Genomic DNA, 140862 nt, shown 5'->3' with positions numbered 1-140862 from the left:
AGGATGGACTGGTTGGATCTCCTTGCAGTCCAAGGGACTCTCAAGAGTCTTCTCCAACACCAGAGTTCAAAAGCATCAATTCTTCGGCACTCAGCCTTCTTCATAGTCCAACTCTCACATCCATACATGACCACTGGAAAAACCATAGCCTTGACTAGACAGACCTTTGTTTGCAAACTAATGTCTCTGCTTTTGAATATGCTGTCTAGGTTAGTCATAACTTTTCTTATAAGGAGCAAGCGTCTTTTTATTTCCTGGCTGCAGTCACCATCTGCAGTGATTTTGGAGCCCAAAAAATAGTCTTTCACCGTTTCCAGTTTCCCCATCTATTCCCCATGAAGTGATGGGACCGGATGCCATGATCTTCGTTTTCTGAATGTTGAGCTTTAAGCCAACTTCTTCACTCTCCTCCTTCACTTTCATCAAGAGGCTTTTTAGTTCCTCTTCACTTTCTGCCATAAGGGTGGTGTCATCGGCATATCTGAGGTTATTGATATTTCTCTCGACAATCTTGATTCCAGCTTGTGCTTCTTCCAGTCCAGCGTTTCTCATGATGTACTCTGCATAGAAGTTAAACAAGCAGGGTGACAATATACAGCCTTGACATACTCCTTTACCTATTTGAAACCAGTCTGTTGTTCCACGTCAAGTCTGTAATACAAAAGTAGGAAGTCAAGAAACACCTGGAGTAACAGGCAAATTTGCCCTTGGAGTACAGAATGAAGCAGGGCAAAGACTAACAGAGTTTTACCAAGAGAATACACTGGTCATAGCAAACACCCTCTTCCAACAACACAAGAGAAGACTCTACACATGGACATCACCAGATGGTCAACACCAAAATCAGATTGATTATATTCTTTGCAGCCAAATTTGGAGAAGCTCTATACAGTCAGCAAAAACAAAACCAGGAGCTGACTGGCTCAGATTATGAACTCCTTATTGCCAAATTCAGACTTAAATTGAAGAAACTAGGGAAAACCACTAGACCATTCAGGTATGGCCTAAATCAAATCCCTTATGATTATACAGTGGAAGTGAGAAATAGATTTAAGGGCTTAGATCTGATAGACAGAGTGCCTGATGAACTATGGGCGGAGGTTCGTGACATTGTACAGGAGACAGGGATCAAGACCATCCCCATGGAAAAGAAATGCAAAAAAGCAAAATGGCTGTCTGGGGAGGCCTTACAAATAGCTGTGAAAAGAAGAGAAGTGAAAAGCAAAGGAGAAAAAGAAAGATATTCCCATCTGAATGCAGAGTTCCAAAGAAGAGCAAGAAGAGATAAGAAAGCCTTCCTCAGCAATCAGTGCAAAGAAATAGAGGAAAAGAACAGAATGGAAAAGACTAGAGATCTCTTCAAGAAAATTAGAGATAACAAGGGAATATTTCATGCAAAGATGGGCTCGATAAAGGACAGAAATGGTATGGACTTAACAGAGGCAGAAGATATTAAGAAGAGGTGGCAAGAATACACAGAAGAACTGTACAAAAAAGATCTTCATGACCCAGATAATCACGATGGTGTGATCACTCACCTAGAGCCAGACATCCTGGAATGGGAAGTCCAGTGGGCCTTAGAAAGCATCACTACAAACAAAGCTAGTGGAGGTGATGGAATTCTAGTAGAGCTATTTCAAATCCTGAAAGATGATGCTGTGAAAGTGCTGCACTCAATATCCCAGCAAATGTGGAAAACTCAGCAGTGGCCACGGGACTGGAAAAGGTCAGTTTTCATTCCAATCCCAAAGAAAGGCAATGCCAAAGAATGCTCAAACTACCGCACAATTGCACTCATCTCACATGCTAGTAAAGTAGTGCTCAAAATTCTCCAAGCCAGGCTCCAGCAGAACATGAACTGTGAACGTCCTGATGTTCAAGCTGGTTTTAGAAAAGGCAGAGGAACCAGAGATCAAATTGCCTACATCCACTGGATCATAGAAAAAGCAAAAGAGTTCCAGAAAAGCATCTATTTCTGTTTTATTGACTATGCCAAAGCATTTGACTGTGTGGATCACAATAACTGTGGAAAATTCTGAAAGAGATGGGAATACCCAGACCACCTGACCTGCCTCTTGAGAAACCTATCTGCAGGTCAGGAAGCAACAGTTAGAACTGGACATGGAACAACAGACTGGTTCCAAATAGGAAAAGGAGTGCGTCAAGGCTGTATACTGTCCCCCTGCTTATTTAATGCATGAAGCTTGCTCTTACATTATCCTTATTTGACAGACGGGGAGTCCACCTACGTTGTGAGAGTCTGAGTGGTCTGCCCAAGGTCCTTTGATGGCAAGTGTATTTCTCTTTCTACTTTTCTGTGCTTCCTTTTCAGTAAACTAGTTACAGGACCATTAGGGAAGATTGCATATCCAAACAGGCAAGCTGCCTTGCCCAGGAATTTAAATTTATGTTTGAACTGAAATTTGTCATCATTATAAAAGTAATCCATAATTATTAAAGAAAGTGCATGTGGATAGAAATTAAAAGTTCTTAAAATTCATCTTTATTCCCACTACTAAAGAACAACTGTTATTAGCATTTTGTTAAATTTCCACTTGATCTCTTATATAGCATGCTTTTAATGTACCTGTAATAACACATTATCCTCTTTTACAAAAAGTTGGGTTCATTTCCTGCGTCGTTCAAACCTGTAATTGACATAGTTTTTTATAACTAAGATTCCATCACGTTCTTAAGAAATTATAGTTCAAGAGATCACGGCCAATGCTTTTTAAAAATTCTCTTGCATATAGACCCTATAGTATATGATATCTAGGAGTTAATGCAACCCAACGGGGGTGGGGGGTGGCTGAATGGAAATTCAGATAAAGGAAGGGAAGCCCGTGTTGATGACTGCTGGGGCTGAGTGAGGGCACCTAGGGGCTCCCTGGACTCCTCTTGTTACTTGCATATTTTGACATTCAGTTGAGTTCAGTTCAGTCTCTCAGTCATGCCCGACTCTTTGTGACCCCATGGACTACAGCACGCCAGGCCTCCCTGTCCATCACCAACTCCCAGAGTTTACTCAAATTCATGTCCATTGAGTCAGTGATGCCATCCAACCATCTCATCCTCTGCCGTCCCCTTCTCCTCCTGCCCTCAGTCTTTCCCAGCATCAGAGTCTTTTCAGATGAGTCAGCTCTTCACATCAGGTGGCCAAAGTATTGGAGTCTCAACTTCAGCATTTTGACATTACCCACAATAAAAAGCTGTGGGTTTTTTCGCTGTTGTTTTTAAGAAAAATATCTCATCGTGTGGGCTTATCAGGTGGTGTAATGGTAAAGAATTCACCTGCAATGCAGGAGACAGCGGATCCGATCTCCAGATCAGGAAGACCCCTGGAGGAAGAAATGGCAACCCACTCCAGTACTCTCGCCTGGGAAATTTCACGGACAGAGAAACCTGGTGGGCTACTGTCCACGGGGTCACAGAGAGTTGGACACGACTTATCAGCTGAGCTTTCTCAGCCACACTTACCTCTCGTCACGTGACTGTTAGGGTGTGCCCTAGATGTGGACTGGCGCTCTGGGCTCTGCCCTGGCTCCCTCCACCGCACGACCTGGCTGCACCCTGGACTGGGACCCAGGACCGGGCAGGGTAAGCCGGCAGGCTCCCTGGAGGCCGGTCTTGGTCATGTGACTCTCTCTGACCAATGGAAGGTTAGCACACACGATGGAGCACAGATTTCAGACACGCTGACTTGGTTTGACTAATCCCCTTACCTTCCTGTATCGCAATGAGAAAACCACGCCCCAGGAAGCATGACCCTTCAGTTTGGACTGAAAACATGTGTGGAGAAGACGAAACACAGTCTGAAGACAAGTCTATCCCACCTGCAGCCTGAATCAGAGCAACCCACGCTGGCCCACAGCCACCTGCACAATTATTTTAAGTAAATAAGTAAATTCACGCTTATAAGTCGCTGGGTTTGGGACTGGTTTGCTACACAACATCTTCGAAGTGAGAGCTGGTTAACAGAGTCAAACCATTCCACCCAAACTGAACGTTTTAGGTGTGTCCAGTTTTTTAATAATACAAATAATGGGCTTTTTGTTCCTAAGACTGCTCCATTATCTCTGATCATTAAGTTCAGATATGCTGTTTATATGGGTAGGGTGAGAAAGTGTTATTTATGGATATTTTTCTAAAAAGGAAAATTATTAAAAGAATTAGAACAAGCTCATTCTTTTCTTCCTGATGTCAGAAAGATTGTAAATGTGACTGCTTTTTGACATTCAAAAGGATTCTTGCCTGTTTCTCGTGGAACTTGCTGAAACTAGCTCATCTGTTATTTTTCTCAAGTTCTGTCTCTTTCTTCCCAAATCCCAAGAACAAAAAAGCACAGAGGCCAGCTTGTGTAGCAGCCACGCCCAGTGCAAGGTGGATGGGCTTCACTGCGAATAAAGTGCTCTTTCGTTTGATTTTTCTAGACACCGATCTGTCTTAATGGATATATGTTGTACATTCAGTTTACCAAAACTGGAACCGAATCAGCGAACCCCACCTAGACCCAGCCTTCACCTGGAAAATTCAGCAATGTATGGCTGAGAAGTGAGCCGAAAGGTATTATGAGTATCTATAGGCGATGGAACCAGGTATCCGATGTTGCAACAATTTAATAATTATTTGAAGAAAGTCTCTCTGACCTCCTCTGAGTCACCACTGTGCTGAAAATTGGAACTGTTCTCATGGAAATTCCAACTATGCTTTGTAAGTGCTTCCAAGATAAGGCGGAAGTAGCGTGGAAAGACAGGAAAGGGACGAGGGAAGGGAAGGAGAAGGAGGTGGGGGAGACAGAAGGAGCTGTTCCTGAGGTCGGGGAGACACAGACATTCTTTGCACACTTGATGCACCAGCTCCCAGAGGAGGAAAGGGGGACAGTGAGGAGTGTAGGGGGAGGAGGGGAGCAGGAAGAAGGGGCTGCTCAGTGTAGGGGAGGAGGGGGAGCAGGAAGAAGGGGCTGCTCAGTGTAGGGGAGGAGGGGAGCAGGAAGAAGGGGCTGCTCAGTATAGGGGAGGAGGGGAGCAGGAAGAAGGGGCTGCTCAGTGTAGGGGGAGGAGGGGGAGCAGGAAGAAGGAGCTGCTCAGTGTAGGGGGGAGGAGGGGAGCAGGAAGAAGGGGCTGCTCAGTGTAGGGGAGGAGGGGGAGCAGGAAGAAGGGGCTGCTCAGTGTAGGGGAGGAGGGGAGCAGGAAGAAGGGGCTGCTCAGTGTAGGGGGAGGAGGGGCAGCAGAAAGAAGGGGCTGCTCCTGGGGGTAGGGCCAGAGTGCTTTTACATATAGGTATCATTTCTTATGTGTTTATTTATTCATTTTTGTTTTTTCTTTTTTTACATATATGTATTTTTTCTTGTTATTTATTAATGTTTTTTGCTTTTTGTACATATATGTATTATTTCTTATTTGTTCATTTTTGTTTTTTTTACATATATGTATTATTTCTTCTTTGTTATTTATTTTTGTTTTTTTTTACATATATGTATTATTTCTTATTTATTTATTTTTGGTTTTGGGGTTTTTTACATATATGTATTACTCCTTATTTGTTCATTTGTCTGTTCGTTTTTGGCTGAACTGGGTCTTTGTAACCACCCTCGGACTTTCTCTGGTTGCCCTGACGGGGGCTACTCTCTAGTTGCGTTCGGGCTTCTCCTTGGGGAGGCTTCTCTGCTGCGGGCAGGCTGTGGGCTCAGGCATGGGGCCCGAGTGTAGTTGCTCCACAGCATGTGGGGTCTTAGTTCCCGGACCAGAGATCGAACTGACGCCCCCTGCCCTGGCAGGCGGATGCTTGATCGCTGGACCACCAGGGAAGTCTCTTGAGCTTGGGTTAGGGCCTGAACTGTGTGTGTGTGTGTGTGTGTGTGTGTGTGTCTTATTCCAATTAATAATACGCACCTGGAACCAAGCTGGTCCCTCTGCAATGCTCCTTGACAGCAGTGACCCTCTAAGTGCATTTCCAGGGCCATGAGCATCCGCATCACCTCAAAAGCCGCTACGAATGCGGACTCTCAGGCCCCAGCCCAGACCTACTCAGTCAGAAACTGGAGAAGGCGGAGTTCAGCAACCTGGGTTTTCACAAGCCTTCCAAGTGATCCTGATACTTAATAAAGTTTAAGATCCGCTGCCCAAGAGAGTGGTCCAGCTGGGGCATCAGCAGCGTTCACAGCTCTCCCCAAACCTTGCCCATCTGTCCCCCCATCCTGTTTCTCTAGCACGGTTCCTATCACCCCAAGTGGCCGTGCTTTCTCTGTTATTAGGGTCAAAGGGCAGGAAAGTCTCTTACCGCCACCAGCCCTTCATGGTCTCAATGTCAGCTCCATTTTCCACGAGAAAGGATATTTCAAAGTAAAAACGTGATATTCAGATGCATTCCGCACGCGTTCCAGCACCCTGTGGCCAGTCTGGCAACTGAAAAGCAATTTATCTCTTAGTTCAGTTCTCAAAGTCTTGCTGTGTAGAATCATTTCCACTCATCTGAGGCTCAAGAGTGAGCTTGGGAGTTCATAAACAACCCTATCCGGTTGTTTTCCCTAAGACCCTCCCTCTCCAGAATCTCCCTGGTGCTTCCCGGTTCCCGAGGTTCTCCTGTTGGGTCAGAAGGCTGAGAAGGCTCTGTTCAGCTTGTGCTGAAGGGAGTTTCCCTTGACAGCACCCAAGTCTGAGGCCAAGCAGCAGCAAGACAGGGGAGAGGAAAAATCAGCAAAGCTTCACCCTGCCGTCTAGGGCAACAGGTTGTTTCACTAGGAGAGAAAGAGTGAAGGTCGCTCAGTCGTGTCCAACTCTTTGCGACCCCATGGAATACACAGTCCCTGGAATTCTCCAGGCCAGAATCCTGGAGTGCGGAGCCCTTCCCTTCTCCAGGGGGTCTTCCCAAACCAGGGATCGGACCCAGGTCTCCCGCGTTGCGGGCGGATTCTTTACCAGCTGAGCCACAAGGGTAGCCTAATATAATAAAAGAAACCTCCCCCTGGCACTGTACCACTGAGGCTCAGAAGATGAGGCTTTTCTGTGTTAACCTGTTGCTCTTAAGACTTTTGTAAGATTCAGTACCAAGCAATGTGCTATGCAAAAACAAAAGGAAAGGGACTTCAAGGTATGAAACCTGGATTTCAACCCTGTCTCAAGCACTGTGCATGACTTAACCTGGGTGAGTATCTATTAATTCATCTGTAAAACACAAAGAATAATCTCGAGCTCACAAAATAGTGTTAGAATAAAAGCGTAATGCAAAAGTATCTGGAAAGCATTACATATTGTAATATTTGTACATTTTACATACATTTCACATTGCTTTCAAATGAGGGGGGATTGTTTTTTGTTTTTAGGTAAGAAAAGTGAAAGTCAAGTCGTGTCCAACTCTTTGTGACCCCATGGACTGTAGCCTACCAGGCTCCTCTGTCCATGGGATTTTCCAGACACGAATACTGGAGTGGGTTGCCATTTCCTTTTCCAAGAGATCTTCCCCACCCGGGGATTGAACCTGGGTCTCCTGCATTGTTGGCAGACACTTTATCGTCTGAGCCACCAGGGAAGAAGTGGGTTTATTTAGAGAGAAACATGTTCCATAGACAGTGTATGGGCCATCTCGGAAGGTAAGAGTGACCTTGAAATATGGTGTGGTTAGTTTTTATGAACAGGGTAATTTCATAGGCTAACAAGTGGGAGGATTATTCCAACTATTTGTGGGAAGGGGCAGGAATTTCCAGAAATTAGAACATCACCCATGGTTTGGCCTTTGATAGTTGGCTTTGGAAGTGCCCTGGTGCCTTAGTTGCTAACGTGTTACAGTGATCACATACTGAGACTCAAGGTCTAAGGGAAGTTGACTTGTCCGCCGCCTTTGCCCCCTTCGGCTCTAATCGGTTCAGGTTGTGTCCTTGGGCTATGTCATTCTTTCCAAGGGTGTGCTCTGCCCCCTTTTAGAATAAAAGAGTAATGCAAGAGCACCTGGAAAAAATTACACATTGTGATACATGTATATTTTACATTATTTTTAAACGAGTATTTTACTGCGTCTACAAAACTTCAGAATATCTGAAAAATAAAGAGGTATTCTGTTAGCCCCAGATTTTGCCTTTATCACATAAAATTTCAAGGGACTTGCATCAAAATAATCATATGTTTGATCCAATCTCTCAACCCTTTAGGTAACTAGATACTGTATTACTTAATATTCTTTTTTTAATATACAAAAATAGCACTAGTGATCTTACTTTAGAAGAGAAATTATTCTGGCTGTTGCCTTCTGGTGTAACAAGAGTATCACAGAGTATAACATCCACATAACACCCGAGGAACTATTTTTTATAGCTTTTTCATCTGTTAAAAATTGTACTGGAGCCCAGGTGATCTACAACGCTGCGTCAGTTCCGGGTGTACCCGTGGTCTGCGCTCAGTCGCATCCGACTCTTTGCAATCCGACAGACTGTGGCCCGCCCAGCTCCTCCTGTCCACGGGTTTTCAGGCAAGAATACTGGAGTATGTTGCCATTTCCTCCTCCAGAGGATCTTCCTGACCCAAGAATGGAAACACTTATCCTGCCTTGGCAGGTGAATTCCTTACCACTAGCACCCCCTGGGAGAAGCCCTTTCAGGTGTACTTAGGAACAATTTTTAAAACAACAGAGAAAGAGAATGACATCATCAAGGCAAAGTACCAGTGAAAAGTATCAAGTCGATTCTTGAAAAGCTATTAAACAATGACTAATAAAGGCTTTTTGCTTTTCCTGCTTTGAAATTTCTAAGGGCTACCAACCACAGTTGAAGATGTGAATTTGCTTGTTGGTTGTGCAACACTTCTGGTGTCCAAGCTCTGAGAGGCGAATGCCTCACTCTAAATAAAACAGAACGAGACGCCAAACTGCTGAAGAAGAGCTTTCGCTTAACAGAGATTCCTGCAGGCAAGTCTGAGCTCTGAGCTGGCCCTTGCTTCCGGGCAGGGATCTAGGGACCCCAGGAGATTAGCGTCAATCCCTGCAGGAGCTGTAAAGGCTTCGGGACAGTGGGAAGTCTTTAGCATTATACTTGGCTTAGAAGACAGGTTTATTCTTCTATGGGAAGGTGAGTTCTCAGCCAAACCCAGCATCTCTCTTGGCTGACTTTTAGGGTGTCAGATTCTTTACCTCTGTGTTTAAGATCCAGCTATGAAGACACAGACTATAGTAAAGGTACAGATTACGCCATTTAGAGTTCTTCACGACAACGAAGTGACCCTGATTCTTCCTTAGGACAATAAAGATGATCTATCTTTGGGTTTCGTAACATCTGCAAAAATCCGGAAGGCTGGCAGCACCACAGAATTTTGATCTAAGTCTTGACTTTCTTTTTGTTTGTTTCGTGTTGACTTTCTATCCAGATAATCAGACTTATTCATGCCGTGCCATTCGTCACGGGGCCTTGTTCTCCCAATTTAGTGCAAGTGAAGACAGACGAAGGGAATCAACTGAGCAATTTCCTGTTTGGGTTCAGAGTAGAAAAGTATCCGATAACTTCACAGTGAAGAGAACTGAGGGGTTATACATCTGGTCACAAGAACGGTAATGATCATTTTGAGGGTAGACAGGTCAACTCCTTAAGACCCCATTATGTAACACGAATCTGTGTGGTCCTAAAGTATCAGGTAGAATTTGTTTTGGCTCTGGCCCCAAGATTCAGGATGGTCTAGAGAAGTCCCCTACTGTTCTTTGTTTCTTATAAAGGATTAAAATGAGACCCTACATTGAACCAGTCTCTACAAGAACCTTAAAATCTCCCAGAGTGTGCTGTATATTCTCTCTCTTTCCCAGCACGTAAAAGTAAGAAATCATTGATTTATTCGCTGAATTCATCCTTACGTTGCCTCCTGCATTCTGGTACTAGTCGCTGCGCGTGCACCGGTATGCACAGGATTCAAGAGCCTTGAGACCCTCCTTCTTGGAGAACCTGAAATGAGAGAAAACATAAATATATGCAGCCTTAGTCATCAGTTATAGTGATTAAAACCCAGGAAGGTAAAGATGCTCTGGCAACTTCTCACAGAGTTGGGAATATTTTTACGGTCAGGGATTTCTTCATGAGACTGGGTCGTGCGGGTTCGACTTGGAGTAATAACATGCCACACCGACATGCTTTGTGCCATGCAGATAATCCGAGGCAGGAAGGCATATTATCGTGCAGAAAGAAATGAAAGCAGGAAAAGACGATCGCCGGGTTCTCAGACAATATTACATCAGAATAACTCATGCTGTCTGATAAAACTCACACATGCAAAAAAAAAAAAAAAAAACTCACACATGGCCGCTAGCACAGCTTTTGATAAATCAGTTAGGATAATACTTAGCCTGTTATGACAACACCAGGCCCTGTATAAATCATTCCTGCGTTTAACCTTTACAACAATTTATAGGGTGGATGCTAATCACTTGCACTTTGAAGATTAAAGTGAAATGCACATAGATACGGTTGTCATAGTTACGCAGCTGACAAGGTCTTCTTGACTCCAGACTCAAGTTTTTGTTTTTTCATTTACCAATTAGTTTTTTATTTTTTATTTCATACATCAGTATTCTATAGGAAAAAAAAGAGAACCTCCTAAACTCTAATTATAGTGTTTTCTTTTGATTCTTTCTAACGTAGAGAAATTTTATACAAGTTTGATCAGTAAACACAATAATTTGTGTTTTAACACTTTGAGTCTCATTTAAACATTCTTCCATGTGGTCTTACATATATCAATACTACTTAATGGCTATATAACAATCTGTGATAGCAATCGTAACACATAAAAATATACTTATCCAGTTTCCAATTACTGAGTTTTTTTTTTTAATTCAAATGAATGCAATCACTAGAAATATCTTCATACAAATAGCCTTTTTTGCTTTCAAAATATTTTCCTGGCCATGTGCTACTCAGAGTGAGTTAGATCTATCAAAAGACAGGTTGGTTGTAGAGTTCTTATTACATTCTTCTAAATAGCTCTTAACCCTACCAGACTTTATTGCCAATTCTGTGGACCAGTCAGTATGACTGTGTTTTAAAGAACCAGAGGTTAGCCCCTGTGGTGCCTATAACCACAGCTTTGAGTCTGCAGATACATGAACCGCTTATAGGCTTAGCCAAGCCTCACTCATGTAATTTTTATTCGAATCAGTAGTATTTTTAGAGTAGCCCAACCACAGACACCTTGTAGATTCAAAGAATTAGCTAGAAATTTTGGATGAAACTCCTTATCTTTTCCTCTAGTTTTAAATGTCATTAAGGTCATGCTTCTGTGTATAAAAGATCTACGACCTGGGAAAAGTCATTCACTGGTCTGTCCTGGGTTCCTTGACTGTTTTCAGTGACAAGATCACAGATGGTTCATGGTTTGGGGACAAGAGTCAAGCCAAGATGTACGTCATCTTTGCTACCTACAAGGAGATCTGAATGTTGCAAATCCCTGGAAGATAATGAGTCAAGTTAATTACACTTTCTGTGTCCTAGCCCCAAGACGGAGGTATTAATAGCTAACCTCCTACCTGCCGAGCATTTTAACAACATTTAAATAAGCTATCTGAACTTGCATACATTGACAAAGTTTAAAGTGGTATTTGACAAACTGTCCGAGTTGCTGGAAGACATTCAGTCATGCCCCAAAGTTTGTGAAATGAAAGTCGCTCAGTCGTGTCTGACTTTGGGACCCCATGGACTAAACAGTCCATGGAATTCTCCAGGCCAGAATACTGGAATGGGCAGCCGTTCACTTCTCCAGGGGATCTTCCCAACCCAGGGATAGAAGCCAGGTCTCCCGCATTGCAGGCAGATTCTTTACCATCTGAGCCACAAGGGAAGGCCAAGGTTTACACCCAGTAAATGTCACCCTCTCCTCCCAAATGCCCTTTGTAGGGCCTGAAAAAGCAGCTAAATTGATTCTGGCAAATAAAATCAGATAAGGTGCTATTGATAGATACAATAGAGCATTTACCTGGCCCTCTTTAATTTACACGCCCACTCCCATCCATCTTAGCTCACATTTTTATTTTAGCTGGGTGAATTTTCTTTTTTATCAGGGAAAAAAAAATAATTTTAGGGATGACAATCTTTATGAGACCCTTAAAATCTTGCCCCTTCACAGAAACCTAAACGTCCTTCCCATGAGGGTGACTCTGACCCAGGTCCAAGTAGTAATGAACAAAACACGTGAGCATTTGGGCGGCTTGTTACGTGATGGCTGCTGGGTGGGAGGAATGCTTGGGTGTGTGAGAGCAGCTACAGAGCATCGGAAGCAAGACGCTTGTTTTAAATTCTCATTTCCCTTTGAGAGTCTGTTCTAGCCCAGCATACTGCTGACAGTCTAGAGCAGAAGTCCTCAAAGTCCAGGAGTGAATGCCTGATGGTCGGAGCTGATGCGATAATAGAAACAAGTGCACAGGAAATGTAATGTGCTTGAATCATCCCCAAACCATTCCCCTCCCTGTACCCTGGTCCGGGGAAAAAATCTGTCCCAGGAAACCGGCCCTGGTGCCAATAGTGGGGGAGCGCTGGTCTAGAGAAATGTATCTTCGACGTTCAGTCCCTTTTCGGTGGTGCCGCACAGGGCAGTGATCGCCCCGATGGGCAGTGCACACCAGCCTGACCTCCTTCACGCAGAGATGCAGGGAGATGGAGAGAGTGGATATTTTCCTTATGTGCGGAAACAGTAGGAGCTTTGAGTGCTGAATGATTTAAAGCCAAGCTAAAGAGTGCTAATAAGATGGGCATGTTTTTAGTGGCCATGTTTTCTAAACCCAAAGGAATTAAGCTGAACCAGGTTTATAAGACACAAGGAGGATCCTCTGGAGAAGGAAATGGCAACCCACTCCAGTACTCTTGCATGGAAAATCCCGTGGACGGAGGAGTCTGGTAGGCTGCAGTCTATGGGGTCACAAAGAGTTGGACACGACTGAGCAACTTCACTTTCACTTTCAGGCTTATAAGAGGAATATTTTCCATCCATGAACCCTGAAGTGAAAGTGAATGTGAAGTCATAAGAGGAATATTTTCCATCCATGAACCTTGAAGTGTAAGTGAATGTGAAGTCACTCAGTCGTGTCTGACTCTGCAACCCCATGACTCTTCTGTCCATGGGATTTTCCAGGCAAGAATACTGGAGTGGTTAGGTTTTCCCTCCTCCAGGGGATCTTCCCAACCCAGGGATCAAACCCAGATCTCCCACACTGCAGACAGATTCTTTACCAGCTGAGCCACCAGGGAAGCCCAAGAATACTGGAGTGGGTAGCCTTCCCCTCCTCCAGGGGATCTTCCCAACCCAGAGATTGAACCCAGGTCTCCTGCATTGCAGGCAGATTCTTTACCAGCTGAGCCACCAAGTCAAAAATAGTACTTAACTAAACACTCAATACATATTTATTGAATTAATGATCAAGTGATGGCAAAGAATGTTCCTATTTCTTTGTAATCTCTCCACAGTGCTATTCAGAGGTTTGCATATGCTGGGGTATTCAATAACTGCTTGTGGAGTACTGGAGAGGCCCTCTAAGAACACTAATGGTTCTTCAGATTTCCACTCATAAACTCTTCTTTTTCTCCTCTCTATTGACTGAGTTTGGGGAAATGTTTCTTTCAAGGTCAGTCAGTCTTGAGACGTTGTGAAAGCATAACACATTAATATCTGATATGCCACTGAGAAACGTGTAACGGGTGATGCTTTAAAATTAGAAACAGTATCTTCATTCCATTTTCTTCTCAATACGAATGGGACATTTCAAGAAGGGGTGCAGGAACTAACAATGGTTGTTTGGCAGAACTGGAATGAGACCGTCTTCCTCTCCGCGCTCCTGCTGGGTTGCGACCTTACGGTTCGCCCTGTTTCCCCTTCGCTGCGGCCGCCAGGACCTTAGTTAGCCGAGCAAGCACCAAGCCCCGCCCCTTGCACCGGGAGCGCAAAGTCTTGACCACTGGGCCACCAGGAAGCCCTTCTAACCTCACCAGTCAAACCTCAACTAAGATTCGGGAACTTTATACGTTCAGTTCAGTTCAGCTCAGTCGCTCAGTCGTGTCTGACTCTTTGCGACCCCGTGAATCGCAGCACGCCAGGCCTCCCCGTCCATATATCATGTACCAAGGAGCTTTGATGCCTGCTTTGCTCTCTAACTGGTAGCACAAACATCTGCCACACTCCAGTAGCCTTCAAAAACATGGCTGTCGTAACATATCCATTTATTTTTACTGGCATTTAGATGCCTACCAGGGCTTCCAGCAGCTCAGTGGTAAAGAGTCTGCCTGCCAATGCTGGAGACACTGGTTAGACCCCTGATCCCAGACGGTCCTACATGCTTCCGAGCAACTAAGCCCATGCCACTTAAAAAAACAAAAAAAAAAACAAAAAAAAACAGATGGCTACCAATGCTTCACTGTTCTAAGTATCACTGTGATAAAAAGCCTTATATAAGTCACTGTGTATGAACCTGGTTACTTCCTTAAAGTTAAAATATTTTAACCCCCTACTTACACACTGCCAAACTGCATTTTAGAAAGACCACTAATTTGTACTCGCACAGATGACTCACATAGGTGTGTGCTCGGTCAGTCGTGTCCGACTCTTTGCGATCCCATAGACTGCAGCCCACCAGGCTCCTCTGTCCATGGGAGTCTCCAGGCAAGGGCATTGGAGTGGGTTGCCATGTCCTCCTCCAGGGGATCTTCCCCACTCAGGATCGAACCCACGTCTCCTGCATTGACAGGTGGATTCCTTACCACTGAGCCACAAGCAAAGCCCCATTCACAAAGGTTCAGTTCAGTCACTCAGTCTTGTCTGACTCTTTTCGACCCCATTGATTGCAACACGCCAGGCCTTCCTGTTCATCACCAACTCCTGAAGTTTACTCAAACTCAAGTCCATCGAGTCAGTGATGCCATCCAGCCATCTCATCCTCTGTTATCCCCTTCTCCTCCCGCCTTCAATCTTTCCCAGCATTGGGGTCTTTTCAAATGAGTCAGTTCCTCACATCAGGTGGCCAAAGTATTGGAGTTTCAGCTTCAGCATCAGTCCTTCCAATGAATATTCAAGACTGATTTCCTTTAGGATGGACTGGTTGGATCTCCTTGCAGTCCAAGAGACTCTCAAGAGTCTTCTCCAACACCACAGTTCAAAAGCATCAATTCTTTGGTGTTCAGCTTTCTTTATAGCCCAACTCTCACCTCCATACATGACTACTGGAAAAACCATAGCCTTGACTAGATGGACCTTTGTTGGCAATTAATGGCTCTGCTTTTTAATATGCTAAGTTAGTCATAACTTTCCTTCCAAGGAGCAAGTGTCTTCTAATTTCATGGCTGCAGTCACCATCTGCAGTGATTTTGGAGCCCCAGAAAATAAAGTCTGACACTGTTTCCACTGTTTCCCCATCTATTTCCCATGAAGTGATGGGACCGGATGCCATGATCTTAGTTTTCTGAATGTTGAGCTTTAAGCCAACTTTTTTAATCACAATGGTGTGATCACTCAGCTAGAGCCAGACATCCTAGAATGTGAAGTCAAGTGGGCCTTAGAAAGCATCACTATGAACAAAGCTAGTGGAGGTGATGGAATTCCAGTTGAGCTATTTCAAATCCTGAAAGATGATGCTATGAAAGTGCTGCACTCAATATCCCAGCAAATGTGGAAAACTCAGCAGTGGCCACAGGACTGGAAAAGGTCAGTTTTCATTCCAATCCCAAAGAAAGGCAATGCCAAAGAATGCTCAAACTACCGCACAATTGCACTCATCTCACATGCTAGTAAAGTAATGCTCAAAATTCTCCAAGCCAGGCTTCAACAATACGTGAACCATGAACTTCCTGATGTTCAAGCTAGTTTTAGAAAAGGCAGAGGAATCACAGATCAAATTGCCAACATCCACTGGATCATGGAAAAAGCAAGAGAGTTCCACAAAAATATCTATTTCTGCTTTATTGACTATGCCAAAGCCTTTGACTGTGTGGATCACAATAAACTGTGGAAAATTCTGAAAGAGATGGGAATACCAGACCACCTGACCTGCCTCTTGAGAGATCTGTATGGAGGTCAGGAAGCAATAGTTAGAACTGGACATGGAACAACAGACTGGTTCCAAATAGGAAAAGGAGTGCGTCACGGCTGTATATTGTCACCCTGCTTGTTTAACTTATATGCAGAGTATATCATGAGAAACGCTGGACTGGAAGAAACACAAGCTGGAATCAAGATTGCCGGGAAAAATATCAATAACCTCAGATATGCAGATGACACCACCCTTATGGCAGAAAGTGAAGAGGAGCTAAAAAGCCTTTTGATGAAAGTGAAAGAGGAGAGTGAAAAAGTTGGCTTAAAGCTCAACATTCAGAAAACGAAGATCATGGCATCCGGTCCCATCACTTCATGGGAAATAGATGGGGAAACAGTGGAGACAGTGTTAGACTTTATTTTTTTGGGCTCCAGAATCACTGCAGATGGTGACTGCAGCCATGAAATTAAAAGATGCTTACTCCTTGTAAGAAAAGTTATGACCAACCCAGATAGCATATTCAAAAGCAGAGATATTACTTTGCCGACTAAGGTCCGTCTAGTCGAGGCTATGGTTTTTCCTGTGGTCATGTATGGATGTGAGAGTTGGACTGTGAAGAAGGCTGAACGCTGAAGAATTGCTGCTTTTGAACTGTGGTGTTGGAGAAGACTCTTGAGAGTCCCTTGGACTGCAAGGAGATCCAACCAGTCCATTCTGAAGGAGATCAGCCCTGGGTGTTCTTTGTAAGGAATGATGCTAAAGCTGAAACTCCAGTACTTTGGCCACCTCATGCGAAGAGTTGACTCATTGGAAAGACTCTGATGCTGGGAGAGATTGGGGGCAGGAGGAGAAGGGGACGACAGAGGATGAGATGGCTGGATGGCATCATCGACTAGATGGACGTGAGTCTGAGTGAACTCCGGGAGTTGGTGATGGACAGGGAGGCCTGGCACGCTGCAATTCATGGGGTCGCAAAGAGTCAGACACGACTGAGCGACTGAGCTGAACTTTCACTTTCACTTTCATCAAGAGGCTCTTTAGTTCCTCTTCACTTTCTGCCCTAAGGGTGGTGTCATCTGCATATCTGAGGTTATTGATATTTCTCCAGCAATCTTGATTCCAGCTTGTGCTTCTTCCAGCCCAGCGTTTCTCATGATGTACTTTGCATATAAATTAAATAAGCAGGGTGACAATATACAGCCTTGACGTCCTCCTTTTCCTATTTGAAACCAGTCTGTTGCTCCACAAAGGCACTGACTATAATTTTATGGTCAACCCTGGGCTGGTTTCCTTCCTTCCTTCCCTGTCTTCTTTCCTCCCTCCTTCTCTTTCCTTCTTGTTTTCTTTCTTTCTCTCTTACTATTTGTCAACTTGATGGTTTTACAGCAGCAACTATTTATCTGGTTTACATTTGATTATTAATTCATCGTCTTATATATTTACAGCCATCTAAATTTGTGTGAGTTTTTTTTTAAGATGCTTAAAGAACTTTAAGATTTATTTTTGTCTTGGCATTTTAAGTTAACACTTTCTCATATGTGTGAAAAATATTTTAAAATTTTGTTAATGATTATATATACTTTGGCCACCTCATGTGAAGAGTTGACTCGTTGGAAAAGACTCTGATGCTGGGAGGGATCAGGGGCAGGAGGAGAAGGGGATGACCAAGGATGAGATGGCTGGATGGCATCACGGACTCAATGGACGTGAGTCTGAGTGAACTCCGGGAGTTGGTGATGGACAGGGAGGCCTGGCGTGCTGCGATTCATGGGGTCGCAAAGAGTCGGACGCGACTGAGCGACCGAACTGAAGTGATATTCATGCGTATGATATGTTCTTACTATGGAATTCAGTGTTTAAATTTTGAAATGTTTCCGATTTTACAGTAAAGAAGTCCTGAAATTTTATCGTGAAATCGTACAGATACTCATCCATATTTTGCTCCTGCTGCTCTCTAACTTTCGCACGGCACGGATCTATTGTTCTGTTGTGTGCGGTGTGTTTATTCTGGTTTATGCTGTGCTACCAGGTAAACTTTCCTCCCGAAACAAGTAACCACTTGCTTTAGTGTCATTTTCAAACCATGTTTCCTTTGTCCATTGAATTGAGCTGTCATCTTTATCACACACTAAAGGCACATTTACGTTACGTTCTTGGCTGTTTACTTTGTTCCACAAATCAGTCTGTATATTGCTGCACCAATATCACCTTATTTGCATTCTACTTTATAATCATTTCATTGCAACCCCATGGACTATAGCCCCAGCAGGCTCCTCTGGTCATGGAATTTTCCAGGCAAGAACATTGGAGTGGGTTGCCATTGCCTCCTCCAGGGGATCCTCCTGACACAGGGATAGAACCCGTGTCGCCTGCGTCTCCTGCATCGGCCAGTGGGTTCTTTACTGCTAAACCACCTGAGAAACCCCGTTTCATAATCATTTACGTCATAATACTAGAATCTGTTCATCTCTCCAGAAAACTGCCATGATGGAAAGGTCTGGAGGTTGCCTTCACATAGGCTGTGATGTGCTGGGTTTAAAATACATCCACAAATTCTTTGATATATCTCTCTTTACAAGGTGGGGCTTAATCCCACTCTCTTTGAGTTGTCGGGGTGTACTTAACTTATTTCTAGCAAAAAGAATGTGGCCGAAATGATGATAAACGACTTCTGAGCCTGGGTCATGAAAGATATGGCAGCCTCCCACTCAGGTCACTCACTCTAAGAGGACCTCCTGCGTCCTGAGGACAATCAGGAAGCCCCATGTAGACGTCCACATGGCAAGGAACCACAGCCTCCTATGAAGAGCCGGGGAGGAACCGATGCCTTTGGCCAACAGTTCTGTAAGTGAGCCATCTTGGGTCCAGATCCTCCAGCCCCAGGCAGGCCTTCAGAGGACTGCAACCTCCTAAAACAATGAGCCAGAACCACCCAGCTAAGCTGCTCCCAGACTCCCAACCTTCAGAAACGTTGTGAGATAGTAAATCACTTTTGTTTAAAGCTACTCTATTTGGGGCTATTTTTTATGCAGCAATAGATAACAAACATGACGTTAGTGAACACAAACCACACTGTCTTGGGAGTGACTGAAATGAACAGGGCAGCCGTCGATAGGTTGGGTGTCAGGGGGATTTTATGTGCCCTTTGCCCATATGCCACTGTGGAATCAGGGCATACACCTACCAGAGGTTTAACAAGCTCCCAAATTGCAGAGATTCCCCAAGCCTCCTCCGAATACACCCCTTCCTCACACACAGTGATAACAGACGCAGGCAGCGGTCCTGGTGGTGGTGGTAGTGACTTCCTAAGGGGAGAAAAATATTTGCCTTGTGAGATTTGACTTCTGTTTCCAGAGGCTTCTGAGCCTGTCTGATCCAAAGGGCCTGAGTTCCTACCTCTTAGCCCTTGTGACAGATTGCATTTTCCAAACATGACCTTGATGCCACACCCCTTCCCACATGTTCTCCTCACACGATAATGCTGACACTTTTCCCCTCCAGAAATGGGGTCCGTCTTTCCCTCCAACCTGGATGGACTTGTAACTAAAGCAGAAGTGATGTTTTGTGACTTCCTAGGTTGGATTATAAAAGGGACACACCCCCAACGGACCCTTCTGGGACACTTGCTCTTGGAACCCAGCCACTATGCTGGGAAGAAAGTAAGAAACCGCACAGAAAGCCCACACGTAAGTGCTGTGGCTGAAAACCCCACTGGGCCCCCAGCTGACTGGTAGCATCAGATGCCAGATAGTGAGTGAAACGTCAGATGATTCCAGCAACCAACCACTGAGTCACCCCCGGCCTTCAAGCAGTACCAACTGATGCCACCTGGAGCAGAGATGGTCCTAGCCAAACTGCAGGTTCATTAGCCAAATCAATCATTATTGTTGTTTTAACCCGCTAAATCCAAGATGGTTTGCTACGCACATTATATAATCCCCAGTTCACTATCAGATCCTAAATGTCCTGTGTCTTATACATACCTTGTGTTTTCTATTATAGGTATCCTCTCTTACTCAACAGGAAAGAAACGAAAGAAAACCGCAAGGCAGACATCTTCCTGATCAAGCGAGGGAAACAAGCGTGCCTGAGCGCTTAAGCACCCTCGTAATTTCATCGGGCTTCTGTGTGACTGTTAGCGGAACACCACCAGGCTTTCAGTAGTATTCATGCAACGCTGGCCAATTTTCAGGCTTTGTTGAACAAGCTTCTCTTCCTTTTGTGAATTTTGCCCCCAAAAAAGAGATCCAGCCAAGGTCCCTTCAGCAACAACAGGCTCATGAAATAGTCTGAATCTCTCTCTGCTTCTCCCAAGTGCCCCAGGAAAAGGCCAGAAACTAGAAGCTGATCTGCTGCTACTGCTAAGTCACTTCGGTCATGTCCAGCTCTGCGAGACCCCATAGACGGCAGCCCACCAGGCTCCCCCCGTCCCCGGGAGACTCCAGGCAAGAACACTGGAGTGGGTTTGTCATTTCCTTCTCCAAAGCATGAAAGTGAAAAGTGAAAGTGAAGTGCCTCAGTCGTATCCGACTCTTAGCGACCCCGTGGACTGCAGCCCACCAGGCTCCCCCGTCCCTGGGATTTTTCAGGCAAGAGCACTGGAGTGGGTTGCCATTTCCTTCCCTAAAGCATGAAAGTGAAGTGGCTCAGTCGTGTCCGACTCTTAGCGACCCCATGGGCTGCAGCCTTCCGGGGTCCCCCGTCCCTGGGAGTCTCCATGCAGGAGCGCTGGAGTGGGGGCCACTGCCCTTCCCCATGTGTTGCTGTTGTTAGTCACACTTCTGGGACACTGCGGCTCCATGGACCATAGCCGCCCAGGCTCCTCTGCCCGTGGGATCCTCCAGGCAGGAGCGCTGAAGCAGATTGCCACTTCCTACTCCAGGGGACCTTCCCGACCCAGGGATCAACCCCACGTCTCCTGCATTGGCAGGTGAACTCTTTGCTACCGAGCCACCAGGGAAGTCCAGTCTCTCTCGTTTAGGTGTGGGGAAATATGGGAGTCTCATGCCAGAAACATGGCCCCACTAAGCTCAGGCCTAGGAAAGCCAAGGTATTGGACAGGAAGTTAAGGGTAAGAGCCGATTAAGCTTCCATGACATTTGCTCCCTCTCTCCCGACCCTTCCCGCCCCTGTTTCTTTAGCACTAGCTATTGCCAGTAAAATGGGCAAAGCTATATTTTGAATGGGATGCTGCCACCCAGTCCAGCTCTGATGATTCTGCAGAAACCACAAGAAATCAAGGCGAGGAGGCAATACTAAGGGGCACGTGAAGAGCACCTGGACCTACAAGGTAGACGGTGTGAAGACACTGCCTATGAACCATCTCTTTTCTACATGTTGGTTTACAACTAAAAAGAAGAACTCAGCAGTGTTTGAACAATTACACGGTTAGGTGCTGAAGCAGGTGCCGCAGAGAATGGAATGCTGAATAAGAAGCAGTTTCTGGGAATTCCCTGGCTGTCCAGTGGGTAGGGCTCAGTGCTTTCAGTGCCGCGGACATGGGTTCAACCCTCGGTCAGGGAACTAAGATCCTGCAGACCAAGCAGCGGAAACAAACAAACAAACAAACATCCCTTTCCTGAGTTGTGTAAATCAGGGGCTCCCAGCTGGACGGTACAGCAGGAAATGACCAGCATCCAGTGAGGAAGCTGAAGCTTCATCTGTGTTTGCAGCTGCTCCCCAGAGCTGTTACCACTGAGCTCTGCCTCCCATCAGATCTGATGAGAATGTAACGCCCGATCATCTGAGGAGCAGCTGAGGCAGGGATGCTAGTGCTGGGGAGCGGCTGCAAATACAGATCATGGTCTCCAGAGAGGCTTGACTCCCAGGGACCACCACAAACCAGCTGCTTACACACTTGTATCAAAACCCCATCAGTGAGCAGCGGGTGGTGAGCTGCATGATGACATCACAGTGTAAGAGCAGTGACGCACACAGTGAGTAACGCATTTGGATGATCCCCAAACTCTCCCCTCTCCACCAGTCTGTGGAAAAACTTCTTCCACAGAACCTGTCCCTGGTGCCAGAAAGGCTGGGGACCACTGGTGTGAATGATGAGGGGACTCGTTCTCAGCGCCCCACCTCTGCTCTGCAGTGCTCAGGGTCAGCAGGAGCATCAGCACTGCACGCGCCCCCTTCTCTCGCCAGCTTGATAAGAGAGACGTGCAGCAAGACGGACCTTCTGCTGCCTTCTCCAGTGCCATGGTCTGCCCCAGCGAACCATCACATCTCCTCACCTCCGAGAGCCAGCTGCTCACAGACTCACACAGGAGGGGTGCCTCTACAGCCTGTTCTTACTGCCAAGGCCTTGTCAGCACCAAGCTGCCCCTTCCGGGACCCATGGCTGGAGGGGGCGGGAAGCCTGCCTGATCCCCTGCTCGTTCTTGATTCTCCTTTCAACGCCCTTCATAGTTCCACCTAGTGAAATCTTTTTTTCCATCTTTAAATAGTATACAGAACCAACACTTAAATGTTAAAATGTTTCATTATACCACCAAAAATCATTTTGGATACCCCACAATTGTTCACATATACCACATGGGGTAGGCTGAAAACTGGTCTCCCAAATGGTCCCCCAAGTCCTAACCCCCAGAACCTGTATGTCACTTTATACAGTGCCGGGAGCCAGTGTGAGGATTCCCGCCCGTGACAAGGTCATGAGGAAGGAAGCTGACATACGCAAGGCGTGCTCAGACTTCAGGGGCCCCTCTGGAAATTCCTAAGCATGTACCCCAACAAAAATCTGCCGGTTTTTGTGCTCTGCTTTTCCACTCTTCTGACATTCTCTGGAAAAAGTCAATTCAGGGCTTTAGTCTTCTGCATTTGAAAGAGTGTTTCAATCCAAAAACCCCTCTGATGGCTTTCTAGCCTGCCTGCAGGACTCGTACAGCTGCGCGAGTGATTGTTTGAGGCCTCCTGACCGCAGGAGGCACAGGAAGCTTAAAACATCCTAGGAATGTAGGGGCTTCCGAGGAGTCAAAATCCTTAGAATAGGACTGATTAAAGGTTTCATTTGTTGAGCCAATACTTGCTGCCAAATTTTCATATCCTTTATTTTTAGATATAGTTGGTATATAGAAAAACAAGTAGTAGACCTGGTATTAGCAACATTAGATCTTTGAGTTAAGTACCTTCTTTGTTATAACCCACTGCACCTTTGTTCTATAGAGATGTAACTTCAGCGCTTTAAGGAGATGTAGATTAAAGAAAAACACTTCAGGGGAAATGAGATTAACATTCATTAAGGAAGAGAGCCAAAAAGTGTTAACAAGCCTCTTGGCCAGAAGGTAATGTAAATCACCTGAGGCCTTTTGTATACAAAATGATGTATAGAAAGAGTCTGGGCTACAAACACTACAAAATCTTGTGTTACCCATTGATCTCCATGTTTTATCAAAAGTATAAAAGGCCTTCTGAACAATAAAGGAGGGGACCAGTTTCTCGGACCAGTTTCTCGGCCTAGTCTCTCGGCCTGGTTTCTTGGGAATCTGGCTCCCCCCGTGTCTCTCTCTCTCTCTCTTCTCTCCCTTTCCCTCTCTCTGCTCTTTACTTTAATTTCAGGCTGAATCTCCACCTGGGGCGCGGAGGCTCGCCAGGTCTACTTACTTGCCCTGGCTGTTAAGACCCGCGCGAAAGGGAGCCTAAGGTGAGGCACCCTTAGATATTCAAGCGAGCGCCGGTGGCCCAACGTAGATGGTGCAAATTCCTTGTCTGGAATTTTATTGGCCTTCCGCGTAAACCAAGCTATTCAGCCCTCTTCCTCCACTTAATCTTCCTACTACACTACAGTTTCTTAATCTAATCTTATATCAATCAATAAATAAGTTTTTCTCATGCCAACGCCCCACCCTTCGAATTCCCTGGATCCACTGGGGCTGGACCCCGGCAATACAGTAAAAGGGATTTTTGCAGATGAGATTAAGGATCCTGAGATGAAGAGACTACCCTGGATTATGAATACACAGTCCCCCCTCCCACTGTTATCACAGATTATAAGAGGGAGGAAGGAGGAAGGGAGAGAAAAATGTGACAACAGAAAGAGAGAGAGACAGATGGAGAGTCTGGGAGATGCTATGCTCCTTGCTTTGGAAACGGAGGATGAGGCTACAAGCTAAAAGATGCGGCCAACCTCTAGACACTAAAAAAAGTCAGAAGACAGATTCTCTCCTAGTCATCTCTGGAAGCAAGAACACAGCTCTACAACCCATTTTAGACTCTGACCTCCAGAACTGTAAGAGAATAAATTAGTGCTGCTTTAACCCATTAAGTTTGTGTTAAGTTGTTACAGCAGCGAGCGCAAACTAATACACAACCATTCAGCACTTAACTCATAAACCACCCAGCCCATGATCAAAACACAGCACAGAACAGATTCTCAGCTTCTTACATAACAAACTGTTGCGTGTATCACAAGCTGTTGCGTGTATCACAAGCTGTTGCAGGTCGTCACTAAGAGGACACGATCATCCGCTGCCCCCAGAACTGGACCCTGGATACCAGATGCTCCACACCCCCTCCTCTGTACTCAGAAGGTACATTCTGCCCACCTTTCCCAAGGTGGGAGCTACTTTTAAGGACAAGAGAGTAAGATGTTGTTGAGACCACCTGGATGGTACGCATGACTGGACTCTGTTCAGGGTTCTACATAATCTTTTAAGATTCTGGAAGGTGAGTGCAGTGATCTATTCATCTGACTGCCCCAGACAGACTCCGTATGTAAGTTCTCTTGCTTTGTAGGCGCTTCCTACCACCTACCAACCTGGAATGGCTCTCTCCAGGCTCTCCTTGCCCTTCGTGTATGGGGACCAGTCTGTGAACCAATATGAGTATGGGCCATTTATTTATCTCAGCAGGATGGTGAGGCTGGTTTAAAAGAAATACAAGAAAACATGTACCAAACCGAGTAGAGAAAAGAATGCTGAGTAAGACTCGAATGTTAGATATACCAGTTAATATCTGGGGAGGCAGTTGAACTGTCCCCTATGGGATTACCTTTCTATCAAAATGAAATCATCTCAACTGGACAAAAGTAATTTGCAGTTTAGCAATCTTCTGCAAAATAACATCTAACTTGTACCCAGTTTGGCACCTCACTAACAGTAAATGCTCAGTCAAATAAAATTACTCCCCGAGAACTTCAAGTTATCCTTAGACAATGTTCTTGTTACAACACAGAAAGGGCACATAGTAACCTTTTTCCTTATTTCCAAGTTTGGTGTAACTTTTCTAAAGAGAAGTCCCAGGTACCTATCAGTAGTAATAAACCACTCCAGAATTGTGTGTTTTAAAACAACCATTTATTGTTTCACCACAGTATCATGTGTCAGCTATTTGGGAAAGGCTCAGCTGAGTGATTCTTCTACTCCACATGGGGTTGAGTGGGGTCACTTGATAATATTCAGCTGGTAGTTGAGTGGGTCTGGAGAGTCCAAGACAGCTTCATTCATCAGTCTAGTGTGGCTGGTGATTTGGTTTCAGCTGGACCCCTCTTCCTCTCCATGGAGCCTCAGAGCTTTCCCACGTGACCTCCTCAGCGAGGTAAGTAGGCATCTAACGTGGACCCACAATGTCAGCCTTCTCAGACACTAGACACAGAGCTGACACAGTACGCCTCCCCCCACCTCTCCATTGGTCAAAGGCTTCACAGTCCAGTCCAGATGCAAGGAACCGTGGAAACAGAACGCACCTCTCGATGAGAGAAAGTCAAAGAATCTGCGGGCTCTTTTAATCTACCGCAGGTTTTTGTCTTACACATTTTTATTTTCATTATATGGCTAGTCTTTTTGTCTAAGGTCTGCTGCACCAAGGGTTCCCGTAACTTTCTAGGATGTCCGTCACAACTTTGTTGACTATGTAAGAAATGACCCTGTGGACAGCCCACCACTCTTTTTCCCTCTGCAAGCACTCAAGGGTAATAAAGCAGTGGTTCTCAAGGTGTAGTCCCAGAACCAAGAGCATCACCATCCCTCGGGAACTGTATGAATGTAATCCTTAGGTCCCACTCCATAACTACTAACTTCATAAACTCTGGGGATGGAGCCCAGCAGCCTGTTTTAATAAGCCCTCTTGCTGAGGTTGGGAACCACTATTTTAGAACTGTACATTACTTAATGAAAATCAATACAACATCTGAAACTAGTCTCCCAAGAAAGTGCATTTTATGTTTTTACCACCATCTAAAAACAGAAAGAGGATGTCTAGATTCTGTAAATACCACAGTGGGTTATTTACAACTTCTGAAAAAGGACAGACAATGCTAAAGCACGGCAGTTTTCACTAACTGATGTCCTCTCTCTGATGTCAAAAGCCTTTTTCATACACCTGGCATGAAGGAAAGACTTTTATTCCATCCACTCAAGGGACACTCTCCAGAGACCTCATGTCATATTTCCCCAGAATTACTTGTGAAAATAATTTGTACCTTCTCCATCTTAAGAATGGGCTTGTTGGGACTTCCCTGGTGGCCTAGTGGATAAGACTCTGTGCTCCCAAGACAGGGGACCTGGGTTCAATCTCTGGTCAGGGAATTAGATCCCACATGCAGCAACTAATACGCTGCACATCCAGATAAATACCTATTTTTTTTAAGAAAAGAATGGGCCTGTTATGTAGTTCCAAAAATACACTATTCACCTAAAGGATTCTCATGAGCCTCCATTAAAGACAGGCCTCACAGTATAGAAAAACAGGTAATTTTATTCATGGTCTCTATGATACCTTGCTTTCTGTTTCTTTCACTTCTGCTCGTTATAATTTTTTTCCTTATTCTTTGAGATTATCCTATTTTCTATATAAACTGCTTTAGCTATCTCTCCCTTACTCCTTGGAAGGAAAGTTATGACCAACCTAGATAACATATTCAAAAGCAGAGTCGTTACTTTGCCAACAAAGGTCCGTCTAGTCAAGGCTATGGTTTTTCCAGTGGTCATGTATGGATGTGAGAGTTGGACTGTGAAGCTGAGAGCCGAAGAATTGATGCTTTTGAACTGTGGTGTTGGAGAAGACTCTTGAGAGTCCCTTGGACTATAAGGAGATCCAACCAGTCCATTCTAAAGGAGATCATTCCTGGGTGTTCTTTGGAAGGACTCATGCTGAAGCTGAAACTCCAATACTTTGGCCATCTCATGCGAAGAGTTGACTCATTGGAAAGGACCCTGAGGCTGGGAGGGACTGGAGGCAGGAGAAGGGGAGGACAGAGGATGAGATGGCTAGATGGCATCACTGACTCGATGGACATGAGTTTGAATGAACTCCGGGAGTTGGTGATGGACAGGGGTCGCAAAGAGTGACACGACTGAGCAACTGAACTGAATGACTGAGCGACTGAACTGAACTGAACTGAACTGAAAAGTCTTTCTATGTTAATAAGTTTATAGCTTAGTTCTAAATGTTTCCTACTTCCCATTATGTTTTCTCAAGTAGTTCATTAATTAGAGGCATAGTTTTTTTTTTTAATTTCTGATTTCTAGCATAATCATCAGAAAACAGGATCCACAATATCAGGCATCAGCAAACTCTTTCTGTACAGGCCAGATAGTAAATATTTCAGGCTTTGCTAGCCAAATGGCCTCCATTGTAAGTATGCAACTCTCCCTTGGTTCCTTAAAGCAACCAAGAACATGTAAATAAATAAGGATGGCTGCATTCCAACAAAACTTTACTGACAAAAACAGGCAGCTGGCCAGATACGACAGTGGGTCACAATCGCCAGGTTTCCCAGGTGGTGCAGTGATAAAGAATCCTCCTGCCAGTGCAAAAGACTCAAGAGACTTGAGTTTGATGGGATGGGAAGATCCCCTGGAGGAGGAAATGGCAACCCACTCCAGTATTTTTGCCTGGAAAATCCCATGGACACAGGAGCCTCGTGGGCTATAGTCCATGGGGTTGCACAGAGTCGGGCACGATTCGGCAGGCATGCACAGGTCTACATGGCACCAATTCTTTGATCATTGTTAAGACTTGCTGGTACCTAGCATATGAAATTGTGTAATGTTGTATGAATGCTTGGATTCTAATTATCATCTTATACTTAGCCTGCTCCATTTCAAGCTTTAGGTCTAGCCCATGTAATCACTCACTTTTGTAAAACCATCACAGCGATTAAGAGACTGGATTTTTGGAATCAGAAAGACCTGGTTGCCATTGCTATGGGTGGTTTATTAGTGTTAGTCTCAGCCTTGCCGACTCTTCTTTGCAACCCCACGGACTGCAGCCCACCAGGCTCTTGTGTCCATGAGATTTTCCAGGGATACTGGAGTGGGTTGCCATTTCCTTCTCCAGAGGATCTTCCTGACCCAGGGATCGAACCGGAGTATTCTGCACTGCAGGCAGATTCTATGCCGACTGAGATACAAGGGAAGTGGTTTAGGATAAATTATTTAACATCTCTAATCCGTAGGTTCCACATCTATAGAGAAAATAATAGTACCATCTCACAAGTTCAGAAGATAAAGAATCTGCCTGCCAATCCAGGAGACCCAGGTTCGATCCCTGGGTAGGGAAGATCCAAAGGGAATAGCAGCCCACCGCAGTGGTCCTGCCTGGAGAATTCCAGGCACAGAGGAGGCTGACGGCTTACAGTCCATGGGGTCGCAAAGAACGACACAACTGAGCGATTAACAGTATCACTGTCTCACAAACCGCCATCATGAGTAGTAGTGGAATCATCGTGCCATGGAACCGCTACTCTGTGAGGCAGGTATCATTAAATCCACTTTACAGAGAAATTAAGCCTCAGACACGTTTAGGTAACTTGCTCCAAAGCTAATAGCCAGTGACAAAGCACTGCCTCCCACCCAGAACTTCCAGTTCCAAATTCACAATGTCCACTCCTCAGACTCTGATTAAGCTGGTCAGACTAACACGCAAGGAATTCATGCCACTCCTAAGGCGAGGCTGCACTCAGACACCAGGAGAAAGGAGCTGCGAAACGCCCTCCTTCTTAGAATTAATTCTTCGTGGTGCGACGTTAATCCTCGAGGAGAGTCCTGAGGCCGAAACGGCAGGGCGGGCCGCGCTAGCAGAGGTTAATCCCCCCACGGGCTCGCGGAAGCACGGCGCCCCGGGCGAACGCCGTCCCAGGCTTGATCCTCTCAGGAGCTGGTGGCACCAGCGGCGCACTCAGCCTCCAAGACCGCGCTGCCCCCGGACGGGCTGCCCTTCTCCGCTCTCCCACTCCGCGCGCCTGGGGCCTAAAAATACCTCTCGGGTGGAACCTCCCTAAACAAGTCTTCGGCCTTCTTTTTCTTTTTAACGCCCTCACCACTAAAGAGACATAAATCACAGCCCCGACCTGCTGTCGGCGCAGCGGGAGACGTGCCGCTGGTAGTGGCAACGAACGCCGCCCCTTCCGAAGGCCTGAACGTCCCGCCGCCCCTCCCCCGCATTCGGCGCAAACGGCCGGTCGCGAGGAACGCCGAGCACCCCGAAGACGGTGCTGGACGCTGGAAAGACAGTCTAGGAATCTCCATTTCTTCCAGCCCAAGCTGACTCAAGCCTGGGACGCTTCAAAGCCCTGTCCTGTGACAATCACAAGGCTTTTCTCCGCCCCGTCGGTGACGGAAAACTCGTGACTGGAACCTGAGCGCCGGGCGAGCGCAGAGCCGCGGGGGGGCGGAGCTACAAGCCCAGACCGCGAGGAAGCCCCCGACGGGCGGCGCGTGCGCAGTCTCTCGCCGCGGGACCGCCTTCCCGCCGCTGAGACTAGGAAGCGGGACGCCAAATCTGTCCCCGCGCAGCCGCCGCCGCCGGGTGCCGAGCGGGGCGGCCGCCCTCGCCGAGGCGCGCCTGCGCACGTCCCCACGCACGCCCCGGCGTACGGCGGCGGCCAGGGGTCGCGAGCCGGTGGAGGACCCGCGCGCGGAGGAGCCCGGGGAGTCGGCGCCTCTTCCCTCCCTCTCCCATTCCCCTCCCCGCTCCCTCCCCCCCCCCCAGAATGTTCCGCTACGAGGTGAGCCGCCGCGACCGGAAGTGACCCCTCCCTCGCTCCCGCACGAGCCCCGCTCTCCTCCTGTCTCTCTCACGCGCGTCGGTCCCGCGCCTCGGGGGGGGAGGGGGCGGCCGGGGGGACCCGCGGGACCCCGCGGAGGGCGTCGGTTCTGGGGTCGCGGGTTTCAGCCGCGAGTGGTGAGCCAGCTTCGCGGGGGGGCGGGACCGCCCTGTCGGTGGCCGGCGGAGAGAGCTGACCTCTGTGTCGGGCTGGGGCGGGCCCGTGAAGTACCGTGAGCACACAGCCCCCCGCCCCCGCCTCGGAGGAGCGCCGAGTAGAGAGCCGTGCCCCCGCAGCCGGGGATCCCTGTGGAGGAGTCACTCGGGAAAGGCCAGAGACGCGTTTCCCGCCCTGGACACGGAAGCGTCTCCCCCTCACAAACGGGCGATCGTCGGGCCCCGGGGGCCCGGACTTGCCTTCTGACCGGGGCCGAGGACTGTTTACTGAAGAGGACTGGGGGTTGGGGAGGGGCGTGTCCCGCAGGAGTTCCTTGGGGGCGAGCGGACGGAGACGTAGGCTGGGGGAAGGTCCCGGGAATGCAGGACCCGTCGAGAGGCTTGGCGCTGTCGCTAACTCGCCGTGTGACCTCTAGCGACTCCTGATCCCTTGGACTGTTTCTGGGACTTGTAGAACGGACAGGGTTGGCCTAGGTGATCCCTAAGAGTCTCTCCAATTTGAGAAGCAGTGATTTGGTTCAGTAGACTTTCGTGATTTGCGAGTGCTTCGAGAAGTTGCCTCTGATGTGGAGGCTGTCGCCTGCTTGTTTCGTGTTGAGTTTGGGAGGACTTAAGATGGGTAGACTGGCCCCTGAAGCTAACTTTTCGTTTGGGAACAGCCTCGCTGAGAGGTGGTCAGTCAAGGTATATCAGAAATGTGCCTGCAGAGAGCGCGTGGATTTCCGACCCTGAGTCTTTGGAAACTGTGGACACATAGACCTTCTATTTGATAGGAATGGCTCAAGATCAAACTGGCTTTATGTAAATATGGAGAGAAGCGATGAGATGCAGTGGCAAGGTTCCCAAGAAAACTTGGGAAATTAATCAGTTGAAAAGTGAAATGAAGGGGGAGGGAAGGGAGTGTTTAGAACACACCTAGGTTGTTATGTTGATATCTAGCATTGTCTAGCAATATCCAGTGTTTGTCTAAAACTTTGCCTCCTTTGAGCCTCACAACACCCCTGAAGGAGATGGTATTGTCCCTGCATTACCACTTAAAGAGATTGTGGTTTAAAGTCTAACACAGCGTGAGACAAAATAGGTGCTCAGGAGGTTTTGAATGAATTAATCAGAAGGGGTGTGGCTTGTCCAGGTAGCTTGAACTTGTCACATCAGTTTTTCAAGAGTTCACTGTGATTGAAACTTAGCTTTCTCTTTTACCACCAAATATGAGCCTGTAGGAAAACAAAATGTGTGAAGGAAAATGAAGAGAAAGCTTTAAAAGGGATTAATGGTTGAGAATATGACATGAACATGGGGAAGATGAGAATTTCAGTGAAAAATAACTCAGGCAAAATAATAAAGTGTTCATTTTCAGTTGTCATTGTAACAAGTGATGGGAAGGAAGTTGCAGGCCTAATTTCTTGGTTGCATGAGGAAATGCTATTATTAGAGCCTTGATAAATAGAGAAATGGAAGTTTGGGGGAAGAGGTTAAATAAATAGGAAAGAGAAGCTGAAAGAAAAGGTACTGAATCTTCCAATGTCAGGGAAATCGGGGGATAGAAAAAATGCCATCTGTACAGAGAGTTATAATGAAGCTATTGTGTTGATTGGTAAGGTAAGAAAAACATTTTTAGAACATTTTGAAATTGAGGTGGTGAACTTCCTGAATAGCTAATCTTTTTCTCTCTTTTTTTTTTTTTTTTTTTTTTTTAGTCTTTGGAGGATTGTCCTCTGGACGAAGATGAAGATGCATTTCAGGGCCTGGGAGAGGAGGATGAAGAGATTGATCAATTCAATGATGATACATTTGGGTCAGGTGCAGTTGGTAAGTGGCAGCTTTCTTTTCTCATGTCTTGGTCTCCTGCTCTTTTCAAGTGCTGCCTTTTATCAGCATTGATACTTTTGTCTTAGCAGGAATATCCTCATTCACAGAGTTGGCAGACTTCTGTTCTCCACTCCAAGCAGCTCCCCTGCTCCTCTGGGCTTCTGTTTGCCTCGCTTACAAAACCAGGTGTTTTTCTAAGCTGTTTCCCTTCCAGCTTTATGATCTGTGGCCCTCAGTTGACACTATGGGAAAATCAAGTGATTAGAGAAGTGCACATTTTATAAAGGCTTAAAATAATCCTAGAAGAAGTAAATATTTATTTGTGAAATGTACAAATTAACTAGTGGACTAGGAGAAAACTCAGATTCAGATATGTATGTTTTAAAATTTAGTTGATCAGTAGTATATAGCATGATCCTGCTGTTGTACTGTAGAATATTCAGCTAAATAGAGTTTTTGATTCCACGAATTTTGGTGATAGAAAGTCTTCATAAGTTAGAAAAGTGCTGTGCACAGATGAGATTTTCTCATCCCTGGAGACAGATAAATATTTCAGGAATTGGAAGAGGTTAAAAAATTAAAGAGCCAAACTAAACTAAAGGTCACAGTTATAATTACTGAGATGAGAAATTTAGGGAGCAAGTTTATATGATAAAGTTTGAAACTTGAGTTTCTAGAAAAAGCATACTAATAAGTTAAAATTAAACTATACTTTAAAAATGAATAGGTAAGGGAATTCCATGGTAGTCCAGTGCTTAAGACTGAATTCTCACTGCCAAGGGCCCCAGGTCCATTTCTGGTTGGAGAACTAAGATCCAGCGTGTGGGAGGCCAAAAAGAGGGAGATGCAGCTATCTTTGCTTTGACTGCTGCTAAGTCACTTCAGTCGTGTCTGACTCTGTGCGACCCCATAGACAGCAGCCCACCAGGCTCCCCCGTCTCTAGGATTCTCCAGGCAAGAACACTGGAGTGGGTTGCCATTTTCTTCTTCAGTGCATGAAAGTGAAAAGTGAAAGTGAAGTCGCTCAGTCGTGTTACGACCTCATGGACTGCAGCCCACCAGGCTCCTCCGTCCATGGGATTTTCCAGGCAAGAGCACTGGAGTGGGTGCCATTGCTTTGACTGATGGTGTTGAAAACCAACAGTGACCGCATTTACACTGGGACGTGTGCATCTGTGGAGTTTCTTTGAACTCTGTCCAAGCAACAGATATTCAAACTTAAGCAATAAGGAAGAAGAAGAGGAAACTTCCCAGTATTGGGTAACCCCAAAATGTTGAATATCAAAAACAAACAAGAGGTCTTTAAAAATGTATTGGTTACTGGTTTTGCAGTGACCTAAATGGCTTAAGTTTGTTTAAGCTTAGACCGAGTTGAGTGAACTGGCAAAAATGAAAAAATGTTCTTTGTTCAGTCAGGGTTTACAGAATTCACTGGAGAACTAGAACTGCCGCTTTCGGGAGCAGGAAGAGGAGTATTTAAGGTGGAAACAAGGCTCATTACAAAAGGGAACTGAAGACCTTTTGGATTCCAGCCGTAGTTAAGGGAAGAGCTCTAGTTAAGGGAAGAGCTCGTCCCAGAGGATGATCCAAGATGCTGCTCTTTCTCCAGGGAGGTCACAGGGGAGGGGGGAAGAACAGAGGATGACGGGAGTAGGGGCTGGTGGGAATTGCAGACTGTATTTGAAACTTTAGCAAAAACCTATAGAATACATTGAAGCTGCAGACCAGTGCGTGCTTGCTTCTGGAGCTCTTCCTCTCTTAAAATAGTGTACTGAATGCTACCAGTTTATAGCAGGTTCGTCTGTGTTAAAATGAAGTATATTAAGATGAGACATAGTAAACGCCCTCAGTCTGAGCCTGGGCTGGAGAGAAATAGTCTTGCCTTCTCCCTGACTTCTAGAGTGCTCGACTGTTTTCTGGGTTTCTCCCGAGATAAGGAGAGTACTGCCTTAAAAGAATTTTAAAGTATGCAGAATTGTGTTTTATGGGATGGAAAAGCAAAAAGTGCACACACATTGAAAAAGCCCCCAGGGTTACACAGTAAAAGAACAGGTTGGTAAAAAGGTAAGAGCAGTGAAGTAGCATGTGGATAGGGGAGCCCATTTCTGTCCCCTGAGGCACAAGGGTGATTAAGGACTTCTTGGTCTACAGAGTCCGTAGTGGAGAAAAGATTTCCAGATGTGAGCCCATAACATTGAGACAGTTGTAAGGTTAAAATCCTAGTTCCTCCTAACACCTTGATATAAATAGTATACAGATTTATAAAAAGAAAATTTCTAAGTCCACCTGTGATTTGTTTAATATACTTCCACAGATGGGTAGAGAATTTAAACAAGGAAGTAGAATGTTAGACCTGTGACATGTTTTGGCTTGATGGTTTTTAACTCAAGAAGTGAGTGTCTTGAGTAATACCTGATAATACAATAGTTATTTTAAGTCACTGGCTACAAATGCTCTGATGTCACCTTTCTGTAAGAAACTAGTCAGTGTCTTTGCATGGAAAAAAACATTTGCATCATCTTTGAGCAATAAATGGGCCACAGTAAGCTCAACTCATTCTCTAAAAATGAAAGCTTACACTTCCAAGGTATTTATTAGATACTCGGGACCATTCTAAATGTTTTGCATCTATTATCAATCCTCATAGCAACCTTCTGAGGTAGGCACTATTATTGTCGTCATTTTAGCCAATGAAGAAGGAAAGTGCCAGAGAGGTTAAGTAACTATGAATACAATCAGTGTAAACTACGAGTTATTTTTAAGAGTCTTTGGGGAATCGTTGGAAATCTTCTGCCTCCATGTGGAAGGATCCTCATTCTTTCTTCCTCCTTTTTACTGATAGCTGCTGAAATCTTTAGAGACTGAGATTACTCTAAAATTAAATTAAGTGTACTTCCTTTTTATTTTGTTTTTATTCAGATATATCCCAGAGACAGATTTGAAGGGAATTGCCACAACAAGTACATGTTTATAAAAGCAGACAGGGTTTTAGTAACTCACATCTGGGTATAGGTTAACTTTTTTTAACATTTGTATTTATTTGGCTGTACTGAGTCAGTTGCGTCACATGAGAATCTTCACTGTGGCATGTCGGATCTAGTTCCCTGACCGGGGGTTGCACCAGGGCTCTCTGCATTGGGAGCACAGAGTCTTAGCCGTCGGACCATCAGGGAAGTCCCAGAGTATAGGTTGAGTAGTTGAAGGAAAGTAGGTATCTCTTTCCCTTCATTTCTCTTGCTGTTTGTTTTCCCTACCCTTCATCATTTTGATGAGTATGGGTTGAGGTCAAATAAACAAGGGCATGTTTAAGTAACTATATTTTTCAGTCATTCAAAGAAGATACAGAGTGAAGGGTCTCTTTACACCAAGGACATGTGTGGCCTCTGACGTTGCTTCAGGTGATTCTTCACAAAACAGGAAATACCTAAAATGACGATGATGGTGTTCTGTGGCATAGATTTCTTTACTTAATGTTTGAAAAAGTAACAATTCACAACAGAGCCTTTCTTACAGAATATGGCTATTAATCAGTGTTTTTTAAATTAATTACTAAGGACAAATAGATTATCATCGTTGATGAGACATATAGTAAAGCTTCCCTGGTAGCTCAGGCAGTAAAGCGTCTGCCTACAATGCAGGAGACCCAGGTTCTATCCCTGGGTTGGGAAGATCCCCTGGAGAAGGAAATGGTGACCCACTCCAGTACTCTTGCCTGGAAAATCCCATGGACCGAGGAGCCTGGTAGGCTACAGTCCGTGGGGTCGCAAAGAGTCAGACACGACTGAGCAACTTCACTTCACTTCATAGTAAAGTTAGTAAATAGGATTATGAGAAGTGAATGAAAACTCTTCTACATTAGAATTAATCCATTAACAAATCAGTTTCTTAAATTTTGGTAATAAATGTTTTTAAAACATCCCATAATTTGGGATTATAGACTCTTTTTTTTCCCCCCTTTTTTTTGGCACTGTTGGGTCAATAAGGTTGGAAAAACCAGTTGGTCCTTCAGAGCATGCTTGGCTTACTCTTCTTTAGCAAAGATGACACCAAATATTAATGTCACAATTGATTTTTGATTATGCTATTCCTTGTGTGTTTTTAGTGACTGATAACTTGGTACTGTAAATCTTTATCTAAACTAGATTTTTCCCTTACTGTGCATAGCACATTCAGATCTACCACAGTCCTCCAAGACTAGACGGTGGTTCCGAGCGTATCAGGTTATAAGTTTGGAAATCCCACTTAACGTTGTTTTTATCAGTAGTTACGTGTTTCTACTTTAAAAAATTTAACATTCCTGAAGAATTTGTGGGGAAGTTTCGCTAAGTTGCATATTTGTATAATGTTTAAATTTTTTTTTTTTAGCAAACGTGTATTAGTAAACAAGAAAAAGGAGTAAAGATACTTTTAACAAGTTGCATATGAAAGTCTGAATCTTTTTTTGAAATAGCTACCATTTATTACATCCTTAGTATATACCAGACACTTTTTTTTTCTTTGTATGTTGTTTCCAGTCCTTCTCCTTTCTTTAAATGAGCTATATAGAAAAATTATATGGGGAGGATTGTCATTAAGGACAGTTTTCAGAATTCTGTGTTGTGATGTGAGTTATAAAGAGAATTCCCTGGTGTCTCTCTGTGTTGGGTTTCGCAGAACACACAACACTAAAATAAGGATAAAATATGTAACGTATGCAGCAGGATAGTGCGTGGGGCTCTGGTGGGTTAGATGAGGCAGAGGCCAGAGCTGAGATGAAAAGATTATGTAGAGGAAGCATCAGTGAGGAGGGAAAGAACGGGGTCTGAATTTGAATGCTAAAGGCACAGTAGTAGCGCTTTTATGATGGAGGTAGAAGGGAATGATGAGTGATGTGGTTAAGGAGCCTGGAATGAAAGAGGTGATGGAGGTGAGGTCTAGTTCTGGAGAAGCTGATAAAGGCTTCTGAAGATTTTCATCTGTGAAATAATGCTCTGTCGGCATAAACAATGAGAAAATTACCTAGGATCAGTGATACAGACTATAGTAGTGTGCTGAAATGGCAGCGGTTAAAGAGGGCTGGTGCTCACCTTTCCCCTGACGTACTTGCAGTAGCCTCCTAACAGAGCTCCGTGCTTCCTGCAGTGCGACCCCGTTCTCCCCAAATCTGTTCTCAGCATGGCAGCCAGATGGATTCTTTCAGCAAGCCCAGCCACATCCTGACCTCTGAGGGTCCCATTTCAGAGAAGCTCTAAAGGACCCCTGAGAGCTCCCCTCAACCCGCACCAACCTCATTTTTCTTCTACCCTCACCCTTGTTCATTCCAGTCCAAACGCAGCCCTTGCTGCTTCTGAAAATTGTCGGTCTCTAATCCTAAGTCCTCTATACTGACCGTCCTTTGCCTGAGACTTTCTTCCCCTAGATATCCACGTGGCTAACTTCTTAACTCCCGAAGTTTTGCTCAGATGTCACTTTCCTTGTCTGTTTCTTATGGTGATGGATGCCGTGCACCTAGAACAGTGTTTGTCACATAATAGATGCTCAGAGCACACCAATTGGATGAAATGAATGGATTTAAAAGCTTGTAAAGAAGATCACAGTTATCTAAGAGAAACTTGTATGCTAGCATGAGTTTTTGCCTAAAATGTCACAGAGTCTCAAACCCACTGGTTGTAGTATATGCATATATCACCAATTTAGAAATCTGTTTCAGAATATAATCTAGATGCCATTGCTAATGTATTAACCTATTACTTTGAATTTTGTAAATTAGTTTGAATTTAATTTTTTTGAAAATCAGTTTGAATTTTATTCCTGCTAGGATGTTTGTTCTCAATGGTGAGAAGCCCACTTTAAATGTGCCCCCTTAATTTAAACCTTATTTCGTGTGTCTAGGTGGAAATTTAACTTCCCACCTGTCTTCTGGAGTTGGAATTATTTATTGGCTGACAGAAGAATTTCATGAAACTTTTAATTCCAATATGAACTCTGTTTCTTTTTCTGATTTCCTCATAGATGATGATTGGCAGGAAGCTCATGAGCGCCTGGCTGAACTGGAAGAGAAGCCGCCTGCAGCAGTTAATGAACAAACCGGCAATGGAGAACGGGATGAGATGGACTTGTTGGGTGACCATGAGGAGAATCTGGCAGAGAGGCTCAGTAAGATGGTGATTGAAAATGAACTTGAAGACCCAGCTATCATGAGGGCGGTACAGACCAGGCCAGTGTTGGAAGTAAGTGGCTGTGAGCTGGAGCACACTAGGAATTGAAGTAGAGTATTGGGCTTTGCTGTTGCTGTTTCGTTTACGATACCAAGAGAGTTACACGTTCCGTAGAAATCTGATGGTATTATTCCTCATAGCAGTTCTAGAGATGAAGTTGGGGTAAAAGGTATTTTCTAGAATGTGGTAATTTCTTGATCCTCAACAGTTGCAGCTCTTTGGGAGCTTTGTTCACCACAAACTGGTAAGTTCCCCAGAGAGCCTGCACTATTCCACACTTTGTGTGTGTTTTCCCTTCTTGCTAGCCCCAACCAGGAAGTCTCAATTCCAGCATCTGGGATGGATCTGAAGTTCTGAGGCGAATCCGAGGACCACTGCTTGCTCAGGTATTAAACGTTTTCGCGTTTATATAAAGTTTCTAGCGTCCGCAACCTGGCTCCTGTTGTTGCCCTTCCCTTACTGGAGCGATGTGCAGCTGTGTGCTCTCTGCTGGCCTTGTGTTGGTCACATCGTCCAGCAGCCGTAGCTGAACCTCAGACTCCATGGTAGTGCCCACTTGATTGTGCTTTCCTTTGAAATGGTTGAAAGGGAGCCATTGGAACATGAAAAGTTTGGCAGCTTATGATCTCAGTTTCAATTAAAGTCATTTTAGGGGCTTCCCAGGTGACACTAGTGATAAAGAATCTGCCTGCAGTGCAGGAGTTGCAAGAGACATGGGTTCTATCCCTGGGCCGGGAAGATCCCCTGCAGTAGGAAATGGCAGTTCACTCCAGTATTCTTGTCTGGACGACTGAACACACACACTCACTCACTTTCAGGTGCACCTGTCAGAGCAGGTTGCTGTTGGCCAGGGGTCGAGGGCAGTGGGAGAGGTGACTGCAAAGGGACAGCGCTGAGAGAGTTTGGGGAGCGACAAAACTTCTGAGTCTTGATTTTGGTGGCAGGCCCATGACTCTGTGCATTTATCAGAATTTAGTTCTCTATGCCACAGAGGGTAAATTTTACTGGATATGAAATAAAACTAAATTAAAAATTAAAACAATAATTTCTCAAGGTATTGGGCATCTGTAAAGGTGATTAAGACATCTCGAGCTAGCTAATTTTCTAACACTACTTCCTCAATTAGGAAATGCCTACAGTGTCTGTGTTAGAATATGCCTTGCCTCAGAGGCCCCCCCAGGGCCCAGAAGACGATCGGGACCTTTCCGAGCGCGCGTTACCAAGGCGGTCCACCTCGCCTGTCATTGGGAGTCCTCCTGTTAGAGCTGTCCCCATAGGCACCCCACCTAAGCAGATGGCTGTGCCCAGCTTCAACCAGCAGGTACCTCTCATCAACAGGCACTCAGCCCAGGATACTGGGAATCTGGGCAAAACTCTTTGGGAAATGTGCTGCTGGGAGGAGGGTGGAAGTGTGGGGTAGGCATCAGGTTAAAAAGGAAAATAGCCGGTTAGAGGAGAAGTTAGCACAAATAAGAGACACATTCCCCAATGCCCTTGGCTGGTGCTGCTCCTGTTGCTGCTGCCTTTTAATCGGGGGAGAAAAAGGGTAGTGAGCCACATTTAGTGTACATATCCTTTTTAAAGTGTTTTGCTGGCTGCCCAAAACCTTGGCAGAGAGGTAGCTGAAAGCTGGGGGGAGTGGGAACACACAGCATTGTCCACATCCCTTTTTACCTTTAAGATATCCCTGCTTTCCCTAGAGCCTGTGCAGTCCTGTTCCATAGACTTCCCTCCACCTGAAACCAGCAGCTGGAAAGGAAGGCCAATGTGGAAGGTATGGGGGGAGGGTGGCATTGGTCTGGCCTAGTTAGGCTCAGTATCCTCTGAAACGGTGGAGTCGCAGTGGACACGAAGAGCTGAGCATGGCGGCCATATCACAGGGGCGTCAGAGCAGGGCTTAGTTAAACCTCCAGCTTTCTTATCATGCCATCTCCCTCACTGCTACCAGAATATATCCTCTTGGAGAGAATTTGCAGGTCAGAATATCTGCTGGTCCCTCCCTCAGATAGCATGGAAGGGTGGGGATAACTGGAGAATTAGCTAAATCTTCCTCAGTTAAAAAGTGGCACGTTGCTTGGTATTTGTGAGAGGAAGCGACCGAAGGTTCTACACGTGGACCGAAGCCATAGCAGTTTGCTTGGGAGTAGGGCTTTGCGTTGAGTTCTGTGTCTCTGCCAGTACTCGAGGGGAGGGAGCACAGGCGGGGGGAAGCCGGCTTCCCTGAGTGCCGTCGCACGTGTGCTTGTCCTCGTAGATCCTGTGTCCAAAGCCTGTGCATGTTCGGCCCCCGATGCCGCCGCGGTATCCTGCTCCCTATGGTGAGAGGGTGTCTCCAAACCAGCTCTGCAGTGTCCCGGTACGTCGCTCTGCACCCAGGTGAAGGTGTGCAGTGTGTACTTTCTCATCAGTGTATCGGTGCCTCCTAGATGATGCGTGTCTCTTGTAATCTCCATACTTGAATTTCTGGGTCTTAGAGTGCCCGGGTCAGCAGACATGGTTCATCGTGCTCACCTATTTCTTCCCTCAGCTCATCTCGTATCTTTAAAGATCTAGACTCGAAGTGATCTGGTTTCGTGCTGTTACACTCCCTCATTCGACTGCTGCCTTTTCACGTCACATAATCCTGGTGCTTCGTAGCTCCTAGCATTACTCTCTGTTCCATTCCTTCAGCGGACAGCTCAGCTCTGCCCTTTAAGAGTTTTCCTATCCATGTCTGTTCTGCATTTCCGTTGAGTTCCTCTCTTGTTTCTCTGTGTTTACGGTATGACTCTAATGTTTTCTTTTCCTTTTCTTTTTTTTAGAACTCCTCCCTGCTGGGCCACCCTTTTCCCCCTAGCGTCCCTCCTGTCCTCAGCCCCCTCCAGAGAGCACAGCTTCTTGGAGGAGCGCAGGTAAGCGTAGGATTAGCTCAGCCCATAAGGAGCTCGCCTAACTTTCCTAAGGTTCACTGGCTCACATCCGCCCCCACCCTTTCTGTTTTGCTGCTAATCAATTCCTACTGCCTCTTCTTTCTTCCTGCCATTACTTTCTCAAGCAAAGTTATTGATGGAAACAGTATTCACTGTTCTGTGGATGAATGTAAGGGGACCTGCCAATCAGCTAAATCCAAGATCTTGTTTTTGCAGCTACAGCCTGGACGGATGTCTCCCAGCCAGTTTGCACGGGTCCCTGGATTCGTGGGCAGCCCACTTGCCGCCATGAATCCCAAGCTGTTGCAAGGGCGAGTTGGGCAGATGCTCCCCCCTGCGCCAGGCTTCCGCGCCTTCTTCAGTGCCCCACCCCCTGCTACACCACCACCTCCACAGCAGCACCCCCCTGGCCCAGGACCCCACCTGCAGAATCTAAGGTATACAGAGAAAGTGTGACTGTCTGTCCCTTGTCCACTGAGTCACTTGATTGTTGACATTTAGTGATAGAAGGTAGCAGTCTCCTTGCTGTTTTCAAATGATGTATTTTGTGATGTTATTTGATCCTCAAGTTGGCAAACACAGAAATGTTGGATGGTCTCCAACGTTTGATGTGAATCCCATTTCCCTCCAGTCATGTGCTTCCTGGGCCTCCCAGGTGGCTCAGTGATAAAGAGCTGCCTGCCAGTGCTGAGCCTTGGGTTCCATCCCTGGGTTGGGAAGGTCCCCTGGAGAAGGAGATGGCGACCCCTTCTAGGATTCTTGCCTGGGAAATCCCATGGACAGAGGAGCCTGATGGGCTATAGTCCTTGGGGTCACAAAGAGTAGGGTGCAACTTAGCAACTAAACAACAGGATGCTTCCTACTTAGATTTGCACATTAATCACCTTTTTCTGGAGAAGGCAATGGCACCCCACTCCAGTACTCTTCCTGGAAAATCCCATGGACGGAGGAGCCTGGAAGGCTCGAAGAGTCGGGCACGACTGAGCGACCTCACTTTCACTTCTCACTTTCATGCATTGGAGAAGGAAATGGCAACCCACTCCAGTGTTCTTGCCTGGAGAATCCCAGGGACGGGGAGCCTGGTGGGCTGCCATCTATGGGGTCGCACAGAGTCGGACACGACTGAAGCGACTTAGCAGCAGCAGTCACCTTTTTATTTCTTCTAAAGTTTCTTATGTCTCACATATCCATTTGACACACACACATACATGCGCCAAGTGCTTCTCATCTAACAAGAATTATCTTACACTGAGGAACAGAGAGGGCAGTCCCTGACGGCCCCGTGGTTAGGACTCAGTGCTTTCACCGCCATGGCTCAGGTTCAGTCAGGGGAGCTGAGACCCCACAAGCTACATCGTGCAACCAAAGAAAAAGAGGAACAGAGATAGAGATGCTGAGTTGTCAGCTAATCTCAGTGTTTAGCTACTTGCTTGCTTCCACTGGGACTTTACAATAGAGGTTTAAGTTCCTGCTTCAGTGAAATTGTGTTTTATTATATATCACATTGTCTCAGGGTTCTCCTGAGAAGCAGAACCAATAGCATATAGATAAATAAAGAAGAGATTTACTTTAAGGCATTGGCTTACATGAATGTGGGGCTAGGAAGTCCAGAACCTGTAGGGCAGGCCAGCAAGCTGGACATTCTGTTGGAAGTTGTGGTTGCAACCTGAGGTCTGAATTTGTAGGGCAGGTGAGCAGGCTGGAGACGCAATCAGGCCTTCCCATATTCCAGTCTTGAGGCAAAATTCCTTCTCTGGGAAACTGGTTTTCCTTTTAGGGCCTTCAACTGATAGGCAAGTCCCACCCACATTATCTAGGGCCATCTTTCTATTTCTTAAAGTTAATTGTAAATGTTAATAGCATCTATAAAACACCATCACAGCAATATCTAGATGAGTGTCCAAACAACTGGGTGTCTTAGGCAATCAGCATATTAAATTAACCGTCACATGTATATTTTCAGGATCATTTCCAAATCTGAATTTGAGTACATTAAATTTAGTTAGAGACTTCTCCTTAACAGCTAGGAGCAAAGAGAATTAAACTAGCTTACTGCTGATTCACTCAGATTTTATGATTGTCTTCTTAGGAGTTGAGAATTGTCTTTCATGGAAGACTTGAAAATACAGCTATGTCTTCCTTCTGAAAGATCTTCTTAGAGTAGACACCAACATTCTCTTGGGTGAACCTGTGTGAAGTTATCCGGTATTGATCACATTCTTTAAAGCTTCAGGTCATCAAAAGGACAGAACTGAACATCTTTCCCTTTTTCTTAGATCGCAGACCCCAGTGTTTAGACCAGACACAACCCATCTTCATCCACAGCACCGTCGACTCTTGCATCAGAGGCAGCAACAGAATAGAAAGTACGTACTTAACCTCTTTTGTGGTTTCTTAATCTAGGTTTCATTTTTGCCTGATTTAGCTTACTTTTTAAGTAAATTTAATCAATATTGAGCTTATTTCAACTGGCTAAGTCAGATCATATGTGCTAGTTTATGTAATGCACAAGCTTTGAATGACTAGAGCTTATCAACTTATTTCCAAGTTAATATGATTCTGAAATGCAGTCTAGATCTGGGGTGGGGGTGGCCAGCATCTTCCACTCACTCCTTACCGAGTTCTTCCCATACTTCTGGCTGCGTTTTGTTTACCGTCTCGGCTCAGAGGTGATCTTGAAGTATAGTCTCTAGCATTACATTTGGGTCTTATGTAAAGCCGACAGTCACTTTGTTTTTGCCTCTGTTTAATCTTCATTCAAATATATATTTATATATGTGGCCCCAGCTGTGTACCAGCTACTGTGGTCAGTTTGGGAGATTGAAAGAACAAGACATAACATGCCCTTGCTTTCATGGAGCTTATATTTTGTCATCATTCTTATACATAAAATAAGAGAATTAAACATAACTTTGAAGTTTTTGCAGCCTTCCCTTTTATGGTTCTTTGTGTCTAATTTCCTTTTTCTGTCAAAAAAAAAATTCTGGAATATTCTTTGCAGAGGTAAAAAACTAGTATGGGCCTTTAAGATACAAAAAATACAAACCGTAAAGGAAAAGATTAATAATACATTGACTGTTAAAATACAAACAGGCCTGCAGTTGACATTATGGTATTGTGCATTTCAGAATTTGAAAAGGTAGATCTCATGTTAAGTATCTTACCCGCCCCCAAACCCCCCAAAAGGGAAGAAGAACAAAGGGACCCAAGGAGTGGGTGTATATGTCTAGTGCCTTTTTTATGCTGCTGGCATGACAAGTGTTTGCATTTGTCCAGACTTACCAATTTGTATACATTAAATTGTACATTTCTTTGTACAGCAGTTAGCAGCAGTTATTTGTAAAGTTGTTTACAAATATTTTTTATGAAATTGTAAAAATATATTAAACTTCTGTGTAATAAAAGGCATCAGACACAAGCATGCAGTCTTTCAATAGAGGAAACCTACATGGCTCATAAGAACACAAAGATTTTCAGGCTCACTTGTAATGAGAAAAGTGCAGATTGAAATTAGATAACCGTTTTATATCCTCAGACAGCAAAACATGAAGTGTCTCAACACTGTCGTCGTTAGCAGGAATGGAATATATATAGGCTTTGGAGAGAGAATTTGGCAATAAACAATAAGATTTATAATGTAGATACATTGAATCCTAGCAGTTTTACTTTTCAGAATATACCTGGGGGGTATATTATCAATGTGGACAAGTATGAAACATATAATATTGAATAAGAATCAAGGAGCAATTTGGATTCCTTTTATTTCTTTTTCTGCTCTGATTGCTGTGGCCAAAACTTCCAGAACTGTGTTGAATAGTAGCGGTGAAAGTGGACACAGCAATCAGAGCAGAAAAAGAAATAAAAGGAATCCAAATTGGAAAAGAAGAAGTAAAACTATCACTGTTTGCAGATGACATGATCCTCTACATGGAAAACCCTAAAGACTCCACCAGAAAATTACTAGAGCTCATCAATGAATATAGTAAAGTTGCAGGATATAAAATCAACACACAGAAATCCCTTGCATTCCTATACACTAATAATGAGAAAGTAGAAAAAGAAATTAAGGAAACAATTCCATTCACCATTGCAACGAAAAGAATAAAATACTTAGGAATATATCTTCCTAAAGAAACTAAAGACCTATATATAGAAAACTATAAAACACTGATGAAAGAAATCAAAGAGGACACTAATAGATGGAGAAATATACCATGTTCATGGATTGGAAGAATCAATATAGTGAAAATGAGTATACTACCCAAAGCAATTTACAAATTCAATGCAATCCCTATCAAGCTACCAGCCACATTTTTCACAGAACTAGAACAAATAATTTCAAGATTTGTATGGAAATACAAAAAACCTCGAATAGCCAAAGCAATCTTGAGAAAGAAGAATGGAACTGGAAGAATCAACTTGCCTGACTTCAGGCTCTACTACAAAGCCACAGTCATCAAGACAGTATGGTACTGGCACAAAGACAGACATATAGATCAATGGAACAAAATAGAAAGCCCAGAGATAAATCCACACACATATGGACACCTTATCTTTGACAAAGGAGGCAAGAATATACAATGGAGTAAAGACAATCTCTTTAACAAGTGGTGCTGGGAAAACTGGTCAACCACTTGTAAAAGAATGAAACTAGATCACTTTCTAACACCGCACACGAAAATAAACTCAAAATGGATTAAAGATCTAAATGTAAGATCAGAAACTATAAAACTCCTAGAGGAGAACATAGGCAAAACACTCTCAGACATAAATCACAGCAGGATCCTCTATGATCCACCTCCCAGAATTCTGGAAATAAAAGCACAAATAAATGGGATCTAATTAAAATTAAAAGCTTCTGCACAACAAAGGAAAATATAAGCAAGGTGAAAAGACAGCCTTCTGAATGGGAGAAAATAATAGCAAATGAAGCAACTGACAAACAACTAATCTCAAAAATATACAAGCAACTTATGCAGCTCAACTCCAGAAAAATAAACGACCCAATCAAAAAATGGGCCAAAGAACTAAATAGACATTTCTCCAAAGAAGACATACGGATGGCTAACAAACACATGAAAAGATGCTCAACATCACTCATTATTAGAGAAATGCAAATCAAAACCACAATGAGGTACCACTTCACACCAGTCAGAATGGCTGCGATCCAAAAATCTGCAAGCAATAAATGCTGGAGAGGGTGTGGAGAAAAGGGAACCCTCCTACACTGTTGGTGGGAATGCAAACTAGTACAGCCACTATGGAGAACAGTGTGGAGATTCCTTAAAAAATTGCAAATAGAACTACCTTATGACCCAGCAATCCCACTTCTGGGCATACACACCAAGGAAACCAGAATTGAAAGAGACACATGTACCCCAATGTTCATCGCAGCACTGTTTATAATAGCCAGGACATGGAAACAACCTAGATGTCCATCAGCAGATGAATGGATAAGAAAGCTGTGGTACATATACACAATGGAGTATTACTCAGCCGTTAAAAAGAATTCATTTGAATCAGTTCTGTTGAGATGGATGAAACTGGAGCCGATTATACAGAGTGAAGTAAGCCAGAAAGAAAAACACCAATACAGTATACTAACACATATATATGGAATTTAGGAAGATGGCAATGACGACCCTGTATGCAAGACAGGGAAAGAGACACAGATGTGTATAACGGACTTTTGGACTCAGAGGGAGAGGAAGAGGGTGGGATGATTTGGGAGAATGCCATTCTAACATGTATACTATCATGTGAATTGAATCGCCAGTCTATGTCTGACGCAGGATGCAGCATGCTTGGGGCTGGTGCATGGGGATGACCCAGAAAGATGTTCTGGGGAGGGAGGTGGGAGGGGGGTTCATGTTTGGGAATGCATGTAAGAATTAAAGATTTTAAAATTTAATAAAAAAAAAAAAAAAGAATCAAGGAGCAGAATTTTATGCCTAATACCATTTATGTAAAATGGAATACTACTGTATGATATTTAAAGGTAGATGTACAAGTAATATAAGTAATAAAAGGTAGGTGTACAAGTAGTAAAAGTATAAAAATATTTCTTGAAGGATATGTATCAAAGTCAGGATAGTAGTTCCTATAGGAAGGAAGGGGAGCTGGAAACTGATCTTGAGGGCTGTAGGTGGCCCCTCAACTGTAAACGTAGCACTGTGTTAGTTTAATATTTTACTTTTTAAAAATCTGAAACAAATTTGACCAAATAATTTTTTCATTTAGTCCAAATGGTGAGTAAATGGATTTTTGAATAATGTTTGCTGGACCTTTCTATGTGTTTAAAGTATATCATAATTTTCAACAAGTTTTTTAAAAGTATGTAGACTTGGAGTCAAGGTGGCCTGTGGTCACACCTCTCACTGCTGCCAGGTGTACTGCTTTGGGCAAGTTACCTGATCTCTTCTGAGCTCAGTTTGTTGTCTTAAGTGGGGAAAATAAACTTACGGACCTCATAGGGTTATTATGGGGCTTATACACAAGTCCATAGGAGAAGGTGCTTAGCTTATGGTAAGGCACCCAGATTTTAGTTTAGTCCTCTGATTAGGTATTCCATAGCTCCTTCCTCTCAAATTTTGTTAAAATTCTATTCTTTTTCACTCCTCTTTTAATAAAAGCAAAGGGGATTTTTTTTTTTTTTTTTAGTTGGCCTGGTTTACTCCAGTATTGTTATAAGGTGTAATTCATGTGTCCACTCGGAGTGCATGTGACCTATATTTCCTTTCCAGTCAGCATCGGACTCTCAACGGTGCAGGAGACAGAGGGAGTCACCGGAGCAGTCATCAGGATCATATCCGGAAGGACCCGTATGCTAACCTCATGCTGCAGCGAGAGAAAGACTGGGTCTCTAAGATTCAGATGATGCAGCTGCAGAGCACTGACCCCTACCTGGACGACTTCTACTACCAGGTGCGTGCTCTGGGCCAGTGCCCGGATGACTTCTGTTACCAGGCATGAGCACTGACCCCTACCTGGATGATTCTTATTACCAGGTATGCACTCTGGGCCAGTTTGAAAGGTAAGCTTAGTCACTTACCCTGGTGAAGGTACTCATTTAAATATTGGTATAATTTTCTTCTGAGGTAGTCTTCAAGTAGGTAAGAATTTTGTCCCGTTTTTCAAGCTGAAGAATCTCTCACAATATTCACTGAAAGGTTTGCATATATGCCTTTTCTAAACTGTAGAGACTCTCAAACCAATATTTTCAAATCTTTTTGGCATCAATAATCTGGTTCTTAAAATTAAGAATTTTGGCAGTCTAATGATGTTTCCATTGATGCTAATTTTGAAGGCTGGGATTTTTTGATAAAGTAAATTCTTCACAATCTGATAAAAGTTAAAAGCCAGTACGTATAGAGCGCGAGCAGCGGTGCTGCCACTGGTGTAAGTCGCTCCATGATAGAGAGCGGCCAATCCTCTTCTCACATGGCAGAATTACTTTGAAAAACTGGAGAAGCTGTCAGCTGCTGAAGAAGTGCACGGTGATGGCCCAAGAAAGGAACGCACCAAGCTCATCACGCCCCAGGTGGCCAGGCTGGAGCACACCTACAAGCCAGGTGAGGCCGCCGTCCCACGCCCACGGCCGAGAGACGCGCTGTGCTGCTGGCGGGACGGCAGCCGCAGCTGTGTGGATGACGGGAAGGGGACGTGTGAGACTGATGTGCGCGGCACCGCTGTCCCTGACAGATGCGGAGGCCCACTTACTCAAGCGTGAACTGGATAGTTTGACAGATGACCTTTTAAGTCCATTCCTGCTTGAGATTCCATGACTTTTTAAAATGTTATAATTTCTAGTATCCATAAAATAGATAAAGGGGAAGATACTTCAGACTTTTCATAATTACAACCAAAAAAAAAAATGGAAAAGGATATCTTTTGATAAGAGATTGCCTTCGATAATACATGGATTTTTGTAGTGAATTTTTAGGTCTGGAGTAAAGACTAGAGAACATAGGACCTCCTGGCAGTCTAGTGGTTAAGACTGTGCTTCCACTGCAGGGGGCTTGAGTTCCATCCCTGGTCAGGGGAACTAAAGTCCCCGCATGGAACACAGCGGGGCTTCCCTGGAGGCTCAGCAGCAGAGAACCCACCTACCGTGCAAGGGACAGAGGAGACGCGGGTTCAATCCCTGGGTCAGGAAGATCCCCTGGAGAAAAAAGTGGCAACCTGCTTCAGTATTCTTGTTTGGGAAATCGCACGGACAGAGGAGCCTGGCGGGCTGCAGTCCATGGGGCCACAAAGAGTCGGACACGACTCAGCAACTAAACAACAGCAGGCCATGCAGTGGGGCCAGAAAAGAGAGACTGTGATGATCTTCGTTGAATGCTGTCTGCCTGTGTTGCTGGGTTTTTACTTGTTGGCAACTTTTTGTCCTTGCAGTGCAGTTTGAGGGCTCTTTGGGAAAGCTCACTGTCTCTAGTGTGAATAATCCCCGAAAAATGATTGATGCTGTTGTGACGTCTCGGAGTGAGGATGATGTAAGTAGCCACAGAATTGTGTGTTTAAGGAAGTCTGGGTCAGCACTGCTTCTTTGACGGTCCCTGGGTTGGGATCCTAAGGCAGCCAGGCAGAACCTGGGGTGGCAGGAGCCTTTGAACTGGGTAACCCTGGCCACAAACAGCATTAGCTGTTTGTTCCAGCTTTTAAAACTATCATTTTCTGTGTGTTTAAGATTTTCCTATGGTATCTTCATTTTCCATTGCATTCTCCAGTACCTTTTGCTCCTCTCTGAACTTAGTTACTAGTTCATGTGTGGGCCCTTCAGTCAGCTCTGTGACCTTTGCCCCCATTACTTCTGCCTGATTATTAATCCCCACAGTACTGTCACAAATAGAATTACCTGTGGAATTTACCAGCAGTAAATAATTCTTAACATGGTTAAAGAGTTCATATTGAAAAGTCTTTTCTTTTTTTTTAGGAGACAAAAGAAAAACAGGTTCGGGACAAAAGACGAAAAACCCTTTTCATAATTGAGAAAGTAAGTTTTAGAACTGCTAAAGGTGCTGTAGTTAGTTTCAATTTAGCAGACTGTGAAATGTATGTGTACACAACACGTGGGAAAGTAAACAGTCGGTCAGTGTCCTGTGATTTTAACTAATGTACATGTTTGTGTAAAGTGCCTGTTGTGTACAGGGCATGCTGGAAAGGAGTGTGGTTTACCTCGCCTGTGGCCTCGTGGAAAGAGCACTGTAGTTACAATCAGAAGTCCTGGGGTTTTGTCCAGGCTTGTTCAGTTAGTGGCTGAGTGTTTAGGGCAGGGCATCTTTCTAAGAAAATGAAAAGAAAAATTACACTGTTCTGCCTGTGAATGGATCGTCTGTTCAGTCAGTTCCCGTATGTTTATTGACCATTCCCTGGGTGTTGGGCACTGTCCTGGGTTCTAAGGAAAATCAGTAGTAGGCAGTTAGTGTTGAACCATAAAACAGCATGTTGTGGGGCATAGAGTATAGGCGTTAAGAGCACAGACTCTGAGAACAGGCTCCAAATCATTTCTCACCAAGTCTGTGACTTGAGGCAAGTCATTTAACCTTTCTGTGCCGTCTTTGGTTTTTTAATCTTTGAGAATGAAAGTGGTGAGAGTCTCCTCTCACTGGGCTGTGGTGAGTATTCCATGAGTGAGTATTGGCACGGTGCTTAGAGCAGGGCCTGGCACCCTATAGTCGCTAGCTGTTTCGTTTTCACAGATAGAGGCATCACGGGACGCGGTGGCGCGCGTTGCTCACGTTACTAACAGGGCTGCTGCTGGAAACTTTGGGAAGTGGATAATCGTGTCACTACCATCGCCTGCTGGATTAGTGGTCAAGAAGGGGCAGGGAGCGATTCCTGAAGGGTGTCTTCTTCCTGAGTTGTTTGACAGTGTTTCTCTGGGTTTAAGCGAGCAGGTTTTTCCTCTCACTCTTCTGTGAGCTTCCACTCTTACGTTGTTGTCTGCTAGTCCTGGACGGCCACGTTGTGCACCTCACGCTGAGTTTGCTGAGGCCCGCTTTGTCTCTCCCTTAGACCTACAGTTTACTGCTTGATGTGGAGGATTACGAAAGGCGTTACCTCCTAAGTCTGGAAGAAGAGCGACCTGCCCTGATGGATGAAAGAAAGCACAAAATTTGTTGCATGTACGACAACTTAAGGGGGAAATTGCCTGGACAGGAGAGGTGAGAATTGTGTCCTTTGGTGAGAACATTAGTCTCGCTGGATTCCTTTGAGCTTTATATATCCTGCCCTTACCCTTCCTTACCATTTCAGTAAGCTCACTCCATAGAAAACATTTTAGAATCCTTTTGAGCCTGGGAGGGGGGGGGAGGGGGTGGAAATCTATGTATCTTGAATTCATTCATTTAGCAAGTACCTCTTCAATACCTATTAGGAACAGTGCTGGACGCTGGAGACAGTGGGAAACATTTAGTTTCTTTTGTTGAGCTTATAGATTGTATCTAGTTTATGCTTACTAATGTTCAACCGTGTAATCTTTATGTATTTTCTTTCCTACTAAGATGGAAAGTGTAAACATTCATGCTTTCCTGGGATTGCCATACAATTCTTATTTGCTGTGGAAGCCAGTCAGTCTTCCAGTGAAGACTAAGCTTCTTAGTATAATTTCTCTGTCTCTCTGTCATCTCTCTCCCACCCAGTATCTGGAATAGAATCTTGCTAATGGTAAATGTTCCAGAAATCACAGTATTTATTTGATGAATGCAAGAGGACGCTCCCTTTGTCTTTGCCCATTCAAGAGAATTGATGATTCTTTTTGAAAAGGATCTTCTTTTTAGCACATCTTTTCTGGAGTTGGACTGACAGGGAGCTTGGTTGAATAAATCTGGGTTTCTCCGTAGATTGGACGGTTACGTAGCCAGTAAAATCTGTAAAGTATTATGTATTGCCATGGAAAAGTGTTTATAAGTTTTTGAGTGAAAAAAGTAACAAGCCATATAAATTATATGGATCCCCCTTTTTTAAAAATGAAAGATAAAAATATATAATACACAGCAAAAATACCTTCAAAATGATAGCACTAGTGAATTATCTCTGAGATTATGAATATTATTAATACATGTATATTTCAGATTTTGCTGTTTTAACCATGTCATTTGTGTCGTTACTTGAAAGTTAATAAAGGAAATCAGTGCCTATGGTTAGATTAGTTTTTTTAATGTACAGTTTTTGAAATGATTTTCAATATTCATGAAACTCAAAGAATTTACTTTTTATTATTTGTTGAGAGTTGGTAAAGTAATTCTCACTGTTTTGTAGTGCAGATCATTGCAGGGTGCACATGAATGCAGTGTGTTCATCTGGCAACATGTAGGAGGAGAAAGGGGGTTTCTGCGTTGCTGTTGCTGACCCGAGCTGGCCTTTTCTTCCCTGCAGCCTGAGTGACGACCACTTTGTGCAGATCATGTGCATCCGAAAGGGGAAGAGGATGGTGGCCCGGGTCCTGCCTTTCCTCTCCACAGAGCAAGCAGCGGACATTCTCATGACAACAGCCAGGAACCTGCCTTTCCTCATCAAGAAGGATGCGCAGGATGAGGTGACCCGCCATGTGGGGTCCTCTTTCCCTTGGGTCTTCACAGTGGATAAGATTTCCAGAAGCCAAACTTCTTATTTTCCCCCCTTTTCCCTTTTGTGTTCTTTTACCTAATCTTTGGCTCCATGAGTATTTAAAGCAAAAACTTTACTCCAAGCCTATGTTTTTAATGCTACTTCTTTATCCAACAGACCATGTCCCTAAACATGAGGAAAGCAGTAATTCCGTCTCGTGTGACACAGTTGTTAAGCTGTGATCTGCATTAGAACTGCTTTGGAAGCAAATAGTTCAGCCCTACCCCAGACTTGCTGAATCTGTATTTACAGAGAGAAGGTCAGGCCCCCGGCTGGGTCTGACTGCTCACTATTTGCAGTTCATGATCTTGCTTACCTTATTGGATATAAAGTATCATTCATGGGCTGTTTTTAGTGGCTTAACACTGACCTGTATGCTTACTTCAATGGTGTCCCACAGGAATTGGGCCAGTGCTTTTAAGCAGTTTAAACTGGGCTAGAATTTGTGGGTTCTATTTTCTTTACTGTTTTTAGTAGTATTTTAGATTTAATTTATTTTTGACCGTGCTGGGTCTTTGTCGCCTCATGGGCGCTCCTCTCGTGGTGGCCAGCAGGGCTGCTCCAGTTACCGCGCTCGGGCCTCTCTCTCTCGGGGGTGTGGGCTTTAGCAGTCGGGGCGCACCGGCCTAGTGACTCCAGGGCACATGGGGTCCTCCCGCACGGGGGGTCAAACCCGTGCCTCCTGAACCGGCAGGCAGGTTCTTTACTGCCGAGCACTAGGGAAGCCATGGGCTAGAATTTGAAACGTGATTATCAAGTTTGTAAGAATTGCTCTCTGCTTATTCCTATCACAATACTTGAAAGATTAGCAAAATTCGAAATAGTATTAGACCTTCAAAGCAAGAAGTTGATACAGTTAGCACAAAGGGCTAGTGTCATTAAGTATGAGATTCAGAAGAATAGAGTTTATGAGAATGAACCCAAAAGGTGTGAGAATTATTCTTTCTGAAACAATAGACTTGAAAGAGTTTCTTTACTCAGCAAATACTTACTAAGCACTTCTATGTCCCAGGCACTGGTCAGGTCCTGTAAGTACAGCACCTAATTCTCGGTGCTAGGAGTTAGAAACCCAGAGAGGCCTGCTGTAGTGGAGCTCACCTGCTACTGAGGAAAACTTGGTTGAATTTAGAGGCTAAGATTTTACCTGTATGTGTTAAAGAGTAATAGACCACATCTGTAAATACTGTTTGTTTGAAGTAATAACAGGTTCCAGGTCTGAGGCATAAAATGTACAAGATAATTATGGAGTATCATGCCAGAAACCAAGAGAGCTGAAAGATGACTATGGTTCTGCCTGAAAGATGCACAGACTGACTTGAAGGAACCCCCTTTTTGGTCACAATGGGATAATTTGTGTCAGAAGCAAAAATTAACACCAGTGCATTGCTGTAGACTGGATATGTTTCGTGAGTCCATAATATGAAAAGAATGTACTGAACACTTTAAGAGATTGCTTGGCCATCTACTCATTATTCTGAAGAGTGGTAAGTAAGGAAAAGAAGCAGTTATCCTGCTGCATTACAGCCACGTGTCAGGGTGACTAGAGTGTTGATACTAGGAAGTTCTTCTTTACAGAAGAATTTCAGCTAACAAATTCCAAAGAAACGACAAAATGGCCGTTTTACAGCTCCTAATGGAAAAAAGTCTGTCTGGGCAGCAGCCATTACTGGAGCTGAACGCGTGAGGTCAGAGATGAATGGGGATTTTCTCATTTCTTTGGTTGGGGCAGGCTGGCCACACCTGAACCCGCAGACGACCTCAAGCCCCACGGAGGGGGCAGCGTCCTGACGCTGCGCGGAGGGAGCTCTCAGCTCTCCATGGGCGTCTTGCTGCACACCGCCCTGCCCCCTCTGCTGAACTCGAGTTCAGTCAAACCTCTGATCCTAATTACCAGTTTTTACGGGCGAAAGACTGAAGATTGGGTCATTCCTAAGTGATACCACAGAGGTGCCATTAGCCAGATTCAAACTATGGGACAGATGACCCAGTTTCTTCAAACAAATGGCATGAGAAAAGGAGACGGGCCAGTGAGAGGATCTGCTAACAGATTCTGAAAGCCTTAAAGCCACATGCAACGCGCGGGTCCGGTTTGAACCATCATTAGAACAAATTGGCTCCTAGGCACTTCTGAGCCAGCTGGACTAACTTGAGTTTGGAGTGGATATTAGATGATCGTTAAGGAGTTAAACTTCCGCAGGTACGATAATATTGTGACAGCAGTGAAGTGTTGCTGTTTATGAAAAAGATGATGTGGTACGGGAAGAACATAGATTTAATGAGGTTGGCAACCTGTTACTGATTGAATTGTTGGAGTTTGGTTGTGGGTACGTGGACTTCACTATACTGTTGGTACTTCTGTGTACGTTTAAAATGCTCTGGGCTCCCAGGCGGAGCTAGTGGTAACGAGCCACCTGCCAGTGCAGGAGGCGCAGGAGACATGGGTGCGGTCCTGGGGTCGGGAGACCCCTGGAGGAGGGCCCGGCGACCCACTCCAGGATTCTTGCCTGGAGAGTCCCATGGACAGAGGGGCCTGGCGGGCTACGGTCCCTGGGGTCGCACAGAGTTGGACACAACGGAAGTGACTTAGCACGCACGCAAGAACGCTTTAATTTTTAAAGCTCTGCTTGTTTAGAAGAGTCGACCATGAAAAGGAGTCTCTCTGTTCTTGAATGCTACTTAAAGCTGAACCAGCCTTCATTTTTCATGCTATGGTCATTGAGTGCTGGAAGCACCCTCGACTTGAAGTGTCACAGCCTGGTTACACCAGCAGCCCTGTGTTTTAATTTCCCAGTCTGGGCCTTCTGGCAAAGCAGAAAGAGTGAACTAGCAGGCTGGAATCCAACAGCCTTGAATTCTGGTTCTGGCTACTAGCTTTGTGACCAGAGTCTGGGTTTCTGATCACTTAGCATCTCTGATCTATAAACGTTGATTGATCACTTCTCCGTTTCCTCATTGAGCTTTTATAAAGATAAATCAAGATACCATTAAGTCTGAAAATACTTCTCAGTAACTCTCTGACTCTCAGAATTTACCTGTTAGAGTGCCTCTCATAGTATAGTAAGTTGACAGTTAACTCACGGCTTCTCTGTATCTTAGACCCCTGAGGGTCTGTCCTGTTTATCCTATGTTTTTAGCCCATAGTGCCTGGTACATTGTAAGCATCTGAGTATTTGTAGAATGAATACTGATGTTCTATCATGTATCTTGCTCTGTATTTGAGAAGTGATTTTGCACCCTTGGTTCACACAAGTAATGATGTTCCTGTGCGCGTGGAAAAAACTCTCAGCAGTTACCATGGAATCCGCTGCTGAGATGCTGGCAGTATCTGCCGGACTTGTCAGGCTCCTTTGTTACATCTTGCCTGGGGCAGTGAGCACCCCTCCGTCCCTGCCCACTCAGGGCTGTGGCAGAAGCAGCAGCTACCAGACTGTGATGGCCTGTCCGTTCTGTCTTCCGGTAGGTGCTGCCGTGCCTATTGAGTCCCTTCTCTCTCCTCCTCTACCATCTTCCACCAGTGACCGTCACCAGCCTTCTGCAGCAGCTGATGAACCTACCTCAGAGTGCAGCGGCCCCAGCTCCGTCCAACCCGCACCTCTCTGCCGTGCTCCAGAACAAGGTGAGCCCTGAGCCCTGCGAGCCTTCTCAGCCCGAGGAACGGGTACAAATGGTGGCTGCTGGCGGGAAACAGGAGGGCTAGGGGGTTGCAGCTGTAGCCTCAGCCGGGAGCTCCATTAAGCTCGTGGTGACAGAAGCTGGAGGTGGTAGTGATTTTCACAAGACAGGGTGCTCTGTACCTCATGTGGAGAAAACCCGGTTTGTGTTGGGGTGCAGACTCCTTTGGTCCCCTGCTGTGCCCTCCCAGCAGCGGCTGCCACGCTTGCGTCCTCAGTGGGTGTGGAATTTAGAGCTCCGCTCTGCACCAGGAGGAGAGGGGGGTTTAAAGGGGTGAAGGGTGTGGGGGATCTGGCCTCCTCACTTGGACCTTTTCCCGGAGCTCTAACCACCGACTTCTACTTAATCTCAACGGCCAGCTCGTAGTCTCACGCCACACCCGAGTGCAGGGAAAGCTGGAAACATCTCTGAGTTCACGCCATTGTCACCACGGGTAGAGTCAGATCTAGTAGGAGGAAAGAGGATTAGGTAGGTAATGAGCGGTCTTTGTCACAAGACATCCCAGTTCATATTTCATTTATATCAGATTAAAGGTCCAGAGACTCCCAGGAGTCAGTACAGAAGGAGAGCGGTGAGCTTTTAGGCAGAGCAGGTTTCCACCCCTCCTCGGCCGCGTCCTAGGTTTGTGACCGTGAACCGATCATTGCACTTTGCTGAGCCGGTTTCCTGATCTGTAAAGTGGAGGTGATGTCGGCGTCACTTAGGTGAGCAGGCAGCCGTGAACGATGCAGTTTAATGCTGGGTACGCAGTGGCGCTCACTCGGGACCATCCGCTACAGTAGAGGGACAAGGAGACCTGGGGAGGGTGGGTGGGGGGGGGGGGGGCTCTTCTGCACCTGAAAACCTGGAGAGCCTGGCTGGAAGGGCAGGGAGCGCCTCGGAGACGGAGAGGGCGGCGGGGCCTCGGGACGCGAGACGGGGTCCCGGAGTTGTGTGCCTTCCACGTTATTCGGTCCCTTAGCTTTATTTTGATAAAGGCAGTGCAAAAGCCTGAAGGCAGATGAGATGATGTGACCTGCTGTTTTTCTGACAGTGACATGAAGGGACCTTTGTGGAAAGGCGAGGATATCCTCCGTGAGGTGGACTCAGCGGGGGGCTGGAGTCCCAGGACCTGCCCGCTTCCCTTCCTGGGCCCTGGCAGCCGTGACCCGTGCGTCCAGCCTCGGCCTCGCCCGTGTTTTTGCCCCTTAGAGTCTGTGTTTTCTGCTCTTCCTGCCCACGGAGTGAAATAAATATTCATGTGTTAGCAGTCCTAGATACGGCGGATGGATCTGCTCATCCTCTCTTCTTTTCATCTTTCAAACTCTCATTAGCATCCTCTAAGCCTTTATATTTCCAGACATGTATGTCATTTTTTAAGGGAATGTTTTCTTCATAGCCTAATCATTCCATTTCCCTTTCTTTGTGTATTTTCTCACAGGGCTTTAACACCTTTTTCTTAATTCAAACTCTGTGTTTTACTTTTTTTGTTTTTTTCTATAAACTTTTAATTTTCTGTATGAAAATTTGTCTTCTTGTAACTTTCCCTTCTATTTCTGCTCTAGTAAATAGGAGAAAAGCTACCCGCCCCCCGGCCCCATCTTGTGGCAGGGACGAGTCTGCTTTTCATCAAAGGGTGGGATGGGGGAGCTGGGGGCTGTGGGGCCCGGGGCTCCCGCTGCCCTTGAGAGCCTGAGCTGCCGAGTCGGGAGGGACCCCCTGGGCTCTGCGTGGGCTCAGAGCAGCACGGTGGAGGGTGCCTGCATTCAGCACTGGCCCCGGCCGTCAGTGAGGCATCTGACACCCTGTCTCCTCTCACAGTTTGGCCTGTCCCTGCTCCTCCTCGTCCTGAGCCGCGGGGAAGACCTACAGAGCTCAGACACCGCTTCAGAATCGGCGCAAAGCAACCCGTGGTCAGTCTGGGCCGTGTTTCTTCTTTGAAGTTCTTTCAGGTCCTCTTTTTCATTCCTTTTCTTACATTATTATTTTTATCGGTTTTCCCTGTTAGGACGGAGGTGATGTTCGTGGCAACCCGAGAACTTTTGCGGATTCCCCAGACGGGCCTGGCCAAGCCAGTCTCTATACCCACAAACCTAGCATCCCTCTTCTCTCGCTACGTTGACCGACAGAAACTGAACTTGCTGGAGACAAAGCTGCAGTAAGTTGGAAACAGGAGGGTTCCACATCTCCCTGAAGCTGGCACTTTAGAAGCTACGTTGAGGTTGGGGGTGAGAGGGGCGTAAGGCGTCGTGAATCCAGTGGAAGAGATTAAAGACTTCTGTGAGATGCACGAGTGTCTGCTGGATGTGAAGCACTGTGGCCGCAGCAGAACCCTCCCAGTGGGACAACAGCCGGGGTCCAGATCTCACAGTGTTCCGATAGGAGAGGTCACACAGGGCTGGGTTCTGGTGCAGATGACTGCTCTCTGAACTCATTCACACAGGTCTCCTCTCTCTCTTTGTGCCGTAGGCTAGTTCAGGGGATACGGTAAAGGCCTCCACGCACGTCCTGTGCCTCCTCTTGGCTGCCTACCGCTCTGCTGCCATCGCCAATGGAGTGTTGTTTTAAACGAGGGAGGGAAGGTAGCTCACTCCCCAGAGCGTCTGGTGGGACCGAGTCCATTCACAGGGGCTGTCTCTGAATGCCAGGTCCTGCCCACTGCTCTGTGAAGCGTGGCTGGGTTCACACTTCGGCTGGTTTCTTACCTTCTGTGTGACAGTCCTGCATGTCCCACATTACTCGAGTCTTCTCCATCCTGCCTTTTCTTTGCCCTTGAGACACAAACATAACCTCTCCCTTCATCCTCCCACCACCGCTCCAACTCAGAGTAGGTTGTAGCCTGCCACAGAATCCCTTCCCTCATCGCCCCTTATTTCTATGACTGTAGGAGAGCTGATGAAGTAGAGATATAAATATATACGCGCGCACACACACCCCAACACGTATGTTTATGTGGCCTCCAGAGGGCCCTTAAAGAACGAGTTTAGACTGAGAAATTTAGTTGGCACACCATCCCTTCTCTAACCACAACCCAGCTGATGTGTTTTTAATCTGTTCCTCATCCATCCTCTGCTGATTTGATGGGTTCTCCCTGTTCTAATAAAATATAGGGTATGCAGCACGCGTAATAAGCTCAGCACGCTCAGTGGCCGGTGCCCAGCCCTCAGCTGAGCCGTTCTTGTCTCCTCCCCGCCCGGGTTTCCTTCGGTTCTGTGCGCAGCAGTGGAGGCGGCACACGGCTAGGCTCGGTCCCGCTCCGGCCGCGGGCGCTTGAGCCGCGCCTGCAGGTGCGCGGAGGCTTGCGGGAGCGCGGGCCTGGAGCCTGCTGCCACCGCGCAGCGTCAGCGCTCGCTCTGTCTTCCTGAGACCGCTGCAGTGAGCCATGCTCTGACGTCCCCTTCCCTGTCTGCACTTGGTGTCCTGGGGGGGCCTCCACACCTCCCCGCGGGAGCGCAGGCCGCCGCTCCACCCCTTGGTCCCTTGGCTCGGCAGGCGGAAGCGCTGCCCTAGCCCCTTGGTCTCGCCTGCAGCCAGGGCCTGGGCCTGTGGCCCCGTCACCACCCTCTACCGCTCCGCAGTCACCCAGATGAGGGCCTGGGTCCCTGGTGATGCCAGCCCTGAACAGACGGCATCTGATTGATCTCACCCGCCTGTCCTGAGCACACCTCGCTGCTCTTACCTTTCTGAATGTAGTGGGGAGGGGGGCAGGTTCCGGTATTTAATACCCAAATGAACATTTTGCACATAAATGTATTGTACAGCAGTGAGGCCCTCCGCTCCAACCGGCTGTCCTATTCTCCGCCTGTACTTCTCCCCCCTGTCCCCCGTGCGCCCCTCCTCCCCTCTGCCATCACCCCCTGCCTTCCCTTCACAGCCGATCAGGTGAAGGCTCGACGATTATCTCTTCTCTTCTGTGCTTTTATCTTTTTTGTTTGGTTTTAATTAATTAAGAAGTTTCTAAATTTACATTTTTATAGGGTATTGTAAATAAAAACAAATTGTATACTTGAAAAAAAATGTGCCAACATTCCTGCTTGTTTCTCCTGAACATGCCTTTTAGCGTGTTTCTAGCGTGTTTAGATAGATCAGCAGGCCTCTTGGTGCTGGGGATTGGCGAGGATGGTATCACCTGATGTTTTTATTTCTTATTTTGTCATAAGGGAGACAGATAAAGATCTTATGTTTACATAACTTTCCTTAAAAAACCTGGGGTGTGGGCCCCCCCGATGGTTCAGTGGCTGAAACTGCAATCCCAGTGTAGGGGAAACGGGTTTGATCCCTGGTCCAATCCTGTGCGCCACAAACAAATAAATGCATATTTTTAAAAAGAAAAGCTAGGATGCTTTCAACAGTCACTGCCCCTCCCCCCCAACTTTTAACTGCAAAGCAGAATTAGAAAATTCAGTGGATAGAAAAATTCAGTGGATAGACCGCAGCTCACCTTCCTCGTCTCTTGGCAGCTGAGAGTTTAGTTAAGAACCTTCACAAAGCCTAGTTTTAACTTAAGCTGCCTCAGGGTTAGTATTTCCTTAGCTCTCATTTATATCTTCTCAGAAGAGGTGAGAAAAAATTGGTGATTCTTTGTAATAAATTCATGTTAGCTATTTCAAACTTACCACAGCATCATTTGTAACAGGGAAATTAGAAATAACCTAAATACTCACTAGTGGCTAAGGGATAATCTGTGCAATAGGTACAGGTATAATATTTAATCATGAAAAGTGTTTATGGTCTGGTGTGGGGGAAAGCAGAAAGTATATATGCTTGGAATGCAGTTCTTATGAAACTGTATATGTGATGGGGAAGAAATTGGGAGGACATGCTTCCCAGGTGGCTCAGTGGATGCAGGGGATAGAGATTGAATCCCTGGGTCGGGAAGATCCCCTGGAGGAGGGCATGGCAACCCAGTCCAGTACTCTTGCCTGGGGAATCCAATGGACAGAGGAGCCTGGCGGGCTGCAGTCCGTGGGGTCGCAGAGAATCGGACGCGACTGAGCAAGAGCAATGCTCCTGCAGGTGTTCCCCTAAAGACGTGCATCTCTCAGTGGCAGGACTGCGGGGAGCTTCCTTTTGCTTTCAGTTTTCTCCAGATCTTCTGTAGAGAGCAAGCATTGCTTATATTCTGAGAAGAAATAACTATTTTTGAAGAGCTTAGTTACATCAGAAAGCACTTCGAGTATGAGGTCGAGTGTAAGTCAGTCCTTCATGTATATGACTTCATGTGGGCACGGGGCGTGGAAGGGGTACAATCCAGGGTGCTTGGAGGGCGGTGGCTGCCTCCAAGGGGGAGGCTTGTGGAGGAGTTTGTGTGTGGGTGGTGGTTTCTCGTTTCCATTGTCCAGACTGTCTTCAGTCTGCATGTATTGATATTAGAACCGAAAGGGGGTTGTTCTCTAAAAACTGTTAGAAAGCATAGCCCCCTACTTTCCAGCGATGCGTGGTAGCGGGACAAGAAGGCCTGATCTGGCTGTGCTCGGTCTCAGAGCCAGCGTACTTGACTTTGAAAGATGAATGTGCTGAAAAAAATGTGAAAGCAAGACAGTTATCCTGTGAGGTGTGGTCAGGTACTGCACTGTTAGACACTTTAAATTCCCCTGTTAAACAGTTGAGGAATCACAAAACCACTTTAAGTCCAAGCCACTTCTCCCAGTGAGTTTCTATATTTTCAGAAATTGGATTTTTTCCTCACTGACTGATGAATCAAAATGGATGGATCTCCGCTCCGTCCACACAGAAAATCTGCTCAGGTCCGTTGTGGCCTGAGTACCAGCCAGCCGGCTTTCACCAGAGCTGCCCTGTCTGTCTCAGGAAGGCCACGATGACCTGAGTTTGATGCAGACCGCCGACTGCCCTCTCCCCGTGGAGAGCAGTGAAGTCTCGTGTGCACAAAGTCCAAGTGGGGAAGTAGTGGAAGGTGTCTCACACTTCTCCTCACCCAGCTGTGTTTAAGTATGTTGGCACTGTAATCCTTAAGAAAGTAAAACGGTTTTCAGGCAGCAAGTTTAGTGTGTTAAGGCCACAGGTAGCGTAGTTTTGGCCACTAACCTTGAAGCAGAGGTGCAGTTGTGAATAGATGGCAGGTTACCTAACAGCCTCAGCTTTGCCTTTTATCTTGTGAATGTGGCATGAAAGACTGTTCCAAGGAGCCTGTTTACTCACCATGACTCTAAGCTCTACAGTTCAGCCAAGTTCATTCTCCAAGGTAACTGTTAACCTAAGTCAAGCCCGAGACCTAGGAAGCGTCTGGATGGGGACGAGGCCGTCAGTGGTGTGTGCCTCCCCTGTTGTGAGTAGAGCGTCTCTTACGTTGCTTAAGATTTAGTACCACTCTAAGGGATTCCACCACCACCCCCAGAAAAACCCTGGCTGACAGTGATGTTGTCCACCAAGCGGTTGCTTGATGCATATAGATGCTGGATTTTTCCTAATGCGTCATGGATATCCTTACATGTCCATGTAGAGAGGCACCACTGTTTATTTTAATAATTGTATGGTGTTCTACTGCATGCCATGATTTAACTGCTCCCCTTTTAATAGATTCCATCCTCAGGCAGTTCCTGCCGAGTCACTCTTGTTCATCCAGCAGTGAACAAAGGTGAACCCACAATGGACGTTCAGGTGCTCAGTCGTGTCCGCCTCTTTGCGGCCCCATGGACTGCAGCACGCCAGGCTTCCCTGTCCTTCACCATCTCCTAGAGCTTGCTCAAAGTCCTGTCCATGGAGTCAGTGGTGCCATCCAACCATCTCATCCTCTGTCGTCCCCTTCTCCTGCTGTTAATCTTTGTGACATCAGGGTCTTTTCCAATGAGTCAGCTCTTTGCATCAGGTGGCCGAAGATATTGGAGCTTCAGCTTCAGCATAAGTCTTTCCAGTGAATATTGAAGGTTGATTTCCTTTTGGACTAACTGCTTCGATCTTGCAGTCCAAGGGACACTCAAGGGTCTTCTCCAACACCACAGTTCAAGAGCATCAGTTCTTCAGTGCTCAGCCTTTGTGGTCCAATTCTCACATCCCTACATGACTCCTGGAAAAACCATAGCTTTGACTATACAGACCTTTGTCGGAAAAGTGATGTCTGCTTTTTAATATGCTGTCTGTGTTTCTATAGCTCTTTTTACAGTGTACAGAGAGCACGGACATTAATTTTCTAATTCAAATCTTCTCTATTACCCTTTGAAATATTAGAATGGGCAGCTATAATTGTACATTACCCAAACGAGATTAGCAAGACCGTCCAGCTAATAAGTGCTCCGGTTTAAGATTCAGACTGGAAGTTTCAAACTCCATGTCCAGCATCGTGGCTACAAGAAGGCTCCTGCTTATGGATAAATGTTTCGTGTAGTAGAGCTCAGGAGCTGCAAGCATTTAGGGACATCTGCACTCTTCTGATTGGGCTTTAATGCCTTCATTTCCAGTAGGCAGATTAAATAATTCCCTCTCAGTAGTTCAAAAATGTGATTCAGGTTTTAACTGTCGAGGTCCATTACAATATATAAGGATCAGAATTTCAGAAAGGCAGCTGTCAGGCATCTGTGTGGTCCTTTTGGTGTAAGCATTTTGAAGAGGAGATTTTAAAAACGATTTGCTCCCACGCTTCCGTCTCAGTATTTGGAAATGCATTGTTTATATGAGATAAATTCAGCCCCAGGCGGTCGGTCACTCATCAGTTCCGTGCCTTCATACGGGAGCTCCATGAACGCGCCAGTCCTCATTCCCATCCGCGCCCCAGTTCCCAGCACACAGGCCATACCAAGCAAGCGTCCAACTGGCATCTTTTCATAAAATAGTTGGGCCACAAAGAAACAGCTTGACAGGATTATTCAGAGCTTCAGAACAGACCTTAGTGGCATAAACTCATCTGTGTGTGCAAGGCCCATTCCAAACGACATCGTCACTCATTTTACCACAGCTGCCCTGAGGTCGGAAACAGTTTGATACAGTAAGCCTGACAAGCTCATGAGTGTCCAGCGTTCCCGGGCACAGAGGTGACAAAGGCTGTGCTCTGGGGGGCAGTTGGTGCTAAGCACTAAGAGGAGAACAAAAGAGGATGGAAGGACGGAGAGTGATGGGGGTCTGTACTGCAGACAGGCCAGGGAAGGCCTTGAGGAGAAGGCGACATTGAAGCGGATGCGCGCATACCGAGAAGAAGACGGCCAAGCCCAGCGCTGGGAGGAGCATCCCAAGCAGGGTGAAGGAGCCGACCTCTGCCCGAGATGAGAAGGGGCGGGGATTCTCAGGACCGTGACAGGTCAATGTCACTGGAGTGGAGTGGCCACACTGCCTTGAAGGGCTTTACTCACATTGCCGCGGGAAGCCTTCGCAGAGTCTGTAAGGAAAGTCACTTTGCTGGGTAGGGGCTGGGGAGGAATAAATTAGGAATTTGGGAATAACAGATGCACACTACTGTATAAAATAGATTAAAAAAAAAAACCGTACCATGTAGAACAGGGAACTACGTTCAATATCTTGTAATCCATCGGGGTAGAATGCGGAGACGTAAGCACGTGTGTGGATGTGTGCATATGTGTGCGCCACCGCTTCAGCTTTGCTGTACAGCAAGAGCAGCACTGTTCCTCCCCACCATCCAGCAACAGCAGCAGAGCCCGAGCTGCAGGCCTAGCGCCCCGCCTCGGCACGTGACCGTCTTTGGGGACAGCGCCTTTGACAAGGGGTGGAGGGGTAGTCAGGGAGTTTGAGGTGGACATGTACACGCTGCTGTATTTAAAAAGAATAACCAACAGGGACTTACTGTGTGGCACAGGGGACCCTGCTCAGTGTTCTGGTCCAGCCTGGATGGGAGGGCAGTTTGGGGGAGGATGGACCCATGGCTATGTGTGGCTGAGCCCCTTTGCTGTTCACCTAAAACTCACATTGTTAATGAGCTACACGCCAATGCAGAATAGAGAGTTCAAAAGAACAAAAAAAGATTAATTTGAAATGAAGTCACAAGAAAATAAATGAAGTCATTAGGGTGAGTTCTAATCCGGTATGAGCAGCGTCCTTACAAGCAGCGGTGATGGGGGCAAGGGGGAGCCTGCCCGTGAAGACCCCGGAAGACGGCCCTCTCCATGGCGAGCCGTCCGGAGAAACCGGCGCCGCTCACACCTGGGCTTCAGCTTCAGACGTCCGGGCGCCAGAGCTGTGAGGAAGCGCACTTTCATTGTTTAAGCCGCCCTGTCTGTGGCACTTTGTTATGGCCGTCCTGGCGAACTAGCAGGTGTCAAACATCTTATCATTGACTTTTTTTAATTTTTAAAATCCACAGGATAGTAGAAGAATAAATATCCAGCTGTTACCAATGGTCATTTCTAGAAGGTGTGGTTAAGGAGAGATTTCGTTTTCTGTATCTGCATTTCTGAACCCTTATATCTTTTATAGTGAATAGATTTTGGCTTGTATTTAAAGGAAGGAAAGGGAGAGAGCATGGACATGGTTTGTCCCACACTGTAGTGAGGGCGTGGCAGGAAAGAACACCTGCACCCCTTCACAGCCGTTTCCCAACGTTTCTCCATCCAACAGGAGCAGACACCTTGTGTGGAACTTCCAGAAATGCTCCTTAAACGAAATGCCTGTCTGTCCTCCTTTCTTTCCTCTCTTGCTACCTAGAATGCACTTACAATGACTGGGGCTCCAGCCGTCATCTTGGGGCAGAAATAACCTCAGCGACAGTGACGGCGCACGGGAGCAGAAAGAAGGGGCTTTGCCGGGAAGATTTCCGTGAGCCGCCAAACCGACCCCGCGCTGCCCGCCTCTGCGCGCCTTTTACTATTATCTTTTAAATGTCTTTAGGTGTGAGAATAAACTCTTCTGTGTTTAAACCAACGTAAATTGGGCCTCTGTCCCTGGTGACCCGGCGGTAAGTATCCATCTGCAATGTGGGAGGTGCAGGAGACAGGTTCAGTACCTGGGTCGGGAGGATCCCCTGGAGGAGGAAATGCAGCCCACTGCAGTGTCCTTGCCTGGAGAATCCCGTGGACAGAGCAGCCTGGCGCACAGTCCGTGGGGTCGCAAAGAGTCAGACACGACTGAGGTGCCTGCGCTTGTACTTGCAAATAAACCTAACCTGAGTCATTACAAAGGGTTTTTTTTTTTTTTTTTTCAGCCATTCAACATGAGGGTTCATTAAGAGCTATTGGGGAAAACATTTTTTGAATGATCTTTTTTAAAAAAGTATTCAAATGTGAAGGAGTTCTTCATGCACAGCCTCCATTTTCTCTAAAGTACAGTGTATGACTAGCCGGTGTGAAACAGACGGCTCTGTGTAGCCTGAAGAGGTTGGTTAAAACGTTAGTATACGCCCCTGGGAGAAACGGGAACAGGGGCAGGCTAGTGATACTTTTAAAAGATAAAAGTATCACAGTAGCTCTGTTACATTAAACCAAACACCAGTTAGTTGTGTTTATGACGCGATTTAATTCTTTGAATAGTTTCTGTCCTTACGAGAAGATTCCATGGCACCAGTTGCATGAAGCCTGCCAAGGCTGAGGGCCTTTTTGTATCTGTGTTGGAATGCTGGCTTTGCTTTCATAAGGTATTTTGCTTGTTTGATTCTCAATTTTTAAAATTGTAGACGGGGTGGTAAAACAACTGGAACAGTGACAAAGAATAAATGAAATTACGTTTGTAGAAGTGCTCGGCACGCAGTAAAAGCTGATTCTCCCTCGCGTTACTAATCTGTTTGTACTTCATATGAAGTTCCAGTACTTCCAGGTTTGTCATACCCCCTAGGAAAATGTGTGCGGGGTCCCACTTGGATGAGTTATGTTGTGCTGTAAATATAGACATGTGGTAATGAATACAATAAGGCCCCTACATAGGAAGCTTTAAGTTGTGAACTTTCAAAGATTTGAATGTGCCCAGGGAAGGGATGAAGAGACAGGAGGAAGAAGAAGTGAAGAACCCAGGAGATTCAGGACAGGAAATGGCCAGGGGATTGCCTTTGTTTGAGCCACGGTGTTAGATTCTTGGGCCCGGGACCCAAATGTAGAGTGGTGCACGAAGGCTGCTGCAGCCGTTCAGCATGCAGTCCAGCACTGCTGCGTCATCTAAGATGGGGAAGAGAGCCCTCCGCAGCCCTGGATCGTTCTTCTCAAGAGGTAGACATGGAACTGCATCCAGCAAGGAACCAGGACCCGTGCCGTCAAGGTCAGGCGTGAACACGCTTGCAGCTCGCCCCCCGACTCCTGCTGCTGCCCACCCTTCAGCTCTGCCTTCTCCCCCCTCGTCTCCCTCCTGCGTCAGTGATGCTTCCCGCCCGTTCGCTGGATGCCAGCCCCCGCGTGCCAGCTGTAGTTTTCTGTACTACTGTACTGGAGAAGGCAATGGCACCCCACTCCAGTACTCTTGCCTGGAAAATCCCATGGATGGAGGAGCCTGGTAGGCTACAGTCCGCGGGGTCGAAAAGAGTCAGACACAACAGCGACTTCACACTCACTCACTGTACTTCTAAGGTACTATACTGCAAGATTAAAAATGTTTATTTTTGTCTTTGTTTTTTATGAATTATTTGTGTGAAAAGTATTATAAACCGATTACAGCTCAGTACAACAGCAGATTGTATTAGCTGAGTACCTAGACTAACCATGTTGGACTTACAAATTGGATTTACAAATGTGCTCTCAGAACAGAACTCGCTTGTACGTAGGGAGACTTCCTGTAGTGTCAATCGGTCAATAGTGCCTCCTGCTAAGAGGTTAGGGAGGTGAATTTTCCCAGCTAGTATGCAGCTCCCCTTTTAAAAATTTACAATCAATCCCTGTGTGATCATCTGTAAAATGCACCGCGAATGTGCTCTTTGCTCTCTGGTCGCACCCAGTTCCCTTGTAGCCCACAAGCAGAGAGCTGAGCGGCTTCCCCGGAGGCCCCGCTGGGGAATCTGCCCTCACGTCTGGGCCTTCCTAGTTTCAGTCAGTTTCATCATCCTGCTGCAGAAACATGAACGCGAGATGAGACCAGAGGGCTGGGGTGCAGCTCTGGCTCCTTCCACACGCCCAGCAGGCTATGACCGACCAGTTCTGCAGAATAAGCACCCAGCTGTTTTGTCTCAAGATTGCACACCTGCAACAGACCAACCCAAGTTCAGATTTCCCCAGAGCTGAGGAGTTCTGTTGTGAGTGCCTCTGGGTTCAGCTTCTCCCTCTGATCCTGTTTCCTTCACCCTCTCACAGGTGTTGTCCCTGAGAGCACGCCTCAATTAACTTACAAGGCAAACCTGACTTAAACAGACTTGAATTTCTGCTTCATTTGGTTGGGGGACAGCATGTTGTCCTTTGAAATCACGAATTACTGTTTTCCAGTAAGAATTTTTTGTTTCGATTATAAAAAAGGTAAAACTGGGAAACCAAATACCTGGACTGGTCACATTGATAAAATCTGCATTATGAAACTGTTATTCGGCAACAGTTGGGAGAGCAAGCCAGTGACAATGTGGAGAATGACGGGGAAAAAAAGCATGAAAGTTACCCAAGTACGTTTAAAGCCACACCCCCACAAAAACACGCACAGTAACGCTTACAGGAGCTTTACTCACAATTGCAGAACTCGGAAGCAACCAAGTTGTCCTTCAGTGGGCGAGAAGGTCAACTGTGGCCCATCCAGGCAGTGGGATACTAGTCAGTGCTGAAAAGAGATCATCCACCAAGCCGTGATGGGTTCCCCTGGTGGCTCAGTTAGTAAAGCATCTGCCCACAAGGCAGGAGACCCGGGTTTGATCCCTGGGTCAGGAAGATCCCCTGTAGAAGGGAATGGCAAGCCACTCCAGCATTCTAGCCTGGGAAATCCCATGGACAGAGGAACCTGGTGGGCTGCAGTCCATGGGGTCACAAGAGGTGGACACAACTTAGGGACTAAACCACCGTCAAGCCATGAGTAAACGCGCAGGATCCATAAGACAGGAAAAGCTCAGTTTTCACTCCAATCCCAAGTAAAGGCAATGCCAAAGAATGTTGCAACTACCATACAATTGTGCTCACTTCACGTGCTAGTAAGGTTATACCCACTGTAGTATTCTTGCCTGGAGAATCCCAGGGACAGCGCAGCCTGGTTGGCTGCCGTCTATGGGGTCGCACAGCGTTGGACACGACTGAAGCGACTTAGCAGCAGCAGCAGTAAGGTTATGTTTAAAATCCTTCATGCTAAGCTTCATCAGTGCTTGAATCAAGAGCTTCCAGATATACAAGTTGGGTTTAGAAAAGGCAGAGGAAAATAGAGGTCAAATTGCAACATTCATTGGATCATGGAAAAAGCAAAGGAATTCCTGAAAAGCATCTGCTTCATTTACTATGCTAAAGCCTTTGACTGCGTGAACTGCAACAAACTGTGGAAAATTCTTAAAGAGATGGGAATGCCAGAGCACTTTACTTGTATCCTGAAAAACCTGTACTGAGGTCAAGAAGAAACAAAACCAGACATGAAGCAACTGACTGGGTCACAGTTTGGAAAGGGTCACGACAAGGCTGTATGTTATCACACTGATTATTTAACTTCTATGCAAAGTATATCACACAAAATGCCCAGCTTGATGAATCCCAAGGTGGAATCAAGATTGCTGGGGGAAATACCAATAACCAGAGGTATGCAGATGATACCACTCCAATGGCAGAAAGTGAAGAGGGTCTAAAGAGCCTCTTGATGAAGGTGAAAGAGAGTGGAAAAGCGGACTTAAAGCTCAACATTTAAAAAACCAAGCTCATGGCATCTGGTCCCATCACTTTATGGCACATAGAAGGGGGAAAGTGAAAGCAGTGGCAGATTCTTTTTTCTTGGCTCCAAAATCACTGTGGACAGTGACTGCAGCCATGGATACGAAGACACTTGCTCCTTGGAGGGAGAGCTGTGACAGGCCCAGACAGCTCATTACGAAGCAGACATCGCTTTGCTGACAGTCTGCCTAGTCAAAGCTATGGTTTTTCCAGTAGTTACGTATGGATGTGAGAGGTGGACCATAAAGAAGGCCGAAGAATTGATGCTTTCCAATTGTGGTGCTGAAGAAGACTCTTGGGAGTCTCTTGGATTGCAAGAAGAAGGTTAGGATCAGTCAATGCTAAACCAGTCAGATCGGTCAATCAAACCAGTTGATTTCCAAGGAAATCAACCTTGAATATTTGTTGGAAGGACTAATGCTGAAGCAGAAGCTCCAATACTTTGGCCACCTGATGCAAAGAGCCAACTCACTGGAAAAGACCCTGATGCCAGGAAAGACTGAGGACAAAAGGAAAAGCAGGTGGTGAGATGGTTAGACAGCATCCCCAACTCAGTGGACATGGATTTGAGCAAACTCTGGGAGACAGCGGACGACAGAGGAGCCTGGCTTGCTGCAGTCCATAGGGTGGCAAAGAGTCCGACACGACTTAGCAAGTAAGCAACAGCAACAAAGCATCAAGCCATGAAAAGACACGGAAGAACTGTGGATGGATGTGACTAAGTGAAAGAGGCCCATCTGGAAAGGCTACATATTATGTGAGTCCAGCTCTGCGATGTTCTGAGGAAAGGCAGAACCAGGAGACAGCAGAAAGAGCTCTGGTCGCCAGGGCTCCAGGGGGAAGGAGGGAGGGAGGGATACGCACGGAGGATATTGAGAGCAGGGCAACTGTCCTGTATGGAGATGCAGGTTTGTTTGTCTGTCTCAGCCATGCCCCAGGGCATGTGGGCTCTTAGTTCCGCCACCTGGGGTAGAGCCTGTGCCCCCTGCCTTGAAAGCACAGAGTGTAACCCACTGGGTCGCCAGCAAAGTCCCAAAATCATGCTGTATGAAACTATAATGGTGTATACGCGTCAGTACATACTTGTAAGACTCATGGAATGTACAGTATCAAGAGTGAACTCCAGGGATTTCCTGGGTGGTCCAGTGGTTAAGTCTCAGGGCTCTCACTCGCAGGGAGCTAAGGTCCTGCGAACAATGCGGTGAGGCAAAAAACAAAAACGAAAACGGGGTCACTGTCCTAACCCTGAGGCTTCCCAGGCAGTGCTAGTGGTAAGGAACCCGCCTGCCAGTGCAGGGGTCAGAAGAGACACAGGGTGCATCCCTGGGTGGCGAGACCCCCTGGAGGAGGGCACGGTAACTCAGCCCAGTACTCCAGACTGGAGGATCGGGGGGGCAGAGGGGCCTTGTGGGCTGCAGTCCCTCTGGTCGCAGAGAGTCGGACACAACTGAAGTGGCACAGCACGCACGCTACGCGCCCTTAATTGCTTCCCTCTGCTTCTGAAATAAAGCCCGTGCTCCTCAGGAGGCCCTGGAGGCCTTTCCCACCTGCCTTCTCCACCTCTAACCCCTCTGCCTCAGGTACTGCCTCTCTTTTCTTTCTTCACAGAAGAAAGACTATCCCCATCCTTTCATTTCTCTTTCTAATTCCTCTCCAGCCCCCAGGTGCTTGAAGAGAGTTTATCCCTGTTTGGAACAGGTTGCACCTGCCGTGCTTTCTCAGCGCCCTGGTGGTCCTCCAGGTTACTTCAGGCACACCGTTACCGTCCATATTTCCTCTGTGCAAGTGTGTGTGTGTGCACGCAGTCCCAGCCGCCTCTTTGCGACCCCATGGACTGTAGCCCGCCAGGCTGCTCTGTCTGTGGAAATTTCCAGGCCAGGAGTACTGCAGCAGCTCGCCATTTCCTCCTCCAGGGAGTCTTCTTGGCCCAGGATGCAGCCCCCATCTCTTGCGTCTCCTGCACTGGCAGGCAGATTCGTGACCACGGCACCACCTGGGAAGCCCACGCAGATACTGTCTGTACTGTGTAGATTCATTTGTATGCTTCTGGTTTAATACCAGAGCATATCCATACATTCATTACTCTGCCCCCAACACTCGACAAAAGCCTGGGGATTATTCGGGAGATGCCCAAGTCATATTTGTGAAATGATAAACATGCTGGGCTTGAGGCGGAGCAGGACTCTGCTGCCTCCCCTCCAGCATGCCTTTCGCCTGTGGAAAACCTTAGTCAAAGAATATGTTTAATCAGAGAAGTGAGAGATGTGAAAACAAAGGGAAACTGTTGAAGGGGGCTAAAGAATGACAATGTCACTGAGCAAAGACAGGGACTTCAGTTCTTTCTCAAGGGCTACCGATACTATTCAAAGCCGTATCCCGTGAGCTGTCTTACCAATACTGAAACATCAGCTGGAAACTGAAACACCAAGTTAACTGCACGATGACCGGACTGCACCCAGGACATGAGCAGCCGCAGTTCCGAGAACTGGCCTCAAAAAGTATAGGAACAAACGGACCGGAACTGACGATTAACTGTACCCAAAACAACAAAGCTGATGCTGCTCAGACCACCGATGAGCCGTCAAGATGACTGTTCGAGCTGACTGTGCTGTTTCTGCCGGTAGCACGCCTATCCCCCTACTCTGTCTATAAAAGCTCTCACCCCCTGCCTGGAGGGTCGGGGGGTGGGCTCTGGAAGTGGTGATGGGCAACAACATTAACTCAACTCAGCCTTTTAAAACCTTTAAGGAAATGTCTTCAGATACACAACAGAAGTAGGAATGATAGGACAATAAACACCTGTGTACTTCTCCCCAACATTCAACAATTAACTCTGTGTCTGCGTGCGTGGGCCAAGTTCCTTCAGTCGTGTCCGACTCTTTACGACCCTGTGAACTGTAGCCCGCCAGGCTCCTCTGCGCCTGGGATTTCCCAGGCGATTGTACCGCAGTGGGTTGCCGTGCCCTCCTCCGGGGATTGAACCCACTTCTCCTGGGGCTCCTGCATTGCAGGCGGATTCTTTACTGTTGATCCATTGGGGAAGCCCAACCTGGGTCTACTTGCCTTTATAAAGGAAACCAACCCTGAATATTCATTGGAAGGACTGATGCTGAAGCTGAAACTCCCAATACTTTGGCCACTTAATGCAAAGAAGAAAAGATCCCGCTGCTGGGAAAGATGGAAGGCCAAACGAGGAGGCGGCAGAAGGTGAGATGGTTAGACAGCATTCCTGACTCACTGGACGTGAATCTAGGCAAATTCTGGGACATAGTGGAGGACTGAGGAGCCTGGTGTGCTGCAGCCCATGGGGTCTCAGAGTGGGGCACGACTCGGTGACTGAACGATAGTAAGTTTGTTTTTATATGTAGGTGTATAGATGTGTCGTGCTAAATTGCTTCAGGCATGTCAGATATATGTAGATACATACACGTAAATGTGTCTGCGTGTGTGCATACCAAAGTCTGTATTACTTTGGGAGGGGGACTTTCTTTCTTTCCTGTTCTTACCATTTCAGAAGAAATTCACAGATGCCTAACTCTTCTCCAAAATCTGTTTCTTTTCGTTCAGTTTTATTGAGATCTAATTAATATACAGCGCTGTGTAAGTTTAAGGTGTACAGCACAATGATTCAACTTACATACATCATGAAGTGATGACTACAATAAGCTAACATTTCTCATCTCATAGATACATAAGCAAAGAAGTAGAGCAATTCTTTTTTCCTGTGATGAGCACTCTTAGGAGTTACTCTCAACTTTAATATGTAAGGTAGAGCAGTATTAATTACACGTATCATGTTGTACATTACAGTTTCTAGGACTTCTTTGTCTTATAACTGAATGCTTGTAGCCACTGGCTACCGTCGCCTTAGTCTTCGCCCCGCCGCCACTGCCCCCTGCCATAACGGTGATCTCCTTTTCCATGAATTTGTTCTTCAAGTATAATTGACCTACAACACTGCTAGCTCCTGTTACACAAGACAGAGATTCGATACTTCCATAGATTTCAAAACGTTCGCCACAAGATGTCTAGTTACCATCTGTCACAATACAAAGAGGTCACATAATTCCTCTACTCCCCACACTCTGCATTTCATACCAATGACTGATCTATTTTGCAGCTGGAAGCTCGGCCCTCTTCACCTCCCGGTTAATCTCTCTCCTTCCCGCCCCCGCCCTCTGACGACCCCCTGCTTGGTTTTTGTATCTGTCACTGTTTTGTTATTTTGCTCATTTTTTTAGAGTCCACACATAAGTGATAACATGCTTCCTTTCATGTCTTTCTCCATTTACTTCAGAAAGCAGAGTACCCTCCGGGTCCAGCCCTGTTGCAAAACCCCGTCCTTTTCATGGTTGAGTAATGTTCTATATTTTCTTTACCCATTCATCTCTCGGTGGGCATCTAGGCTGTTGCCATGTCTTGGCTATCGTAAGCAATGCTGCAGTGAACATGAGGCTGCGGATTTGTTTTCTGAATGAGCGTTTTCATTTTCTTCAGATAAATATCCAGAAGTGGGAGTGCCGGATCAAATGGGGCTGTTTCACTTTAAGTTTTCTGAGGAAGCTCCCTTCTGTTTTCCACAGTGGACGCGCCAATTCACATTCCCACCAGCAGTGCACAAGGGTTCCCTTTTCTCCACACCTTTGCCAACACTTGTTACTTGTAAATATTTTTTTTTAATAATAGCCATTCTGACAGCGTGAGGTGATAAAACATTGTGGTTTTGATTTGCCTTTCCCTGATGATTAGGGATCATCGGGGGAAAAGATGATATTGAGCATCTTTTTACATGTCTGGTGGCCATCTGTAAGTCTTTTTGGGAAAATGTCTATTCAGAGTGTCTGCCCATTTTTCAATTGGGTTGTTTGGTTTTTTGAGGTTGAGTTGTAGGAGTCCTCTGTATATTTTAGATATTAATCTCTTACCAAAATAGTTTGCAAATATCTTCTCCCATTCAATAAGCTGTCTTTTCATTTGGTTGCCAGTTTTCTTCGCTGTACAAAAGATTTTGAGTAGGTCCCATTCTCTTATATTTTGTTTCCCTTGCCTGAGGAGACATACCCTCCAAAATATTGCTAAGACTTATGTCAGAGAGCATACTGCCTAGGCTTCCTTTTAGAAGTTTTACGGTTTCAGGCCCTACATTCAAGTCTTTGATCTGTTTTGAACTTCTTCTGTAATATGGTATGAGAGTTTGTAGTAGTAGTCCAGTTTGATTCTTTAGCAGGTAGTTTAGCCATGTTCCCCAAAACCATTTATTGAAGAGGGTGACATTTCTCCAGAGTTTAAAGATGCTTTCATTCATAGCCATCATACAGTATTACATTGAACAAATTAATAACTGCCTAACATCATCTAATACCAGTCCATTTTCAAAATTCCCGTTATCCTCCATTGTCTACAAGAACAGTTTTTTTGTTTTTGTTTTGTTTTGTTTCAGAATCAAAGTCAAGCATTTGTTGGGGAGGTCTCTTTTAAAACCGTTTTTTTTTTTTTTTAAGTTTACAACAATCACCACGTGACTCTGTTACCACATCATTTTTCCTTAATCTTTCTATTTTATCTCCTGTAAAGCCAGTTGTCTTATAGACTATCTCACATTCTTGATTTATTCAATTGTCTCCTCAGGGGGTGTTATTTAACTGGTTCCTCCAGCCTCTGTAAACTGAAAGATAGATCTAAAGGCTTGACTGGACTTGGGATCAAGAAAACTTTGGCAAGAAAACTTAATTAAGTGGAGCTGCATACTTCACGCTGCAGCACACAAGTTCAGTCCAGCTCAGTCACTCAGTCGTGCCAACTCTTTGCGACCCCATGGATTGCAGCACACCAGGCCTCCCTGTCCATCACCAACTCCCAGAGTTTACTCAAACTCACGTCCATAGAGTCGGTGATGCCATCCAACCATCTCATCCTCTGTCGTCCCCTTCTCCTGCCTTCAATCTTTCCCAGCATCGAGGTCTTTCCCAATGAGTCAGTCTCTCACATCAGGTGGCCAAAGTATTGGAGTTTTAGCTTCAACATCAGTCCTTCCAATGAACACTCAGGACTGGTCTCCTTTAGGATGGACTGGTTGGATCTCCTTGAAGTCCAAGGGACCCTCAAGAGTCTTCTACGACAACACAGTTCAAAAACATCAATTCTTGGGCACTCAGCTTTCTTTATAGTCCAACTTTCACATCCATACATGACTACTGGAAAAACCATAGCCTTGATTACATGGACCTTTGTTAGCAAAGTAATATCTCTGCTTTTTAACATGCTGTCTAGGTTGGTCATAGCTTTTCTTCCAAGGAACAAGCAACTTTTAAAGCAGCAGATAAGGGACCTCATAAAAAATGTTGGCTGTCCCAGGGTTAATGATAATCCAGTTGGTTAACTGGGTTAAGGTGGGGACAGCCAGATTTCCCTCAGTGTAAAAGTATGTGTTTCTCCTTTGTGGTTGGCAAATAAACAGAGGGATGTATTTGGCAATACAACTTATATTTTGTAGCTGTTTAGTTTATCAAACATGTTCATATATGCATTTAATCAGAACAATATCCCTATGTTTTATTCCTATCTAACAGAAACGAAAACTGAGGCTGGGAATGCTTAAGTAACTTTCTCAGTCAGAGGGCCAGTAATGAGCAAAGGCATGGCTCAAGCATAAAGGGGTTCACTTTAGTTGAGTTAAAACAATCCTCTAAGCTACATCTAACTGCAGATTTTCAAAGTGCATTTTATTTCCGGAATTCAATAAATGTCTCTTCTCTTTAAAACGTTTTCTAAAAAAGGATATTTTTATTTTCCTGATACCATGAAGCACATTGCCAAGAAAAGGTGATTTGTTTTCCAGCCAGCAGCTATTTCTATTGTCCAGGAAAACTAGCAAAATATAACAGATGCCAGGTTCCCGCAAACCCCGTTTGTTAACAAGAGTTCCAAATGTTACATGAGTTACAGAAGTTGTGACTTTCACAGATGTGTGAACAAAATCAGTGTATCTAAAATATTCTGTGCAAAGTTAAGCATACACACGTGCGCTTATGATGCTAAAACCACATGGGTCCAAGTACAAATAAAGTCAGGTCCTCGCAAGCCCACTTACGCCTCATAGCTGGGTCAGCAACTACTGGCACAAAATCAGAAGCATATGACAGTCTAGAATCAAGAGATAAAGTGTGTGGTACTATGATGAGCAAACCAGGAAAGGGAGTTAGAATGGTGGATTCTGGAGGACACTGGGGAAGCCATTTCTGGGGTCCCCAGGAACTCGGGCCTCCAGGTCGCAGGGAAAAACTCAGGCAAAGGCCGACTACGCAGAAACACTCTTCCTAACAAACTGGCGATCTTAGCTCAGAAAGAGCGACTCCAACACTGACACAGAGCAGCAAAGCACGCGTTAGAGAAACCGACAGGCTTTGGCCACTCGCAAGCTTCCCGAAGGCGGAAGCAGACGGGCACGCCCACGAATTGCTCGTCCTGGGTTTTATTGGCTGCCCTGCCCCCTCTCTCAATTAGTCTCTTTCATTGGTCAGAAGTGTCACGCTCCTGCGTTCACAGACAATTCCAGGAGCCAATCACCTCCAATCACCGCCCCGGCTCTCTGCCGCCTTGTGAGTGACATCCACTCCAACCAATAATAAATGAGAGTAAAGATGTGACGCTTAGACTCCGCCCCTTTTCCCTCAACGCGTTCAGTGAATGGTAGTAAAGGTTGAGCAGCTGATATTAACCACCAATCCGTAAGGGCGGAAGAGAGCCACGGAGACGACCGATGGGAGGAGGTGACGTGGCGGTGACGACTGCACACACTTCATGAGTGGCAGGAATATTGGCCAATCGACAGCCACACGGGCTGGGCGGTCTGCATTCTCGAGTCCTCCCTGAGCGCCAGAGACTTCGGGAAAGCGCCAATGAGCTTGACTTGAGTCTGATTGGCCTTCACCTGCACCAATCGGCGGCAGGCCTGGCGGAAGCGTCCCTCCTCCGACGCTCACTGGGCGCTGCGATATGACAGGCCCCAGAGAAATGCCAATGGCCTAGGGGCCCTGCGCAAGTGACACTCGGCCGCACCAATCGACTTTCTTCTTCCCCGTGGCCGGCCTGGCGGGGCGGGGACGCTGCGCGGCGGCGGCGGCTGAGGCTCTCGCCGAGTGGGGCCCTCCGGGAGGCGACGGCGGCTCTCGTAGGCGGTTCCGGTCGTGTATCAGCGGGCGGCGGCGGTTCATGGCGGCGACGGAGCTCAGAGGAGCGCTGGGCCCGGGCCCGGCCACCATGGCGGCCCCGGGCGGCGGCGGCGCCGGTGCCCCCGGGGTGGGAGGTGGAGGCGCCGGCGGCCGCGGAGACTCCGGGCCGGGCTCCGGGCTCGTGCCGGGTGCGGCGGCCGCGGTGGCGGCGGGCGGACCGGGCCCTGGGGCCGGGGCCGTGGCGGCGGCGGGCCCGGCTCCCGCGCCGCCGGCCGGGGGCTCTGGCGGCTCGGGCGCCGGGGGCTCGGGCTCGGCTCGCGAGGGCTGGCTCTTCAAATGGACCAATTACATCAAAGGCTACCAGCGGCGGTGGTTCGTGCTGAGCAACGGGCTCCTCAGCTACTACAGGTAACTGCTTCCGGGGCGCGTCCCCCCGCCGGCCGCCACACAAGCCCACCCTCGCGAGAGTGGGCGCGCCGGGACGCACGGCGCCGCCCGCGTGCCCCGCCCTCGGCGCCCCCGGCCCGGGCCCCGGCCCCGCCAGTTGTTCCGGGAGCGTCGCGTCTCCTCTTGCGTTGCGTCCGCAGCCGCGCCCCGGTGCAGTGAGGAGTGCGCAGGGAGGGCGCCGGTGTCGGTGCTTACGGGGGCAGAGCCCGGGCACCGCTCCCGGGGAGCTTGCTGTCAAGGGTCCCGAGGCTTGGTTGTCTGTGCCCCGGCTCCAGAATTCAGGGTGGTTAGCGGCCCTTGGCGTTCCCGCCGTTGTTCCCTCCACGCTCAGGCACAAGGACGCCACGCACAGGGTGGCCTCGGGGTCTGTCCCCAGGCCTTGTCGCCTCGAGATTCGCCTCAGCTCTCGCCTTTGCACAGCCCACGCGGGGACGCGCCCTCCGGGGTTCCGGTAGTTGTGTCAGCCCCCGCGCCCTCCCAAGGGGAGGTCACTAAGTGTTCCAGCCAGGATTGCTGGGGGCCAGCCGGTTCGTTCGGTTCAGGTTTCCTCAAAAGAAGAGCCCATGTCTTTCGTTGACTCCTGTTAGCAGCGCTTGCGTTGGGACGTCTATTACACGTTTGTGGTGACTCACAGTCTTGCCATAACATAGCATGCTTTCGGCTATGAGTCTTACTGTAGATAGATAGGTTGGATACTGGATTTCGGGACAGGACATGACCATGTCCTGAGTGCTAGACAGTTTGCACAGGTGTGTTTTGTACACTATTTGACTCCCAACGGCAACCTGGAAGTTAGGAGATATTCCCACCTTACCAGTGAGGAAACGCAGACAGCTTGGGCAGCTTTCCCAAGGTCTTGAGTCAGAATTTGAAACTAGTTCTTTTCATACCAACACAGCCTAAAACCCAGGTTAGTGTTACGTGAATCAGTCAGTAAAGAGGGAACTACTTGTCTACAGCAAGTTTATAGATACGACACGCTGTGTGTGTTACACAAAATGTATAGACGTCTTCTTTAAGGAAGATTTTGCTTAATATAGTGTAATTTCTAAGTGAAATCTTTTTATAAAGACCATTCTATTTGAGACCCAAAAGAGTGTTGTTAAGACTATATTTCTTGCCCTCTGCCAGGAGTTGCTTTGCCGCTGGGACAGTTTGGGTGAAGGAATCTCTTTTCCCTCAACTTCATTGTCTTGAGTCTTAAAGAATCTTGAAAGGGAATTGAAGATTGGAGTTGGAGGCTGTTGAAATAGGAGCACATTCTTACCTGGTCTCTAACATGGTAGAAAATGCTTTAGTGCATCCTCACTGCTTAAGTGACATTAATTGTGAACATTTATGTGTATCATTTGAATTACTCAGAATTGATTTTCGTTTTTAATTTTCCTTTTTAATTATTTGTCCGGGATTATAAGTTTAAGGTTAAATCACAATTCTAAAGTTTTGGTTTGTTCCACAGTTTTTCCCTTGCTCAAGTTCATGTTTTCCTGTTAACACTGACCATCATTGTAATGTTAACTGATTCATATCTTAGCTTGGCTTATAAGTCAGTATTAACACTGATTCCCCATTTTTCAATAGTTGTGTATCAGCTGAGAGCCTTAATGTGTGGTCATTTTTCCTCATGCAAGTTTTTAATCAGATCCACTTTCCAGCCCAGTTTTGTCTTTAATCAGTACCTGTCTTGGTCAGTATTGATCTTGGTTGGACAGTAATAATGTATATGTTGTTATCTCTTAAGTACTTGTAACCACTTTTAGTTTCTCTCCTATCAGAGCTAGTGGTGCCTGCCTGACTACAGCTAGCATGCCTTCCCAAACGTACCAAACCGTGTATTGGGAAATATGCCATGGGCCTGCCCTTGCCAGCAGGGCAGCAAGACTGTTCCACCCACAAACCAACCAAGGAACAGCATTCAGAATTATCAAGTCTACATGCTACCCTCAAAATCACATTGAAGCCCTTTCTATCAACCAGTTGGTATTCCAAACTGGTTCTTTGGATCCCCATGTTCTTAGGGTTCATTTAGCCAAGTTGTCTTGCCTCCTGCTTTTCATGCCTCCAAAACCATCTCCTGTATATGCCTTTTACAAAATACGGTTTTCTTTTTAACCAAGTGCTTCCTAAACCCATCCTCTGATGAACTGTCCTAATAGGTTTTGGCAAGCCTTCTTTTTACCTATCCTGTTCTTTGTTATATACAAAGTTACACAGCTGTCCTGTTACTTAAAACCATATGTAGAATCCTAGCTCTCCCAGACACATAGTGACAAGCCTTTAGTATTAGTTTTCTTGGCTAGCTTCTAGAGATGAAGCTACTATTTTGGCTGGCCTTTTCCAGGAAGAACTTACTAATCAGAAAACACCACCTAATACTGTGGTGCCTGAGGAACTTCTCTTGCCCCTGAAAAGCATGTCTTTTGAAATACTTCTGCACTAATCATTTAGAAGCAGAGGAGTATCTGCTTGAGCCTAAGAGCTCTAGAATCAAGCCTGCCCAAACTTCCAGAGTCCTTTGGTATTTTTAAAAGTACTATAGACTGTATGATTTGGGAAAATTTTTTAGTTCATGGACATGGCCTGAACAGAGGAGATTCCTAGGAAGCGGCCTGTGGAAAAGATCAGCGCATTGTGAGGAATGTGGCAGAAGGTCTGAGTCGCACCTTTGGAGTAGAAAGTGAGGGTGAGCTGGTAACTCAGCCTGCATTATTCATAATGTAACTGAAGTGTGGGGCGGGGGATGGGAGGAGGAGTCGAAAGAGCAGGAGTCACGTTACAGCGTGGCAGGTGCGGGAGGTGGAAAATGGCCTGGTTTATTGAGACCCCTGCCCTCCCCACCGGCGATCCCATGCCTCTCGTCTGTGCATCTGAGGAAGAAAAACCAGTTTCACGTGACAGACCGGACAATAGCCAAGCTGTCTTCCTAAGCACAGGAAGCAGGCTTCCTCAAGCCTGCCCCAGTCCTGGCTTCCAGAGATGGAGGAGTGTTGTCTCTCAAGCCTGCCCCAGTCCTGGCTTCCAGAGATGGAGCTAGTGCCGTCATTTCCGGCATGCAGGAATTTGGGATGTGCCAGAAAGAGAGACGGCCCTGCTTTGCACGCTGGCAGTTGGCAAAGGACTTTGACCTCTTTCTGTTCCAAGTTGGTCAGGGAAAGCTGCAGTCTCAACATGAAGGTCCCCTGGGCAGGTCGGCGGGTGGCGGGGAAATGAGCGCAGGTCGCCCTGTACACTCGGCTGCGCTGGCAGCTCTGTTTCATGCCAAGTCTCTCGTAGCTTATTGTCACTGAGCAGGGCTGTAAGACTCAAGAGTTGGCCTATTAATAGAGCTGTCAGTCAGTAGCAATGAAGAAAAGTTTACACCCAGTCCTCTCAGAAGAGATTTGCTGAATTTCTCCTAGCTATTAATAGGGTGGCTTAGGAGTTCCCACCAAGAGAGGTCAGTGGACCTTAGGAAAGAAGTATTCCTGAAAGATGATACCACCCCGTGCTCCTTTAATGAATATTCTTTCTTCACTCCCACGGAGAGCTAGTGACTCCTCTTTCATATCATTTAAGCTGTAGTCAGTATTTAACGGCTTCCCTGGTGGCTGGCTCAGTGGTAAAGAATCTGCCTGCCAGTGTGGGAGACGCGGTTCCATCCCTGGGTTGGGCTGATCCTCTGGAGAAGGGAATGGCAGCCCACTCCAGTGTTCTTACCTGGGGGGTCATCCTGTGGACAGAGGACCCTGGTGGGCTACAACCCATGTGGTCGCAGAGAGTCAGATACCACTTAGCAGCTGAGCATACACACACAATATTTAATACTCTAAACATCTAAGTGTGCCTTACATGTCTGCAAGACGGTTTTAAGAGTGGTATGGCAGTTCTCACTGGCTGAGTTACAGTGGATTTGGGGGAGTGGATTGTTCAATATTTGTAAAATGGAGCTATTCTTTCAACTTCTTTTTTTTTGTGGCCACACCACGTGTCATGTGGGATGTAACCCGTGTCCCCTGCCCTGGGAACCCAGCGTCTTAACCGTAGGCCTGCCAGAGAACTCCCTCTTTCTCCTAGAGAATGAGATGATTATGCAGAATTTGGTTGCATGAGTTTATAGAGCACCCTTTGATAATTGTATCTTGCTAAATGAAAGGTAACTCCTGACTGTAAAGGGGCCTGAGGGGACTCTTGGGGGTGATGGAAGTGTTCTCCATCTTGACTGTGGAGGTGGTTGCACAATTGTTTACATTTGTCCAGACTCACTAAATTGTACACTTAAAATTGCTGGGTTAATGCTGTTTGTAGGTCAGGGTGAGGGGAAGAGCGGAGCCGTAAACTCCACTCAGAACACGCGCAGGCTCAGAAGCCAGCTGATCGGCTTTTTAATGGGAGGGGGCCACGCGAGGGGCGTGACCGCGGCCCGTGCGAAAGGCTCGGAGCTGTGGCGCGGCGCGCGTCCGCTCAGCTGTCCGGCTCGTTGCAGGTCCAAGGCGGAGATGCGGCACACGTGCCGCGGCACCATCAACCTCGCCACCGCCCACATCACGGTGGAGGACTCCTGCAACTTCGTCATCTCCAACGGGGGCGCGCAGACCTACCACCTGAAGGCGAGCTCGGAGGTGGAGCGGCAGCGCTGGGTCACGGCCCTGGAGCTGGCCAAGGCCAAGGCGGTGAAGATGCTGGCTGAGTCAGGTGGGGCGAGCCCCTGGGGACGCTCCGTTCGCCCCGATCTCGCAGACCTCGTTTGCCCCCACTGTCATCTAATTACCAGCTGTCTGCTGGCTGCCCAGCGGGCAGAATCTCTGTTGGAGGGCTGGTTTTCAGCCCGGCAGTTCAGCCCCTCAGGGGACCTCTGGTGATGTCTGGAGACGTCTTGTTACCACGGAGGGGGGTGGTGTTCCTGACTCCCGGGTCAGAGGCCAGAGCTGCTGCTGAAGCTCCCACCAGCGTGCAGGACAGCCCCCCACCTGCCCCCGCCAGAGGCGGCTGGCCCCAAATGTCAGAATAGTTGACATTGGGAAACTCTTGTCTTAGAAGCATGGCAATTAGCTTTTGCCTTCTAATGCCCACCAACTGCCTTAAAATCTTGAGAAAGGATGATTTTATTGATAAATCAGGTTTGATTTATTTATTTTATTGATACATCAGATCCAAACTGATAAACTCACAGGTTGGCTCTGTCCTTAACTGTTTCCTTTTCTCCTGACATCTTCTTACCTAACTGGTTGTTTAGTTGAATTGAAACCAGCAATCTCCGTAGACTGCCAAAGCATGATGTCAGAGACCCCTGACGGAGGGGTTGCTCCCACGGGTCTGGGCAGAGGAGCTCCAGCTGTCCCTCATCCCTGCCTGATGCCTGGGTCAGTGGCCGGAGCTGTTTCATGCCTAAGACACATGGGAAAAAATTACTTGCAGTATTTTCTGTGAAAAATCTTTATTTTGCTACCATAGTCTCACTAAAAAGCACAGTTTGGTTATGTTTTGATTTTTCTTAAAGGAAAGTGGTAGTTTAATCATACGGTGCTTGTTTGCTTAGAGCTGACCGTGCTGCTCACTTGCTGACTTCTTTTCATCTCTTGTTCTTCTTATCTTGTGGTTCCCCATGCTGTGTTTAATGTCTTTTAAGCAGTGAAAGCGGAGAAGGCAATGGCACCCCATTCCAGTACTCTTGCCTGGAAAATCCCATGGACGGAGGAGCCTGGTGGGCTGCAGTCCATGGGGTCGCTAAGAGTCAGGGCTGAGCGACTTCACTTTCACTTTTCACTTTCATGCACTGGAGAAGGAAACGGCACCCCACTCCAGTGTTCTTGCCTGGAGAATCCCAGGGACGGGGGAGACTGGGGGGCTGCCGTCTGTGGGGTTGCACAGAGTCGGACACGACTGAAGCGACTTAGCAGCAGCAGCAAGCAATGAAAGGAAAGTTTCCTGCTTTATAAATCTCTGGGTCACAGGCTATATTCTGACTCTGGCCCTGCTCCTCTGTCCAGCAGATATAGATAGGGCAGATCTTTCCTTGTTTGTTTTGATTTTAGTGCCGATTTTAGCTCCCCCAGAGGAAGTGACGTGGCTAGAAAAGAACTTTGCAGTTACACAGCGTTAAGGACAAACCTGCCAGTGAGAGGTAGGCACAGCCCCTCCATGACCTGTGATTCAGGGGGCATTTAACAGAAGGCCCTGCACGGCTTTCAGCGGTGGCTTCAGTGTCGGATAAAGTCATCGTGAAGTTCCTGAGTTCTCCTGTAGGATAGAGGAATTGATCGCCCTTTCAGGATATGAGTGTGGTTCACAGAGGGCTGGGCTGCAGCTCAGCCCAGGACATACAGGGGCCTGCCAGTCACCCAACAGATGATTGTGGGTTGGCATTCACAGTCAGATTGACTGTTTTGGGCCCCTCACGCTAGGGTGAAAGGCTCAGTAGTCCATTCCCAGCCATAAGAGCCGTCTAGCTTCACCCCAACCTCTCATCACTAGTTCACAGACCTCGGTGCGCATCGGAAGCACCCAGGCAGCTTTGCGAAGTGCAGATTCCCGGACCTCGCCTCACGCCTGCCAGATCAAAGCCTTTCTAGGTGTGGGGCAGAGACTGCACCTTTAGGAAGAACCCCAGGTGGGCCCTGAGGGGGTTGGATGAGGGTGGTCCAAAGATGCCGGCCTCCGGTTAGAAGGCAAGTAAGTACTGGGGATGTCGTGGACAGCACGTGACTGTGGTGAGCGCTGCTGGGTGGTGTTTCAGGTTGCCAAGAGAGCAGTTCCTGAAAGTCTCATCGTGGGGAAAAGCCTTCCTTTTGTGTCTGTGTGAGGGGACGCAGGCTAGTTACTTTAATCATTTCCCGATAGGTGTATGTGCTGTGCACCTCAGACTTAAAACGGCATCGCACGTCAATTATATCTGGATAAAACTAGAAAAGCGAGAGTAGGAGAAACGCCCATTGTTGTCTGCCCCGGTGTCCGCCCCGGCAGGGCCGAGGACCGGTGCTGGAGAGTCCCCCGGCGGCGCTGAGCCCGGCTGGTCACGGCGCAGGCTGAGGGCTGGTCTGCTTGCGGGCGGACTGGGAGAGTTCCCGCTCTCGGCCCTGGGCCCGGAGTCCCATTGCTCCCCTTCTCGCCCCACAGATGAGTCGGGAGACGAAGAGTCCGTCTCCCAGACCGACAAGACGGAGCTGCAGAACACCCTGCGGACCCTGTCCAGCAAGGTGGAGGACCTGAGCACCTGCAACGACCTGATCGCCAAGCACGGCACGGCGCTGCAGCGCTCGCTCAGCGAGCTGGAGGCCCTGCGGCTGCCGGCCGAGAGCAGCGAGAAAATCAAGCAGGTCAACGAGCGCGCCACGCTCTTCAGGATCACGTCCAACGCCATGATCAACGTGAGCGCCCTGCGCGAAAGGCCGCTCCGCCATGTGCTGGGGAAAGGCCGCGCCCCCTCCCCCACCCCATGCTGGAAGGCTGTGATGGGCAAAGCGTAGACCATAGGTCCTGCCTCCTGGTTCAAGGGATTTGAGTTGCAGCGTCTGTTGCGTGAAAGTGAATGGGGTGCAGGGATAGAGTGACCTTGCGTGCTGCCCTGCTCGAGTCATCAGGAGGGCGCTGCCCAGCCAGGCTTCTACCCCAGCAGGGCCTCTGATGGTAACGCTGAGTCCTCCACCTCTCGGGTTTCGACTCTTTCTTTCTCTTTTCCTTTCTTTGTTTTTCTTTCTTCCTCCCTCCCTCCTTATCTGTTTTTCTTTATCTGTTGGAACTGAAAGATCTTCATGGATCCTTTCCACCTTTCTGTTCTTTGAGATTTCCATTGGAGTCTGACCCCTGCTTTGCTAGTGCATGCTGGCCTGCAGTGTGGTAAGTGGGGGCCTGGGTCAGGTATTACTGAAAACCTTGGAATCCGGGTGAGTCTCACCTTTAGTCTTTGAGAGGTGAGGGAGCTCTAGGTGATAGAGCTTCCCTGGTGGCTCAGATGGTAAAGAGTCTGCCTGCAATGTAGGAGACACGGATTTGATCCTTGGGTCTGGAAGATCTCTGGAGAAGGAAATAGCAACCAACTCCAGTATTCTTGCCTAGAGAATCCCATGGACAGAGGAGCCTGGCGGGCTACAGCCCATGGGATTGCAAATAGTCAGACACAACTGAGCAACTAACACTTCAGCATACTTCTAGGTGATAAGACGACACACTCAACCTTGGGCACTTTTCTTTTCAAAAGAAGGGACCCGTGCTTCTGCCCCCTTGTGACTCGTAGCTCGGGTGACTGTCATGGGTCTGTGGGATGCTTGGAGGCAGGGCTCCAGGTAAACCCAAAGTCCCACTGGCGCTGGTGATGTGGGGCAGATACTGGGTGATAGGTATGGAATGAGTGCAGAGACTATAAACAGTGCCACGCCCCCTCTGCTGGAGACTGACCCTCACCTGGCAGGTTATGTTAGTCAGCTTCCAGGTAGGAACACGAGAGCGTAGTTCTCAAGGCACATGAGAAGTCTGCTCTGTGAGAAAGGGCTTACACAGGTGGTGCTTTTGTTTTCCTGTCTACTTAAATGGGAGGAACTTAACACTTCCCGATAGCTCAGTTGGTAAAAGATCTGCCTGCAATGCAGGAGGCCCCGGTTTGATTCCTGCGTCGGGAAGATCCCCTGGAGAAGGGAAAGGCTGCCCACTCCAGTGTTCTTGGACTTCCCTTGTGGCTCAGCTGGTAAAGAATCTGCCTGCAATTCGGGAAACCTAGGTTCGATCCCTGGGCTGGGAAAATCCCTGGAGGAGGGCATCGCAACCCACTCCAGTGTCCTGGCCTGGAGAGCTCCATGGACTCAGCCCATGGGATGAGAAAGACCTGGACACAGCTAAGCTGCTTTCACACTGCCTTCAGTAGGGCCAGATTTTTTCCCTTGTTGAAGAAGTGGTAACGATTCTGTTTAGAACTAGTTTAGTTTGTGCGGGTCTCAGAGATCGAAAGTCTTTTCCTCTGACCAAGGGAAGTTCTACTTTCCTGCATTTAAAATCCCTTAATAGAAAGCTGTGGTGACGTTTATTTCCGTGCCCTGTTCTGAAACACGGAGCACTCTTCTGTGCTCTGACTCACACAGAGGTGAGGAGGGAAGCTGTTCTGTCCATTGCAGGGCTGGGGGCAGATCAGCGCCTCCCAGCAGCGCCCGTCCGCGTTCTACACTCCAGCGCGGGCGGGCGGGCACCTGTGTCTCTAAGTCCGGTCCTGTGCTCTTTCCAGACTCTTCCACCTCTTGGTGCCTGTTTTTCAGTCCCCCTGTGATCAGGAAAACTCACGAATCATACAGGGCATTCAATCAATAGTACATAAATATATGTATGAAATAGAACAGCTCAGGAAACAGTCGTATGTTGCCTTTTATTCAAGTCTGCTCCCATGTCAATTTTTTTCTACTATGATAAATATTTGCTACATAAAACACCTCTTGATTTAAAAATGTCTCATAAACCGAAACTTTATTTTGAACTTTTTCTTGAAAATATGCTTGTCTTTGTTCGTGGGGAGAACCCTTCTTCCCTAGGTTCTAGGTGCCCCGTTGGTGCCAGTTCTCATTCTGTTCTCCAGAGTGCACTGCCTTTGCCCCTTTTGTAGCCAGTTGTTGCTGGAAAGGCGTTTTTTTTTTAATCCATGTACTGTTTCCTAGGGGATAATGGCAAGGCCTGAAAAGTGCTGTGTAGCACATCACGTCTCAAAGCAGGCAGTGTCCGTGCAAAGGAAGAGTGCGTGAGCGCGCTCAGCTGCCTGCTTGCTTAGGGTGCAGCTCTTGCTGCCAGGGTGGGTCTCTAAGCAGCGGAGTGAATTCGACACTGTGCTAGTGTGTCCATTTTCTAACTCAGTGAACACGGTTGAGCACCGTCTGTGTTCTAGGCCCAGTGCTCGGGGATATGGCTGTGGTCCCTGCCCTCAGGGAGATTACTCTCCGTTTAGGGGCCGAGAGGTGAACAGATGGTTATGGAGTGTGCTGAGCGCCCCGACAGATGTGGGCACAGGTTGCTGTGCTGTAATCCTTGGGGGGGTCCAGCTCAGACCGGGAGGATTCGAGAAGGTAACACCTCAGCTAAATGCTGGAGGGCCTGAGAGAGTCTTCCTGTAGAAAAAAGGCACCCGTGATTCAGGGCCGTGGAGTCCAGCGGCCCCAGTTAACCATCTCTATAGCCGGGGGTGCCTCCTTCCTCTGTGACCCCAGTTCCGTTTCTGTAAGTGGCGATGGTCCTGCTCTTGCGGTGTGGAAAGGCTTTCATGAGCTCATGGGTGTCGAGAGGTGGGCACAGTGCCCGGAATGCCCTCACCTCTCGCTGATCAAGTTGTCGCTGGTCTCGGGACGTGGGTGAGGAGCCGGTCCCCGTGTGGCGGGTGCACATCCTGCCCTGAAGGGTCTGCGAGCCTCTCCGGTGGAGGAGGGAGCCGAGAGAAGGCTGAAGAGGCGTTCAGGTGGGCGGGGATGCTGTGTGTGCAGATCCTGCATGGGCTTGGCAGGGGGTGGGTTAGGAGGGGACGAGGCCGACTTTGGTGCAGGCGTAACTAGTCATGGTCACCTTATTCAGTGATGACTCTGAGCCAGGTCTTTCTGAGAGCTTTACCTGTTTCTGTTGAGCAACGCTGTGAGAGCGCTGTGGTTGTCATTCTTGCTTCACAGATGAGGACGTGAGGCACCTCTCTGTTTAATCAGTTGCCAAAGAGTCCAGTTAGACAGTGGGATGGAGCTGTGACGACCCAGGGTATGTTCTCTGTGCCGCCTCGATTACGGAGGTTGGAAAGAAGTGTGAAGATCCCAGCAATATCAAAGAACAGTCCGTAGGCTCTGATCGTTGGACTCGGGGAGGGAGGAAGACTCAGAATCCAGGAAGCCCCTTGCTTCTCTGCCAGTGAGAAGATGCCAAGTCAGAAAGGGAGCGCGGTGAGCCCGGTAGGGGCCCAGTGATGTTGAGCTTACTTTGAGCTGTTGGGTAGGCAGTTGGGTAGTCTGACCTGTGGCTCCCTGAGCACAAAGCCGGAGCTCCTGACTCCATAGGCCTTAGTCCATAGGTCAGGGCTGAAACCATGGCAGCAGATATTCTATTTACCTTTTAGTTTCTCTTTAGCATTGTCTAGACTTTTAAGCTTCCGTTGCTTCCTTTCTCCATTTATTTATTGAGCAAACTTTATGGACTCCCACTGTGTACAAAGCGGCCAAGTTAGGAGCTGGAGATAAGCATGTGAATAAGCTATAAATGGTATCTTCAAGTCAGTCATGATCCATCTGGAGAGAAAGTCACAATCGGATGCTGTGAAATAGAAATATGTGCAAAGCGCTGCGGAAGCAGAGGAGAGCCTGGCTCCTCTGGGCATGGGGGCAGGGGGTGTCACGGAGAAGTAACTTTGCCATAGGTCTCAAAGAATGAGGAGTACTTGGCCAAGTCGAGGAAGGGGGGCGGAGGGCATCCTAGGCCACGCGAACAGCTCCGGCGGAGATCTGCCTGTCTGAGAAGGGTGCGCAGCCCGGGGGCTCTGTGACGGGGTGGGGCCGCCGGGGCCCTTTGTGTCCGCAGCCAGCTGTCTGGCCTGGGTCTGAAACCCACACGGAGCCTGGGGTGGGACTGAGCGCCGGAGCCTGGGGTGGGACTGAGCGCCGGAGCCTGGGGTGGGACTGAGCGCCAACGGGTTTGTGTCCTCTCTCGAGGTCACATAGGCGTCGGCTTTTTGAGGTCGGTGGTTCTCTTAGGGACCGATATACAAACCAAGGAAGTTCCCCCATTCAGGGTGATGCGGTGCAGGCTCAGCTGTCGAGTTCCTCTGCTGTGGGCGGCTTGAGTGTGGTCAGGAATGGGTCGGAAGCCACACTTGGCGCCCCAGGCTTTCTTTGCCCTCCGGGTCAGCAGGCCTCCTCTGGAGCAGCCCCCGTGCCGCCACAAACCTGGGTCTAGGCTTGCTGCTCAGCTGGCATCCGTGTGGTCCTCACGACCAGGAGAATGCTGAACCACCGTGACAGCCACACTCGGCGCTTTCCGTTTATTTTCTGCGTTGATCACTGCACTTCACTGGCTCGGGCTCCCAGAGCGAGGTTACTCAGCGGGCTCCCAGAGGCAGGGGGCCTCTGACTAGTCGCGGTGAGGGGACCCTCGTGCGCTTTGTCTCCGTGCAGGCCTGCAGAGACTTCCTCGCGCTGGCCCAGAGCCATAGCAGGCGGTGGCAGAGGTCGCTGCAGTACGAGAGGGACCAGCGCATCCGCCTGGAGGAGGCCCTGGAGCAGCTGGCGAAGCAGCACAACCACCTGGAGAGGGCCTTCCGGGGGGCCACGGTGCTGCCTGCAGGCGCGCCCGGCGCCAGCCCCGGCAAAGGTGGGGGGCCGGGGGCGTCCGACCGGCCAGTGGCCCCGGCAAAGGTGGGGGGACTGGGGGGCTCGGGGCGGGGGTGTCCAACTGGCCAGTGGCACCGGCAAAGGTGGGGGGCTCAGGGGCCGGGGGGCTCGGGGCGGGGGGGACGTCCGACCAGCCAGTGGCCCCGGCAAAGGTGAGGGGCTTGGGACGGGGTGTCCTACCGGCCAGCAGGCCTCGCACAGCGGACAGCGGAGCCCTGGGCCCCTGGCGTCGGCGCCTCACGCGAGTGGGGATTCAGCCCTCCGTGTGCCCTGCTGTCCTTGTCCCGTGTGTGTGGTGCGTGTGTAGAAGGCCTGCCTGCCAGGTTTCGATAAACGGCGCAAAGTGAACAAACGCGGCTCGTCCCTCTCCCAGCAGATCAGCCCTGCTCCGGCAAAGGAGACCTGAGTGACGAAGATGACGAGAACGAGTTTTTTGACGCCCCTGAGATCATCACTGTGCCCGAGAACCTGGGCCACAGGTGAGTCAGGCTTGACTGCCCTCCCCGTGCCCAGCCGTCGGGAGGCAGGACGTGTGTCAGTGGGAGTGTCCTGCTTGTTTCCCACGGCCTGGACTCTTGGCCCTAAGTACCTGGGAGAGTGTCTGTCTTTACTGAGCAGCTTCTCCAGGGACATTTATTCCTACGCACGCTTTCCTAAGTGTCGTTTCTCATTCACTCGTGAATAAGTTTGTGCAGTATCCTTAGCGTTCTGCTTTGTAAAGACATGGCAAGGACCACCGTCTAGTTCTGATCTTATTCTCATCCCCATCCGTTTCCCGCCCGTGCAGACGCACCGGCAGCAACATCAGTGGAGCCAGCAGTGACATCAGCCTCGATGAGCAGGTAACTCTCACCTGGGGTGAGCAGGTAACACCCACCTGGGGTGATGAGCAGGGACGGACTGAGTATGTTCCCAGGGATGTGCTTGTAAAGCACGAAGAGGAACAGGAGACACCGATTTTTCTTGTTTTAGCGTGGGGGGAAGGGAGGCCTAGAAATACTGGGTTTCCTGTTCTCTGCAGGCCCCTGAATGGCTTTGTGTTTGCTCTCAGTACAAGCACCAGCTGGAGGAGACCAAGAAGGAGAAGCGGACACGGATACCTTACAAGCCGAACTACAGCCTCAACCTGTGGAGCATCATGAAGAACTGCATTGGCAAAGAGCTTTCCAAGATCCCCATGCCGGTGAGGGTCTCACACGCCGGGGCCCCTCAGGCCCGGGGCGCTGCCGGGACAGCCCCGCCCTCCCGCATGGCCGCCTGCGGCATGACCTGTGTTATCCGCACTGTCATAGACCATCGCCTAGAGCCAGGGGCTTCGATTTCAGCTAGGTTCCTGGTATGCTTCCAGATCAGCAAGAATCAGATGCGTTGTTCAGAAGCAGTGATTTATGAGCAGATTCCTAGGCCAGATGTGCTGGGGCCGTGCAGAGATAAATTCAGCATCGTTTCTGTTTTCACGAACCGTGTAGTTCAAGAGACAGGCGCGGAGACAGGTAGAGGCCATTGCTTTCTGTGACTGTCTGGTGGGCAGTGCTGCACGCACAGAGGCTTGGGGAGTGCAAAGCAGAGCCATTGATTCCAGGGAGGAAGCCGGAGCCCATCTCCGGGGGACAGTGGCGTTTGGGCTGACGTCCCTGCCTCCCATCAGGCCCACTTCCCATTTGTCCAGACTGCTTTAGAAGGGGATGGGTTTAGGATTGCAAACGTAGTCCCGTTGCCACTTCCCTGGGAATCCTTTGCTCGCTGCTCCCTGCTCTGAATGGAGCCCAGCTCCCTCGGGCCTTGCCCTCCCCGCAGGGAAGCAGCAGCCTTTACACAGGCAGTGTGCCCCCCGGGGGAGCCACCTCAGGTCCGCACCGGCTCCTCGGTTTGCCCCCTGCGGCGTTGGCCCACGCTGCTCTCTGCCCGCGCTTCCCTCAGCTCCCACCCGCCCTTGCCAGTCTGCTGTTGCCCTGGCGGGTGCCTGTTCTCCAGGAGCCGACTCCAGAGCCGTCTGTCAGCCCCCTTCACCCAGGCATCGCGTCAGGGCAAGCCGTCTCAGCTCTGTGTTCCAGCAAGTGCCCCTGTTTATTTTTGGGCAGTGGGTTTCACTTCCTCTTTCATCCCCTGAGCATTTACTGGCGGCCAAGCTGCCCAGGGCTGTATCAGTTAGGTACAGGTTCAATTTAACGAGTCCAGAATACGTTGGTTTAGACCAGGGGTCAGCAGACTGTGGCCTTGGGGCAAATCTTGCTGCCCTCTGTGCAGCTCACAAGCCAGGCATCGTTTCATATTTTTAAATGGCTAGAAAATATCAAAAAGAGGCTAATATTTTGTTATCTGAAAATTACACGCAGTTTAGATGTCAGTGTCCTGGCGGTTTTATTGGAACACAGTGAACTCGCGTTCATGCACTGATGACCTGTGGCTGCTCTACTTCCAGAACAGCAGTGCTGAGTGGGTGTGGCAGAGGCCACATGCCCCTCACAGCCCAGATATTTACAGTCTGGCCTTGCACAGAAAAAGCTGGCCTACAAATACGAGCTTCAGTCACCGTCACGCTGGAGTTCAGAAGCAGGTGGTCGGGTTCTGGTTGGTGCTCCTGCTGTGACCAGGCGCACCCTGCCCCGTGGCCTCGGCTCCTGGGCGCTGGGGGGCTGCTGCAGCCCTGGCCCTCAGCAGGGGGGGGGGGGTGGGGGGGGGGAGACGGCACGCCCGCCTTTTCGGGGTGCTTCCTGCAAACTGCGTGAACCATCCCCTTCAGTCTCTCTATTTACTCTGAACTCAGTTGCGTGGCCTCAGCTAGCTGGAGATCATGACTTCTGTTTTTGATGGTGTGGCTGGTATGAGAACTGGGGATTCCACTGCCTGTGGATGAAGGGGAGAGTGGAGTGTGGGGGGCTGAAGGTTCTGCCCGCGCGCTGTCCGGAGACAGAGGCTCCCGGCCGCTTGGGGCCTACGGAGCAGTAAGTGGTTCTGCCTCCCGTGAACGGCGCTCTGCCCAGCCTGTCTTACCAGTCTTCATACCCCTGATGCGTAGCCAGGGCCTGGCACGTATATATCGTTCAGCAACTGTGAATCTTGGAAAACAAATAGATTTGTCTGTAAGTGTGTAGAACTTTTGGTAGAAAAAGACTCCCCTCCAGACCGGAAAGGGCCGTGAGTAGGCACCGTGGAGGGAAACAAAATAATTGGTTCACGGAGTGGGGATGGGGGTCTTGAAGCCCCACTTTCCTGGCCCAGCGCCCTAAAGAAGTGGTAGGAAGGGGGCTGGAAAGGCCAGTCATCGCCGTGGAAGTTCAGTTCCTGCTCAGAGGAGCGTCCGCGTCCAGGTGGCCCCCGTCCCCGTCGGTTCCTGCTGGTGCTGCCGCAGCCTAGCCCTCACCCCTCACCTGCCTGTGCCGAGTTGCAGGAGGCCGAGCCCGCAGGCGGTTTCTTCCCATCTGCGGGCCGGGGCGCCCGGGCAAGGCCCCAAAAAGCGTCTGGAGTGGGCAGGAGGAGGGAGGCGCCCAGGGAGCTCCCCGCGGCTGCATCCTTCTGGGCCGTGCTCCCGCTGGACGGGCCCAGAGGCCTCAGCTCCTGCCCGGGCCTGTGGCTCTATGCAGCAACCCCATGCGTCCTTCGACCCCTGCAGCCTGCCGATGGCTTCCTGCTGCTGTCTGGGCTGTCTCTTGCGCTGCCCCGCTCTCCATTGACCATGTCGCTGATGTCCGCTCCCTTCCACTTCGAAGTCTCAGATTTCTCTCTCCCGCGTGAGGCCTCTGAGTGGTAAAAAAGACCAGGAGGAAAAGCCTGCCTGCTCTCGGGGACGCTGTGGGTCCTGGCACAGCTCTCGGGGGCCAGGCCGTGCGTGTGGTGAGCGGTGATGACCCGAGGATGCGCCGACCCTCAGCTGCGGGGCTGACCTGTCCGTGGCTGCCAGCAGAGCGCACCCCGCCCCACTCTCCCCAAAACGTGTGCAAGTGTTATTGCAAGTCGGCTGCAGCTCAGCCCCTGAGAGGTTTTGTCTGCGTAGTTAACAAGTGCTCGCTTTTGAAAGACCTGGAGAATTCGCATTCTGTGCATCCGCTCCCCCTCACCCCCTGTGTGCGTTTTTCTCATCACACAGCTCTTCTCTCCACGGACGAGGTGGCGCTGGAGTGTGACTTGAAGACTTTAGTTGAGGCACGGTAGATCGTCCTTCCCCACTGGGAAATTTTCACAGGGAAATGCTTGGTTCATTTCTCAGAAAAAAAACAGGCCCTTTTAAAAAATATATAAATGCATAGAAAAAATATGAAACTGTTAAGGATGGTTATTTTTGGGTGATGTTATTTCAAGTAGATTTTTTTTTTCCTTTAAACTTTGTTTCTTCAAAGTGTCATAGTGAAAATTACAAGATATTCCGTAATTGGGAGGACAGTAAATATTAGGGTAGTATGTGACTCAGAGAGATTGGCGGGCAGGAGGTTGGATAAAAGTGCAGAAAAAGACAGGAAAAGAGGTAGGACTCTAGGAAAGAAAAGTGTCATTATTGCCTGTTTCAGTAACCAGACGGTGCTTTCGGTCAGCTTCATTCGGTACAAAGGGCTGTTTTTTCTTCCGTCTTCTCTTCTCTGGACTCAGAACTTGAGCTGGTTTTCAGGCTTGTTTAGCTGTGCTGCTGACTAAACAGCGTGACAGGCTAACCTGGGAACCTAACCCCTTTTGATAATAAGATTTTAAACAGTAAAGTCATGATACGTTCCAAACAGTCATCTTAGAAGCTGCCTCTCTGGGAGTGGGGAGAACGAAGTCTCTCCTGCTCACTCCACTGCCCCTGGGGGGTTGTGCGGGGCCTGGCACCCCTGAGTCTGCGGCATGTGTGGACACCTTCTCCCCGAGAGAGGCACACACAGACACCCGCTCGCTTCATCCTTCGTCGAGTGTCCTCAAGTTGGCTGTAAAACTTGAAGACAGGAGCACGCAGAGCCCTCTCCCGGCCCCCAGCATGAACACTCCTGGTCCAGAAGCGCAGCTGTGCAGCCTCAGAGGAGAGGGCAGCACCTGGCCTGACAGGGCACTGAGCTGGGTGCAGTGACGGCCCTGTGTGGAGCGGCAGCTGGCCCCTGCAGTGTGCCCCCTGTCAGGACTGCATGCTCCTGGAGTCCGCTAGCTTTCTTCTCCGCAGAAGGGTGGCATGCCCAGCCTCCGCTCTGGGTGTCCTTGTGCTCACGTCCATTCCCCTTTCACTCACTCGATGCCTGTTTGATGCCAGGTGTCCGGGGCCACTGGATAGGCGGTGCTGAGCAGGAGAGGCATGGTTCCCATCTCAGCTTTCAGTTAGTGAATCAGTGCAGGTGGAGACTCCCCAGTCCCAGGCGCGAGCAGCTCACCACGGAGAATGGGCTGTTCTTCGGCTCAGAGCTTAGAGCGTCCCCACTGAGCAGAGGCTGCTTTCCCCAGGGATCTGCTTTATCGTCTTGACGTCTGCGTGTCTCCCCAACTGTGGAGAAAGAAAAGAAGAAACGGTGTGGTGTGCCTGTGCAGGCAAGGCGTTGACATCTGCTCTTTTCCTGACAGGTGAACTTTAACGAGCCCTTGTCCATGCTTCAGCGCCTCACTGAAGACCTGGAGTACCACGAGCTGCTGGACCGGGCGGCCGCGTGCGAGAGTTCTCTAGAACAGCTCTGTTATGTTGCAGCTTTCACCGTGTCCTCCTACTCCACCACTGTCTTCCGCACCAGCAAGCCGTTCAACCCACTCCTCGGGGAGACCTTTGAGCTGGACCGGTTAGAGGAGAATGGCTACCGATCCCTCTGTGAGCAGGTGAAGGAGCCTCAGGACTGTGGCACGCTTCCTGTTGGACGAAGGAGGGGTTTGGGGGGTTGCTCCCCACCCTGGGTGTTAGCATTTGCAGGAATTCCAGACCCCGTCAGCCCAGACTGCCTTCCTTTCCTTCAGGACTTCAGCCCTGGAGGCCCCAGTGTTCACCTCCTGCTGCGGGTGTGCGCCGTCCAGCGGGAATCTGGGGCGTGACTAGGCAGCCCCTAGGCAGATTCTCTCCTCCTTCCTGCCTGTTCATTTGAGCTCCCGGTCTGTTCCAGGTGAGCCACCATCCCCCTGCGGCTGCACACCATGCCGAGTCCAGAAACGGCTGGACGCTGCGGCAGGAGATCAAGATCACCAGCAAGTTTCGCGGCAAATACCTCTCCATTATGCCCCTCGGTAAGGCCGGCGCCTGGTAAGGGTTGGTGCTCCGGGAAGGAAAGCCTTTCTGGCGGAACAGAGGAGGTCACTGGTTCCGGAGCCGGGAGCCTGGAGGCCTGGTTCGGGCCCTGAACCTGGGAGCCAGCTCTGCAGGTCACATAACTTCTCAGCCATGGGTGAATGAGGGCTGAGACTCTTCAGGGAGCCACTCAGTCACAGGTTCTGTGTCTTCTTAGCTTACGTTTAATGCGTCTTTATCTGGGGGGCTTCCCTGGTGGCTCAGATGGTAGAGAAACTGCCTGCGGTACAGGGGAAGCAGGTTGGATCCTTGGGTCGGAAGGTCTCCTGGAGAAGGGAACGGCAGCCCGCTCCAGCGCTCTGACCTGGAGGATCCCGTGGACCGAGAAGTCTCTCGGGTCAGCGAGTTGGGCAGGACTGAGTGGCTGACGCTTTGACACTTCCTTTTACTTTTAAGTGCTGTTTTAGGGCATACATGTCAGCGTGCATTTTAAAAATTGTGTCTGTAAACTGGTGGTGTGTCCCTCGTTCCCTAGCAGGCAGCTTCTCTCCGTAGATCAGATCTCTCCTGTGACTGCAAGGCTAGGCTTCCGGGGAGCCCCTCCCCCTCCCTCCACCAGAGGAGTTAGGTATCGTTTATGTAACAGCCAAACTCCAGGTAAGGTGAAACTTTGTTTTAAAAGATCTTATTGGATTACAAGTTAATTTTGCACCAAGACCTAAAGGATCCCGCCTGGGAATAGGGATAATCCTAGTATGCCATGTAAGCATATCTGTACTTCAGGCGAGAAGCGGTGGTTATTCAAAAAGTGTAGCAGGCTCTCAGTGCTCTTTGGAAGTTCAGCGAGAGCAGCCACGTTTGACCCTGTACGTGCTGAAGAGCATGTGGTGGTCTGCAGGAAAGGAGACCCAGAGCAGATGGAGGGACCGCACAGCCTGGAGACGGCTGACAGCAGGCCTCTTTCAGGGGCGGAGCTGCAGGGCTGGGCTGTTGCAGGACAGCTTTCTGCCTTGCTCCTCCCGCGCGCTCTCAGAAAACACACAGTGTAGCAGGCGCAGTGCAAACTAGACGTTAGAAAACAATCCAAGGACGTTGGAAGTGAAACTGCAGTGTTAACGTTATTGCTTCGTGGTTAATACACAAGAGGCCCCAAGGTGAAAAGGAGACTAAGTGATTTCACACCTAATCTGCAAAACTGGAGTGTCAGTGGTTATGTTGCATGTGAATTTCACCCATGAAGAAGAGTTTCAGAGCACCCTGAGGCTCACTGAAGGGCTGGGTTCTATGTATTTGTTCTGAGTGGGCAAGAGCGGTAGACCTGAATTACCCGTGATCTGCTGCCCATTTTCTCTGTAATTGGACTAACTGCAAATCCCTTAAGGGGTAAATAACTATAGGAACATGATAAAAGCTGTGAATCCGAGTTTTTAAGAGTTCTAAAAAATTCTCTGTTCAGATTCCATTCCTGTGGTTTTTTAAGGATTCGCTATTTAGTGTATCTACCACACACTAGATGTAGTTCTAAGATGTTTGGGAAAATGTAAGTGAGCGAAACAGAGATCTCTGCCTTTGTAGGGAAGTTGAACAAAGAATTGACATAGCGACAGGAGCCTGAGTACGGAGCATAAAGAGGGACTTCCAGATGTGGGCCCTGGGGATAGCTGTACTTCATGGCTTTGCGTCCGCGGCTTGGAAGGAGAACTGTGCAGTCTAATTTTCACATATTCAGGGATGTTCACCTCTCAGAGGGCAAATTGTTAAGCCGACAGACGTCACTGGTGAAAGAGGTACAGACAGGGTTAAAAGTGCGGCAGATAAAGTGTGAGTATTCTTGTAAAGTAGACTGAAAAGGTTAGAATTCTTGCAATCTGGAAAAAAGAAGGCTTCTAGGAAACGCAATTGATGTTTCCAAAATTATGAAGATTGTGGTAGAGGATAAAGATGCGTTTACTCATCCACTCTCTTTGGAACTGAGTGGCAGCTTGAAGCCTAAAGAGGTACATTTCAATAAGACTATTCTTTCATAGCTCGGAGCTCTCAGACCTGAGGAGAGTCACGGTCTGAGACTGTGCAGGGACCGCCGCTCAGCTTGTTGGTCTCCGTGTCGGGGGTGCTGGACTCCACGCACTTTGAATTTGCTTCAGCGGCACTTGGGTCAAAAAATCCTCCTTTTGTATCTTATCCATTTTCCAAGTTTCTCCTTTTGCTTAGAGCGATTCATCCATCTATATTTATTATAATTACTGACTGATTAGGTGGGGGTTACATCTGCTGTTTTTTTCTGTAGAGCTTAGGTCTTTTTTGTTCCTCTGTGCGTCCAGTAGTTCCTTCTTTGTAGTAAATAGGATTTTTCCAGTTCACCATTTAAATTCCCTGGTTATTTCTTTTACAGTGGTTTTTAAAGATATTTTTGTTGTGGTTACCCTGGGTATTAAAACCTTCTAATAACCTAGTTCAGATTAATACAGCTGAATTTCTACAGTATAGAAAATCTTTGCCCTTGTACGGATCCATTACCTTCCCCTCCCCCTGTGCTTTTATTGTCATACAACCCGTTTTTGTACATTGTAATTCCATCAACATTGTTTTATAACTGTTGCTTTACATAATTGTCTTTTAATGATGGCTCAGATGATGAAGAATCTGCCTGTAATGCGGGAGACCCAGGTTCGATCCCTGGGTTGGGAAGATCCCCTGGAGAAGGGAATGGCTACCCACTCCGGTATTCCTGCCTGGAGAATTCCATGGACAGAGGAGCCTGGCAGGTGACAGTCCATGGGGTTGCAGAGAGTCAGACACGACTGAGTGACTCAGCACTTACTGGTCTCTTAATTTCTTGAGGTAGATTTAAGTTACTGTCTCATGTGTTTTCATTTCAGCCTGAAGGTCTTCCTTGAGTATTTCTTGAAGATGAGATCTGCTAATGATGAGTTCTTTCGGCTTTGTTTTTCTGGGAATGTCTTGCGTCCGCCTGTGTGTGTGAAGGATGGTTTTGCTGGACGGGGCCTTCTGGGCCTGGTGCTCTTCGTCTTTCAGCCCCTCGGCTGTGTCCTGCCGCGGCCTCCGGCCCCCTGGCCTCTGCGGGGCCCTTGCTCACGCTGTTCCTTGCGGGCTGGACGGCTCCCTTTGGCTCTTTCTCATTGGATTGTGGCGGGGGGGTGTGGCGCTCTCTGAGTCGATCCTGCTTGGCATCCAGTGAACTTCCCGGATGTGTAGACGCGTGCTTTTCGTCAGACCTGGGGAATTTTCGGCCGTTATTTCTTCAAGGGCTCCAAATGTTATCACCACTTCTGGCAGCTGTTGTGTTAAATAATTGCCACTGAGTGTTTTGATACTTGCCCCAGGAAAGAAGCTTTTTGAAGTGAGCTGGTGCTGAATCAGATCCAATAAAGATCAGCCCTGTGAGTGGGACTTAACAGGGGACTGCCAGACAGGTCAGATAATGACAACTTTGGAGCTGGGTTCTGGGGGGCTTCATGCCGCTCTACCCTCTTCAGTGCTTGCTGGCCTGCTGGCTGGTCTTCCTGGTTATCATGACAGTGAGGCTACCAGTTTCCAAGGCTTCTGCTGAGCTGGGGAGAGGACGATAGGACAAGATACAATGCCACACAGCTCATTTTGCTGCTGAGATTCAGCCCTTTTTCTTGAATAAATGCTTCTTGGATTACTGTAAGCCTTTGGTTAATTTCCAGAGTTATGAAGAAGTTGATTCAGATCATTTTTGCTGTCCAGGGGCCCAGCTGAGGCACCACACTGGCAGACACCTCCAGGACCCTCATGAGTAACAGAGACACTGTCACTTGGGAAATTGCAAGGGTTTAAATGTCGGACAAAGACCAGACGAATTCTTTATTGTACGACACAGCCTGGTGAACCAGTTCTGTCTGATCCTTCAGCCCTTGGTCTATCCACTACTCCTCTTTATTATTACTATTTTTTTCTATTAAGGCTCAAAGGTAGGGACTTCCCTAATGGTCCAGTGGCTAAAACTTGGCCCTCCAATGCAGTGGGTGCGGGTTCAGTCCTGGTCTGGCAGCTACGATCCCACACGCCTCGAGGCCAAAAGACCAACGTGTAAAGCAGAAGCAGTTTTGTAGCAGATGCAGTAAAGACTTAAAAAAGCTAAAGGGTTATTTTTTAGAAAGGCCCGTACAGGGATGGGTGACTCTCTTAAAGTCACACAGCCAGTTACTCACAATGGGGCGTGTCCTCAGTGCTGCCCACCAACGTGCTCTTTCCCACAAGGCAGGTTTTTTCATGTTGGGATAGATTTGACCTGCTCTTCTTAATTCTGCTGCTAGTATGGCAGGCATAGTTAGTGAAGACTGGGGTTTTTGCTTTCATTTTCATTTCTACTGTTGCAGAATACTATTTCTCAGTTAAGCGGTATCAGTTGTTAGTGTTCATCATCCTTAATTATATTTTATTCATATTTAACAAATTTAAAAATCAAGTGAAAAGTTCAGTGCTTCCAACGTTTGTAAAGATTGTAAGTCCTTTCTGATGTACTGTTTTCTTTTTAAAAGTAAGAAGTATTGATAGAGTAAAATCAGCCCTTCGTTATTTCTAGCCAGCACGTGCTGTTTGTCTAGCGTCCGGCTTAATGTGTGCCGCGCTCTGCTTCTAGGTAGCATCCACTGTATTTTCCATGCAACGGGGCACCACTACACGTGGAAGAAAGTGACCACAACAGTGCACAACATCATCGTGGGCAAACTGTGGATCGACCAGGTGAGCAAAGGGCCTCTGAGCGCTTCTGCAGCCCAGAAGTGCCCTCCTGTCCATCTCTGCGGGGCTCAGGACGCGGGACCTGGACCCAGACGGCCGCTCCTGCTCTCTGTGTTACTGAAGGGATTCCTCTCCGGCAGTAACCACACTCCCAACTGCTGACTTTCTGTTCCACAGATTACCATCTGTAAATGGCCAGGTTACCGCATTCATTGGGTGACTGCTGTCCTAGGACCGTGCTGGGTGCCAGGAAGGCTCCAAGAGAGTAATAAGCAGAGCTCCCACCCTCCGTCGTTTGCGCATCAGACATTTATTGCCGGGTGGAATGCGGGGTCTTTGGCGTACCAAGTCAGATGGGGCATTTTCCCTCAAGAGTTATTTTATCATTGGAGACTTATGACAAATATGTGTAGGATGAAAAGTATTTGACAAAATGATCCGCATAAGAGGTATACTAAGATAGTATCTAATTAATTATCAATTTGCTCTTAAGATAATGGTTGCAGTAAATTTAGGAAAAAAGGGAATATTGTCTGAGCAGTGGGAGAGGCTTCATAGTAGGTGTGGGAATGAAACTGAGTCTTCAAGAGTGGATTGGGGTTCACAAGATAGAAGGGAGGAGAGAATGAGACAAATAAGATACAGAAAGGCCCACCACGTGTAGTCTTGGAACTGTGAGTAGAATCGTTTGATTTAAGCACAGAGTTCATGAAGACTACGAGTGGAGGATTGGTTTGGGAAGGTAAATTACTATATGAATATCAGTGTGTATGCTGAAGGTCGAATTACGCCACCTAACGTGGTGCACAATTTAAAATAAAGAAAAAGGTCATTTGGCCTTGATTGCAACCAGGAATACCAAGATGAGAAAAGCATTTCACAGCATCTCAAGAATGACTGAGACCTGAGTCTCCAGTGTACGAGCTCTCAACGTAAGACTGAAAAGAAAGGAATCACGTGGCGGGGGGCTTAGCATGTGTCCAGGTCATTCGGTCCTGATGAGACAATCCACGGTTCTGCTCTTTTCATAGTCTGGTGAAATCGACATTGTGAATCACAAGACGGGAGACAAGTGCAATCTTAAGTTTGTTCCTTACAGCTACTTCTCTCGGGACGTAGCAAGAAAGGTAAGCGAAGTTGGAATTAAAGTGTTCTTCAGCGAGGGTATGTCCTGCAGGAAGTCTGTTCCTTTGGAGCTGGCAGAGACGGATGTGTGTGTGTGTGCAAAAGATAGGAGTGATAAAGGAGAACCTCGGCAAGAGACAGCAAGGTAGAAAGTGAAAGTCAAGAGCAGTGAGAGGTTAGAGTTGGCCCAGTGGTGAGGGTGCTTTCATTGCTGGGCCCAGATTCGATCCCTGGTCGGGGAACTAAGACCCTGCAAACTGAGCGAATGTGGCCAACAAACAGAAAGAACCGTGAGAGCCTGAGAACGGGAAACGCTGCAGCAGGGCCAAGGGGAGGACCGCAGGGAGCAGGCACGGGGGTGCCGCCCCTGTGAAGTCAGGCGAGGCTTCCGTTAGCCCCGCAGCGGAGCTGTGCCGGGAGTTGTGCTGGGGGAGTGAAGAGGTCCGTCTGTGGTCTCCCTGATTTCTGGGGAGAAGAACACAGCGTAATACCCAGTATGATCAGGCCCTTCTGCATACGTCATACGGCAGAAACCGCCGTGCCACAGAGTGCAGCGAGGCCCCGTTCATGACGCTGTTCCTGTGGGCAGTTGAGGCACACGCTCACGGAGTAAGCGAGCGGCTCCCCGGAGTCTGTGCAGCAGGGTGCCAGCCGATATGACCCAGGGGCGCAGGCTCTGTGCCGCCCTCCTGAGCCTGCTCTCCACCCCTAGGTGACGGGGGAGGTGACCGATGCGTCGGGGAGAGTTCACTTCGCGCTGCTGGGCACGTGGGATGAGAAAATGGACTGCTTCAAAGTGCAGCCGGTCCCCGGGGAGAACGGGGGTGACGCCCGGCAGCGCGGCCACGACGCGGAGGAGAGCAGGGTGCTGCTCTGGAAGCGGAACCCTTTACCGTGAGTATCTCGCTGGCCCCTCCCCTGCCCTCCTGCTTCAGTCTGCACGGACCAGCGCCAGTGTGGACGCCTGCAGAGGACCCCAAGGCGGCCCTGTGGGGTGGGGTTGTCAGCTGCTTTGTCCCAGGAGAATTCAAACGACTCAGACCACACCTGCCAAAAAATAATTTGGTGTCTCCTAAAGGTCCTTTGGTGGAGAAGGAAATGGCAACTCACTCCAGTGTTTTCTTGCCTGGGAAATCCCATGGATAGAGGAGCCTAGCAGGCTGCAGTCCATGGGGTCGCAAAGTCAGACAGGACTTGGCGACTGAACATGCACACACCCAGAGGTCCTTCGAATTTTGATTGAGAAGAATATTTTTTTTGTAATTTAGAGCAAAACTGTTCAGAAGTGGCCGAGAGAGAAAGATGCCTACCTCCTGTGGCCTAAAGGCTTATGGCAATATGGCGGTCCCTGAGATAAGGCCCAGGATGTTGGGAGTAATTAAGGTGGAGGCTGCCATCGTTTGATATGTTCAGTCCTTCAGTTCAGTTCAGTCGCTCAGTCGTGTCCGACTCTTTGTGACCCCATGAATCGCAGCACGCCAGGCCTCCCTGTCCATCACCATCTCCCGGAGTTCACTCAGACTCACGTCCATTGAGTCATTGATGCCATCCAGCCATCTCATCCTCTGTCGTCCCCTTCTCCTCCTGCCCCCAATCCCTCCCAGCATCAGAGTCTTTTCCAATGAATCAACTCTTCTCATGAGGTGGCCAAAGTACTGGAGTTTCAGCTTCAGCATCATTCCTTCCAAAGAACACCCAGGGCTGATCTCCTTCCGAATGGACTGGTTGGATCTCCTTGCAGTCCAAGGGACTCTCAAGAGTCTTCTCCAACACCACAGTTCAAAAGCATCAATTCTTTAGAGCTCAGCCTTCTTTACAGTCCAACTCTCACATCCATACATGACCACGGGAAAAACCATAGCCTTGACTAGACGGACCTTAGTCGGCAAAGTCATGTCTCTACTTTTGAATATGCTGTCTAGGTTGGTCATAACTTTTCTTCCAAGGAGTAAGCGAGGACGTTGGGAATAATTAAGGTGGAGGCTGCCATCATTTGATATGTTCAGTCCTTAGTGATGGCCAAGGTTACCCCAGAACGTGGTAGAAAAGAGCAAAAGGAACCAAGTTTGAGGTTTTATTTAGTGGAATGTTTCAGTCTTACCAATTTCGACTGAGCATAACCCACACCTGGGAAACCATCCAGCTGGGGGACCCCGGGAGGAGAGGGGGGACGTGCCTTGGGAGGGCCGGGGGTGGCCCCGCCGGGCCTCTTAATTAGGCGCCCCGACAGGCTCTGTGGACACCTGGGGCTGCATCCCCGGGGCTAGCTCAGCTGCGCTCCAGCCCCCGGGGCACTGGGCCCTGGCGGTGCCCGTCCCTCCCTGACCCCTGCCCTGCAGGAAGAACGCGGAGAACATGTACTACTTCTCCGAGCTGGCTCTGACCCTCAACGCCTGGGAGGCCGGCACCGCGCCCACCGACAGCCGGCTGCGGCCCGACCAGAGGCTGATGGAGAACGGGCGCTGGGACGAGGCGAACGCGGAAAAGCAGCGCCTGGAGGAGAAGCAGCGGCTCGCGAGGAAGAAGCGCGAGGCCGAGGCCATGAGGGCCACGGAGGATGGTAAGGGCGCCCCGTCACGTGTCCGCGCCCCGACTGAGGGAGGCGCCCGCGGCCCTGATCCCGCCTCCTGCCCCACAGGCGCGGCCCACGACCCCTACAAGGCGCTGTGGTTCGAGCGCAGGAAGGACCCGGTGACCCGGGAGCTGACGCACATCTACCGGGGCGGCTACTGGGAGTGCAAGGAGCGGCAGGACTGGGACTCGTGCCCCGACATCTTCTGAAGGCGCCGCCGAGGAGGAGGAGCCTGCGGACTGCTGCGGCGCTGCCTCCGAGCTCGTCTGTCTTAACCAATCACTTGTTGCGAATCAGTCACCAGAAGCAGACGCCGTTGGTGGTGATTGGCTGGTTGCCTTAGCTGATTGACCCTGAAATCAACCTTCTGGACCCCGCGTGCGTGTCGAGGAGGCGCCCCCCACGTCCCCAGAGTCGGGGGCCCCACTGGCGCCACCGAGATGCTGGCCCTCACCCCCCGGAGCAGCCACTCAGCCAGGCCCGCAGAGCACGCTGCGGGGCTCCCGGCGCTGTGCAGCGGGAGCTGATCCTCGAAAAAGAAACACGCTCAGACTTGGCGACGGAGCGTGGTGAGCGCCCTGGTGGAGCCGAGGCGTGACCCAGGAGACTCCTGGGGTTGCACGGGGCGCCCGCGAGGGGCTCGTCTGCAGGACCAGGACGCGCAGAGGCCGTCCTTGGAAGGAAGTGTCTTCGCTCGTGGGCACAGCCCGCTGTTCTCCGCCTTCCCTGACGGCCGCCCGGCCTCTCGGCGGCGCAGGAGGGTCGCCTTTTCCTCGCGGGGTGGGGAGGGGGCGGCACTTTACGGACTCCCTCAGGCAGAGAGCTTCGGAGAACCCGGAGCACAAGGCCGCGTGGACACGGCTGGCCGCCGCGCTCTCCCGCCCCCTCACCCCACCGTCCCCGCCGCCTTCTCTGCGATCCTGGCTGCTCGCTCGCTCGTGTGCGCGCGCGCTCTCTCTCCCTCCAATCTCTGCTCCGGGCACAGTACCCGCTCAGGTTTGTGCCCCGAGGGACGAAGCATTACCTGCCCCGTTCTGACAGACTTCAGAATCCGAGAGAAGGCGTTTATCCCGAGTGAGTTTTCACCATCTCTCAGAGCCCACGGACTGAAGCCACTTTTGGAATAATGTGTTAATACCTGTATATTATATATATGTAGAGAAAAGGCCGAATTTTCTGTTTGATTTCCCTCCCTCCCGGTAAGAATCTTGCTCTCTGATCTCACTTGTCTCCCCGGAACTCTCGGACACACTCGTGCGGATGGGAACTCCCCTTGGGCGGGCCCGTCGGCGGTCACCCAGCAGGGTCTGTGTCCGCGGGTCGCATCCTGGGCGCCCACTGCCATCTCGGCTCCGCTCTCCTCACCTGCCTCTGCAGGACAAAGCCCTGCCCCTTGCCCAGCGTCCTGTCCTCCTCCTTCGGGGGGAGAGTGGGGAGAGGGGCAGGAGGGGCGTTTCCCGCTGCAGCCCGCCTCTGTCCGCGCGCAGCAGCGCCGCGTAGCTGGTCCTCCTCGCTGGGAACTGGGGCCGGGTAAGAGCCGCGCCTGCTGGGCCCCGGTCTCCTTTTTCTGTCCCGCGTTTCGTTTCAGTTGTCTTCGTTCAGAAATCTGACCCCGTGCCGCCCACCCACCCTTGGTTGAGGATCGCAAATCGAGGTGCCTTCCTTGTCTGCTCTTCCTTGGTGTTCTGTTAGTGTTCCGTACCTGCCGAGCCTCAGCCAGCGTGGGTCCCTGGGGGAATCATTCCAGGGGAAGCCGGGCCCGCAGGGACGCTGCCTCCGGGGACTCGCTTCCAGCACGAGCGAGGGGTTACGGCGCCCTGCCTCCTCCAGGGAGGCCCACGGAAGCAGCGACCCGCTCCTGGGGTGGGTGCTTCGGCTGGCGGGACCCCCGGAGACCGAACTCCTGCTCTGTCCGCCCACCCCTGCCTCCTCTATCTGCACTACGTTTCCAGCCTGATCCTCAGAGTCCTGCTCAAGGAAGAAGCTTCGAGTCCTTCAGGTGAAATAAAGTCACACGGACGCAAAACAAAACTATATATATTTTCAGGTTTTTTTTTGCCTTATTGTTTTTTTTTTTCCAAGAAAACTACTAAATTAAATAATTTTTAAAAAGTCAGATTGTTTGTCTGATTCACTTCTACTGAGTAGGAGGCGGCGGGAAGAGGTGAACTGGCCCCATGGTGATTTGTTTTCTGGGAGTCCGGGACCTTGATCTTCGTGGGAAACGGTGAAAAACTGGGCATGGGCTTCCAGATGTTTGAATTTAACTTCACCCACCTGTATAAATTCTCAGGGTCTTGGCTGATCCGCACAGGGATTCAAATTCTGTGTTTTGAAGCATAAGCAAGAGAGGTGATTGGAAGACCTTGGAAAGACGTCAGGACACGGAAAATGATAGTCTAGTTTTTCTCTGCAAAGTTCAAAGAGGGGAGAAGGTGGGCAAAGCCGTGGAAGGGGCTTGGAGACCTTGGAGGAGGCCAGTGCCGATTCCTGGCCTGGGGGAGCGGTCCCTGTCCTCTGAGTCTGTGTCTCTGTGTCCAGGGTCCTGAGACTGGAGCGCTCAATGTTGCCTGACTTCCCCTTAAACAGTGTTTAAGACATTCATGATAGTTGTCACGCTGACTATGAAGAAAGACGCCCAGAAAATAAACTAATTTACTCAAGGTCACGTAGTTGATTGGTTAGTCACACCACTGGAATTCCAAGCTGGGTTTGTTTAACCCTGGAGTTTGCGACCTCTGCAACCTTGTGTTCTGTGAGACACTGGGCGGGGAGGCAGCGGGTAGCTAAGTCATTTCCTCCTCCTGGGCTATACATTGTGAAGAAATGGGTACCTCTCTTTCCAGAAGCTTTTAATGTGGATGATACCGTGTGAGGAGTCCTACCTGAAGGAAGGAGCATTCTCGGAGTCCGTCCTCCTGACGCCTTCACTGCTCAAGGCTCTCTGCCCACAAAATCAGTTACATTGTCAGGGTTAATTTTTTCGAGCCTGGTTCTTGGGAAGGCCACTGATCTGGTACAAGTCATTTGCCCGATGCCCATCGTGGGCTGGGTGTGAAGTATCAGCAGTGGCTTTTTCTGGCAGCTACAGCATGGTGGCAGACCCCTGACATTTGTGAGAGGTGCATCCTGAAATCTTGAACAGCAGGAGATGTGTAATTTCCGCCAATAGGGACACTCGAATGTACCCAAAACATTTCAACATCCTTTATTTTTTTAACTTATTATTTTGTGTTGGGGTGGGTAAAGCTGATGAACACCGTTGTGATAGTTTCAGGTGAAGAGCGGAGGGACTCAGCCATGCATATTCGTGTATCCATTCTGCCCGCGTCAAATCCCCTCCCATCCAGGCTGCCACATAATATTCAACAGAGTTAGTTCCATGTGCTGTACAATAGGCCCTGCTGGTTATCCATTTTAAATAAAACACAGCAGTGTGTGCATGTCCATCCCAGACTCCCCGGCTGGCCCTCCCTGCACGGTGACCCGCACAGCCGTAAGTTCATCTTCTAAGTCTGTGAGTCTCTGCTTCGTGAGTTCATTTGTGTCCTTTCTGTTTAGACTCCACACGTGAGGGGTGTCGTGCTATTTCTCCTCGTTCTTTCTCCATTCAGGGTGAGGCTGTCGAGCTCCACTCCATCCTTTCAAGGCCCTTCCTTCAGCCCTTCAAGGGGCTGCTGCGACATGATGGGCTGGGACAGAGGTCCCTGGAGCCTACCCTCCTCATGATTCAGTTATGTATGACCTAGCAAAGTGACATGTTATTGCATCCGTCAGGGAACTCTGCCCAGTCACTCAGTCCTGTCCAGCTCTCTGTGACCCCATGGACACCTCTGAGCATGGGATTATCCCAGGCAAGCATACTGGAGTGGGTTGCCATTTCCTTCTCCACAGGGACCTCTGAAGTCCCACAAAAACATTAAACCTCTATATTTCAAGGATCTGCTCTACTTTCAGCGAGACAAATGAAAATCAACTTATAATCCTAAAAGGAAGTGTAGAAAAATCACTAGAACGTATTCACTATAAGGTATATATCTTGTGAAGCTCTTAACATTGTTATAAAAACTTAAGAGTTTGCTTCTAAAGGTTTATAAAGCTTTTGCCCAGTAACATGCCCTGCCCTGTGGGAAGCATTCCCGAGGCCGTCCATGGTTTTCCATTCCAAAGTTCATAAGATAAACGGTGGTTGCATTCATCTCAGGCTGTCCTCCCTACTGTCTTTTCAGGCAAAGTGCTCCTCTTGGGGTTCACCTTGATTCCGCAGGGGAAGCTACCAAGCTGATCAGATGCAGTTTCCTTAAAGGTGAAAACTAGAGATCGCAGATTCTTCTATAAATAGCCTTGTGGAAGTCACACCTGAGTTTGATCAGGTAATTTTAGAAGTTAGTAAAGAACCAGATGTTTAGGCTTCCCTGGTGGCTCAGACAGTACAGAATCTGCCTGCAGTGCAGGAGACACCGGTTTAATCCCTGGGTCGGGAAATCCCCTGGAGGAGGGAATGGCAGCCTACTCCAGCATTCTTGCCTGGAAAATTCCATGGACAGAGGAACCTGGCAGGCTACAGTCCATGGGTCACAAAGAGTCAGGCACAATTGAGTGACTAACACATTCCAAAAAACCAGTAGGCCCTGAGATAGATATGGCTAAGTATGTCTTCATTCATTCATTAAACATTGACTTCCAACTTGTTACATAATATACATTAGGGATAACGAGCTCAGATAAATGGACAATTACAATCTAGGTTGACAAATGGCACTGTAGAGAGGCAACTCGCCTACAGGGAGTGGGGCGGGGGGTGGGGGGGGGGGTGCTGATAAAGACGTTCACGGAAGCCTTCCACAACCAGGACAGTGTCTCTGCGTTGAGAGTTGCAAGTTAGAAGAAGAGCAAAGTATAAAATCCTGCATGGACCAAAAATTCAGGACCAAAATGAAGGAAAGCATCCTGAGTTTGGATGGCTATATGAATGGCTGGAGTTTAGGGTCAAGGAGAGGACACTGATTCGGTGATGGGGAGAAGTGAATCACAAGTCATGGAAGTCTTTATATACTTCAGTGTTCAAAGAAGTCTTGGTTTTGTTTTCAGTGAGGGAGCCAGAGAGAGATCTGTAAGCAGGATCCTGAGTCCCAGTGTGGAAATGAGTGATAGGCACTCACTCAATCAAGAGGCTGGAGAAATTGTGAGAATGAGAGGTGTGGGAATTCCGCTAATATTGAACAGGAATGAACAGCGCCTGAGCATGACTACTGGTGGAGAGCAGAGGGAAGGAGGAAGGAATCTGTATTTTTCCCGCTCTGGAAACTTGGATGGAAGGTGGTAGCAAGCTAAACAAGTCTAGAGGGAAAAACGGGCTCACTTTGGGCATTCCGAGTTGGAGGAGCCGGTGGCGAGCTTAAGGAAGCAATTTGAAACACGGGCCCAGATTCACTTTGCTGTGCACCACAAGGGAACACAACACTGTGAACCAACTATATCCCAATAAAAATTCAAGTCATCGGACCAAATGTAATGGCTACATTTTTGCAAAAACTGAATGAGATGCTGAGAGGCTGCACATTGAAATCACCTGGAAGTTAGAAAAATATATAATTCTGAGCCCCATCTGCAGAGATTATTATTCAGTTAGAGCCTGGGCTACTGCAATTATATACACATATACAATATATGAATGCGAAGGGTCAAAAATTATGAAATGGGAGAAGGTGGGATAAATCAGCATATTAGGGGATATTATTAAACTACAGATTGCTTCTCAGGGTTTGAGAGAGGTTTGAGTCAATTCCACTTTTTGATGATGTCTTTATGTTTCAAAGTTTTTAAATGCCGAGATGAGATTACAAAAATTGAGGTTTTGTTGTTCAGTTACTAAATCATGTCTGACTCTTTCCGACCCGATGGACTGCAGCACGCTAGGCCTCCCTGTCCATCACTGTCTCCCAGGAGTTTGCTCAAACTCGTGTCCATTGAGTCACTGATGTTATCCAACCATCTCATCCTCTGCACCCCCTTGTCCTGCCCTCAGTCTTTCCCAGCATCAGGGTCTTTTCCAAACAGTTGGCTCTTTATATCAAGTGGCCAAAGTATTGGAGTTTCAGCTTCAGTATCAGTCCTTCCAGTGAAAACTCAGGGTTGATTTCCTTTAAGATAGACCGATTTGATCTCCTGGCAGTCCAACGAACTCTCGAGAGTCTTCTCCAGCACCATAATTAGAAAGCATCGATTGTTTGGCGCTCAGCTCTCTTTATGGTCCAACTCTCATATCCATACATGACTACTGGAAAAACCATAGTTTGACTACAAGGACCTTTGTCGGCAAAGTGATGTCTCTGCTTTTTAGTACTGTCTAGGTTTGTCATAACTTTTCTTCCAAGGAGCAAGCAACTTCTAATTTCATGGCTGGAATCACCATCTGCAGTGATTTTGGAGCCCAAGAAAATAAAAACTGTCACTGTTTTCACTTTTACCCCATTTATTTGTCGTGAAGTCATGGGACCAGATGCCATGATCTTAGTTTTTTGAAGACTGAGTTTTAAGCCAGCTTTTTCACTCTCAGCAAGAGGCTCTTTAGTTCTTCTTCATTTTCCGCCATAAAGGTGGAATCATCTGCATAGCTGAGGTGGTTATTTCTCCTGGCAATCTTGATTTCAGCTTGTGATTCATCCAGCCCCTCATTTCACACGATGTACTATTCATATAAGTTTAAATAAGCAGGGTGACAATATACAGCCTCAACAAAATTGAGGTACACTTTAAATATTTAGATTTAGCAAATCAATGCTTTTTAACATAGAGATACCATGATATTAAAAAGTAGAGACATTACTTTGCCAACAAAGGTCCGTCTTGTCAAGGCTATGGTTTTTCCAATGGTCATGTACGGATGTGAGAGTTGGACTGTGAAGAAAGCTGAGCACCAAAAAATTGATGCTTTTGAACTGTGGTGTTGGAGAAGAGTCTTGAGAGTCCCTTGGACTACAAGGAGATCCAACCAGTCCACTCTAAAGGAGATCAGTCCTGGGTGTTCTTTGGAAGGAATGATGTTAAAGCTGAAACTCCAATACTTTGGGCACCTCATGTGAAGAGTTGACTCATTGGAAAAGACTCTGATGCTGGGAGGGATTGTGGGCAGGAGGAGAAGGGGACAACCGAGGATGAGATGGCTGGATGGCATCACGGACTCGATGGACATGAGTCTGAGTGAACTCCGGGAGATGGTGATGGACAGGGAGGCCTGGCGTGCTGTGATTCATGGGGTCGCAGAGTCGGACACGACTGAGCGACTGAACTGAACTGAACCCTGACCTTATGTATAATACTTCATTGGGAGGCAATACAGAAAATTTACATTGGAAATCTTTACAAATGGCCTTCCTATCTGTTCCTTCCATACATGTCTTGAGACCACTTTGACAATATCTGAAAAATTCCAAACGTTCATATCTTTTGGCTTTGTGAAATCTGCCTTCTCAACAAGAAAAACAAATACAAAAGGATAGTCATTACAGTATTGTTTTTAATAATGAAAACTGAGGGAAAAATAAAGATGTCCATCATTAGTAATTTGATTAAGTATATTGTGTTATAGCCACACAACCAATACGGTGTAAGCATTAAAAAGAATGAAATAGGTCTACATAGCTAACATGAAAAAAGTCCATGATTTATTTTTACATGAGAAAAACAAATAGCAAGGTAGTTAGAAAAAGAGAAAAGTAAAATTATGACTTTTAGCTTATAAATAGAGGCCTTGCCTACCTCCTGCTAACGGTATATCCAAATCCTTCTTTTGCTACAGTGGAGCAGATATTTAATTACAGATGCGAGGAGGCCACTTCCCAGAAGTCGCCGAAATAGCTCAGTTGGGAGAGCGTTAGACTGAAGATCTAAAGGTCCCTGGTTCAATCCCGGGTTTCGGCAGTGGTTTTAGGCGTCACCACCAACAGATATCCCATGAATACCCTCTGTGGTTTGTATCCTTGTCTCCCCCGTCGGTAAGGGGGACCTCATTTGCCCTTGGATGGACAGGAAGCACTGGTCCTTGAACCTTTGCCTTTAAGCTGGTCAGTATCAAGTCAGTGTCCCTTTCCCTGCCCTTAAGTCTGTGAGGAACCAGCTCTCCCCATGCACCACGGGTCCTTATTTTTTCTTTAAATTTATTTTTAGTTAGAGGATAACTGCGTTACAGTAGTGTGTTCCTTTCTGCAGTCAGCTGTAGGCAGACATGCCCCTCCCTCGAGAACCCCCCTCACCCCCACCCCACCCACCCCTCCAGGCGTCACAGCACAGATTTGAGCTCCCTGCCTCTGCCGGCCAGTTCCCAGTGGCTCTCTGTTTCACATGTGATAATGTGTATTTTTCAGCGATACTCTTGGACTCGTCCCTCCCTCTCCTCCCCTGCCTGTTCCCTCTGTCTGCGTCTCCACGGCTGCTCTGCAAAGAGGTTCTTCAGCACCATCTTTGTAGAGTCCACACACACGCCTCAACATACATATGTTTTTTTCTCTTCCTGACCTACTTCACTCTGTATCATAAGCGCCAGGCTCTTCCACTTTATTCCCTTTCTAGCTCATCCTGCCTTCCTGGTTCAGACCATGCTCCGTGAGCTGCAGGAGTTCCGATCTTCCCTGCGCGTCTGGGTCGGTGGCTCCCGGCTCTGCAGGTGGGTTTTGCGGGCAGGGGGCCGCCACCTGCGGGGTGGGGGGCTGCCCTCGGGGGTGGCCACAGCCTGCGCCCTCTTTCTGCCAAAGAGATCCTCAACTGCGGCTTGGCTTGATGGCACAAGGACAGCTCTCGGTGATGGTGGCGGTGGCCGGGTGAGGTGGGGTGAGGGGTTGGAATTCCTTTCTGTTTTATGTCTGCACTAGGGTTACCAAATCAAACACAGGGCGCCCAACTGAATCTAACTTTCAGAGAAACAAGGACTGTTTTTAGTATAAGCGTGTTCCAAAGAATGCACGGGACATAGCAACTGCATACTCGTTGTTTTTCTGAAAGTCGCATGTAACTGTGATTTTATTCGCTAGTCGCAAACCGCTGTTGTGCATCCCGCACCCACACTACTCTGCATGGGATGCGGCCTCCCACCCTCCCCCACCCCCACCCCGAACGCACCTCGGCAAAGACACTCAGAAATTCTCATCAGGAGGAACTGGGTTTCAGAAGAGACTGGTAGTTTCTTGTTCTTAACAACTGGCAGGTTTCAAAAGGCATCAGATGATTTGTTCTGATCACCACCAGACGAGACCTCGGGTGGGGACCACCAGGGAACATCCTGGAATCAGCCATCTTACCTGGTTCCAGGTTTCCAGTGCTGCCCACATTGGTCTGGGATGGCGGTGTCAAGGAAAGGGAGATTTGAAAGCTCTGGACTGAATCTTGAAAACAAACAGAAGACATCGAAAAATTTGTTGAGATAATGAGCCACTTCATTCAAGGCAGTGCAATGGCACACACAATTAAAAGTGTTAGTCGCTTTAGTCGTGTACGACTCTTTGCAGCCACGGACTGTAGCCCACCAGGCTCCTCTGTTCATGGGATTCTTCAGGCAAGAACACTGTGTTGCCATGCCGTCCTCCAGGGGATCTTCCTGACCCAGGGATCCATCAGGGGTCTCTTACTTCTGCATTGGCTGGAGGGTCTCTGCCTCTAGGGCACCTGGGAAGCCCTATGGACCACCCACTCTCAGGCAAGGCTCCATTTTTTGGCAGCTCCCAGGCTAGGACACAGGGAGAGAGGCAGGAGGCCTACACCTCACATTCTAAAAATTCAAGATGTGATGAAAGTCAGCATGGAGGATCTGTGATTTGCTCTCCCCTTTCTGTTAACCTGTGCCAAGAGAGCTGCTGAGGAGGAGCTTCATCCCCTAAATCTTTCTGCTTTCGGGTGGAAGGATGCATTTTGATAAGGGACTCTGAAAAAGTCAATGATGATCAAAAGAAAGGAAAAAAAAAACAGTGGATTAATGTCAGGCAGAACAAACTGCATGATTTATGTCAGCGTGTGTAATAGTGGATTTGATGTGTCAATATAGCTAGCTCTGGTACATAAATGCCGGGTAAGATGGTGCTGTGAAGGTATTCTTTTGATGTAATTAACATTTAAATCAGTAGACTCTGAATAAAGTAGTGGATTACCCTCCATAACGTGGGTGTGCCTCATCCAATTATTTGAAGGTTTAAGAACAAAGATTGGGGTTTCCTAATGGAGAAGGAACTCTCTTCAAGACTAACATTGAAAATCTGCCTGAGCCTATAAATGGCTGCCCTGCCGAAGTTGACCTAGACACTGCAAAATCAACTCTCACATGAATTTCCAGCTTGTTGTCCAGCCCAGTAGATTCTAAACTTGCCAGCCCCCACAATCCCCTGAACCAATGAAATAATAGTCTCTCAGTCCTGTGTGACACATTGTGACCCTATGGACTGTAACCTGCCAGGCTCCTCTATCCATGGATTTTCCAAGCAAGAATACTGGAGTGGGTTGTCATTCCTTTCTCCAGGGGAAATTCTCAACCCTGGGATCAAATCTGGGTCTCCTGCATTGCAGGCAGATTCCTTCCCGTCTGAGCCACCAGGGAAGCCCCGATAATATAAGCCTTGATCTATCCACGAGGATGCCGCTGCTGCTAAGTCCATTCAGTTGTGTCCGACTCTGTGCGACCCCATAGATGGCAGCCCACTAGGCGCCTCTGTCCCCGGGATTCTCCAGGCAAGAACACTGGAGTGGGTTGCCATTTCCTTCTCCAATGCATGAAAGTGAGAAGTGAAAGTGAAGTCGCTCAGTCGTGCGGACTCTCAGCAACCCCATGGACTGCAGCCTACCAAGCTCCTCTGTCTATGGGATTTTCCATGCAAGAGTACTGGAGTGGGTTGCCATTGCCTTCTCCGGATCCACCGGGATGGCATGCTTTAAAGTGTTACACACAGGTAAGATGGAAGGATAAGATAGGTATTATTGCTCCTGAAGAAAAAGTGCTCTGAACAACGTCAACCACCTCGGGACCATGAGGGTGGGCAATATATTCCTAGGAAATGTTGGGCCTTTGCCTTAAAAAGGCAAACTCTTCCCAGTTCCTAGCCTGAAGAATCTCTTCCAGAGGTATTTAGACAGAAACAAGAGGCCAGGGGAAGACAGGTGTTACTTGCCTGCATCAGCAAGCTTGAAAGGCTGGCACACTCCTACTCGCCTTTCATGGCACAGTTCTAATTCTCCCTGCACCCCTGCTGGCAGGTCCTTCTCTCCTTGTCTTCTATGCATTCTTCTGTGTTATCTGAGCAGTTCCATATTCCTGTATTAAAGCATTAATTACATGGCCCCAAAGGTCCCTAGACAGCATATTAGAAAGCGGAGACATTACTTTGCCAACAAAGGTCCCTCCAATCAAAGCTATGGTTTTTCCAGTAGTCATGTATGGATGTGAGAGTTGGACTATAAGGAAAGCTGAGCACCGAAGAATTGATGCTTTTGAACTGCGGTGTTGGAGAAGACTCTTGAGAGCCCCTTGGACTGCAAGGAGATCCAACCGGTCCATCCTAAAGGAAATCAGTCCTGGGTGTTCACTGGAAGGTCTGATGCTGAAGCTGAAACTCCAATACTTTGGCCACCTGATGGGAAGAGCTGACGCATTGGAAAAGACCCTGATGCTGGGAAAGACTGAAGGCGGGAGGAGAAGGGGATGACAGAGGATGAGATGGTTGGATGGCATCACCTACTCGATGGACATGAGTTTGGGTGGACTCCCGGAGTTGGTGATGGACAGGGAGGCCTGGTGTGCTGTAGTCCATGGGGTCGCAGAGTCGAACACGACTGAGCGACTGACCTGAACTGAATTGAAAGGTCTGCTTCCAGTCTACAGTGGACCCACAGCGCAGGGGAGGGAGCACCAAGGACGGGGCGGGGGGCGGGGGGCGGGGGGCGGGCGGTGGTCAACCGAGCGCCTCCCCAGGGCGCGGCGTGACGAGGCCCACAGGACCGAAAGGGCACCGAGGCCTCTGTGGCGCCGAAACAGGCCGTGTACCGAGGGACGCGGGGTCGCGCGGCTCCCGGAGCCCAGGGCGGGGGCGCTCCACGGCTTCGGGCCGGAGCCCAGAGCGTCGCCCTCAGCTAATCCGTCTCGCGGGCCCAGGACGGCGACAGGGAAGTGCCGCGTGGCGCTCCTCGGGCGAGGAAGCCGCCTCAACCCCGCCTCGCGCGCCGAGCCGAGCCTCCGACCCCGCGCGCTCCGGGGTGAGGGCGCCGCGCGGTGCGGGCCTGAGGGCTGGCTTCTCCCGCCTCGGGGCTGTGCAGGTCTCAGGAAGCGCGTTCGCCAGGGGGTCTCGACAGAACGGCGCACCTCTTCTGTTTCACCGCAGAAACCTGCCTTCGGCGGCCAGGGAGCCACCTGCCCCTCCCTCGCGTCCTCCCCGCTCGGCCCGCGCCCCGCCGCGGGACCCGCCGACCGGAGCCGCACACGCCCGGAGCGTCCCCCCACAATCCTCAGCGCCGGCCTCGGCACGGCTTTCCCTCACCAGAGTGCGCCTCCCGCCTGTGGGCCCGGATAGCTCAGTCGGTAGAGCATCAGACTTTTAATCTGAGGGTCCAGGGTTCAAGTCCCTGTTCGGGCGCGCTTCCGACTTTTTAAAACAAAATCCCGGGGTTTTTGAAAGTGAGAACCAGGTTTCGGAGCGTCCGTGTGTTAGCCTCTTTCCTTTAGGAAAGGGAGTGGGATGTGGCGCGTGTACGCTGCGAGCCAGGCCGGGTTCCGGGCAGCCGCCGGCGCGCGGCGCGGCTGCCGAGGTGGCCGGCGCGTCGGGAAGGCCGGGCTCCCGCGCGGCCGCCGCCCCCCGTCTCCCCCGGGGTTTGGAGCGGGGCGGCCCTGCTTCGTGGTGGGTGCTTTGAGGGCAGGTTAGCGACCGCGTTAAGAGAGGCCGTGCGCTGCCACCGCGGCGGCGGGCGCCCTGCAGGGCCCGCGCGGGGCACGCGGCGGGCACCTCGCGGGCGGCTGTCTGTCCCCTCGCGGGCGTCAGGGGGCGAGAGGAGGCGGCTGGGGACTCGGCGGGACGTGAGCGTTCCTCAGGCGACAGCGATGCGGTTTCTTCCTCACTGCTCTGGAAAGCTCCGCGCGGAAAGCGGAGCTTTGGAAGGTGAAGCTGGCAACTGAAAAAGCGGAGACGAGACGAGTCCTTCTAAATTTTTTCTTTAAAATTTTCCTCAACAGGGTAGGAGAGGCAGCCAGCGTCGCCGAAATAGCTCAGTTGGGAGAGCGTTAGACTGAAGACCTAAAGGTCCCTGGTTCAATCCCGGGTTTCGGTAGGACTTTTGCTGAGTGGATCTGGAGTTCTTTCCTTTCCTTCGTGTCTTCCCAAAGGCAAGCCACCACACACGGTGAAGATGCCAAGAGATTAAGCCTTTAAAGAAACCTGGACCCGGTCACACAGTCACTCCACTTAAACACTGTTGGATGTTGGGTCGCAGCATGTGGCCTGACTCTCATTTATAATGCGGTCCGCTCAGGTCTACAGGTGGAAGGTCTTGGGTTTGATGCCAAATATAATCACTTTGGGCTTGCAAGTTTTTCTTATCGGAGACAGACATGAAGACAGTGTTCAAAACGTTGGTCTCTACAGCAGGACTGGCAAATCAGGGTCCCACCAGTGTTAGAAGAATGGTTGGCATGGTTCCTGGCTGGAGAGGTGATTTATAAGCACGTGTCACGACCTAAAATATTTCTTGCCACCTCAGTTTTCTCACCTCTCTTCTCATAAACAGCGCGTGAACTGTTGTTGCTCAGAGCGAATGTTTGCAAATTTCCTGTCAGGAGCATTACCATCGTTACTCTAAGGACAGGGATGCAACTGTCTTGGTTATGTGTTTACTGATGTTTTGAATATAAACTAATACTACATACTAGTTGTAAGGTAAAAATATCCAAAGACCAATATCTATCATACAAAGGCTGTAAAAGACTGAGGTTGGGACAGAAAGTTACCGGGCACTTTCCTCCCCTTTCACTTTTTCTGCAAAACCCACACCAGTCTGGCCTGCCTGCTGGGTTGTAAACTCCGGACTGAATCAAGTGTGTTTTGTACAACGTCACCTCAGAGAGTGGTGTGGACACATTCAATTTGTTTCAGGAGTTTAAAATGACCACCGCCCGAACAGGGACTTGAACCCTGGACCCTCAGATTAAAAGTCTGATGCTCTACCGACTGAGCTATCCGGGCTCTCAAAAGTACCTTATCTTCTAGTCTATCCACAGAAAATAGACTGTGCTGCCGTTCCTATTGGATTAAAATTCTGAGTCTTTTTGTAGATTTAGTGAGTGGTGAAACTGCAAAATCAGGTTGGAGCAGGCGCTTGGTGGAAGTCTTTTCTGATCCCATCACAGACAGACTGTGAAGAAAACAGTAAGTGCCTGCCAACCCCTGCTCTGACCAAAGGAGGATGCTCTCACCCCTTGCATCCTCAAGGGAACATCTCAGGAGGAATTCTGATTTAGGACCCTGGGCGGGTCTCCTGGGGATCTGGGGATTTCTAAACCCAATCTTGGTCTGTGAAGAGCCCCAGAGCATCTTGTGGGTGGAACTTTATGAATAATTGATTAGGTTTCCTGTCTTTATTCATCAGAACCTATCCAGGACCAAGACACGGTGGGCGTCCTCAGTGAGGCGGGAAGACGCACGAAATAGACGTCAAGCGCTTGAGTGGTGGGAAGCCGGTCAACACCGGAAGTTAAGGGTCCTAACTAGTCTTCCAGCTGGTGATGGTTCCCAGCTGAGCTGCCAGTGTTGACTGGGAGCCTGAAGGCTCAGGAGGAGGATTCTGAGCGGAGGGAAGGGCAGAAGGGAAAAGACCTCCGCTAGTGAGTCTGAGCGTTTTCCCTGAAGCTCTCATTGAAAAGTTTCCATCAGGCTGAATTTTATATTTTTAAGAAGTCCTATTACCCTGGAGGCAACCCATGTTGCCTGCCATTCTATCAAACACTGAATGTTGCAGCCATCAAGCCATCAGTCACTGCAGCTTCCCTGTTGGTGTACTCTAAGGGGAATTCAGAATGGATAAGAAACAGGATATTGGCCCTAGATAGTTAAGATGCATGTCAAAGGAATAATTTCAGTGAGCTGCGATCCTTGCATCATCCCATACTTAGAAAAGCACTAAAATAATTAATGTGAGACGTATGTTTTTCTATGTTTAGCAGTAATCTTTTGATGTTCAATTATGTTTTTTTTTCCCCTCCAGAAAAAAGTTCCTATATATCTTGGGTCCTGCCTTACTTTCTTTAGAACAGTTCCTCAGAGCTACCTGCGAGTCTGCTTCACTGGCTAGTCTTCGGTAAGGCCCTTGAATAAAACGTAACACCTAAGTTGTAGGTTGTGTGTGTGTGTTTCAATTGTCAATAGTAGGCCCCCCTTTTTTCTTCTTACTTCTGCTCCTTCATTGCCATGTTATTCATCGAGGCGTTGGATAAGATCCCTTGAAAGAGAAAGGAAGGGAAGGGAATCCTATGGGAGTAGAGCGTCATAAGGGTTTTAGCTGTCCCTGGAATTCAGACACTTCTCTGTTGGGCAAGAATAATTGTAGTTCTTTTATGGAGAAATGCATGGCGTAACTGAGCAGGATCCTAGGGGGCCTTCCTTGGACACACCCCTCCCTCCCTACTACAAGCTCTACCTGTCTCTTGTTTGTAGAAAAGGTTTCCTCTCCCAGGCCCTCAAAGGCTAGCTCTAGAGGTAAGGATTGGAAACATGTGAACATATAGTAACAAAAGCTAGCAGTTGGGCCAGGAGTTTTTATTCAGTCACCAAGTCGCGTCCAGCTCTTTGCGGCCCCATGGACTGCAGCACACCAGGCTTCCCTGTCCTTGACTATCTTCCAGAGTTTGCTCAAATTCACGCCCACTGAGTGGTGGTGCTAGATGACCATCTCATCCTCTGCCGCCCCCTTCCTGGGCCAGGAGAACTGGTAACAGTGGGAACAGAGCAGCCACAGAAGGCACGGCGTCTTCAGTTGCTCCCTGAAGGACACAGATAGATCTGATGCACATTCCTGAGGTGGTCTGCAGACGCTACAACCACCACCAGAGGGAAAAAGCTAGCTGCGCGGTGAGCAGACTGTAGCCCTGACACAAATGACTCCATCTGGAGCAGTACCAAATCTGTGGCTTGCATACTTCCAGAAATTCGCCCCAAGAAAGTGGAACCAAACTGACCCTGGAGTTGAAGATTCTGGTAACCTCAGGAACTATGAACAAAGTTTAAAAAGTAATCCAGTATGGAAAGATATGCAAGTTACATTGAACAAAAATGACAGAAGTTGCCAAACAATATGTATGACAGAATATGTGTGGAAGAGTCAAAGGATGTGCACAGGAATATACATCCTTTCTGTACATACATGTATTAAACATAGGTATACATGTATTAAATATATATATTTATATATTTGTTTTTTGCATATACATGAGATGTTTAAGGATAGAAAGCATTCTAATAAAAATGACCACCTTTAGAGGAATAGCGTTGAAGTGTGTGTTTCCTCTAAGTACATCTGTATAATTGGGTAAAAAAAACAAGCACATATTGTCTCAAATAATAAATGAAGAAAAAAATGTATCAGATTATTCTATCCTTCAGAGATCACATAGGCAGTCCTTCAGATCAAAGTGTCCCTGATCCAGTGTTTTCTACAGAACCCAGCAGACAAAAGTGAAAAGCAAATTTCCCTCCCAGTAGAAGCTGGATCCAGAGAACGTGATGGCACCCCACTCCAGTACTCCAGACACAACTGAGCGACTTCACTTTCCCTTTTCACTTTCATGCATTGGAGAAGGAAATGGCAACCCACTCCAGTGTTCTTGCCTGGAGAATCCCAGGGACGGGGGAGCCTGGTGGGCTGCCGTCTATGGGGTTGCACAGAGTTGGACACGACTGAAGTGACTTAGCAGCAGCAGCAGGGGCTGGGTCTCCCTCTGTGCCTCAGGGTTTTGGAGGGGAGTTACTGGTGTCCAGGAGGACTTTTCCCCTGTATCCTTCTTAGTTCTTCTGGATGGTCTAAGAATTAAATTGATGAGACATATTAACAGGAGAAAATCAAAGAAAAGCTGAATAACATGTATACCTGGAAGGGACCCAGAAAAATCAGTAACTTGCCAAAATGTCTGAAACCCTCACCACAAACATCTTCAGCTAAAGCCAAAAGAGGATGCTAGGGGTAGTGATTTGGGACCTCAAAGGGGAAGAAGGCAACTGACATGGGGGTGGAAAAGCACATGCTTGATAAACAGAGGTTTGCTGGGCCTGCAGAGGCTGTGGGCGGGACAGAGGGGACTTTAATGCAGAGCGTGTGCTAGGTTTTTCCCTGTCTGTACACCTGTTAGGGCTCTAGCTGTCTATGGTGCTGGCTCCCTGCCCAGATAGGTCCTCCATCGCCTTGCTTCAGGCAGTCAGGGAGAAGGTCAAAAGTCACCCTTTCTTCCCGAGTCTTTTAGACTTCGACTGTTTTCAGCTTTAGACAATCCGCGTGCCAAAGACACATTTTGAGGTGATGAATTTGCTCCCCTACACTGGTAGTGAAAAATCACCAGTGAAATTAGGAGCATCTTTCACAAATGAAGATGTGGATCCCTACGAATCATATGACATGGCTTTACTAAGAAAAATGAAAGCAACTCCCCACACTCCCGCGGCAGGAGTTCCCTGTCTGATGAAGTCAATCCTCTGAGGAGCTGGTGAGCTTTTGGCATAACCTCAGCTTCTACCACAGCTCCGGGTTCAAAGCTGAGCACGGCTTTGAATGCATGAAGATCTGTTTGCTGTTCTCCTAAGGCAGACTAGATGGACAGGCACTGAACACGGAGAACCGAAGTCTCAGAGGGCGAAACAAGTGTTGATGGTGTGCAACTGGGTTGCTTAGCACAGAGCGAGTTAACCGAAGCTGTGTGCAATCTCATTTAACAAACTGTAGTGTTTTTTTTTTTTTTCTATGTACTATCCTTCCATCTCTTCGTCCTCCATCCTGAAATGCCACCGTCTTCCCACTTTTCAAGTTCTTTGGTTTGGGAAGTTCCCTCCAGTCCTTAAAGTCAGGGATCTTGCCTGTCTTTGCTACAGAGATCCCGGCTTGATCCCTTCCAGAGGGCGTCCGGTCATGAGGACTCTTAGACCATCGGTGTTGCTGCGCCCACCACAGGCAGGCCCACCTTTGTCCTGAAAAAGTTCTGTGGCACTCTATCGTGCCAGCCCACTTAATCGTGCATAGCGCTTACCACCATCTGGAATTCTCCTATTTGCTGGTTTATAAACCATCTCTCCCCTCTCTTACTCTACTCTGTAAGCTTGCTGGTAAGGCCCTTGTATATTTGCTGTTCATGTTATTTTCTGCGTATTTATTTGTTTAATCTTCGCATTCCCACAACCTCGGCGTTTAAAACGGTCTTTGGCACGTAGCATCATCTTAAATAGTGACTGTTTAAAAAGCGAACGTTTTTACTGCACACGGCGCCTCCTGCCGCCTTCTCTAAGTGGCATCGCTTCACGCGGACGTGTACTTTTCAACTTCCCAAGCCGTAAATTCTGAAGTTATTGCTACACTTTCCAGGTCCGCTACAAACTTTCAGATTAAAACGTCATCGCGCCTCAGGCTGGAAAAGCAGGGCCCGTTGTACCAGAAGTGGGGTTCGAACCCACGAGGATATAAATCCATTGGATCTTAAGTCCAACGCCTTAACCACTCGGCCATTCTGGTACCTGTCGAATAGGCTTTATCTTTACGCAAATTGAGTCATATTAAGCTACTGCTAAGTTGTAAAACAATAAAAAATCTTATTCCTTTTAAATTTTTATTAAACATTTTATTCCTGGTGTAAAAGAACAAGGGACTGGGAGTGGGGAGGCGACGCTCCGCAGCTTTCACCGCGACCTGCTAATTTCCTCAGGTCGAGTTAGCAGGGACTCTGGAGCCACATCAAAGCGACGGGGAAGAGTGAAGAGGCAGGACTCCCAGTGGGCTCACGCCTGAGGCCATCGCAGCGAAGTGGGACGGGACCCTTCCCAACGTGGGCGAAGGTCGCTGGACTTGGTAGGTGATGTGTTTGTCTCCTTCCGAACTCTTTCCTCATTTATCAAAAGAAAAGCGACTCTGGTGGGACTCGAACCCACAACCTTTGAATGCCTCCGTCTGTCTAGAAGTCCAATGCGCTATCCATTGCGCCACAGAGCCCGGTGCTCGAGCCCCCTCCGCGCAACCGACATCAAGGCAGAGCGGCGGCGTCTGGGGGCCGCCACGGGCACATCCAGACGGGCTCTGTCCCGGACCAGTGGGGAGCGCGTGTCGCCGAGGACACGGGCGGACGGGACTTGCGGGGGAGGTCTGAGGGCGCCCTGGGCGCTTCCCTCCGCGGCCGCCGCCGGCCTCCCGCCTCCGCCTCGCCGACTGTGGAGGAAAAAGCCTCTGCGCGGCTTCTGTACCCCATCCTGGCAAGGGCCCGCAGCGCGCGGTTCCATAGTGTAGCGGTTATCACGTCTGCTTTACACGCAGAAGGTCCTGGGTTCGAGCCCCAGTGGAACCACGAGGCGGGGGTCGCTCTCTTTTAGAGGCATTTTAAGTTGAGATCCCTTGGGGCCAGCTCAGCTTGAGTTTTAACCCGGGAAGTGGCGACTGCGACTCCCAACGGGGCTTGGCCCCGAGCCCCAAGCGCAGACTCGCGCCGGGGTGCCGGCGCAGACGGGCCGCCGAGGCCTCCCCTTCGCGGCGTTTCCAGGAGCGCGCGGGCGGCGTCGCGCGCCATTGCGCCTGCGCGCTCGCGCCCGCCGGTGGGCCGGCCTCCGGGTCCCTGAGGGGACTGCTGGCGTCGCGCGCCGCTGCGCCTGCGCGCTCGCGCCCGCCAGGGGATATGCTTCCGGGTCCCTGAGGGGTCCGCGGGCGGTTGAGGGGTGCGGGGCCCTGTCATCCGCTCTGCTCCGTCCACACCTGCTTGGCCGCGAGGGGCATCCCTACGGTCCCCTCCCTTGTTTGTTCATTACTTCACGTCCGCTGACCTGTTGCTTCATTTATTTAAGTTTACAGTACTTTTTGAAACATTGTGTGCTGATGGTCGTGGACTTGGGCAAACCCTGAGAGACAGTGAGGGACAGGGAGGCCCGGCGTGCTGCCGCCCCTGGGGTCTCAAAGAGTCGGAGACGACTGAGCGCTGAGCAGTAACACGCTGGCGCTGGAGAATCCAAACCAGCCCCTCTGTTTTTACAGTGTTGTTTCCCCCGGCTAAGAATTTCTCTTTGACCAAATTGTTGCCGGCCCCTCTGAGCCCTTGTATCAAATAGCCGGCTTATAAGGCTTGAAGAGATTGCTTTTAGTGAACTGTGGTGTTGGAGAAGACCGAGAGTCCCTTGGACAGCAAGGAGCAAGGAGCTCCAACCAGTCAATCCTAAAGGAAATCAGTCCTGAATATTCATTGGAAAGACTGATGCTGAAGCTGAAACTCCAATACTTTGGCCACTTGATGTGAAGAGCCGACTCATTGGAAAAGATCCCAATGCTGGGAAAGATTGACGGTGGGAGAAGGGGGTGACAGAGGATGAGATGGTTGGATGGCGTCACCGACGTGATGGACATGAGTTTGAGTAAACTCCGGGAGTTGGTGATGGACAGGGAGGCCTGGCGTGCTTCAGTCCATGGGGTCGCAAAGAGTCAGACACGACTGAACTGACTGAATTCAACGCTGCACCCCCTAAAATGACCCGACTTTCAATTACAGAGTCTGCCTGAGAAAGCTGAATGCTGCCGCCCCGTTGCGCCTTTACTGTTTGTTCCAGACAGGAGCTGAATTTGCCTTCATCGCCTGTGTCTGCTACATCAGGCAGGTTCTTTACCACTAGCACCACCTGGGAAGCCCCTCTTCATAAAAGACTTAACGATTATTGTACAAAAGGTAGCATGCCATAAGCACTGCTCCCCGGCCCCAGCAATATCCTAGAAGTCTTTCTGTTTCCTTCTTAAGCCTTCACTCATCCTTTCACTTCATGGTTTGGGTATAGCCAATTCTTTAATCTGTGCCTTTTAATGAGCAATTACATTGTATTCAGTTTTACAGACCGTGCTCTAGTGGATTTCCTTATTTGTAGGTTTTGGAGTGGATCAGTCTGTAGAGTAATAATAGCAGAAATCTTGAATGGTCACTGTTATCTAACCTATTTTACAAGTGAGGAAGAGAAAGAACAGAGAAGTTAAGTGATAGCCCAAGTCACACACAGTCATGGTGCACATCAAAGCAGTGATTCTATTAAGCCCAACCCTTGTATCTTCCCATGCATAGAAAAGGTGCAAAACTAATTAACTTGAGATGCCTCTTTAATTAGCAGTAATCTTTTGATATTTGACTTTGGTTTTTCTTTTCAAAAAACTCCTATACATCCTGGTCCTCTCCTCTTCAGAACAACCCCTCAGAGCTACCTGAGAGGCTGGACCCCAGGTTTAAGTCCTCAGTAAGTCCACCGAATAAAACATAATTCTTGATTCTTAGGCTGTGTGTCCCCCCCCCCCCCCCCCCCCTTCAACATGGGTTTTCAGGCCTCATCTCTGGAAATAAAAATCTCAATTAACTCTTAAAGGTTTGCTAAAGGGAGGATTATGGAAAAGGAATGTCTCCCTCTAGTGGTGAGAAGACATTATGAAACATTTTGCTCTGTAGACTCTGTTCCTATTGAAGAGGTTCTTTAGAAATATAGCTTCCCCCACCCCACCACCCGCTCCCCCGCCCCGCTTCAAAAAAAAAAAGAAAGAAATACAGCTTTCCAGGGTGGGAGATGTTGAACAGTTTAGTCAAAATACAAATACCCTGTGTTAGAACTCATATGTTAAAAGATTGTTGTCAAGCAACATGTTCTTATCACACTGAAGGAGGAGAAACACATTTTCATGAAAAGTATTTTTGTTTTTTAAGCACAAATGTATTTACTTATTTAAAAGAACTTGGCTACACAGAAAGCTGGGGACCTTAGTTCCCCAACCAGGAACCGAACCTACACCCCTGACAGTGAAAACAGAGAATCTTAACCACTGAACTGCCAAGGAATCCCCTTGGGAAAACAGATTTTAATGTATACTATGTCTCCAAAGCACCATAGTCTTTTAGGAACCCAGTAATTGATTAATTGGGCTCAGATGGTGAAGAATCTGCTTGCAATGCGGAAGACCTGACTCAATCCCTGGGTAGGGAAGATCCCCAGGAGAAGGGAATGGCTATCCACCCCAGTGTTCTTGCCTGGAGAATTCCATGGACAGGAACCTGGTGGGTTACAGCCCATGGGATCGCAAAGAATTGGAAACAACTGTGAGGCTAATACTTTCACTTTCTTTAAAATCAGCTGTTTCTTAAAAGTAAATGTGTGGGTGTTTTTGTGTGTATGAATTTGTGTGTGTGTGTGTGTGTATTTGGAATCCTCAATTCACTGTTTGCCTCTAGAAAGTAAAGATTAAACGCTGAGAAAAGGTATGAGGAAGGGTTTTTTTTTTTTTTTTTTTTTGTATAAAAATTGATTTACAAGGAACCAAATAGCTATTGGTTATAAAGGAATATACTGATTATGGAAGACCATGATTCTGTATTCTTTGGTTCGAGAGGAAGTTTGAATTGTTCTTGACTTTCTGTTATTCTTCTTGATGTTTTTTCACGTGAGTAGCTAGGTACAAAATTCAAAACTCTAGTCAGAAATCTGGTGAATGATTTTAATTATAGTCAGGAAGTAACAGTCACCCCAAAGAAGCAAATGTAGATTTTTCTTTAATGCAGAGCTTTAAAAGTCCAGGATCAGACGTGAGTGTATGTGCATTTTGTCAATAGCTTCTGTCTTGTGCTGCCCCAGCACCCGGCTGAAGTATCTCACCTGTCTGTATCTGGGTCTCGCAGGTTACGTCTGACACCTGGGCTTGGACTTATCTCCCTCGTATGCAACCACTGCAGTTGTCCTGTCCTGCCCTGTCTCTCTTCCACTGTGAGATGACACCTGGGGGCAGTGACTGGGCTGGTAGACCACCTGAAATTCGTCACTAGTGAGACGCTGCTGCAAATGGGCTTGCAGATGCCCTTTCTGCACCATAACCAGCAGAAGATGGCCGCGGCCTGCCAGGAATGGAGCTAGCTTTTGTGGTGATGGTGAAACAGGAGGGAGCTGGTTCCAGATCGGGAAAGGAGTACGTCAAGGCTGTATACTGTCACCCTGCTTATTTAACTTGTATGCAGACTGCATCATACGGAATGCTGGGCTGGATGAAGCACAAGCTGGAATCAAGATGGCCAGGAGAAATAGCAATAACCTCAGATATGCAGATGACACCACCCTTATGGCAGAAAGCGAAGAGGAACTAAAGGGCCTCTTGATGAAAGTAAAAGAGGAGAGTGAAGAAGTCGGCTTAACACTCAACATTCAGAAAACTAGATCATGGCATCAGGTCCCATCACTTCATGGCAAATAGATGGGGAAACAGTGGAAACAGTGGCTGACTTTATTTTTTGGGGCTCCAAAATCATTGGAGATTGTGACTGCAGCCATGAAATTAAGACACTTGCTCCTTGGATGAAAAACTATGACCAACCTAGACAGCATATTAAAAAGTCTAATAGACATGACTTTGTGGACAAAGGTCCATCTAGTCAATGCATGCATGCTAAGTCACTTCAGTTGTGTCCAACTCTGTGACCCCATAGACAGCAGCCCACCAGGCTCCTCTGTCCCTGGGATTCTCCAGGCAAGAATACTGGAGTGGGTTGCCATTTCCTCCTCCACCATCTAGTCAAAGCGATGGCTTTTCCTGTAGTCATGTGTGGACTGTAATACACTAGCATCTAAATGACATACCCACAGGCACCATGACCATTCTCCTAGAGGAGGAAATGGCAACCCACTCCAGTATTCTTGCCAGGATAATCCCAAGGACAGGGGAGCCTGGTGGGCTACAGTCTGACTGGTTGCAAACAGTCAGGCACAACTGAACTCCATGTATCAGCATCATTGGTCTTTGATGGTTGGCCTCAGAATTGTCATGGTGACTGTGGATATGTCATTTAGATGCTAGATATTACAATGAGTGTATAATGAGGATCAAGGTCCACTGGAAGTCAGATCTTCTGCCATCTTGGACCTAGTTGGTTCTAGCCAGTTTGTCATATCCTCAAGGCCTTGTCATTCATTTAAAGACTGTGGCCTGCCCACTTCCCTCCTCCAGGGGATCTTCCTGACCCAGGGGTCAAACCTGCATCTCCTGCAGCTTCTGCCTTGGCAGGCGGATTCTTTACCATTGTGCCACCTGGGAAGCTCAACACTACGATAGAGGATAAATAGATGAGTTTGTTTCAGATGCCATCAAATCCTGCCTGAGGCAACAGGAGTAGTCAGACATGCATTTAGCTGAGGTCAGATATCTCAGATCTAGCCTTGTCTCAGCTATTTATCAATGACAAAAACTTTGATAAAATGTGAACCATCTCAGCTTCTGTAAGGGAGACCCAGAGGTTTCCTTAGAAAAACAGAACTGATATCCTCAAAATGGGCAATGGAAATTTTCCACAAAGGGAGGAGTGGCTGGATTTTATAGGATAGACTCTGGTCCCTGAAGATCATTTTACTAATTGTTGCTTGGGCTGCAGAAGGTACAGCCACAACTCAAGAACCGAGAGGTAATTTTCTTTCAGATTTCATTTCCTCACCTGTAAAATGAGGTGTTTGAGTGATATAAACTTTGGAGTTCCTTTAAGATTACAGCTTCAAGTCTCATCGCTTCATGGCAAATAGAAGGGGAAAAAGTGGAAGTAGTGACAGATTTTATTTATTTGGGCTCCAAAATCACTGCAGACAGTGACTGCAGCCATGATATTAAAAAATGCTTGCTTCTTGAAAAGAAAGCTATGACAAACCTAAACAGCATATTAAAAAGCAGAGATATTGCTTTGCTGACAAAGATCCATATGGTCAAAGCTATGGTTTTCCCAGTAGTCATGTAAGGATGTGAGAGTTGGACTATAATGAAGGCTAAGCACCAAAGAATTGATGCTTTTGAACTGTGGTGTTGGAGAAGACTCTTGAGAGTCCCTTGGACAGCAAGGAGATCCAACCAGTCAGTCCTAAAGGAAATCAACCCTGAATATTCATTGGAAGGACTGATGCTGAAACCGAAGCTCCAATACTTTGACCACCTGATGTGAAGAGCCAACTCATTGGAAAAGACCCTGATGCTGGGAAAAATTGAAGGCGGGAGAAGGGGGTGACAGAGGATGAGATGGTCTGATAACATCACTGACTCAATGGACATGAATTTGAGTAAACACTAGGAGATAGTGAAGCATAGGGGAGCCTGGTGTGCTGTAGTCCATGGGGTCACAAAGAGTTGGACACAACTCAGCAACTGAACAACATCATCATGAGCTAATGGCTTTTGGATCTGAGACTTCAGTTGCAGACAATCTCACCATGAGAAATCCTTACTGAAACAATTATTTCAGACCATCTTCATTAGAAGATTCTGCCACAGAGTAAAGATGGCCTCATCTGGCCTCATGATGGTCTACTGATAAGGGTCTTCTACTGTGTGTGAGAAAATACTTTTCAGTTCTGAGCCTTCCATTCTAGACTGCATGGTATCTACTCCTTTTCAGAAGGTCCAAGTCTCCTCCTCAGCCTCCGCATGGCTGCCTTCATCTCCTGGTTCCTCAGGGTGTAGATCAGGGGGTTCAGGACAGGAATGATGACAGTGAAGGTGATGGAGACAGCTCTGTCCATGGGGAGGGCAGAGAAGGGCCGGGCGTACACGTAGATGCAAGGCACGAAGTGAAGGGTGACCACCGTGATGTGGGCGGTGCAGGTGGAGATGGCTTTCCTCCTGCCCTCCCCGGAGTGGGACCTCAGCATCGTCAGGATGACTGTGTAGGACACAAGCAGGAAGACGAACCACAGGGTAGAGATCAAGCCGTTGTTGGAAATCATCAGGAGCTCAAGGGCAAAGGTGTCCGTGCAGGCGAGTGTGAGGACCTGGGGGACGTCGCAGTAGAAACCGTCCACGATGTTGGGTCCGCAGAAGGGGAGGGGGAGCAGCAGGGAGATCTGCACGATGGAATGGACGAAGCCCCCCGCCCAGGAGGCCACGATGAGGGCAGTGCACCGCCCCCGACTCATGACGGTCACGTAGTGCAGGGGCTTGGAGATGGCCACGTAGCGGTCAAAGGCCATGACCGAGAGGGAGAAGATGTCTGCGCCCCCGAGGAGGTGGAAGAAGAACATCTGTGTGAGGCAGCCACGGAAGGAGATGGTCTTCCTCTCCGAAAGGAGGTCCACCAGGACCTTGGGGGCGGTGATGGAGGAGAAGCAGATGTCCAGGACGGAGAGGTTGCGGAGCAGGAAGTACATGGGGGTCTGGAGGCGAGACTCACAGCTCACAGTGACCATGATGAGGAGGTTGCCCAGCAGGGTGGCTGTGTACACCAATAGTAGCAAAAGAAACAAGAGCCGACTCAGGTCTCGGGACTGGGTCAGTCCTTGAAAAATAAATTCTCTCACCCTGGTATGATTTCCCTGCTCCATTGGGTCATGGTTTTTCTTCTTTTTCAACTTCCTGAAGAGAAGACAGAAAATAGAATATAGGAAAGACATCATTAAAAACCAAAGGACTGTGAATTATATGACTGGACTGCCTTGGGTGTTATTTTTGCAGTTATTTTCCTTTTGGGGAAAGATGCCAGCTCCTGTAGATGGTGTTTTTTGTTATCTCAGAGCAAAACAAAGAGTGGGTTTTCAAAGGAGTATTTAATTAAAATCTTTTCATACCATTCATGGGGTTCTTGAGGCAAAAATCCTGGAGTGGCTTGGCACATAGAAGGGGGAAAGCGGAAGCAGTGACAGGTTTTATTTTCTTGGCTCCAGAATCACTGCAGACAGGGACGGCAGCCATAAAATTAGAAGGCACCTGCTCCTTGGAAGGAGAGCTCTGACCAACCTAGACAGCTTATTAAAAAGCAGAGACATCACTTTGCCAGCAAAGGTCTGCGTAGTCAAAGCCATGGTTTTTCCAATAGTCATGTACAGATGTGAGAGCTGGACCATTAAGAAGGCTGAGCAGGAGGAACAGATGCTTTCAAACTGTGGTGTTGGAGAGGACTCTTGAGAGTTGCTTGAACTGCAAGGCAATCAAACCAAAGGAAATCAACACTGAATAGTCATTGGAAGGACTGATGCTGAAACTGAAGCTCCAATAGTTTGGCCACCTGATTCGAAGAGCCAGCTCACTGGAAAAGACCCTGATGCTGGGAAAGATTGAAGGCGGGAGGAGAAGAGGGCATCAGAGGATAAAATAGTTTGTTAGCATCACTGACTCAATGGACATGAATCTGAGCAAACTCCAGGAGACAGTGAAGGACAGGGGAGCCTGGCATGCTGCAGTCCATGGGGTTGTGAAGAGTAGGGCATGACTTAACAAGTGAACACCAACAAATTAATTAAAGCACCTTAATTAGTATGTTATTCTTATTAAAAATTTTAACTCTCATCATTTTATTCTTGAAAAACCACTGAATGCTCTGAGAAGTGAAGAGATGAGCTTTGTTTTTGCTTTCAATGAACACTCATGCATCCAGTTGTTAGGAAGTGGGAAACACACGCAGGGGAACAGTATTATACACAGTCTGTGACTCTAACAGAAGCTTGTAGTTTCTCCTTCATTTTCTTCCACTGGAGACAATCTACTTGGCATAGTCTTGCTGGATCTTCATGATGCCAGTGACCAGCACTAAATTAAGGCCAGAAAGACAGCTTCCGTTTTACTTTCTCCTTAGGACAAACAGCTTTGCAGCAGCTAAGACAGTTTAACTGAGTGCGTCTCTCTTTCTTTTTTCCTTCTTTCCTTCCTTCCTTCTCCTCTTCCCTCTTCCTTTCCTGTTCAGCCTCCCTTCTCTTTGGTGTCTTGCTTTCCTCTGATTTCTGTGGCCCAAGATCAGGACTTGGCAACTACAGTCTCTGCTTTTCATAATGCTGTTGCCAGAGACTTCACCGTCCCGGCCACTGGACCCATGCTCTTCCTTCCTCAGCCCCCCTCCCTTTCGTCACCTACATTGGTGCGTCACTTCGGCATTTGTAGAGGCTTTAGTTTTTCACAAAGAGCAAAGATGTTAGTGTCACACACTGCTGTATTTAAACTGGGTAACCAACAAGGACCTCCTGCACAGCACAGGGAACTCTGCTCAATGTTCTGCGGCAGCCTGGATGGGAGGGGCTTTGGGGGAGAATGGATTTTGATACGTGTATATGTATGAGTCCCTTTGCTGTTCCCTTTGCTAAAATCACAACATTTTAAATTAGCTATACCCCAATACAAAATAAAAAGTTCAAAAGAAAAGAAAAGCTGTTAGTAGCAGCAGTCCTGCGTGTGTGTGTGTTCAGATTTACTCTGTGGAAGCGCAGCTGGTCTACAGTGCACGTACAGTCCTGCTGTGCAGCAAGGTGACTCAGCCACACACATGCTTAGTCATTTGCATTATGGTGTATCACAGGCTATTGAATATAGTTCTGTGTGCTCTACGGTAGGACCTGGTTGCTTATCCATTCTGCATATAATAGGTTTGTATCCGCTAGTCCCAAACTCCTGATTCATCCGTCCCCAACCCTCATCCTTGGCAAGACAAGTCTGTTCTCTATGCAGCAGACCTGAATTTGAATGTAGATGCTGCCACTTAATTGGCAGGTAACTCTGAGCCTCAGTTCATCATCAGTAAAACTGAGTATCATCCTGTTTGTTTTACAGGACCGTGGACCTTGAGGAGACTTGCTTAACACAGTCAACGTGAGGTGACACAGACCCCATTTCCCCCATGTATAATACACTTAACATTTTGCAGGGTCAGTCTTTTACACATTTTTTTAAAAAACGCTGACAAAAATGCACTTTTGTACTTTTGTTATAAAATATGGTTCTTTGAAATAATTGCAACTATTATCTAATCTAGCATCTCAAAAGCAGATATGTTCTGTACAACGGATGAAACGTTGTTCATGGTACTAAATGAAAGAAGCCGATCTGAAAAGGTCTCTACTGTATGATCCCCCTATATGACAGTCTGGATATGACAGTATAATACATCATAATCGAAAGACTATAACAAACTTATGATAACATATTAATGGCTGCTGGGCGCTGGGTGTTGAGGCTGGGAGGGATAAATAGGTGAGACACAGGCAATTTTGGGGGCATCCCTGGTGGCTCAGAGGGTAAAGAATCTGGCGGCCAATGAGGAGACCCGGGTTAGGAAGATCCGCTGAGGAGGGAATGCCAACCCACTCCAGTATTCTTGCCTGGAGAATTCCATGGTCAGAGGAGCCTGGTGGGGTCGCAAAGAGAGTTGGACATGACTGAGTGACTCACACACACACATATGGGGTTTTTCGGGCACTGAAGCTCTTCTGAATGCCACTCAGATTGCGGGTACGTGGCACCGTGGAAACCCACAGAACGTACAAGACTGAGTGGCGTTTAAGGTCAGGGTCTCAAGCTTTCAGCGGGTCCTGATCGGACCGTCCCTGTGCGTGGAATGCCTTCGTCCTGCACAAGCACACATGACATTCTTGCTTTCCAGTATGTGGGAGGATCTGGGTCCCATGCCTGCCTCAGTTGCTGCCAGGGGGAACTCCACACTGAAGCCAGATTTGCAATCATGATTCAGCTTAGCTCAAAATATTATAAGTTGTTCTTCTAAAGAGCTTTAAGAACACTCTAATTGTCATGCTATCGTTGTTAGTGATACTTAAAAGAATTTTCAGCAAATGCTTAAAAGTCCTTTAAATCATGCTTTTAGGAAGTACTGCAGTTCTTCAATACTAGGTCACTGAAGGGTAGATCTGCTTTTTAAAAAAATTACTAAAATCATGCAAGTGCTATACTCATGACATATGGCTTATTATTCTGTTATTATTGGCAGGCAAATTGAAATACTCAGCACTAAGTGAGTTAATGGATAAAAGTGAATATCCATTATCTTTTATGGATAAAAACCATAATCTTATTTTTGTGATTAAGCTGTTAGCACTATTTGAACTATTGTTTTTTATCAGAAAGAATAAGAATGTGGTAAGTGTCTGTTTTCCTCCCTTTTTGAAAGTAATGCTAAAGTATCAGTATTGTAAACACATCCAGAATATGGAAGACTGGGATTGCAACCAACCTTCTTTTCCTCATAGTAAATGATCAAGTATGGCGTGGAAGGGAAACTTAAAATTTCCTTTAGCTTTCTTAACAAAAAGAGTGAGCCCTCATGCAAACCATGGACTTCAGCTGAGAATAACGTCTCCATCCTGGTCTGTCAGTTTTACCCAGTGGAGCCCGCCGTGGACAGTGGGAGTAATGGGGCAACCGGGCTGGTAGTTGATGGGAGCTCTCTGTACGTTTTGTCCAATTTTTCTGTAAACTTAAAATTGCTCTAAGAAATAAAATCTATTCCTCTGAACCTCCCCCCCCCAACACGTATACCAAAGGATAAAACAATCGAGAGCATCCCTACTTTGCAAAGGAGCACAGTTTTCAAAGCACTTATCGCCGCGCTTCGTTTGCCGATCCTAGTTTGTTGCTGTTGTCACCTGTTTCCAACCCTGTTTTAAAGAGAGTATTTAGAATGAATTCTAGTTTGGGTGTTAACAGGCATCAGTCTCTTGTGATTTTACCAACAAAAAAAACTATTCTTTGCACCTTTTTTCTTTTTTAAAAATCAGCTTTGTTGAGGTGTAACTTATTGCAATGAACTACACACACTTAAAGGTTTGGTTTGATGAGCTTTGACATATACATACACCCATGAAACCATCACCAAATTAGGATAAGGAACATCTCCCTTACCCCAAAGTTCGAGCGTGCACCTGAGAACCGCAGAATTTTGGCACCTAAGGACTCTGTCCAAACCTGCAAAAGAGATGACCAGACCACCACATGGCCTCTGGAGACACAAGGCAGTGTCCTTAGGATGACCCCAGGCCCTCGTTTAAAATGCCTGCCTGGGAAAGCACAAAACTACCAGGAGAATTTACTGTTTGTTCCAGCCAACATCAGAAGTGGCCCCTAATCTCCCTTGCTTAGAGCATTTCCGGACCAGTCCTGGCAACTCTGCTGTGTATCTCTTACAACTTACAAGCGTCTCTTTCAAGGACCAAGAGCCATTTCTTTGAATGTGATCATCATGAAGGAAGGAAGCTCTGTCTCCCAGCCTGTGGAGGGGGTGACTTACATGAATGCCAGCTGGCAGACAAGCGGCTCTGCAATTTTCTGCTTCTGTGACTCTGCCGAGCCCTAGCTTGTCCCCCTGCTTCGCGCCCCCTTTGATCACTCTGGGCAGAGTGAGCTCAGCCCTTCCCCTGCTGGTTTCACAAACGTCGGGCTGTGTTCACCTCTGGCACTTCTTTTCACTTCTTTGTGTCCTTCCCACTTTGAAGCCGTCCTTTTGTTCTGCTGCTGTTGTTCAGCCGCTCAGTCGTGTCTGACTCTTTGTGACCCCATGGGCCGCAGCACGCCAGGCCTCCCTGTCCTCCACTATCTCCCAGAGTTTACTCAAACATGTCTATGGAGTCAGTGATGCCATCCAACCATCTCATCCTCTGTCGTCCCCTTCTCCTCCAGCCTTCAACCTTTCCCAGCATCAGGGGCTTTCCCAGTGAGTCGGCTCTTCACATCAGGTGGCCAAAGTATTGGAGCTTCAGCTTCAGTTAACGACTCAGATCTTTGGATCCCACTGTACTTTATGTCTCATTTTCGCATCAGAACAGAACTTCACGTTGCTAACTTTCCTCCTATTCTCTTTCCTTTGAAGGCCAAGCTGAACAAAGCTAATTTTCTTGGCTTACTCCCAGTGACCTATGAATCCATCAATAACTCCCCAAAGATTTCATCCCCTTCAAATGTTTTCTGTTTTTAAAAGGGCCAGTTATCTTTTTTCAGAGTAAATATTTTAAAAGATTTTTGAAATAAAGTGATCAGAACATATGCAGCTTTTTAGTTTTTTAGATAATGCACAGAGGATTTTTTTTTTTTTTTAATTTTAAACTACGGTGGGAAGTATTGTGGCTCAGAAAGAAGATACCAGCTTGGGAGATCTGAACTCTGAGGACTTCATGAAGCAACAGTGGAATTTCTAAAGGCATCTAAACTCCAGGATGTTTAGTCTTTTCATGAGTGAAATGGGAGCACACACTGCCTCAAGTCCTTTTGTAAGGAGGCAAGGTCTGCCCGGTATTACACAATATTAGATGGATCCATCGATCCAGGTGATTTCCAGACCTTTGCAGCTTTAACAAAAAAAAAAAAGAAATATTTTTGACTGCACCGTGCGACACGTGGGAGCTTAGTTCCTTACCGGGGATCGAGCCTGTGCCCCTTGCATGGAAGTGTAGTCTTAACCAGTGGACTTCCAGGTAAGTCCTCTGGAACTTTCTAAAAATAAATATATATTAAATTATTTTTTGTTTAAATATAGTTGACTTATTGTGTTAGTTTCAAGTGTACAGCAAAGTGATTCAGTTTTATATATACGTATATGTAAATATCTATATTCTTTACAAATATTTGTTTCCATTATAGCATTATAGTTTATTATAAGATATTGAATATAGTTTCCTGTGCTATATAGTAAGTTTATCTGTTTTAATATATGACAGTGTGCATTTGTTAATCCCAATTTATTCCCACCCCCTACCCCTGCTCTAGACCTTTGGAGCTTTAATTCTCAATTGTTTTAAATAGTGTTGCCCTCAATTATCTTGTGATGAGTCTAAGATTGTATTCTGTCTATTGCTCACCAGCATTTGAATCTCAGTTAACCTATAAATCTCAAGTGTGTCTTGAAAGTTAACAGATGGCTGATTGGTGGCAAGAAGTGCCAGGGGCAGTTTGTCCTAGTGGTGAGAAGAATGGGCTTTGAAACCCAAAGGCACGAGATTCTGTGCAGAAGGGAATGGTAAAAGTGCTCACTGATCCAACTGAAAAATGCTGAAAATGCTGCTTCCTCCTCCACAGGATGTTTGCACAGCTAAGAGAGAAAACACGGAAGAGGGGACGGATAGATGAGAGTCTCTGTGTATGTGTGTCTGTTTGCAACAGGAGAGAAGAAAGGAAAGCAGAAAATTATTGTTTATGTTTATTTTTTGCTTTTGGCAAGAACGAGTTCAAGACCCCAAGAGTTTCTTTAGAAGTAGGTCCAGGGACCAATCAAGAGGGTAGCATTGACATACCCGCCACTATGCTTAAAATAGACAGCTAGCGGGAGCTGCTGTGTGGCGCCAGGGCTCAGCTTGGCTCTGTGTGCTGACCTACAGCGTGGGCTGGGGAGGGGGTGTGTGCATACGCATGGCTGGCTCACTCCGCCCTACTGTGGAAACTAATGCAGCATTGTAATTATATTTCAATCAAAAAAATGAATGTGCTACTCACAAAAGAAACCCTCATAAGAGCAAAATGATAACTTCTAAAGGGAATATTTTAATCTAAATAATAAAGTTTAAAAAGAATAATAATAATAAAAAAGGGCCAGAGAAACCCATTCTGATAAAACAGGCTAGGGAATCCCCTGGCCATCCTGTGATTGGGACTCCGTGCTTTCACTGCTGAGGCCTGGGTCGGAACCCTGGTCAGGAACCTAAAGATCCCGCGAGCTGAACGGCTCAGCCGAAATGCAAAACAACAGTAGCAACCAAACAGCAACATCCCCCAACCAAAACAGGCTTAATGAACGTCATGGAGCCCCCAACTAGAGGAACTCCTCACCCCCTCAACTGTCCGCCAAGCGTGTGCCCCTGGGGGGCCCTCTTGACAAGCTGACCTCTCTCTGCTCAAGGACCCTTCCAAATACTGAAGGGCTAATTGCGCTGCGTCTCTGAAGTTTGGAGCTTTAATGTCCAGCATCCTCTACCTTTCAGGAGCATTATTACCATTCAATGTATTTCTGAAATCCACATTAAGATTTTCCAAGCTGGTAGTGCATGGGCACACAGGCACAGACGTACAGTCAGACACACAGGCCCGCACCCCAAAGCCCCAAAATAATGCCGCTGAGAGCTCCTGACCTCTAACTCCTACCTGAGAACTAGCACTGGCCGTCCGGTGGCATATGCTGATCTCAGGAGTCATCGACGCTCATGAGCAGTCCCCTTTAAGGCGGCCGTGCCGCTGGGGGTTGGCCGCACAGTGTCTTCTCTCCTGTGCTGAAGGCACAGGGCGGGCTCCAAGGATCACCTCCGCGTGGTCCTGCCACTCAGCCCCAGGTGCGGCTGCCCCGAGTGCCAGTCCCTCAGCTCCGGGCATGCTTCCAGATGTGATTGTTGAACTTGAGTGGCCAGACTTTCCTAATGGGATGCCGTTCCCTTGAGTCTTATTAAGAAATTGAACACGCGCCGGAAAAGGTATGCGAAAGCGCACATCTTGGTTTTGGAATTCTCCTGGTGCGGGGGAGGAGTGACTTCTCTTCGATCTTCTGATTAGAACCCGAGGATCTTTGCCTGAAGGGCTCACGGGGACAGACAGGATTCTGCCTCCTTAAGAGATGGAACTCAGGGAAAGTGAACAGAACTCCCAGGAGAGTGTGTGCAGCCTGTTTCATTTCTTTCTTTTTTTAAGGCAGGCAGTTTGCTCGTTGTCCTGATAGTATACACAATCAGATGCATCACAGAGACTTGGAGAGGCATTTTTTCTTGTTTCCGCCCAAACTTCTCATACAAAGAAGGCACGTAAACAGACAAAGGGTGGGCTGGTACCATTCGTCTCTAAGTATTTACTGAGTGTCTCCCTTGTTCCTGGAGAAGGAAATGGCAATCCACTCCAGTATTCTTGCCTGGAGAATCCCATGGACAGAGGAGCCTGGAGGGCTACAGTCCATGGGGTCGCTAAGAGTCGGACACGACTGAGCGACTTCACTTTCTCTTTCCCTTGTTCCAGGCCCTATGAACCCCAAGACCCCATTTTCCCCCTCGTCTTCTTTTCAATATCATTTTGAAACCTTGTCTCTCACCATATACCCATGGCTTATCTCACTTGGATACAGGGCACAACTTCAACTCAAAACGTCTAAAATAGAACTGATCATTGCTCTCAAGAACTAAATACCTCCGGCACTGCCCTGGTGGCCCAGGGGCTAAGACTCTGTGCTCCCAAAGCAAGGGGCCCAGGTTCAATCCTTGGTCAGGGAATTGGATTCCACATGCAGCAACTAATTCTTTGCACGCCGCAACGGAAGATCCTGCGTGTTGCAACGAAGACCTAGGACAGCCGAACAAATAAATATTTTTAAAGAACTAGGACTTCCTTGGTGGTCCAGCGGTTAAGAATCCGCCTGCTAATGCAGGG

General features: G+C 48.0%; 3 protein-coding genes, 1 long non-coding RNA gene and 7 other non-coding genes across 15 annotated transcripts; 7 read left to right on the top strand and 4 right to left on the bottom strand.

The window, feature by feature from the left end:
- Positions 1 to 29093: 29093 nt before the first annotated feature.
- PATL1 (PAT1 homolog 1, processing body mRNA decay factor) lies at positions 29094 to 60331 on the top strand. Of its 4 annotated transcripts, none has more exons than XM_069553248.1 (20): positions 29094 to 29926; positions 31839 to 31950; positions 37942 to 38159; positions 38453 to 38533; positions 39274 to 39468; positions 39850 to 39921; positions 40402 to 40503; positions 40949 to 41038; positions 41273 to 41493; positions 43333 to 43422; positions 47800 to 47980; positions 48504 to 48627; positions 49451 to 49548; positions 49989 to 50048; positions 51071 to 51219; positions 52433 to 52592; positions 56124 to 56279; positions 58136 to 58227; positions 58323 to 58472; positions 58784 to 60331. In XM_069553248.1, exons 1-20 carry the CDS (start codon positions 29912 to 29914, stop codon positions 58803 to 58805), a joined length of 2388 nt encoding a protein of 795 aa, XP_069409349.1. In that variant the 5' UTR covers positions 29094 to 29911; the 3' UTR covers positions 58806 to 60331. The 4 variants fall into 4 exon arrangements, with proteins under 4 accessions (XP_069409349.1, XP_069409351.1, XP_069409348.1 ...); XM_069553247.1 differs by lacking the exon at positions 29094 to 29926 and adding an exon at positions 30671 to 31740; XM_069553250.1 differs by lacking the exon at positions 39850 to 39921.
- Positions 60332 to 78096: 17765 nt separating this feature from the next.
- Positions 78097 to 107644, top strand: OSBP (oxysterol binding protein). 2 transcript variants are annotated; one of them, XM_069553252.2, is made up of 14 exons: positions 78097 to 78593; positions 83095 to 83303; positions 85725 to 85975; positions 90722 to 90917; positions 91311 to 91416; positions 91725 to 91779; positions 91989 to 92120; positions 96458 to 96703; positions 96982 to 97102; positions 101731 to 101834; positions 102863 to 102958; positions 103669 to 103850; positions 105296 to 105516; positions 105595 to 107644. In XM_069553252.2, exons 1-14 carry the CDS (start codon positions 78226 to 78228, stop codon positions 105735 to 105737), a joined length of 2430 nt encoding a protein of 809 aa, XP_069409353.1. In that variant the 5' UTR covers positions 78097 to 78225; the 3' UTR covers positions 105738 to 107644. The 2 variants fall into 2 exon arrangements, with proteins under 2 accessions (XP_069409353.1, XP_069409352.1); XM_069553251.1 differs by having other exon boundaries at positions 78134 to 78593; positions 91314 to 91416.
- A 5734-nt stretch (positions 107645 to 113378) lies between these two features.
- On the top strand, positions 113379 to 113451 carry TRNAF-GAA (transfer RNA phenylalanine (anticodon GAA)). Its single transcript has one exon. It is a non-coding gene; the product is annotated as a tRNA-Phe (tRNA).
- A 4612-nt stretch (positions 113452 to 118063) lies between these two features.
- On the top strand, positions 118064 to 118136 carry TRNAK-UUU (transfer RNA lysine (anticodon UUU)). The gene has a single exon. It is a non-coding gene; the product is annotated as a tRNA-Lys (tRNA).
- Positions 118137 to 118729: 593 nt separating this feature from the next.
- LOC138420098 (uncharacterized) lies at positions 118730 to 121739 on the top strand. Its single transcript, XR_011249189.1, has 4 exons — positions 118730 to 119918; positions 120139 to 120373; positions 120754 to 120846; positions 121391 to 121739. It is a non-coding gene; the product is annotated as an uncharacterized lncRNA (long non-coding RNA).
- Positions 118752 to 118824, top strand: TRNAF-GAA (transfer RNA phenylalanine (anticodon GAA)). The gene has a single exon. It is a non-coding gene; the product is annotated as a tRNA-Phe (tRNA).
- On the bottom strand, positions 119663 to 119735 carry TRNAK-UUU (transfer RNA lysine (anticodon UUU)). Its single transcript has one exon. It is a non-coding gene; the product is annotated as a tRNA-Lys (tRNA).
- A 2435-nt stretch (positions 121740 to 124174) lies between the features above and the next one.
- On the bottom strand, positions 124175 to 124257 carry TRNAL-UAA (transfer RNA leucine (anticodon UAA)). Its single transcript has one exon. It is a non-coding gene; the product is annotated as a tRNA-Leu (tRNA).
- Positions 124258 to 124645: 388 nt separating this feature from the next.
- Positions 124646 to 124731, bottom strand: TRNAR-UCU (transfer RNA arginine (anticodon UCU)). Its single transcript is given in 2 exon segments — positions 124646 to 124681; positions 124695 to 124731. It is a non-coding gene; the product is annotated as a tRNA-Arg (tRNA).
- A 276-nt stretch (positions 124732 to 125007) lies between these two features.
- On the top strand, positions 125008 to 125080 carry TRNAV-UAC (transfer RNA valine (anticodon UAC)). The gene has a single exon. It is a non-coding gene; the product is annotated as a tRNA-Val (tRNA).
- A 5231-nt stretch (positions 125081 to 130311) lies between these two features.
- LOC138420097 (olfactory receptor 4D9-like) lies at positions 130312 to 140029 on the bottom strand. Its single transcript, XM_069553245.1, has 2 exons — positions 139600 to 140029; positions 130312 to 132111 (listed from the first exon to the last, which is right to left on the bottom strand). Exon 2 carries the CDS (start codon positions 132078 to 132080, stop codon positions 131145 to 131147), a length of 936 nt encoding a protein of 311 aa, XP_069409346.1. The 5' UTR covers positions 132081 to 132111; positions 139600 to 140029; the 3' UTR covers positions 130312 to 131144.
- Between the last annotated feature and the right edge of the window lie 833 nt (positions 140030 to 140862).

This window comes from Ovis canadensis, chromosome 15, assembly GCF_042477335.2.
Source record: "Ovis canadensis isolate MfBH-ARS-UI-01 breed Bighorn chromosome 15, ARS-UI_OviCan_v2, whole genome shotgun sequence".
NCBI lineage: Eukaryota > Metazoa > Chordata > Mammalia > Artiodactyla > Bovidae > Ovis > Ovis canadensis.
This window is presented reverse-complemented; position numbering and strand designations above follow the sequence as displayed.

Coding starts and splice junctions, on each gene's coding strand:
- PATL1 (XM_069553247.1), top strand. CDS start 31,663: ATGTCAGGGAAATCGGGGGATAGAAAAAATGCCATCTGTACAGAGAGT. Junction 40,504..40,948: donor ACCAGCTCTGCAGTGTCCCG/GTACGTCGCTCT, acceptor TCTTTTTTTTAG/AACTCCTCCCTGCTGGGCCA. Junction 58,228..58,322: donor TCGGCGCAAAGCAACCCGTG/GTCAGTCTGGGC, acceptor TTTCCCTGTTAG/GACGGAGGTGATGTTCGTGG.
- OSBP (XM_069553252.2), top strand. CDS start 78,226: ATGGCGGCGACGGAGCTCAGAGGAGCGCTGGGCCCGGGCCCGGCCACC. Junction 85,976..90,721: donor CGTCCAACGCCATGATCAAC/GTGAGCGCCCTG, acceptor GTCTCCGTGCAG/GCCTGCAGAGACTTCCTCGC. Junction 97,103..101,730: donor CCTCTCCATTATGCCCCTCG/GTAAGGCCGGCG, acceptor CTCTGCTTCTAG/GTAGCATCCACTGTATTTTC.
- LOC138420097 (XM_069553245.1), bottom strand. CDS start 132,080: ATGGAGCAGGGAAATCATACCAGGGTGAGAGAATTTATTTTTCAAGGA.